Source organism: Protomyctophum parallelum, assembly GCF_964188405.1.
Source record: "Protomyctophum parallelum genome assembly, chromosome: 14".
Classification (NCBI taxonomy): domain Eukaryota; kingdom Metazoa; phylum Chordata; class Actinopteri; order Myctophiformes; family Myctophidae; genus Protomyctophum; species Protomyctophum parallelum.
This window is the reverse complement of record NC_139709.1, coordinates 32,286,817-32,430,995: the sequence shown is the minus strand read 5'-3', so window position 1 is coordinate 32,430,995 and position 144,179 is coordinate 32,286,817. Positions and strand designations below refer to the sequence as shown.

Sequence of the window (144,179 nt, the reverse complement as noted above, 5' to 3'; positions counted from 1 at the left end):
GCCATTAAACACAGACACAAGACAAACACAAGGCAGGTGTCTTGAATTTGAGAACGCAACCCAGTAAGGACACCCCCTCCTGGTGCTGCGGCCATCTTGGATCCTAAAACACAGGGAGAGAGGTGGGGCCGAGAAAGGCCCTTATTGGCAAGTGGGCTGCCCACTTGCACGGCACTAATAATTTCTCATCTTTACTAGGGTTTAATAGAGGGCCAGGGCCTATGGTAAAGATTATTATTATTAAAATGTTTTAGAAGAGATACTTTTATATTCTGGTAGAATCTAAAGCAGCAACAGCATCAAATAGTTACAAGAAAAACACAAAATAGGTCAAAATGGGCAGATTTCTTTTTTACAGCCCAAAAGGCTTCACAGCTGACATGACACGCCTCCTTGAATTACTAACAGACTCAGCCCCAGAGTCATCCATGGAGCCATCCCTAAAGCCCGCCTCAGGCCGTGAGGTCACTGGCTTTTGACCAATCACAGCGTCGGCTGGCCCGGCTCGTGTGTTGTTGGTTTATGATGTGAAGGAATGGCGGGTGGTGGAGGTATTTTAAATGAATTAAGTTTGTTAATTATACTTTATAATCCGTTTTGTCCCGTGTCCGTGGAGGGGAAAATGAAGTTAAGAGATTGGGGGTATATCGATACCGTTCATTATGGATATAACAAAAGGAAAGACGCCAAAATACGTTTTGTGGGGTTGAAATTCTTGCTTGGGGCAGACAGCTGCAGACACCACTTCTTGGACCCACAGAGAAAGGTACTGTGGACTGGATTTGCTTCATTTATCTCACAAAGTTAAGAAACATGATCGCTGATTTAATCACATTGAAAGTGGCTCGAGCTCTCATTGTGTTGGGAAAAGTGAGGAGAGAGAGAGAGAGAGGCTGTGTTTGTATGTGGTTGTGTTTTTGTTTTTATTTGTTCCGCGTGCGTGCGCACGTGCGTGCACGCCTTGCTTGCTTCATTTTGGTCGGTGCTGTTTGCGCAAGTTGCGTGTGTTTTATTCGTCTCGGGCTCGGCGCGCGTGTTTGTGTGTGAGAGAGAGACACTTAAAAAAAATCACACCCGTGTGAACTGAGTGTTGCAAATGCAACGCCCCTCTCCCCCTGCCTCTCTCTCTCTCTCTCTCTCTCTCTAATTAGCAGGCAACAGTGCAACACTATCTTTCTGTTTCTGGCACAACAGCGTCACTTTTGCCCCTACTGGTACTCTAAACATAGTCACATAGGTTAGGACCTTAGAGTATATATGAATAGAGAAGACATCCGAGTTCTCCTTCCATCCACTTGCATTAAGTTGCTCAAAAGCGCATGAGGCGATTTCACTCCTCCTTCCGGGTAGGAACAGATTGCATTCTGGGATGGATTGGCCCCAAACACATGAACGCGCTGCCGTTGACTATCATTGCACGCGTTCACGTGCGTTCCAGGTGCGTTCACGTGTCATCGTGAACGTGCACAATGATAGTCAACGGACCAGCCTCAGGGTTTCCTCTGGGTGCCTTCTCTATTCATATATACTCTAAGGTTAGGACGGACATTGCGGTTCCTTGGAGTGGAAAAGAGGTCTATACTGTAGAGGAGGGGATGAGTTTCAGTAGGCTACTTTTGTTCAAATCAAACGGCACACTGGCACACTAAAGTGCCGCGGCACACAGGTTGGGAATCACTGGGCTATGCTGTACCACTGGCTGCTATTTGTAAAGCTGCATTACACCTAAAGATGACTGTAATATTCAAACCTTAATTAGTTGTTTGGTTCTGGTCTTATATTTTGTTTAAAAAGTGCATTCTATTGTTGCTATGGTTTAACCCCAGGCTCAAATTATTATAATTATTAATAATGACAGTAAGAGCAGCTCTGCTCTGACTGTCTGTACTCTGTACATACAAATACAAACAATGTTCACTGGAGCAGTGGGGTGTTGGTTGTGGAGCACTTGCTGTAACAAAGCATAGGCCTATAGTAGTGTCATTGCTGTACTTAGTTTGATTTCTGGAATATAATCCTATTGCTGTATCTAGTATTTCGTTGCTGTCGGGAGGAAACCTCCTAACTCCATTTGAGTTGTTGTTTTTTTCTCCATAAATCAGTGCTATTGAACACCCTTTGTCTGTGTGTTGTTTCGAAAATATTGAACCAATGGAAAGTAGTAAAAAGTGCTTTGGACAAAACAACTTAACTCCATTGGACCCTCAAATGGTCTGCTAAAGCAACTAACTCCACCACCTCTCCCTCTCTTATGGAAGTCATTGACAATAATATATAAAGTCAACACCAACGTTGATGAGGCAGCATTGCTTTGTTTTGAAAATATAAGGTTTTTCTTAATTTCCTGAAAAATGTTTAATTTTCATTTTCTGAAAAATGAACAATTTGGAGTTAAGAGGTTTCTTCCCCCCACCCAAAATCACCACCAGCCTGAGTCTACATTTCATTTTCAGTGGAAGCCAGCCCTAAAGTCACAACTGCTGTAGCCCTGGAACATGACTGCCATGATACTTATCATGACAGTCATGCAGAAACTTAGCCCTGTTTTTGGCGCTCGCTGCATTTACAAGATTTCCGTATATATAAACATTCAGATTTCAAATATAAAGTACTCACAATTTGTCCCACGGGTGTTAGTTAGTAGCAGCGCCAGAGATTAGAATGGCTGCATTCCACGTTCTTTAATAAAAAGCATTTTTGTCCGAGCGCCCCGGCTACTTTTTTCAAACGGGGTTCGTTTGGGAAATCCGCAGTTGCACACCGGGAGCGCACTCGCCTATTAGTCTGTATTGGCAGGGCGGTCAGCGTACCTATATCGAACACACCGAGTGCCACCCTCCTCCCGACCGATAGGGGCGCGTAGTTGAAAGCCAATGGCAAAATAACAGCTCGGATAAAAATGCTTTTTATTAAACAACGCGGGATGCAGAAATTCTAATCGCTGCATGGAGCTGCAACTAACTAACACCCGTGGGACAAATTGTGAGTACTTTATATTTGAATTCTGAATGTTTATATATACGGATTCTTTGTAAATGTAGCGATCGCCAAAAACAGGACGCAGTTACTTCATGACTCTCGTATGAATACGAGAGTCATGAACCATGGCTACAACTGCTGCAACAACTGGACATTAAGTTCAAAGATTGTTGGACAACCACTTCAGAAACTTTATACATCCACATATGATAACAGCATCCTAAGGTTAGCAAGAAATATCACCTCTAATACTAAGCATGTGTTGTATGGAGAATATAGGTTGCTACCTTCAGGAAGGAGATATGGTGTACCAGCATACAATAAGGTCAGACTAAAGAGGTCCTTTGTCCACCAGTCGACTTTGAGGCTTAATCAGGAGTTGTAGTAGCCATGGGTATTGGGCGGTGGATATTGCTCTTGTCTTCATCTCTTTATGTATTTAAATTTGTGTTGTTCTTTGTGTTATGTCAAATGTGTGTATATGTGTTCTTCTGTATACTTGGCTGCTGGGTCGCAACTTCGCAAGACAAATTTTTGTGTGAACTGACAATAAAGTACTATATCATATATCATGATACAAATATCCAGTACATCCGATCGGTGAACCAATACTCTCCAGCGCTTGCTCCATGCACGCCCAGCCGCCCACCTCAGAAAGGTGGGCGGCTGGGCCACCGTGCTTTCTGAGGTGGGCGGCTGGGCAGCTACAGAGCTCTGTAGCTACAGAGCTATACAGACTAGTACAAGTAAGTTGAGCTGGCTTCAACTTCACACACAAAGCTACAAAGCGACAGATTCTGTGTGTAGCTTTGTGTCTGTTGTCAGTGTGAATGCAGCATCAGGGTCAATTTGTTTTTGTTTTTTTGTAAGACAGTGATTCTCAAAGTGGGGTTCTAGGAGTTACAGTATATTGGTATTAGGAGCTCATTAAAAAAAATCGGCGCTGTGTCACGGTCGCGATATAATTAACCCCTTTACACCTAAATCATGAAATTATTTTTTTAAACATTTTTAACTAGACAAATCTTGTATGGTGTCCGCAGCCGTGTTGTTTTCGTTGACTAATACTATGACAAAGTGTTCGTCGACTACCTTTTTTCATTGATGAAAACTAAATGAAAAGACTAAATATACTGACATTTTCATCAACAAATAAAAACTAAAATGTTAGGAAGGGACCCAGTAGAGAAGAGATCCAGTATAAGTCATTTTACACTTTGTTGCATGCTGAAAATAGCAGATCATCTACAAGCTCGCAACGTGTTGTGAGCTTGTAGATCGGCTATTTTCAGCAAGTCATTACGACGGCATCAATCAAGGCCCTCCAACATGCATTTTACTCGACTAAATCAACTGTAGATTTAACTACTCTGACACTAAAACATTCCAGGTGACTAAAATGTGACTAAAACTAAATGAAAACTATTCAAAAGAGTAATGACTAAAACTAAAGTCAGCATTTGCTGCCAAAAACAACACTGGTCTGCAGCCAAATACATGGAAGGGTTTCATGACTTACTGACTGCTAGAATGAACATGGAGAAGATGCCGATGACCTGCCATAGCCGCAGGCCCCAGAATACAACAGTCTCTGAGTTGACTTCAGGTGGCTTCGGTGGAGGGTCTGTGGGTAAAAGCTATATGAGAGAGATAAAACATCATTCAGTCAAAGTCTTATTTATAGTATTATTTTATTTAGTCATATGATGGTGTATGTGTACACACTAGTGCCCAAATCTCTCTGATCTACTACAAACTGACAACGGGTTACATTGTGTCTATTCAATAACATCATTTAATTGAAACATATTTCACTATTGTAGGTCTTGTCTTGTCTGTCTGTCTGTCTGTCTGTCTGTCTGTCTTTGGGTGTGGTGTCCCATTTGGTCCAGGCAAAAATACTTAAATAGTTGATGCATTAAAATGTGGCCTCATGAATGTTATGTAGGCTGTGATAGTGTGATTAGTGAGTAACAAATCTTAACCCATGGACTGGTGCATGAACCCCCACCACTGTTGTGTTGTGTCAGCTAGGTCTATGATGGACCCACCTGACACAATAGTGGTGGTCCCCAGGTTGCTCTTAGTGAGGATGGTGGTCCCCTGGGTCAAAATCTGTTGAAATCCCTTGCTCTAGTGTCCATCCTGGCCTCGTCCTTATTTTTCAGTGCAGAATAAGAACAGCATCGCGCCACACCATATTGAAAAGATAATGCTAGTGCACATCACATGTATTACGTGTACTCTGTGCATGTGTTACAAGGCAAAAGTTATCTTGTGAATGACATATTTATACAACCTTATGCATGGACATTGGCCATATTAAGCAAATTTCCATTTAAAATTTATGGCCAATCCGGCACAGGATTTAGATTAGAAGTAAGTCTCCTGAAGGATATTATGCATGTGTCACCATTCAGTCTTAAATACCTAGAAGTCAGTCAACCATGTTATCGTGCTGTACTGTATATGGATCATTAACTGAAAGCCCAGTGAGGTATTACTAATGGGCGATGTGTCACTGACAGTCTGCAAAGATATATTTCTTTCTTTCTGACATTGTTGAAGTGTGTTGATTGTGTGTGTGTGCGTGCATGCGTGCGTGCGTTGTAGCCGCACTAGAGCCATCCTAACACTCTAGTCTGATGCATACCTAATCAAATCAAAAGAAAGGGCCGGGTTTCATCTCAGCTACATTCATTGCTTGCTTGCTTTTTTGTGTTATTTCCCCTTTCATCCTTTCTCTGGAGACTATCGCCTTCACCAAAAAACAACACCGGATTGGTCAAAGTGGTGTCGCTGCTTTTGTACTGTAGATAATTCTCTTATATGGGGAAATGGAAAATGCCATTGCAAACAGACCAGTACTCAGTGTATCCAAATAAATTTCATCTACTAATAGTGTGATATAAATAATGATGTGATGTCAGAAGACACAGTGAAACAATCTCTGCTCACCAAAACATTAACATTGAATCAAAAGTAAATTAATCCATGCACTATAGGCCTACCCCAATTGTCTCATATCTAACAGACTTCTTTGATATCTTGACTAGGGATGGAGTCCGATGGAGCTCTATAACCGATCCCCGGAATAAATCAGATAACTTATTGAGTATGTTTAATCAATCAAGACAAGAGGCGATCAAGAAATAAATGTAATCATCCAAGCTGGCACAAACATGTCGGTCTGAATGTGTATTGATATCTGCCAACCAGTGCTGTCCGGGTAAAACAAAATTATGCTTTTAAAGTGATGGTATACACATATTAAATCAGTTAACAGTTTCTTTCATGTTATTTTATTGGCAAAAAGGTCAATTGCCTTCCGTCTGTTAGAACAGTACTGTATTCGAAGGCCGTAGTGAAAGATTCTGGTTCTGTTCAGAATTTATTGTCTCCCGTCTTTCCACAAAATAATAGAAAATGCTCGATAGTGGGATCGATAAGAACCCGGCTCAATACGCCTGATCGATAAGGTGCTCGTTATCAATAAAGAATAACGAGCTCCGTCCCTAATCTTGACACAGTTGACTCAGTTTGATATGTCAAGATAATATCTTGAAGGACAGCTACATATTACACTCTTCAAATCTCTTTGCGGAAAATAGCCAAACTACAACGTGTTGTGATCTTGCAGATCTGGTGAATGTTCCCACAGGAAAGCTAGGGGCCATTGGGGTTCAAGAAGTGGTCAAGGCTATTATGGGATCACGTTATATGATAAAATAAGACCTTTATTGATCCCGCGAGGAAAATCAAGTTGCCAAAGGCAGCACAGCAGTTACAGATGCAGATTACAGGGAAAGAAAGTGTACCGTAGATAAAGCAGGGTAAAATAAACACCCTCAGTAAATGCACGGCAAGAATATTCAATACAACACATTGTTGAATGTTGTTGAGCACATTTTGAGCCATGTGGTTCTGCACTTTAAATCTTAGTGTTTGAATTTTCTTTAGATTTTTGAATCGCAATCGATTCTGATTCGGTGCGAGAATGAAGCAAACGTATCCATATTACTGTAAACTTTGCAATAGCTTTTTACTTTTTTAAAGATCTTCACATGATTTCCCCTGTGTACATAACAAGCCTCGCAGTGCCTGAGCAAAGTTGAGCAAATTGTTTTCCTGCTGTGTGTCAGACCTGGTTGGCTTTATAGTGAGCCAACGTGTATAGAACAAGATGTCACAGAACAACAGAGTGCACGCTCCTGTTTTATACAAATTATGTTGATGGATACAAATGAAAGAATGTGTATGATTAAACTCATAGGCTAATTTAGAATAATATGCTGCATAAGTCATATAAGCAAAGTCCTGGCTGCCCTCCTGAGTGGAGGAGAGGACACATGTTGAGGGGATTGTTGGCTTTTTTTTCCTTTTCGTTTCTTTAACACTTATATACGCTATACGGCAGTGGTTATCAACCCGTTTAATTTCAAGGCCCATTATTTAACTCATTTAGACCTGAGGTCGATTCTAAAAAAAAAGTCTTCTAAATCTTAAAAGAATTCTGAAAAACCTATGTTTCTATGTCAGTGGTCAACCCTTTTCATGTCAAGAACCCCCAGAATTATGTGTATTTGGCTGCCGACCCCCATCTGAAAATATGTTGTTCCACGGATCCCTGCAGAAGCAAAGATTTGAGTTAAAAACATTAGCTCTGAAAGAATAGAGGGTATGCACATGCCAGGGCTCCAGACTAAAGTTTTTCACCAACATCCCGGAACCGTCCCAAAGTGAATGTATACAGTCTCCATTTATTTTAATTTTTAATGTTGATGTCATTCTAACCATTCACACTAATGTGAGGGCAGAACATATAACAGTTATTTAAAGGTATATTCAGTGATTTCACTCAAAAAACCTTAGGTTTCGTTTTTGGCTGTGGGACCCAGCCTTTCGTCCAATCAGGATAGAGAGTCAAAAACGAAACCTAAGGTTTTTTGACCCCCAGGGGTTAACTAGGGACAGGGAGGAACTCCTTATATGGTCAGCACACTCTATAGTAGGGAGGATTATCACAACAAAACAAAAAAATAAGTGATATTTGAATTAAGTGAAATCACTGAATATACCTTTAAAGACTTCCAGAATCCTAATAGATATCAATGTATCATCATAACCCTTGATGAATGCATTAATGCCTTCTTAGAATCTTTAGATCAGCCCCAGAAGGGTGACCACATGTTTTGGAGGGGTTGCCAGTTGCATTTCTGAATATAAGTAATGAAAATATAATATATCCATGTGTTCTAAGTTAATATTTTAGTAAAAGCACAGTCACAATACAGAATATTTAGGTAATTGGTAGGTAAAAGCTTTAGGTCTGCTTGTGTGGCACTGAAAACTTAGTTTTTCACTGACGTGCGTCAGAACCTCAGGCTCAGACACGGGGCTGATCAATGCACAGCCACAGCCTCAACTTGCCCACTGTGATCTGCTCACTTGCGGGTCGAAGTTGTCAGTGTGGGGTGTTGATCCACCTTCCACAGGCTGTTGAGAGCCACTGTTTCATGTACAGTATTAATTTGCGACAGTTTCCTTACATATATTACGTTTTGGCTGTTATCATATGAAAGTTTTTGAGTGAGACAGCTATGTCTGTGTGTGGCTGGGTCTGTCCCTGTGTCCGAGCACGAAAATAGCGTTATAGCGTTTATTCACCACCAAGTGTCACTGTTTCACAGCCTAACACACAGACACACACAGGCCAGGGGGGAGGGCTTGTACAGTACAGTACAGTACAGTACAGTACAGTACAGTACAGTACAGTACAGTACAGTACAGTACAGTACAGTACAGTACAGTACCACTCACTTCAGATGGGTCTGATGTTTTTATGTGGAAAAGGGAGGGTTACATCTTTCTCCTTGTGCTGCAGGGAGCACAGAGCCTGTGTGAATGGTCTGTCTGCCTGTTCTTCTCCCTTGTTTTAGTTTATTTATTTATTGTTTCATAAAAAAGAATCTCCTGTTCAAATAACGCAGCATTTTTCTACATGAGGGTACAGACTGCTGCGCCTGTTTTGTGGGTTTCTCTCTGCAGTAATAGTTTGTGGCTGAAGTGTTGCCGGGGGCCGGTTGCTTTAGATCTGCTGTTTTTCAATAGCTAAAGTATAACATATGGTTTAAAACACTATACGGCGCTATACGGCAGTGGTTCTCAACCCGTTTCATTTCAACTTTCAAGGCCCATTATTTAATCAGCTTTTGAGACACGGACCACCATTTGAGGAGATTTAGCCTCCCAGACCCAAAACGAAAGGATATTTTGTTGTCGTTGGATAAGACTTTGTCTACAATTACATTTGGCAAACGTTTATCAAAATATCAATTCTTCTACATTCTCTAATTGTGCAGACTTCTTGTAAATGAAGTAATGCCAGATGTTTAAGAATAATTGAACTCTTGAGAGCGTAAAATGAAACCAAATGGACCCGGGTCCATATGGTTTGTTTCATTTTACGCTCTCAAGACTTAAAAATCTATAAGGGTCCATTTGGTTACCAACTCTCCGTCAGTCAGCTGGAGACCACCTGGAGCCCTCTCAAGGACCACTGGTGGTCCCCGGACCACTGGTTGAAAACCACTGCTATGGATGCATGCTGAACTCAGGCTACCTTTTATTTGATGCTTAAATAATCTATTCAACGGGATATTGTGTTTAGTTCTTGTTTGTTTTTATTTTCTGACAGGAATTCACCCTCAGAATGTTTCCCTCCTACTATGTCAATGTTCGTACCAAAGCAGAGCTTGTTTTTTCATATGTCAGGTGTTTTCTAAGGTTCCATATACCGGCAGGGAATGTTTCTTTTGTTGCATATACCTGCTATTCTGGGGTGGCATAAAGTCAGCAAGAATTTACATATTGAATAGATCCTGTTCTGACACTAGAATAATAATATTAATAAACAGTTGGAGATGTTATTGTGTGAAATGTTGTAAAGTCTGCCCAGAATATTAATTAGACTTTAGTTTTTCATTTCTTTGCGGATGTTTTAGTAAACTGACAAATGTCCCCAAAGTGTGTTATTTGAGTCTTTCAGTGACTGAAATGGTTTACAGTAACCATTTTGTAATTGGATCAGTACAGTGATCTTATCATCTTGTGACATGCATGCATTGTTATTTACACAAACCTGCTGATTACTTCATGTCATGGTGGCTCTCATTTGACATAATAAAGCACTGTCCCAGGCCAACAACAAAACAATAAGGCCACGCAGTATTCACTCTCACAGAATTGTATGAGCCCATTAAAACACATTTTCCCGTTCCACATCGAACCTCACAATATATCAGGTTTCGCCATAAATGTAGTCGATCTTTGTCAAATAGGGCCGGGGGTTTAACCGCAATGACAAGGAGACATTGTATATCAACACATACATTTACCTTTTTATATAGCGAGGACAACCCACACCCACGGAATATCCCAAATGACGTTCCTTTTTAGGAGAACCAGTTGGAGAACAGAGTGAGATATATATATCAGGCTCTTACCTCTGGGTCCGGAATCTGAGAGAGCACGGAGGACAGGCAGTAGGACAGTACCACTGCCCCCCAGCCCAGTAGCACCAGTTGAGGAGGAGGACATTCCGGCTGATCCCCTGCCATTCTTTCCCCCTGGCTCTCCCTGCAGGCACCCTGCCCCCTCTCTCTTCCGCTCCCCTCTCCGTCTTTTACCCTCTGCCTGCCTGTGTGTGTTGCTGGTGCCGTTTACTGGACAGGACCACAATGGCCTCTGGTGATTGATGGCGACTACGGCGCTGACTGCTTCCTCTCATCTGCTGCACTGTCGCCCGGCGCTCTCCCCCTTTGCCTCGCTTGCACAACACGGGAATACATGGCGGACACACTAGTCCTCCCCGCCGACTGTCTGAAACTGCTCTACGACCTCGAAGGGAGCAACCGTGTAGTGCTAGGGGTCATTAATTAATGAATAGGTGTCCCAGTGTGGGGTTACATCTAGTCTGATCTAATATGCTGGGGACAGGTAGATGAAGACAACGTAGGGGGATGGGCAAGCCATCCAGTCGGCTGAGCCTTGCTTATAGGTAGAACTATAGGTGGAAATGTACTGTGACATTATCTATAATTACCACATCCTAAAGCAAATGCAGATGAGCGTGTTTAATATGTGTGCATTTGTCCAATGAAACAAATGGGTGCCCACGGTGAATTATGTGTTCATTCATTGGAACTATGCAGTTGGTTTTCAGAGTAATAGTCAGTTGTGGGTTAAGAAAGAAACTGGAAGTAATATTTGTGCCCACTCTAAAAACATACATCAACAACATCTACACCTCATGGATATGTAGAATATATTTTGACTGTATAGCCTATACTACTAATATAATGTTTTTAAGGACTACAATGGAAATAAGCTCTAAAAGCTGTTTTGTGTTTCATCCTTTGGGCAGATACATATTATAATACTGTATGTATTGCTCATGTACAATGCATTTGTGTCGGTATAAACTTATATCAGTCAAAGAATATATCAGTATATCAGTAGTAAAGTACCAGTAAGACGCCCTGAGGGCGAGAATCGACCTCGAGGTCGCGTGCACGCATCCACCTGGGTGACGGCGTACGGCAGACTGCTGGGCGAGAGCTGGCGCTTTGGCATGGGGGGGGGGGTTGTCAGATCAACATAATGGAATGAGTTCAGTACTGGCCATATATGGAGCGTGTCTTGAGTGTACAGGGTTTGATGAGGTCAGATCAACATATGGAATATCAGAACAGGAAGGACGGGTGGGGAGGGATCAACATATGGAATGTCAGAACAGGTCAGATCTATAAGGGTTTGAGTTGAGGTCAGGTGTAGAGTTGCTGGCCGGCTCCATATCAGATCTAGGTGATGAACGAACCAATGGGAAATGATATGGCCATATATTGGCATTCCCATATATATTCCCACGTCATCTATATGACATCAGCTAGACTGTGGCCAATGTTCCCTCTAAAAAATTATCGGTCTGAGCAAACACTCAAACCTCCTGAGCAGACATCAGCAACTACTGAGCAAACATACGTCACCTTGACACCAACTATCCAAACGTTAGATAATGCGAAGTGAGCGCCCCTCACTTCACACACGTGTGATTTTTTTTCTTTTTTGGTATTTTGGTATACGAGTGAATCAATGAATAGTTACATAAGGTTACGCAAGTTACAACATTTTTATTTTATATCAAGGTGGTAGGCTATAGCAATTTTAGGAATATTCAGTTAGTCTATATCAGTGGTTCTCAACCTTTTCAGGCTGTGACCTCCCAAAGTAATCATATACACAAAGACCTCGGTAACGGAGGGCCAGTGGCTATAGCAACCTGGAGAGAGATAAAAGGGACATCATTATCTTGCCTCAGAGCTTCTTCACCATAAATTGGTTGGTTATCATCTAAAGATGGATCACACTAATGGCCCCACCACTTATCACTCGCCGGAACAGTGCTTATTAGAGGACCACTTCACCCTCATTATAAGATGGTGCCGTTTAATTTGGTCTGTATCTTGGATGAGGGCTATATGTGGACAGTTCAGTCCATCGGTATTGGTGATTTCAAACATCATGTCAAACTCCATTAGTGTGGTTGCCAGAGGCAACCAGTAATTGCTAGACTTTATTTATTTGTTTATAAACTTTTAGTGTCCCTGTGACGTCATGTGGGTCAATATATCACCATTGTACATCATCACACTGTACTTAGCGTGCTACTGTAAGTGTGGTCGATGCAACCACTGACCACACTTGCAATTTTCCCAGAATTGCACCTTTCTAGTTTGAGTTTTTATTGACGCAAGAACAATGGCTTCTATTTCAGCATGCTAACTTACCCGAAAGGGGAGGCATCCTTTGGTTAGACATAGCATTGTGGTGAGGGGTGCGTTAAGGGTTGGGAGAGGGTGAGGGTGAGGGTTTGAGATAGGTTTGAGATAGGTTGTAGGACTGGTCTAACCAATGACTAGTCTAAACTAAGTACTGCACCCTCCAGAAAGAGAAAGGCTAGTAGTAGCAGCATCAGTGGATATTTTTAAGAACCACTTAAACGCACTACTGTTTCAAGAAGCATCGAGTCATTCTCCTCCAGTTGGGAAATGTGTCTAATGTTTTGTTTTCCTGACATGTATTGTACAGTTTGTTTTTGTTGTTTCTAATCATTTGACTGCTTCCTGCTGTGTGCTTATTTCTGTTGTATGTAGTCTTTTTTTAAGATTTGTTTTTGGCTTTTGTGCCTGCATTGATAGTTACAGTGAAGATGGACAGGGGAGAGACATGCAGCAAATGTCGTCATGAAAGGCACTCGGCCAGAGCCTATATGTGGCATGCGGCCCGGACCACTAGGCCAGCGGTCTACACAAAAATGTACTTTTTCAATTAGATATTGGAATGACCAGAATTATTGTCATTGGTAGGCAGCCTTCTGAACAGTCCACAGCCCACCAACGCAGCGTGAGTGGATGGAAATTGTGTCATCTTATTTAAAAAATATATATATAATTTTTATCCCACGATTTTGTAACCCATTTTTTCACCCAGTCTCAATTATCTAATGCTTATGCAATCCTGGGCTCTACACTCCCTCCGCCAACCTGGGGAGAGCAACAGACTGACCTAATGCCACTTTTTTTCATCTGACAGAGGGGAGTTTCCCCAGCTGGACGTATCGTGTGGAAGGAACACGTTATTCCAACCAGTTCCATTCCCCTCCATCAGGCATAAGTGAAATAAGACAATTTTATGAAGGTTGAAAATGGGTAGCCTTGCATGGCCAGACTTAATACCAGTGCGTAGATATTAGTCTGGAACTTCGGTGAGGAAGATTTATTTCCAAGGGGTGGTTTACAAACGGATTCCAACGTCACAGCAACAACTAAAGGTCTCACTTTGAACAGTGGGGCTCTGATTGGTCACCCACAACTCTGGGTTGAGCGAAATGTAATTCAAACCGAGGAGTGCCAAACCAATCTCCCAGGGATTTTTCACCCCCGCCGGCAGATTCGTTTGGTTTCCAGTCTAGAAAATGGGTGAAGAGCTCCTTCAATTTAAATACTGATTGACTATTGCAGTCCGCCTTTCCTAGAAGGTCATAGGCATATAGGCATACAGTGCTTAAGAGGCTCCTTTTAGAATCCCATGAGAAAAAAAGCAATTTTGTCAGGACAGGACAAGTATACTATAACTGTGCTGTACGTGTCTTACCTAGTGCCATTTCAATTGGCTGGGGGATAATGAGAACACTTGTCCTCAACCTTCATAAGGAGCTCCTCATACAGTATGATCACTTTTTACGGTATGTTGAACATAGGCCACCCAGGACAGGTATTGTTGACAATGAAGGGGAAATTGAAGGAGAACATTTCACATTTTGTGAAAACGGCTATGGCTGTTTTGAGTCCAAGGAGTGTTTTTCATGCAAAACGAATGCTTGCAATTGATTCAGAATCATGAATAACTCCTAGTTTTACATGTCACATGCTACTTAAAGCATAATTCAACTAGAAAAAGTGCCCTTCCGGGCACAGGTCTCCACCAGGTTATCCACAGATCCGTGCAGTTAGAGGTAAAAACACTTTTCGGCCAGTTATAGCGCCACCTTGAGGCTGAGTTGAAATTGTTCATGTGGCATTTCGTCCTCGGCCTAGTGGGAATGTGGGTGCACAATTTCACGGAAATCACGCGATGTGTTCATGATTTGCAGCATTTAGTTTGAAACTGAGCACTCCTGTGAACTTTGGAAGCCAATCTTAACCAATCAGGATGGAGTCTGATAAATCTGAAAGACCCGTTTCGTTGAATGGCTCTAGAGAGACTGTGTACCAATTTGCGTGATGTTTGGACAAAATCTGTAGGTGTACTGTGCAAAAACTTGTTTTGCACAAAGCGGCCTCCTGGTGGCGCTATAACAGGCCGTTCTGGAAAGTTTGGGGCAGAGGTTCATGGTTGGCATCCAGGGAGTGTGTGTGCAAAATATGGCATCGAAAAACTTGTTTTGCACAAAGCGGCCTCCTGGTGGCGCTATAACAGGCCGTTCTGGAAAGTTTGGGGCAGAGGTTCATGGTTGGCATCCAGGGAGTGTGTGTGCAAAATATGGCATCGACCGGGTTAACGGTGGCCGAGATTAGCTGTTCACGGACACACAAACGGACGGACGGACACGCGGACGGACGGAGTGCAAAACATACTCTCCCCACATGCCTTCGGCCTGGTGGAGACAAAAATGATTTGCCTTTATTATTGCCTTGTTTTCAATGGTACCCCAACATTCAACCCTTGAATTTATCATGATCCACATTTTTTATATGTTATTTGGATGACCCTAAGGATCATAAAAAAAACCTTGAACGCTATTACTATTGCAATTTCTTTTGGGGCAAATCTTTAGATTGACTGGGCCTGCTATAGCACTTCTGGACAAGCACCTATCTGACCGACTTCACACCGACTCACTCCTTCGGGTCCTCGGCGACATTTGAGGTTGCTCGGTCAGACGGATTCGAGATGTGCGAAGGACAGATTCTAGGCTTATTTGCTTGCTACTCAGACCGATGTGTGATGCGCAGATTTTGTCACACGAAGGGCAGGTAGCAGTGGTGGTGGTCGGTGGTGCTAAGCCACGTTGGTGCATGCCACTCAGTGTTGGTTTTGACGGCACATTTAGATTTTAGTTTTAGTCAGTCTTTTGAATACGTTTCATTTAGTTTTAGTCACCTGAAATGTTCTAGTGTTAGTCCAGTTTTCGTCGACTAAATGTCATACGATTTCTTTTTTTTTAAACGTATGTTTATTGATTTTTCTTTACAACATAGTATTTTCAAAGCAATTATTCACATATATTTTCCCCCCACAACCACATGGCAGCACAAACACTAAACAAAATCTTCAAAGAAACATCAGGAAATGTCCATAAATACAAAGCAAATTAACAAAAATAATAATAATAAAAAATAAAAAACACATTACATACAGTTAAACAAACAAATGCACAATGTCCCATCACAGTTCCTTACGCCCACCCTACAGCTAAATGTCATACAATTTGTGTCGACTAAATCTACAGTTGACTAAAATGTGTTTTGACGGGCCTTGATATCGTTGTAATGGCAGATTTTAGACTTTGGTTGCATGCTGAAAATAGCAGATCTACAAGTTTTAGTCAGTGGAAAAAGGTACGAACATTCTTCGTCTTAGTTTTAGTTGACGAAATCAACACTGATGCCACTGTACTCTCCTCTCGGTGAACTTCTCCTGAAGAGGAGTGATTCCCTGGTGACAGGTAGAGCTCCAGGTGTGGCGATCAACAGCCAGGGACTCTAGTGCTTGTGGTTTAATGTCACACTTCTTCTGGCCTCCAGCAGACCTTTGACCAGAAGGTCTAGAGTCTACACACAGAGGGATGTGTTGTGTGAGCGGTGACGTGACGTCATGTTGTAGTTTTCCGTGGTCACCTCTTCACCGAAGACTGGATTATGAATAGGCCTTGAGCCTTCAAAAGGAAGCAGAGGCCTGCAGGCCAATGCAAGCCTGGACGTATTGTCTATGTCTATGGTGCAGGATGGTAAGGGACGATGGCTAATGGATGCCTATCAAGGGTGAAGATAGGTGTGTTTGGCTGAGGAGTAAACTCCTGCACGAGTATTTGTGGGTTTTTTGTATGTTATTCTGGAGACCAATGGCACTGTGTGTATATATATGGAGGACAGGCAACCACATTGAGTGCGTGCTGAAGGTGAGTGAGCATCAGTGTTCTGTAGCTCCAGGATATGCTAGGTGGTGGGTTTGGTTGTGGCTTGGAGGCGACGGATGTTATAAAGGTTAAATACCATCCAGCCTGTACTGTATCCAAACTATATTTATGGGACAGGAGGGTGACACAGTAGAGATGAAGATTAAATATGTTTGGGGCTAGGACACACACCGTTGCTTGATCCAACCATCCACACTGGAAAAATGGGGATTGTTTGGCCACCGTCGTTGTTCGCGCATACTGCCATAGCTCCCGCAGGAGGTTATGGAACTTTTCTTGGTACACCTAGCACTTCCCACAGCAAGTCCCGGTTTACTGTGTCAAAGGCCATGGACACTAGACAGATCGATCAATGCCAGACTTATAGCTCGTTACGTAGACAGCACTAGAATTGCATTTTCGTAGCACTTTATAGTACACATGTATATTGTATAATATATAATATAGTATAGTATGTATAGTTGACATAGATACTCCACTGTTACGTTCTTAGTTTATACATGATTCATGATAACTACTTTTTATATATGTGATGTATGCCATGCTTTTGCTTAATTGTAAGTCGCTCTGGATCAAGAAATTGTAAATTGGCTAAAACCGTGTCAGTCAGAGTACATAACAATGGTTGTGGAAATTGTGGAGGCGTTTGAGCGTGCGTGTGCTGAGTGAATGTGTCTCAAAGCTCCATGGAGGAGGGGTCGTCTATTGTTGCTGCAGAAGGATATGCCAGGGACCACCATAAGAGAAGATTTGTATGGCTCTAGCAGTGACCATTTAATTTCAAGGACACCCAGTTTATAGAGAGAAGACTTCCGCACACCCGGCAGGCAATTTGGAGCAGGTGCGATGATGACAAAGAGTATACAATGTGGAAGAAGGGACATCCACACACTGCCACTTGCTAGTTCAGAGCAATTTTATTAATTGAGCAACGTTTCGGTCTTGCGACCTTCCTCAGGCTTGGACACCCAGTTTGACATTTGCCTATTAGTCTACAGACCCCCATTTAATGGCATTTCTATCTCTGGGACCGCAATTTATTTTGTAAAAATCAATGTTAATTTAACTCTATAGGAGTGTACAATTTCCATTTGTGCACTCTCAGAGTTACAGACCCATAAGGGTCCATTTGGTTCCAAACTATCATTTAGCTGGGGACCCCCTGGAACTCCCTCAAGGACCACTGGGGGTCCCCGGACCCCACTTTGGGAACCACTGTAGGGTAGGTACCCTCACAAAAAACATGCAGTAATCCTGGTCTCTATTACCTGCTCACCTTTACCAATCAGAACAAGCTCACTAACATATCTTATAAAATAATTGCTCTCCCCCATTCCAACCTGCCTGGCCTCCTCGATTGCTGCCCTCGCACGTAGAGCACACGACTCCTGTCACCCCTTCAACCCAATTCTTCAATCTATTCCCGGGCTCTGGCTGATTAAATAGAAAACTACTCCATACACACACAAAGGGCTCCATTTTCGTCACCGCTTGCTTTTTGTTTACTATTTTGAAAAACATTTTTGAATAGTTCATTTAGCCATTAAATCTACATTGATACAATGTGAGCTTGTAGACTGGCCATTACTGAACAATAAAGAAACCCTGAACCTTCACCGAAAGATTGTTAAGAGCCAGGAATAAATCTCTTTGGTTCTCACAGCATGTAAAGGTCCTTCATTAGATGCTATTGGCCTCTGTGCCCTCTATCCTCTGCTATCTGGCCTTAATTCCTTTTGGTTAGACCAGTGTGGCTCTAGTCAGACCAGCCTCAAACGTAAAAGTCAAACAACTTATCTGAATGTAATTTACAATTTACGAGTCCTAGAACAAATTAGCCTGACTATTTGTTTTATGGGTAATTCTGGGGCTGGAGCCTGACTAAGAATAAATCTTACTAGAATGCAACTCATACATTATCTAAATAATACAGGGGTTTTCAAACGAGTCAAAATCTCAAGACACACCTGTATAATCCTCTGTATTGGGAAATAAATAATGAATAACTTTTATATAATATTGCACTGAAATCCCAAGGCACATCTGTCAATCAATTGATTTCACACAGCACACACCCTTGTGACTTGACAGTCGACATTGATTGCACTGCACTGCCTTAATAAACGGGCACAGTATGCTTGTTATTTCACATTTCCTGCTTACAGTATTTCCTCCACCTGCTATTCCCCCGTCAATAGAAACAGGCCTGAGAATGACCAGCACACCATCTAAAACTATTGCCCTTCAACCTCCCTGCAATGTCCTCATTGACAATGCAATCACACTCACAGAGCACTGACGATAGCACACAACCTCTGTCACACCCCCCCTTCAACCTCTATGTGCACCTGCCACCACCACCATCCCTCTCCTCTGGAGGAGGGGTGGCTGGCTGCATCAAACCACAAAACCAGCCTCGAAACACTAAGGTCAAACGACTTATCTGATTGAAATGTTGGGACTCAAAAGGATCCTCCCCCTGTGGGATAGACTGTGAGTGTATGCCATTTTCCTCTGGCCCTTCTGCTGAAGCAGATTGTACGTTGACAGAAGAAGCACACACTGAGGTCCATTAAAGCATGGCAACAGGAGATGCAGAAGAAGCCAAAGTGGTAGGTAGGGCTGCCTTATTATAGGGCCTGCAAATGTGCTCATTTTTTCTTGCTGCTGTATGGAAGTGGAGGTGGAAATAGATTGTGTACTCAGAATCCCACGGTGGCGACGGTCCACATAATAATGATACAATATCATAGAAATGATATCCTTATCCCCAAAGATTATCGTAGACAAACCGAACATCTAAAGAAAGTTTACTTTACTTTAAGTTTGCTCGTGTTTCTAAATCATTTATTTTCTTGATTGCCCTATAAAGGGGCTCTTCAATTGCCTGAAAAACGTTGAATTATTTATAATGCCTCAGATTTATATAACGTATTTCTCAAGTACTCAAATTCACTATTAATCTCTCCAGTTCTATCAGGCATGGTATTACATGATTAGATCCTGCACTTCACTCTGCGTTCCATTAAAGCGAATGACCGTACTGGCAATAGAATGCAGGAGGACCAATGAGGATAAATTGGTTTAAGGTTGAGTTGAAAATTAAAGGGCCTCGCATTCATTGTTCATGCAATCATTGTTCATGTGGTGGTAGTGCTGCATATTGTTCAACAAGCGGCCACCCCCTGTGACCAGCAATACACACATCTTCAGAATGCCTCCCCCGAGAGCCAAATGTCAATAACGTTTGACATGAACAGACTTGACCTCCTACTAACTGCTTCTCTATACCATGCAGTCACAGTTGTTTTGAGAACAACTCACTGCTGCTCGTGACTCAACTGGGTCTAATAAAAAGGATATCTGCATCAGCGACTATATGGCACACTCGTGGATGGACACATGAGTGACGCATATAATATAACACAGCCAATGATTCAAACTTCCAGCTCTGATGCGTTCTCAGTCTCTTTCATCCCAAAAGATGTCTTGCTGGTACTACATTAGTACATTGTCCATTTTAAGAATGATCCACTATTGAGAAAAACAATATAACACATTCAGCAATAGAACAAGCTAAACCTTTATCTTTATTGAGCACCGTAGTCACATTACAGAGGATTTATTCCAAAAGATTACATTTAGAAATACATTATTTTTTGTACCAATTGTTCAGTGACTTTTTTCCCCTTAATTCCCTCCTGCCCTCCCATGCACCCTTCCCAAGGTCTGTCCACCAGTAGGGACAAGATAACCACAACCATAACATACACTGTGGCAGTAATACTTTTCTTTGGCACTTTGACTTTTTGTAAACATCTATACCCATCAATCTTCCCAACGAATGTCAGAGTCTGATACCAGGTTGAGGTTATACCTGCAAAACTCTGACTGCCGACGGCTCGGTGCAAGCCAAACTTAATTTAATCACCGAACTCGCATAACATATCGAGAATAATATTTTGTCCCTGTACCTACTAGCACTCCACCGTAATTAATTATACAATTATGGAGAAGTGCTAGGTACAGAAATAAATGTGAGACTGAAAAAGAGGGCTTTATGAGTACCAAAATGGCCATATAAGTTGAATGTACCAGGTAGGCTATTATTAACTGCTAGAAAAGAAAGTGGCAAAGAGCAGAAGGGAAGATGTTCCCTGGAGAAAAGGGACTTCAAATTGTGCGTCACGACTAAAGACAGACAAGTGGTAAACGCTGTCATAGAAGGATAGAGGATAAGGTGTGAAGATAAGGTTAATGCAATTATGAAAACATGTTGCAATCAAGATTTTGGGGGCAGCTTGCAGTTGTTATCCCTTTGCATGGTATCTTAAAGGGATAGTTCACCCCCAAAATGTTGTTCGTTTTGGGGGTGTATCGTTTACTCACCCCATGGAGATTTAGTTTAATTCATAAATATTATTTTGTTTTTGTAACATTCCTAAGGCAATAATTTGACGACCATCAGTGGTTCCCTATATAGACACAAAGGAGACTCTTTGTTTCGATATTTGAACTTTTCGGCATACTGTCAAACCGTAATTAAAAAATATTGAATAATAATTCACGGCTCAAACACATAAAAAGGGATGAACAAACAGGGCTGACCACACTGCCATCTAGTGAGGCACATTGTATGTTGACAGAGATTGAACCTGCTGTAACTGTACAATGTTATTAACCGTTATACACTATTCAAAACAAGAATGATCCAGAATTGCTTACTTACTTATTTTCGAAAATATTTGGAAAAAGGTTAAATAAATTAAATAAATGACTTTAATGAAGTATTCGCCTATATTGACAGGCCCACAATAGGAATACCAGGGTATAAAGTTGTTCACAAAAGGAACTCATTTGATATAAATGATAATACTTTTCTGTGTCATAAATATTTGCTTTAGCAAACATTTATGACATAGAAGGCTGGGAATTTGAAGACCAAAACAAAGCTTCTGATAAGAAATAGGATCAAAGTCTAGCAGCAATATAGTAGTTATCCATACTGTGGACTGCAGGCTGACAGTAAAGGATGCCCTTACAGTATATTGCATTCTTTTTTCACAGAACGTATCGGAGATATATCAGTGTCAGCAATTTCAGTGTCCACTTGAAACCGTGCCGAACGTGCTCTGTTGACTGATGTGAAACCGCTCGCCCCCGCTCTGTTCGCCGAGTAAAGATAACAGCTCGTTACATTATATCTACTTACGGTAAATGAGCACATTAGGGCTCGTCTGTTTATTTTCTTTCCATTACATGTAAATGAGGGGGTCTCGAGTCAACTGTGGGGTGAATGGACTCATAGAGACACGAACCCGTTTTCAAGCCCGGTAGAAAAGTTCACAGATCCCTCATATACTGATGGCTAACTTTAACCTCTTGCGTTCACAGCTACACTGTTGACTTTAGTTTCTGGATGCAGTCAATGGTCTGCAGGAAGCATTGGTCCAGAACGAGGGAATACCTCTGAGGAGTAGGATGGTAGAAAGGACCTCATTCAAACCTGGAATGACAAATAGGGGAGGCTGTTTACTGTACGTATGTGCTGTGTTTACATAAGTTTGTGTTTGGCTTGGTGGGTTATTGGGGCATTTTGGAATAAATCTACACCTCTCTGCGTAATCCAGCACCATAAAACAATATTAAAACTGTTTCATAAAGCGCAATTTATTTAGAAGTGATGACACCACTTTAACCACATGAACCCCATAGCGTCCCTTTTCTGGCCATGTCATAATATTTGGCGAACGTTCTGCGCACATTATAGCAGATGTACAAGCTCACAATGCCTCGCAACGTGACCCCATTGTGAGTTTGTACATCGGCTATTTTGAGCAAAGAGATTGGTGTGGAGGAAAAAAAGGAGGGGGGCAGAATATAGTCCCATGGGAGACGCTGGTAAACAAAGTATATAAGTGGTTAATCACTGCAAGTCATCAGACATGCTGAATGACATTTCTTGAAAACTGCAGCATTCATTTCAATTTGGGATAAGTATACGGTCTTGTCAAATGGAACGCCTGTAAGAGAGAATACAGCCCCAATAAATATCCAATGGTTACACTGAAATAGTGGAATAGAGTTATTCCAAGTTTATCAATAATGTTGAGCTTGCATTCAATATTTCAATTGAAAACAAAATTTACTTCAAACTCTTCCTGGACTGTGATGCCGTTAAGGGACATGATCAACCTGTACTGAAGCTGTAAAGCTGTTCTATCCTTTCTTTCCAGAGACATATCTCAATAGTGAGTGGTATACTATATGGAGGGGTGCCTCACCTGCAATCCAGGAGGTATTCAACACAAGCTGTTATTTGTTTCTCTGAGCATAAAGGCTTTCTTCATCACGTCCAAAGTCTGATATTTTTGTCTTGTGGCACTTTCTCGCTCAGTCCAGTGGGGACCTGCCAATCTCCCACAGGGTTCTGGAAGAAATAGTGCGGTATTTGAAGCAGTACACTAACTCAGCCATGGTTTTAAATTAAGCGTGATGTGGAGGAGAGGAGGAGGGGGCTTTCTGCTGAAATCCTTTTGGCTACATCGGAAGAAAATAACTCGGATGTTAGTATGAATGTAGCGGCCACTCCCACCAAGATACACAGACCAGACAACTTTTGGGAATAAGAAGCTCAGGTTAAACTGTATATACATTTGGCCATGCTCTGGGGAACATATGGAGGGGCAAAGTGGGAGTTTGTATAGCTTGAGTGTGCATTCGTTTTCAACCACTATTCCCACAAAGCTGGTTTCAAGTCAAAAATAATTAGCTGTAATATTTCAACAAAATTATGAAGTATTTAAGAACTGTGTTTACTATTTGGTTGGGTTGTCAAATATTCACACGTTACATAAATTCATAATGGAGCCAAGAAAAGCTTGAAATAAAATGAGAAAACACTTGTCATGGCCAATAGTTAGTTTTGTTTCCTTATGTTTGATCAAGTCTATGAACCCGATCACATTATAGATTATTACAGATATAACGATTAGAAAACAGCAAGAAGATGAGACCATTTTGAAGACATCAAATGACACGACAACACTGTGAGGTTCATGTTCTTTGACTTCTCTAATGCATTTAACAACATACAACTCTTACTACTTGCGGATACTAGGCTGCTGACGAAAAAGACGGGTGGACTCCCCCATTGTTTCCTGGAATACAAACCACCTGACCAACAGGCCAGTTTGTTTGTCATTTCTGATACTTCCGTGACCGTGGTCTGTTTCTCAGTGGATTCATCATCTATGAAGGTTACATTTGCCCAAATGTGCTGAAGTCATCACTGGTGACCATCGGGAGGAAACTCCTTGACATCATTGACAATCCCTCTCACCCTCTATGTGCTCCTAGCAACAGATTATTACAACTACAGTAGGTTGCACTATAAATGGTGCATTTATATAGCGCCTTTATCCAAGGCGCTTTACAGAGATTGTGCATTACATTCACCCATTCATACACCGATGGCAGCGGAAACCATGCAAGGCACCAACTAGCACATCGGGAGCAATTAGGGGTTCAGTGTCTTGCTCAAGGACACTTCGACAGTAACTCTGGGGGAGCCCGGGTTCGAACTGGCAACCTTACGGTTACCATCCAGGCACTCTACCCCTGAGCCACCGCCGCCCCCTATAGTGGAGGATATTAAGTCAATATTTCATGAGAATCGTTCACTTTATGGTACAAGCACCAAAATTGGCACACGAGTGCTTCGGAACCTACTCTCTCAGAAAAGTACGTTGTCCACTTGAAAAAACAAAATGGACACCATTTTTCAAGATGGCCGCCAAATGAAAAAGGCCTTTTGTGGCGGTTCTGGACAACCGTGGGTCCGACCGACTCGAGACCGGGCACTGCACTCCCTGTGGGTGTGTGGAACGTGTGTGTCGAATTTGAAGTCGGTGGGGCGAACGGTTCTCGAGTTACGTGGATTACAGACGTACACACACATAATTTGTGCAATTAGCAGATCATTGGAACGGTTGTTCGCTTGGTGATACAAGTGTGACATTTGCCGTGAACATTCCTTTGGTCAACTCTTTAACTTTTTAAACCGAGCCATCCAAAAATCCAATATGGCGGTGATATTTCAAGATGGCCACCAAAATTAGACATTTCAGCATATATTTGGCTATACTTTTGTGATGATACCATACTACTGTATAATACTGTATGGCACTGTAGGGCATCATACTGCACCATACTGTACTGTACTGTACAGTACAGTACCGTACCGTACCGTACCGTACCGTACCGTACTGTACTGTACCGTACTGTACCATACTGTACCGTACTGCATGGTACCATACTGTACCGTACTGTACCATACTGTACCGTACTGTACCTTACTGTATGGTATCATACTGTACCATACTGTACCGTACTGTACTGTACTGTACCATACTGTACCGTACTGTACCATACTGCATGGTACCATACTGTATCGTACTGTACCTTACTGTACCATACTGTACTGTACTGTACTGTACCGTACTGCATGGTACCATACCATACTGTACTGTACCGTACCGTACTGTACTGTACCATACTTTATGGTATCATACTGTACCATGCCGTACCGCACGTTACTGTACCGTACTGTACTTTACCATACTGTACTGTAACATACTATAGTGTACTGTACAGTACCGTGTGTGTGTGTGTGTGTGTGTGTGTGTGTGTGTGTGTGCACGTGCAGGGAAAAGGGGAGGGGTCGGTTAATGTGGAAATTGTAATGTAATTTGTGTCACAGTGAAATGTTGTGCAATAACAGTATGTCATACAAAAGCAATATTTGTACAGTAAATATGACATGGATGCAATGTAGTGCAGATGGATTTCTGTGGCATGCATAATTTTTTGTGCATAGAGAGATGTGTGCTAACGGAGTGATTTGGTAGGAGAAGTCGGACGGATAAACGGACATATTGCTTTGCATCCCCTATAGTAGTAGGATCAAGGATGAGCATCAAAACTATATATTTTAAATACTTTTCATTAGCACATGCTTGAATTTTACATTCCATAGGGCTGGACCACACATGGACCCCATTTGGTTTTGTTTTCTGCATCTTCCTCTGTGACCTGCCACCTTCATGTCATCTCTCACAGCATCCTTAAACCTCGTCTTTGGCCATCCTCTTACCTGGCAGCTACATCTTCAGCATCCTTCTCCCAATGTACCCTCATCCCTCCTTTTCACATGTCTAAACCATCTCAACCTCACCTCTCTTGCTTTATCCCCAAACCTTCTAACCTGGGCTGATCCTCTAATTCAGTAATTTCTGATAATGTCCTTCCTTTTCACTCCTAATGAGAACCATAGCATCCTTAATTCTGCCACCTCCAGCTGTGCCTCCTTTTCATCAGTGCCACCGTTTCCAACCGTACGGCATGGCTGGTCTCACTACCATCGTATACATATTCCCTCTCACTGGTAGCCTTCTGTCACGAATATTTCCTGACCCATACTATGTCCCATATTCTCAATACATTGGCTTCTCTTGCTAGAACATTTCCATCTCTATACTCACCTTAACCTGTTACACTACTGTCTTCTACTGTCTGGTCAATTGGTACAAAAAAAAATCTCCCTCCCTCACCATCTCTCTTTGCACTTACTGTACATCTCAAATAGCCCTGACCACTTCTTAGCCCACACCATCTGACATCACATCTCTCTCTTCTTACCCATCATCTTAAAAAAACCCAATGGCCATTGCCCATTGACATAATTATTCAAGTCTGTGTGTGTGTCTGTACATCTTTAATCCACATAACCCGAGAACCGTTCGCCCCACTGACTTCAAATTCGACACACACGTTCCACACACCCACAGGGAGTGCAGTGCCCGGTCTCGAGTCGGTCGGACCCACGGTTGTCCAGAACCGCCACAAAAGGCCCTTTTCATTTGGCGGCCATCTTGAAAAATGGTGGCCATTAAGTGGACAACGTACTTTTCTGAGAGAGTAGGTTCTGAAGCACTTGTGTACCAAATTTGGTGCTTGTACCATAAAGTGAACGATCATGTCATTAATATCCTCCACTATATAAGGACTAGATCTGACTGGATTACCAGCCAAGGTGCCTGGACCGCTGAGACACTGCCCAGGCCTGTGCAGTGCTTTAATTTGTTAACGCACACACACACAAATACACATAGACACATATTTACATTTCATAGCACAATTCTTCAGATATAGTAAGGGAGCTGGTAATTAATTGATAATTCTTGTCTAGTGTGTATACTGTAGGCCTATAGTGTTTCAGATCCCTTGTTTTAATTCTATTGTCGCTTATTTTGTAATTCAACTGTTTCTTATTTTGTTGTTTGTTTTGTGTGAGCTGATGAAATTAATGAATTGCCCCTCACTTGCCCCAGCGAGATGTGCTCTTGCCTCTAAGCATCACGCTACAATTTCTACAATCAACCGTCTCTTGATCAGACAATTGATAAAAGCTGTGTTACTCAGGAGGAGGGCCTCGTTGTCTTGATTGTGCCGATTGTGATGGACATCACAAACACATAATTGGCTTTCTGTTTCTGATGGTGTCAAAGGAACAGGCCATGACTAAATGACTAAATGTCATGTTGTGGGCCAAAACCAGACATGTCTGTTTCCCAGAGGCTGTCCCTGCTTTGTGGCAGATGTGACAGTAGAATGTGTAGGGGGGATTGGCAATTACATGCAGTGCACTGCAGGGCCCAGCTATAGTAACCCCTGGTTAGCCCATTCTGTACGGGAACCCCTTTTGGTGTTTTAAGCATTATGTTATACTTAAGCTATTGAAAAATAGCAGATCTACAAGCTCATAGCGCGGCACAGAGTGCCGCGCTATGAGCTTGTGCCTTGTAGGTCTGCTATTTTTGAAAAATCGTGAAAATGTGGTGCAAATCTTAATATATATTATTTCAGAGTGAACATTTTAACTCAAATATTTGCTTCTGGGGGGGGGGGGGGGTCGTTCAGTCGTTCGCAAAAATGTTTGAGAAAGACTGACGTAGAAACAGGTTTTTCAGAAAACTGTCAGGATTTAAAAGACATTTGTAGAATCGTCCTCGGGTCTAAATGTATCTTGTGCTATCATGGTGCCTGCAGGAACACATGCTTGACTTGGCTCATCATGTCATAGTAGAGGTGCGGGTCTCGCTCTGTGGCCTGGAGTGCTCCCTTCAGCGTTGCTCTTAGAGCCTCCTCCAGATAAATGACCACATGCAGCCAGATGGCAGCATCCAGTAGTCAAATCAACATATATCCATGCTCCTCACACATGACTTAATTTCAGTTCAGTTCCGCAATCATTATGTAACAGGGAAGAAAGAGCATATATATATATATATATATATATATATATATATATACCATAAAAGCCTTAAAATATTTTTAGGGCCTAGTTCAGCAAAGTATTTCACCAGTTTTTCAAAGATCCTTACATATTAGGGATGCCACAAAATCAGCCAAATCGAATTGGCCAAAAAAAAATATATATATATATATTTTAATCAATATCAGATAAAACTTTTAAGATTTTATATATGCACATGCCATGGTATACATAACCATTATATGTTGAGTGCATGCTTTGATGGTTACAGTTTTATAATCAGTTTTGATGAGTAAACCTTTGTGGAGATCTTCTCAGTTCTCATTGTATGCTAGTTACTGCCATTCAGGATGGAAAATGAAATCCATTTGGATTTGGGGAGAAGGGGCTGGTATGAAGTACTTGATATAAAGTGAACATGTTCACTTCACTAGTCTACTCTACACTCTACTCTACACCTGCCTTCATTTCATCTGATTGTCTGTCTGGCAGGCACTTAACAAGCGATCGTTAACTGTGTCTGTTAGAGAGAGGGGCAGAGAAGAGTGGCTTTGCTCAACTTGATTTATACTTATATTATCCACTGATGAAGGTACATGTTCGATATATCATGCAGCCTTACTTATTAGCCAATATTTTGGCTATTTAAAAAATATATACGAAATATTAAAATCGATTTCGGAGACTGCGATGATTAATCGGAAAATTGATTATTCGGCGGCATCCCTAGTACATATTACACGACTACTGTTTTGACCGTGATGGAGGTTGTGGCTTGCCTTTCACTAGTACGGAAGTGCTATTTCACCGTGGCTGTGTGAGTTTGGGTTTGACTTACTATTCTGTCCATATCGGGTTACAACTCGGCCGGGGCTGAGTCGGCTCTACCGGATTTTGCAACGCTCGACACGGAAACTCGTGGCCGTCGGTGGTGTCTCCCGTGGCTCAACTTCAGTAGAGACGGCGCCCCTTCGTTTTATAGTGTTTATAGTGTGTGCGTGCGTGCGTGCGCGCGCATCCGGAGCTAATCTCGCAAACCACATTTCTTGTGCACACTGGTTTGACAGTAGGTCAATGTTGGTACCTTAATGCAATATATATTTGCTTTATTTAGATACATATTTATGCTTTATGTAGATACATATTTATGCTTTTTTTAGATACAGTGAACAGCGAGTGGAAGGTGAGAGCCGACAGGAGGAATGGCATGCAACACAAGTCCTGAGCTATAGGCATGCATGCAACCCGTTCAAAACCCACTAACACTCTCAGAGTTAAACGAACAACTTTCATAGTGCAGGTGACGTATAGTAAAGATGTTATGTTTGACGTTTTACAGTTGAAAAGCTAGGAATGTTCCTAATGTTCTCAGAGCAAACGCTAAGAAGGCATCAATACATAAGATATATAGCATCTGTACTGACACTGACATCCTCAGTTCCTTTGGATACTTAGTTCATTCAGTGGTGCGTTTATCGATCAGTCAGTGGGACGACTCCGCCTGCTTCCCCCAGTTTCTTTTTGGGCTGGTGGAAGCTCCTGGGGCGTGGGGGGGGGGTGTAACAGACGAGAAAGAAATGGAGAGGGATCGATGAGTCAGTGCACCAAAAAAAGAGCATAATCTAGATCACGCCAGGTCATCACTGAGCACTCGGGTTTACCGATTGGACTCCTGTCGCTTGCACTGTGCAGTGTCTGTCAATCCTTTCTCCAAGTCCAGTTTTTGACTTCTCTATCTGCTGCTCCTCCTGGAGTCTCTGTTCGGCCTCCACACACCTCTGGTTCATCTCTTTCTCTCTGTCCAAAAGAGAAAAAAGGGCCTGTCACTGCAGCTTCTCTCTCTGAGTGATCAGAAATATCAGCACAATGATATAACTTCTATCATTCGATATTGACTCTGATATTGATTGCCAGTCTTTTAGGACCATGAAAAAGTAGGAGTTAAAAGAATTCCAAAAAGGTAGCAAATCCAAAAATGTAAATAAATGGCGATTTATACTACATTTTTATGTGTTATCCAGATGAGCCATAGCGTCCCAATTTGTGGCATGTCATATGCAAACATTCACTGAGAATAGCAGCTCTTCCAGCTCACAACATTGTAAAGTCGTATATCATCAATTTGTGTCGTAGATTTGGTGTAGACTAGATGGAAAAAAAACAAGGGGACCAAGTATAGACCCTGGGGGACCATCGGTCAACTAGGTATATATAGGGTTAGGTTAATAGATAATACAAATCCTGGGTGCTCGGATGCCAGCCCACCAGGTTGTGGGTTCAAATCCGCCATGGTGCATCCGGCTTAGTTGATCTTCTATACAAATACAATTGACTTGTTTGCCATTGGTGAAGGAAAACTAGCCAATGACTGTTGTGGTCTTGGTCAAGAAAGAAGCCCACACACTGTGGTGATATAATCTACGGTTCAATCCACTACACAGATAGTAACTTGTGCTTTCAATGAAAAGTATACTGCAGGGATAATGTACATTGAATTGAACATTGTGTATTACTTTTCCTGCTGGAGCTTGACCACGACTAGGAGTCTGTCTTTCTCTACACTTGCGGCCTGGTACAAAGTCCTGTACTCGGTGCACTGGGCCATCAGAGAGTTCACCTCAGCGGGACAATGTTGACATCTAGGAGGAGCCAAACCACCACTGAGAAAAGGGAGGAAAAAACCCCAAGATGTGGATCTCAGATTTCATGTGGCCAGTATATATGATGTCTGGGCATCTATTCTACAACATCAGTAGTATTATGTTAGTCGTTTACATATTTGGGCAAAGCTTTCGGCACAGTCTTCCATTGACTCCCAATATAAATTTAGTTTTAAAGTTAATTATTTCAACGTATAAAACATTATGATCAGTCCAGTGGTTTGCGAAATTATACCCCCACACTACACACAGACTCACCTCTTCTAGACAGCCCGTAAAAACACGCAACGCAATAATGCATGACAATGTTAAAAGAACAGATATGGAACAGATTATGAGTAACTCGTGAACCTACCTGACATCTAAACTAGTTGGTGCAGACTGCACCAGCTTATGGCCATGTTTTGTAACTGACCTGGAAGAGAGGAAGCGATAGTCATAAATAGAACATATTACAGACGACATTCACAGAGCCATGACTCTAAATCAATAGGCTGAAATTTGAGCAAACACCATAGCTCTGTTTGCGTCAATGTTTAGATTTGTGTTCATGATTTATTTATAAGTTGTCAAAGATAATTTATGTCAAGCATCTGTCTGAGCAATGTCCAATTTTAATCGATCAAACAATATTTCATAATATTTTTTAATAGTTTTGAATGTGATGATGATCATTATTAGCACGCCTACCGTGCAGAGCTCATTCTTTTGTCAATGTCTCCCTCTTCTGGCGGAGCTGTGGAACTGCATGTAGCTGTCATGCAGCTGGCCTGACTGTTTCCATCTTCCCTCTGCAACAGAAATGAGCACTTTCTTGACAATATCTTGATAGTGTTTCATAATATTAACATTTTACCCTTTCATCTGTTATGTTTTACCCTCTTTGTTTTATGTTTCTGTTTTAGCTTTTTTGTGTTCTTATGAAGAAAGTAAAGTTGCATTTCCAAGTTCTGTGACAAACAATAATATGATGAAATATATTGGGTAAAGAGAAAATAATTAAGACATTATCTATTTTCTACTGTTTCTATCCATATCCCATCTTCGTGGGCTCTACTCTTCTGAATAATGGAACTACAGTATAATTTTCTTATTATACAGAAGATGTCTGTTAACTTAAAAGGAATATTTCACTTTAAAATGAAGTCATTAAAAGTACTGAAAACATCACAACCCACATTAGAATGTCCTAAGTTAGGACATTCATTATAATGTCCTAACTCAGTCTTGTAAAATTTATTCATATGATGTAATTGTATTTTATGTGTGGACCCCAGGAAGAGTAGCTTCTACTAAGGTAGTAGCTAATGGAGATCCAAATAAAAATTAAAAAAATCACGGACTCTTCACGCGTGAAGAGGCCGTGATTTTTTTCCCATGATTTTAAAATGTATTATATATATATATATATATATATATATATATATTTATTTATTTATTAATGTTTATTCTATTTGAAAGTGAAATATCCCTTTAATGAAATACAAATGATAAAAAAGGGAAGGGAAATTAATTCTCAAATTAGTGACTAAAATGAAGCTTTAGCTTTACGACAGACTTTACTTAGTGGAGACAGACAGGAACCTGACGGCAGAGAGGAGAAAGTTATGAATCTAAGTTATCGAACCAGGGGCGTTCAATTTTCAACTCAACATTTTGCTGACTGTTGGGACTGCAGGGAGCATCAATTCATTGCTGGTTTCCAATTAAAAGTATTTTACCTGAAAGGAAATCCGCTGGATTTCCTTCTCCAGCTCCTTCACCTTGGCCTCCTTCTCGGAGACCATCTGCTTGAGCTGCAGGACGAGGGTGCTGTGCCTGGAGGCCTCGCTGCTCGGCTGCAGTCCCCCCGGTGTCTTCTGCAGGGTCTCTGCAGCGTCTTGCTGCTGCAGGGTGAGCCGGCTCAGCACCTCTTGCATCTGGGCCTGCTGCTTCTGCAGGAGGGACGGACATGCTTAACCCATTTAGACCTGTGAACTATTCTACAAATGTCTTCTAAATCATGACAGTTTTCTGGAGAAAAAACAAAACATCTTTCTATGTCAGTGAATCTCAAACTATTTCATGTCAAGGACACCCAGAATTATATGTAATTGGCTGCCGACCCCCATCTGAAAATATGCTGTTCCAGGCTCCTCCCAGCAGCAAAGACGTTCGCTCTGAAAGAATATATATTTAAAGATTTGCGCCTCATTTTCACGATTAAAAGAAAATAGCAGTAGATCTGCTATTTTTAAATAGCTAAAGAATAATATAATGAATGGGTTAATTTATACTAAATGGATGTGTATCTACTATACAGAATTGGCCTTATCTTGGGTGAGCCTTACCCTTTATCCTTAAACTTATATGCCATATTTTACTGTCTTGAAAAACTGTTTTAAATACTTCAACTAGCCGATCTACATCGACACATTGTGAGCTTGTAGATTTTAACTATTTTAAAATGTTTTTCAAAATAGTAAAAAATAGCAAATAAGTTTAGGGATAAGGATATAGCCCTATATCCTTAAATTCCAGAAAGCTCTGTGTAACTGTCTGCGCAGGAGACATCCCTGATGTTGCAGCACTGATAGAGGACAGATTTCATAGTGGGTACTGCACTAACTACTCTGAAAATGGGTGCTTCACTAGTCAATACAAAAACTATATTACACACCATAACGTTTTGTTTACACTTTGTTACGTGGCCGTGTTTTATGACAAAGATTATGTCTTCTGGGCTGAGAAAAGTGCATTAACGTTTTTTTTCTTGTGACATGATCACCAATTACCCTTGTTTAGACGGGTCTTATATGAAACAGACACTACCAGGCAGGATCACAGACATGTTACGTACTCAACCAACCATGGAGGACCCATTAACGGATCCAAAGAGAAATGCAATAAACATTATGTTTGACCATTGTGTCTACTGTGAAAATCTATCAAAACCGTTGGGCTATCCATAGAATTGTACACTTAATTTAGTTTTTATGATGACAAATATTTTTCTTTGACCTCAGGACTTACGAGAAGGGCATCCACCAGTTCGTCATCATGCTTGCCCTTATCCAGCAGAGTGGATATCTGGACCTTCAGGGTTTTTACTTCGGCAGCCAGAGATTTGTTTCTGGCTTTAGAGCCTTCCAGCTTCTTCTTCACTTCTTCATGGTCTTTCAGGAGTGCCTCATAGTCTGCTGTAATCCTCTGCCAAGTCAAATCAAATGGGGAGGACACTCGTACTCAAACAAAATTTTAATATCTCAGTTGAATTAGTTCATTTACAGTTCATGACATGAACTGTAAATGAACTAATTCAACTGAGATATACTGTATGCTTTTTTCTTTTTACATATACCATTCATATCTCTTGTAGAACTACATGAACTTCATGTACAAGTGATTATATCACCTCGAATGTCTCTCTCTTCTCTCTCTCAATGGTGCGAATGTAGCCGAGGTTCCTGTCCTGAGGTGGTGTTTTCTGCAGACTGCCAACCCCCAGAAACTCTTCCTCAACACTCGACACACTCGGCTGCCTCCGTTGAGCTGATTGGTTTAACTGCTGCTCAAGGTCCCGGACCTGCACACAAAGAAATTAGACAAACCTGTGTCCCCATTAAGTGAAAACCCCTCTTGGTTGTAAGAACACATACAGTAGGTGATATGAAAACATCACTTATTCAATGAATTCAGCAATCTTACCCTGGCCTGAAGAACTAAAATCTGCTGAGAGCGACCCCGGAAGCCCCCTGGGGAGCTCAGTATCTGCTGGATGTTGACCTCCTCTCCAACCTCACTAATCAATACCTGTAACAAAAATAGCAGCCTTGTTTATTTTATCATTATTATTTTGTAATTCATAATGTACTGTATAAACTACAGCATGTTTGTGACCTGTGGCAAAGAACCTAGGTGTCCTACTGGACTCTAACCTTTGCCTCGAAGCAAAAAACATAGTTCGCACCTGCTTTTTCCACCTACGCAACATCTATAGAATCCGTCCAAACCTCCAAACCTTTCCATCCCTAACCTCCATAAAGTCATCAATGCCCTTATTTCATCACGACTGGATTACTGCAATGCTCTTTATTCAAATCTCAACAAAGGATCCATACACTGCTTAAAATTAGTACAGAATGCAGCAGCTAGACTTATCACCGGGACCAGGAGGTCAGAACATCACCCCAGTTTTAGCGTCACTGCACTGGCTGCTTGTTACTTTTATTAATTGATTTTAAGATGTTATTGTTTTACTTTTAAAGCCCTTAACGGCCTGGCACCCGAATACATATTGGATCTCCTGGAACCACATGTGCCGGTCCGTTGCTTGAGGTCCTCCAACTTAGCCCTCCTAGAGGTCCCTAAAACCGATTTGGTGACCAAGGGCGACATGGCATTTGCTGCCAGGGCCCCCAGACTCTGGAACAATCTCCCACTTGACCTCAGGGTTGCTAGTTCCCTCACAGAGAGGCCTTCTTAACCCCTAGAACACCTTTATTCCCCCTGATAGTGTCGTCGTTATATTTTTGGTTGTAATGTTTGTGATTGCTTGATTGTTTTAATTATGTTTTAAGCACTTTGAAACATTGTTTAAAAAGGTGCTATATAAATAAAGTTTATTATTAATATTACTTCCATGTTCACAGCCACTTTGCTACAGGACGCGATGATGCTTCATTGCTATGGATGTATTTATATAACCACCAACACAATCTCATATTGAACAAATGTGTCAGGTGTTTGATACGGAAGCAGTGTTGCTGTGAACAGAAATATGCATTCCATACAATACATGTATTTATGACAAATAGACATATTTGATATGTTTTTTTCCCCCTTCTCAACTGTTGAATACTTAATACCATAGATGATTATAGTACTGTACTGCTGCTACCTTATGAGCTATTTTGAGCTCCTGTTTAACAGCTTGAATCTGGATGCGATATTCAGTCATTTTGAACTGGGCCGCAGTTAATTTTTCCTGCAGAGATTTCATCACCGGGTTGTTCTGTTGGTGAAAGAAATACACATTGCTGGGGTTGTCATTATTATAATTAATACGATAACTTCAACATCCTAATATTCACCTTTTCTACATACCTCCTCACCATCATCTGATGACCTCACATCCTGTATTTTTGTGCCAATCTTTTGCCCAGGTGGAGAGAGTAATGAAACAGTCTGTAGCTATGGCCGAAAGTAAAAAAGTAAAAAGATTTGATTAAAATGTTTTTTAATCTCAAACACCTACATGATGAGTTTTTGAACTAATGAATGTGTTCATATGGCTTGAAATGGTTACGGTCCATCCGTCATCACCTCTTTCTCCAGCTCTTTGACTCTGTTGCTGCTTTGCTTTGCTTTAATCCTTTCTTGTTCAATTTCAGCTGATAACTCTCTATTCTTCTTGGACAGCTCAACGATCTTGGTGGCTGCAGCATCCCCTGCCAAGCCAGATGTGCCTGAATAACGGGGATGACAACCGATGTTGCACGATGCGAGAGAACATATCGACTCACCGGATTGTTTACTGTTGCTATAATACCTGCTAAAGCCAGTCTGTCTTCCTCCCTTTTCCTTTTCAGGTGCTTTATTTCAAAGTCCTTTTCACTCAGAAGCTTGAAGAGACGACCATTCTCATCAGTTAGTTCCCTCACTTGGTCTTGTAACTGATTCTGTAGTAGTCTGTAGTAGGGATTAAGTGAAAGGAACAGACTTTTTTTCTCTCTCATATCAATATGCAAGATATCGGTATTCGGCATACATTACGTAACGTACTACCTGTGCAAAAGTAAACACAAATCAATGATGGGAATCAATTCATGGATCTCACCTCTCATTAAGGTTTTGGGTATGAAAAGTATCTAGCTCAGACAGGTTCAAGTCATCCAGACTACTGGGGGTCTCCTGGGTCACACTGGCAGGACTGTGCAGTTCTTTGTCCTTTTTATGTAATTTTCTTTGGAGACGTTCCTCCTGCTGTTTCTGCAGAGCTCGGAACTGGTGCTTTAAACTGTCATTCAGCCCACCATCGTCTTCCATGATCTGCGGATCATTGCATATAGGTTTAAAAGACAACAAATGCTGGTGATGGCTGAGGAAGGCCCATATTTTGATCCCATGAGCAAAGAACTGAGTAGTAGGCTATAGCATACATACAGTGGAATTTATTGTCTCCACCAGGCCGAAGGCATGTGGGGAGAGTATGTTTTGCACTCCGTCCGTCCGCGTGTCCGTCCGTCCGTCCGTCCGTCCGTCCGTGTGTCCGTGTGTCCGTGAACAGCTAATCTCGGCCACCGTTAACCCGGTCGATGCCAAATTTTGCACACACACTCCCTGGATGCCAACGATGAACCTCTGCCCCAAACTTTCCAGCACGGCCTGTTATAGCGCCACCAGGAGGCCGCTTTGTGCAAAACAAGTTTTTGCACAGTACACCTACAGATTTTGTCCAAACATCACGCAAATTGGTACACAGTCTCTCTAGAGCCATTCAACGAAACGGGTCTTTCACATTTATCAGACTCCATCCTGATTGGTTAAGATTGGCTTCCAAAGTTCACAGGAGTGCTCAGTTTCAAACAAAATGCTGCAAATCATGAACACATCGCGTGATTTCCGTGAAATTGTGCACGCACATTCCCACTAGGCCGAGGACGAAATGCCACATGAACAATTTCAACTCAGCCTCAAGGTGGCGCTATAACTGGCCGAAAAGTGTTTTTACCTCTAACTGCACGGATCTGTGGATAACCTGGTGGAGACCTGTGCCCGGAAGGGCACTTTTTCTAGTTACTAATTGTATTAGTCAAGACTAATATTGAAGACAGAACTCGCTAAATTAAGTGGTGCCATGAACAAATGACAAGTACTACATTTTTACGTTTAACAAATAATATCAATGCCAAAGTGAAGTGACATGATGAGGCACTATTAAATAATTCCCCCCGGAATCATCAATAAAAGTTGATTCACAAGTATAGACCTGTGGCTGTGGGTACCCTACAAACAATAAGGTCTTAAGGAAGAATGGGTAGGTTTACTTACATAGATTAAAATGCTTATGTAATTAACACACGGTGACAATGAATTATTTTTATTTTAAAAAGACGGTCGAAGGCAGGAATTAAAGCAGGCCTGTAAAGGCATCGTAGCATGGTAGCAGCCTCAACACAGTAGAAAGTTTAATGTTGCGTTGCATGCATGTTAGATAATAGATGGCAATCAGTGCAATATAAATGTATAACTCACCTGTCAGTTAAGCTACGATCGATTAGGCCTACGCGATTTTGTGTTGAGATGTTAAGACTGCAGTTCAGTGGCCTACTGTCAGGGCTTCCTGTGACGCTGACCGCACCGTGATGTATAGCCTGTACCCATAGCAACCATTGACAGAAACCTGTTTACGAGACACATCAGGGCCACCAAGTCTCGCGGGATAATGCATTAAATGCAACAATTTGCAAGGGATGCTGCCAAGATCAATGTTTACAAAACATAAATAAACAAACCCGTAGGGCGGTATTTCCGCGTGGGTAAAGTGCCCAGTCTACATTAGCTACGTTTACTTTGTCAACCTGTGGAAATAAAAATAGAACAAAATATTGTACAATTTAAAGCGTCTTCTTCCAAAATTCATCTCCGAGTCTGGAACTTAAATGCTTTTCCCATTATACCACAGCACAAATCAACTTTATAAATAGCAATTGTTTTAACAGTATTTATACGTGTAAATAAATCACACTTGGCATGCAGCTGATGCAGGCCCTCTGCCAATGGTCTAAATACAAGGTGAAAAATACACAGGCCTACAATTTAACTTTTTAAATACTTTTAATCGCATTTTACAATCGGCACACATTCAACTCAATTTTAACAAGTCTTCAAGCAAATCACAAATTGTACTGTACAGTTGATGTCGTCATTTCCACAGCTCAATTTGTCATGATTGTGCCTTCAGTTAGAATGACTGAAACTGGCCATTTTCACAAGTTCAAATACTGTACCTCAGATAGGCCAATTAATAGTAATGTAGTCATCTCTGATAATTAAACATTTCAAAATACCAAAGATGTTTACAGGAATTCTTTCACTAATAATAATTATTAAAAGAAATTCCCTTTTGCTGCCAAATTATGTCTTCAAATAGGCCTATTCTAGATGTGAAGCTGAATTAATAACATATTTTTCATTTGTTTTAGCCATTTGAGAGCAGGCATCTTTCCCATTGTGCCCCCATTTCAGAAAAGTAGACTAAGGTGCATACACTTTTGGCAAAGATCTAATCTATAGAGCAAATTAAAAAATATAAATCTTAGGGAAAACAAACAGTCTGCAACAAAAGTAACAAAAAGATTACAAGAAACCAGTGTACAGTGACAGTAAGTGAAATGGTATGTTTTATACTGTGGTATCAAGGAACCATACTGTATTGTGTATACTGTGGCATTATCCTAAATACTGCACTGTGAAATTGACTGTACTGCCAATGGCTGTTAACAAACAATAGTATTCAATCAATCAATTCATTAATTAATTACTTAAGCAAAAACTTCTCAATTCTCAAATAATGTTCTCATTTTGACATCAAATTGCCAAATTCAATTAAATCAAAAGCAAACAAACGAAAAAGCAAAAGCATCATCACTCAATCACCGAATCTTAAAAACAAAATTCTTTGTTTGATCACAGCTCCTTTCACAGTAGTAGTAGCACTTATATGATCCTCTTATGTAGTGTCAGTTTATAGTCTTAAAACCCAGAAGTTAAGTTTGTGTGTTTGAGCCATTGAGTTTCATGTTTAACATAAATCAGACCCATAGTGAACCACATCTTTAAGCCATGATATGCTTTAAAAACATATGTTGCCCACAAGTTGCTCTATTAACAGTTGTCAAAAAACATTACACATCATTACAGGTGGGCTAGAATGAAACTTCAGTGACATGACACCAGTACTTAATTGTATCCTAATGTAAGCTTTCTCCTTGTATGTGTATTTATTTGTGGATCTTGTTGAACAAAACATGAGAATATCATAAGGCTTCATCCAAACCCTGACGGATGAATTCCATTTGCTATCTGCGGTGAGATCCTATGACGGGTTTCTTTGAATCCCCCCTGAGTAAAGGTTTATCTAATGAAAAAGACACTAGAACACTGAAGAGAATTTTTAAGCTTCAAATGAAATGTACCAAATATCTTTACCTATAATAATAATAATACCTATAATCAATAACTTAGACTATTTACAGCGGTGGTGTGGTGAAGGATGTGAATAGAAAAATCTACACATCTGCAAAAATAAATGTTCTACAACACCTTAATATGAGGCAATATTAAGGGATATACTGTTAATACAAGTCCAAAGAGAGTCCATGCTCATTTATGAATATGATCATGATCCAATGCTTTCTGGGCTTCTCTGGGTTTCACAATGTAATCGTTGTACATCGAATAGAGGACACCTGAAAAGCATAAGAGGAAAAAAAATGTTTAAAACACAGAGTACAAATTCTAAAGATTTGGTGGTTACGAACCACAATAACAACAGCCCAAGTCATTACTACTTTGGTAAAAACCACTTGGTTGGCGCGAGGCTGGTTGCATGGTGCACCACCTGACACCAAGTGCAATTTTAGTTATAGCGTAAATGGCTTCTAACTAAGTAAGTATTACTGTCTGGTAGGAGAAGAGGGAGACCCACACACTGCCACTTTCTGGTTCAAGAGCTTTTAGCAAGTGGCTCTAAACAAAACCGTGTGTGCGGAAGTCTTCTCTTCGTGAGTATTACTAAAATGAAAGTTGACGCACAACACAAATTACTGTATATACGGAATCTTGCACTACATCCTTTTTGGGTTATTTATAACGACAGTAATTTAATATTAAGTCAACATCAATACTGGGGGATGAAATGTAGCCTAAACGGTTTTATAATTATGAAATTTCTTTCAGGAAATAAAACGTCTGGGTTTCCGAGGCTAATGCACTACTAACCAAGTCTTGCCATAATGCCAGAAGTGTTTGCCTACAAGAAGGGTTGCAGTACAGAGGATGTGGTTGTCACACCGGTCCACTTAATTACGAAACCCCTAGATAATGAGAATCATGCAAGTGTGATTGATTCTCTTTTTAGACTTCTCTTCAATACAATATTGATATTCTATCTATAGTAGGCTTCTTTCCTGATAACAGAGGGTGAACAGAACCCTTTCCTCAGCATTAACTACTAATGTGGGTGCTCCCCAGGGTTACGTAAGCTCAGCTCAGTGCACTTTTTACCCTTTATACCGACAGCTGTCGTACTGAGGAATGTCTGTCTCTGAATGTCGCCAGACCAATACATTCTAAAGTACTCTAATGATACAGTTTTTATTTGAAAAATGCCCCCCCCCTCCCCCCTCATTAATTAATTAAAAGACAGAATAAATAGTTTTTAGTGCACCACTAAAGATACAGAGATCTCCATTACTATTAATAGTGAACAGATCAACCAGGTATATTCGTATACATCCCTAGTAGTAGTAGTAATAGACCATCTTTTGTCATGGAAATTGAATCAGTGGGTAAGAAAACAAAGCCAAGACTTTATATAATTAAGATCCTTTAGTGCAATTAGACAGATGATTCTTCTTTTGTTCATGTTTGTTCTTCAGTACCACCTGCACCTGGTATGAAACTCGCAACTGCTGCAACAACTGAACATTAATTTTGTTCAAAGCTTGTGGACAACCAACCACTTGAGAGACTCCAGACAACACTTGTCCTTTGAGGCTTATAATCTAGAGTCTGGCCAGGGGTAGGCAGAGCGGTGGACATTGCTCTTGTCTTTGGTCCTTGGCATGTCATTTATCGTTTGTGTTATGTCACATGTGTGTATTACAGTATGTGTGTGAGCTTATAATAAAGTAATATTGCATCTTATAATTAGTTGTGGTGCAACAATCATCGAAATATTTAAATATGCTACCTGTAGGTTACTGAATTCTGTTCCATCTGTTCTTCTGAGAACAAAGTACCGGTAGGCCTCTAGTCTACTGTGTTATAAGGGGCTATTTAGATGGGTGGAGAATACAAGTCTACAAGTATCACTTTTCCCCCCTCAACCAGAATTGCAATATTCTCAAGAAGTAAGCTAGCAGGAGTTGCGTTATTGTTATATGATGTGATTACACCCTTAATCACATCATACCAATTTTAAAACCTTTGAAACGAGAGTATGCGACATATAACACTTGACAATACTCAGTTAGTTTGGGTATACATCACAGTTTTTTTTTTAATTAATAATAATTAAAGGGCCCACAAACACCTTGTGGTGTTGAACATCTGATTAGACGTTATTATAACCCTGAGGCCAGAAGGTGTGTTGACCATCTGTGTGGGCATGCTTGTTTACACAGCCTAGGGCCCTAGGGGGTCTGGATGGTCCCTGGGCTGGCAAGATGCATTTAAGCCATGTGTGAGAGAGGGGGTTTATTTTGACACTTGCTTTGGTAATGTAATGTAAACTTTAGAGTTGTACATTTTAGAGTTGGGGAGTCTGAGGAGGGCAGCTGGGGATAGAGAGGAACTCTTGACAGACAATGACTATGATGTTTTTTACTTGTTTTTCTTCAACAACAAAAAATCTCATGGTTTCACCTTGTGCAGAAAGTTCATTCTATAGGTCACTAGTTACAAACTGTAGTTGCTGCTACTACTACTTTACGCCCTAACTTGGCATTATGTTCAGCTAGTGCAACCCAGCCCAGTTGAGCAAACATAATCTGGTGATAATAAAGCAATTTGAATACATGCAATTATGTCATTCAAATGTGTCTTGACATTCTACATACCTAATGTCATGGCTCCCACTATAAAGCCTTGACCCATTACACGCATGTGTATCAGGTGAACAGACATCTTTGTGTCCCCTCGACTCTTCATTTTATAAAGTCTCCATCCAACAATGGCAGCGCACCCAGCAATGCCTTGAATAAGAAATAAGACAGACACGTTTTAATTAAAAATCAAATCATATTTCTAGAGAACATTTACAAAGACCAGAAGGTCAACCAAAGTTCTGTACACATAAAACAAGCATGTGTGTAAAACAATATACTAGGCTAATAACAACCAGTAGAACTATGCAAGTCATCTTTTTTATTTATTCTGTAAAATGTATTTCCTCTACTGTGATGATGTAACATGTGGGTATAGGGTACTGAATGTACTACTCACCAACAGGAACAAAGGGATTCTCCTTTGCCTTTCGCATGAACTTGGACTCATTTTCATCGCCATCATAAGACATCTTGACTAAACAAATGACAATAGTTATAGGTGTAAAAATAACAATCATCTGTCGCGTTTCTGCATCGTCGTCGAGTCTCTCACTATAGCCAGAGACACACCCACCTTTATGGTCTATCTATTCTAGAGCTCACCAAAATCCAAATAAACACGCACAGTTTGAACCAAGTAATGTAATCTAAACCAAGCATTTATGTATAAATATTTATATAACATGACCCGATGGAACAAAGGTTAGACATCAAGGGCACATGCAGTCCCTTTGAGTTTGGCCCGTTACGCATGTGCCTCGATGTGCCTAACATTCCGCATAATAACGTCATGATTCTTTTGAACCTTATTATTACTTCCTCAAATCCTAGATTTGACAAGATAATAATAACTTTAAGCCCCAACATATCGAAGGTCGAACAAATGGCACAGAATCACATCACAACACAGGGATAAAATACATGGAAAGAGACAAAGAGTACTTCCACCGTAGTTTAAAGGCAACACGTGTGAATTACCAGTATACAAATACATATTCTTACCTTTGTAAAGACTATATTGTTCACAGTTCACACTGCCTCTGAAGAAACAATACGATGTGCTCAGATACTGGAAGGAAGAGGCTACCTCGCCGGCTGAAATATCTCATGTGATGTAACTTTCACTGTACGCACCTATGACGTAACCGTTGCCAGCGCCGAGCCCACGGCTCTGATAGGTCACTGCTCTCTCATTTCCTGTGTAGAGTCCGCCTGCCGTATTCGGTAACATTAAAACACAATTTCCCATAATGCAACTTACGTCACGGGAACGGGAGGCGTGGTGTTGCGTGGACTACGCGCCCCCTGTGGCGGTGGCCATAGATGGTAGTGGCAGTTCGTAGAAGTGAGGGCTGCCTTCTATGATTTCTTGAATGTGATTTGTTAAAACAAAACGTTTTGTATTTTCTAGATGTAAAGCTCTATATTATGATCATTGCTGTAGGCTCTCTAATGTCCAGGGGTCTTCCCATCTCATTTAAAAAAAACATTTTCAGCTAGGACACCAATTTCATCCAATCATGTGAGATATCCAAATGTGTCTGCTCAGTGCTAATTTTATTTTTCATCACTTCCAAATTCACTTGATTGTCCTATTCATCCCCTGACCTGAAAATCCCTTCCGTTATTAGAGTGCTGGACAAACACAGCAATGCTATCAGAATATACAGCTGCACCCCAAATTATTAAAATTTCCACATTTTAACAGGATATCAAAAGTATTCATCATCCAATGAATCTGAGGTGCATTTCACCTCCATATACACTGCCATAGATCCACTAACAAAAGTCAATACAATATATCTAACGAACATGCAAGTGCTATGCAGCATTAGATGTACTAACAATTTAATTGGATGTGCTTGGGTTATTGCCATCATGCTAAACTTGGTGTCCAAAAAATTAATCCCTTTAGCAGCTAAAGGAATAGCACCTTAGGAATGAAAGTTAAAAAAAACTTTTAAATAAACATCCAACTTGCACAAAACAAAAAGTGACATTCTGCTAGTCACATCCCCTTGACCTGGCCATGCTGGCCTTTAGAATAATAGGCCTAACCAGTTTAGCCTTTAGCTCTTCCACAATACTGATTAATGAATCACAGTGCATGCCGAGTGAACAGTTAATTGATGTTAAAATGTTAATGTTGAAAAAATAAATATTAGTTTCAACTTTACATTTTACTTGTATGTGTATCATTCAGGCAACGGCTATCAAGACAACAAAAAAAAGTACAGACTGGAATCACATTTTTGCATTTATTTAAAAAAAAAACCAAAAAGAGGGAAAATAAAAAATAAGGTTTGTTCAGCATACAACTGATGCAAGTTGCAGTCTTGCAGATCTGTACATGACTACATGCCCCAGATTTAAACCCCTTTAGCCTTGAGTTCATTTGGAGCTGGTGTATTTGGTGACAGCTTTGGTTCCCTCTGATACGGCATGCTTCGCCAGTTCCCCAGGTAGGAGCAGTCGCACAGCCGTTTGTATCTCTCGGCTGGTGATGGTCGAGCGTTTGCTGTACTGGGCCAGTCTGGACGCTTCAGTAGCAATTCTCTCGAATAGGTCATTGACAAAGGAGTTCATAATGCTCATGGCTTTGCTGGAGATTCCTGTGTCCGGATGGACCTTTAAGCAAAAGGAGATAATTATTAGCAATCGGGTGGTGACCAAATTTAGTACAAACCCGTTAATTATACTGGAGTCAAACAGGCCCCTCAAGTATTAGGATACACCACTACAAGTGAAAGTTGCTCAATCAAAAACATACTTTAATGTTTTCTTTGAATATCAATAATGCACTGTTTGCTGTATGATTTTCACAATGCAGCTACAGAACAATATAAGTAGTCTACTTCAGAACTTTCTTATACAAACTAGCCCCTCTCTGTACCCTCCGTAAAGTTTGTTTACTTTACATAGGGTCCCTATGCATTTATTTTTATTTTTTATTTTATTTTTATTTTTGCGGCTTACGCCTTTTATTGATTTTTTTGAAGGGACAGACAGTAGGCTGACAGGAAACGGGAGAGAGATGGGGGGATGACATGCAGTAAAGGCCGTGTCGGGTCCGGGAGTCGAACCCGCGGCACACTGCGACTGGATTACCAGTCCGGTGCCCAGACCGTTACGCTACGGCCTGGGCCTCCCTATGCATTTATGCCACGCGATATGGTATACAGACGTACATACCCTCAGGAAAGGCCGTGCTGCGGCCTTTTGGTGGTGGTGAGATGTTTCAAAAGAAGCATATATCGGCTATAGGAGACAACTCCAGCACCGGGACTGGCTAGCTGCGCGTTCCTGCCTCTGTCTCAGCTAGCCAGTCCCGGTGCTGGAGGCGGTACAATGGGAAGTCAATAAGGAAGTCAAGGAAGGAATTGGAAGAGAGAATTTCAGATCAGCCAAAACGGTCTCCTATAGACCGTTCTGAAACATCTCATCACCACCAAAAGGCAGCAGCACGGCATTTCCTGAGGGTATGTACGTCTGTATACCATATCGCGGGCATAAATGCATAGGGACCTTAAGTAAAGTAAACTAACTTTACGGAGGGTTCAGAGAGGGGCTATTATACAAACATACTAGAGCAGTCCTAGAAATCCTTAGAAGCTTACCAGAAATGACCCCCCCCCCCCCCCCAGCTGTACTGTAGTGTAGGGTTATTATTGCTACTGTGTTGATGTCCTCTTGTTTATTATAAATGTATTGATGTCTTTAAAGGTATATTCAGTGATTTCACTCAAAAAACCTTAGGTTTCGTTTTTGGCTGTGGGACCCAGCCTTTCGTCCAATCAGAGTCAAAAACGAAACCTAAGGTTTTTTGACCCCCAGGGGTTAGCTGGGGACAGGGAGGAACTCCTTATGGCCAGCACACTCTATAGTAGGGAGGATTATCACAACAAAACAAAAAAATAAGTGATATTTGAATTAAGTGAAATCACTGAATATACCTTTAAATGTGTATGAATTGAATACACATAGGACAACAATGGAAACGGTTTTCAGCATGACAAGATTAAATAAATGCCTTGCTTAGAACAATATAAATGTATTATTAATTTCAGGCTGGTCATAGGTCAATCATTTGTATTTGAAGTAATAATAATATTAAAGTAGGCCAATTCTAAAGTAGGCTTATAAGACCCCCAATTTCTTGTAAACAAGTGTAATGCTATTCGTCCACTATACAGTTTTTTGTATAAGTTGTGCTTGAAATGTACTGTAATTCTACAAACTGTTAATACTTCAATCTAAAACAACTTTTTGGGACAGTAAAAAGTAGTTATTCTACACTTGCACGTGTAAAATAGTTACGTTGTAGCCTACTGTCAGACTGCAGAGTCAAGACATCCACTCACCTGTTTCAAAACTTTGTAGATGTACATTGCATAAGTCTCTCTTCTCTTAACCTTTCTTCTCGTCTTTTTCTCAGTAGACCCGGCCTTTCCCCTCTTTTTGGCTATATCGTTTGTCATTCTACAAAGCGACGTTATATTTGTTATAGGCAGAATATGATGTATACTATAGGATAAATTAGGAATGATCATCCCAATTTTACAGCGAGCAGGGAGACTGCTTTTATATGTGCGACCAGCATGCGCGAATAACTGAATTAGGCATCATTAGTAGAATTCAATTCACGTGCGTCGAGCGGCTATCAGTAAGTAGGCTACTACAACCACGCACATGATTCCAGCAGGTGAAATACAAGAACGTGAGTCGTGAGACTCGTGAGACAGGCCTCCTAGACAGTTACAGGCAAGAGGCCAAGAAGTGTATAGTTTAATACCTGTATTTTAGTTTTTCATTATGTCACCTACTGCCTCAGTCCACTGGATGTCGCTCTTGATAAACTAGTTGTGTGTGTGCAAACATAGGCCGCCGTACGCTAATGTGTATTCATAGCTACTGACAAGTCTGTGGTTGACCAGTAATTTAATAGTGACTACTGTGACCAGTGTTGGGCAGTATTGTTATTATATAATAATAATAATAATAATAATAATAATAATATTTTCACAATCTGATACACAGATACGCCTTCTACTTTCTGCTTGCTTATGTTATGGATATAGGCCTAGGCTATACTGTTGACATTTATAACTTTGTCAACAAAAATACTGTTCAGATTGTTGATGTTGAATCCCATGTGGAATATGCAGCATAAAAGGCTGATGAGAGACTGATGACTATTTTTGTTTTATATCCTGCAATTATTCAGTTTGGCTGATTGGAGACTTCTTATTCCAATTAATTGGATTCAGTTGTAAAAGGAGCTGGCTAAACAGATTGTGTTCTTTTTGCGGGTGGAAGGGGCCCGGCCGCCCGGTTGAAAAGTAATATAAAGTAATATGTAACAGTATTACTCTTGATTCCAAGTAATAAGTAACATAATATTATTACTTTTTCTAAGGAGTAATAAGTAAAGTAAAGATATTACTCTCCTAAGTAATATTGCCCAACACTGACTGTGACTCAGTTTTATAGTCTCTGCATAACAGTTAAAAAATAAATATAGGCTACTGCATAACGTGCCTAGTCAAGTTGCAGTCATCATCATAATTTAAAAAAATAAAAAATCACACCCGTGTGAAGTGAGGGGCGCTCTTCATCGTACATCAAACATCATCATGCATCATCTCATAGCCTACTGGCCAATCAGAATGCCTGTTGCCACACATTTACAGACACATTTCTCCTTTAATTGTCGATGGCAAATATGAGACGTGTGGGGACAAGATGATGTAAATGTTCCCTTCATTGACAATGTCAATGGCATATATGTTTGTATTGCGGACATTTTACATCATATTTGGCGGACATTTGACCTAATTTCTCCTTTCATTGTCGATGGCAAATATGAGACGTGTGGTGACAAAATGACGTAAAATTTCCCTTCATTGTTAATGGCATTTGTGTTGCGGACATTTTGTGGGGACAAAAGCTGTAGCCTATATATATATATATATATATATATATATATATATATATATATATAAGAATCTGCAAAGAAAAAAATCCCAATCGCTCTTTGAAGGTCTTATTTTGGAGTGTCAAACTATTTCTTTGGACTGTATTCTGCGAATGTAGGCAGGCACGGCACTTCATAAAATGGCAAAAAAAGAAAAGGAGAGAACATTAACCAAACATTAACCTAAGTTAACAAGGTCACTTGCTCTCACCTTGCCCTTTGAGTCTAATTTCTTCATCATCTATTTGATCACGGATACCTGCTCAATGCCAATATAGGTCCTATTAGTGAAGGTCAAGGTTTCTTAATGATAGAGCGCCCTGAAACAGTATATCAAAACCCTGTTTAATGGTCATTGCACGTGATGTATGAGTCAATTTGTGCCTACCGTAATAGGCACAAATTAGGTACGTAATGGGTAATATGGAAGTTCCCCATATTCGTAATAAACATCACAACCTCTGTTGCATAAATCTGTGGGCATAACCACATGAGGTGCACCAAAGGAATGCAGACTTAGGGTAGAACATCAACAACTTTGTGAGTACATGTTGTTGACCCCGAAGGAATGCAGCCCTGATGCCATGTCAACTTAATAAAAAAACTGATATTGAAAACAAGGCAGTGGTGCCAACAAAAGTGGCCTGGAGCCCCCTGTGGTTGTCCAACACACAAAATTGTCCCACACAAGTGAGGGGCCCTCTTATCATCATACATCATCACATTCCGGCCAATCACTTTTCTGTCCTCACCTTTCTTATCGTTATAATTAACAAGCGTTAATACTGATATAAAGTTTTGAGCAAAGTCTAGCCTAAAGCTTGTGGAATTATGAAAGACCCAAGCCATCCCAACCGCAGACTGTTTGAGATGCTGCCTCATGGAAAACGTTTTTGCAGTCTCAAAGCCACTGGAAACAGACTGTACACCCGAACAATCAGATGCATGCACGAACTGATAAGAACCAGAGCGAAACCGGGCAAAGGAAAACGCTACCCCCCTTCTCACACTATCAGGCTGTAATTGCACCTTTTAAACTAATTGTGTTGTATATATGGAACATATATGAAGCTGTTCACCAAAAAGTTTACCTAACTTTGCTACTACAGTCTACTACTATCTATTTTGTAATGATCATTTAGAAAGGACTGTAAATAAATATACCTTCAATAACCAATTACCTTAAAAATGAGTGAGTAGCCCTTTAAGTCTTGAATGACCGTCTGTACCATAAAAAATAGAAAGACCTTAAAAATGTATTTGGAGCCAGATGAAATAAAGTTCAGAGAAAGAAAAAGGTTTTAAAAAAATATTTTTAGTTGGTATAAAGTCAATTTACATAGAGAATGTGCTACATGGTTCAGATGATAGTATTTACATTCATAATAATTTAGAGTATTCAAATGGTTCCAAAATGGATCCGAACTGAACTGAACCTGAACCTCCTCTTCACAGTATTGTTCCAGGCTAAATACTGAAGATCACGTCAGATTTGTTGATATAAAGTTCATTGGCTGGTAAATAGTTCATTTCCGTAATAGCCCACGGTGGCGATGGTTGTCGAGCACTCATTGGTCCACCACATGGATGATGAGACGTAGAATTCATCTCCTCTGTCCCACACATTGATGCCGCTTGGAGCCTGGAAAGCACCTAGGCAGGCGTTGCCAGGCAACTTGTTGATAACTTTCCCTACACTGTGAACTGCACTGTGAACTCCCAGTGAGCAGTGGCCATAAACATGGATGACATGACATTTAATTGATTAAGATGAACAACGTTGTGTAAACAGGCAGCAGACTAAGGGTAAAATGATGATAAGAGGGGCAAGATGACAAAATATGACCTATAGGGAACACGTTCTGGGCTAATGTTCTGTCTGTGCTGACCAAAATAATATGATGGAGTAGCCGACTTGACATGACATGTAAACAACATATCAGAATGATCTAACAGTTACTATTTTATTTTATGTTTTACTCTTTGAATGCTCTTTCTTGGACTCTTATTCTATCCCTTTGTTTGCTGAGCTTGCTTTGTTTTTGTTGTTTGAATGTTATGCTATCTATATGCTGCTGCATTGTCTGTAAGGAAGCCAAAGTAGAATCAAACATTAACCTAAGTTAACAAGGTCACGTACGTACTTGCTCTTACATCATATGCTAATAGGGAGCTGTCAGTTCCTTGCCCTCATCTATTTGCCAGGGACACTGCTCAATGCCAATATTAGTCAAGGTCAAGGTTTCTCATGATAGAGCGCCCTGAAACATGTGATTCCAACCGCTATGTCATTAATGGTCATTCACATTTGACCGAGTCCGACCGACCAACTTCAAACTCGGCACTTACACCGGCAAGGACTCGAGGGACTGCAGTTCTCGGCATCGAGTCGTTAGGATTGCTGGTTGTTCAAAACCGCTGATCTGACCATATACAGTAGCCTATAGCCATATATGGAGATCCAGTAATCCAGAACGACGCCCATATATGAGACATTAGGGATCCAATATTAACCTCTGACCCCTCTTTGACTCAGCTATAACCATATTAAAGGAGTTCCCAATGCAGCTATGCCCAAATATGGATGTTGTCCCCTATAAGGTTGTCCCTAGCACTATGACTCAGACATATTGGCGCCTGTGTCCGAACCTCTAGTACAGTATATAGGCATTAAAGGGACAGTCACAGAGAGATACAGAAATCTACATATTTGGGCATAAAAAGGACACAGACAGATGGTTACACTTAAGTCACCGTGAATAAGTGGGCATGAACACAATGAGGTCAGTTTAGGTCCTATGTTCCCTCAGCCATTATGTTCCCTCAGCATCAGAACCAGCCTTTTATACCATGGCACCAAAGGAATGCGGACCTGCAGAGCATAACTACTCAAAACCTTTTGTGTACCATGTTGTTGACGCCAAAGGAATGCAGCCCTGCGGCCATGTCATGGTAGACATGTCAACATGTCTACCATGTAAATGCTGGTATTGTAAACAAGGCAGGGGTGCTGAAGCAGCCTAGAGCCCCCTGTGGTGCTCTGAGTGTGAGATAAAAATGTTTCCGAGGCTATATACTCTGTGTGACATTAGCCGAGCGAGTGCCCACATCGAGCGACGAGTTGTATGCTGATATGACAAATCCGTTATAATTTGGAAATTGCACCAGTATGTTTCCAAATGGAGTTGGCATGCTCCACATACTAGTGTCGTCCGTCAACATCATAACATGGTACACAAAAGGATACCCTCAGCATTAGGCATGTAGATGCCGAAGTTCCTAATTATTATGATTTTGGTTTCACATTAAAGGACAACTTTAGTTAATCTTGTAGGTTGTTATTAGAGAAAGTGAAAGTGATACGTTTTAGCAATTTTTGTGTTTTTGAGTGGTCAACCACTCCTACAACCAGCAATGTCCGTGCGTACCTATGTGTATCTGAGCACCAGTATATGACTATTAGTACCAGTAGGGGCGCTGTGCCAGAAACTCAGTTCACACGGGTGTGATTTTTTTTACAGGGGGCGGGGACATTTGAGCAAGTGGCTAAATATGTTTTTGTTTTGTTTTTACAACATTTTATGCAATTTCTACTAGACCCCATAAAATTATATCTGGCCACAAAAGATCACAGGATCTACTGATTGTGAAGCGAGATACTAGAGGGATCAGGGATGGCATACTTGTGTGGCTCAATCGTCAGTTTGTCACCTTGCTCTTCACATTCAGTAGATCCTGTAATCTTTTGTAGTCAGATGTCATTTCCTGGGGTCTAGTATAGGACTATAGTAAATAATAATAATGAAATCGCCGTAAAATTGAAAAAAATAAATACATAGGCATATTAAGCCACTTGCTTGAATGCCCCTGCCCCCTTTCAAAACATCACAAAAAGCATAAAGAAAGAAAGAAAACATGAACCTTGGTTGAAACTAAAGTCCTTTAATGAGAAACATCGTTTTGAACAGTAAACAAACCAACATTCAAGTCTATACAGGGTATCTACACATTTCTAAAGTTACAATCTAATGACTTTTAAGATCTTTGTTTTTAGTACCAAATTGTGAGGTGCTGTGACATTGTAGTTTGACTATTTTCACAGTATTTATCTGTGGATGAGTCAAAGTAAATGTAATACAATTGCAAATTATGCTTGTCAGGGTGAGGGGTCCCCAGTTCAAATTATGATTATTTTGGGGGGTCGCGACTCAAGCCCTGAAACCTTTGGAAACCCTTTATATAAAACAATAGGGTTGTCACTGTGCTTTGCCCTTTCAGTCTAATTTCATCATCATCTATTTGATCACTGAATCTGCTCACTGCCAATAGAAGTCAAGGTCAAGGTTTATTATCCAATTTGTTGTACAGCCAGCAGTAAATACAATCATCATCAACACAAACAAAGCTAACATCACATCAGGGCACAATGAACTTTAATGACTGTTTGCAGAAGTGGAAACGGTTCTGGAGGTGTGCTCTGCAACATGTAATTCCAATTTGCATATGATTCCAATTTGCGTATGAATGATTAGATGTTGCGAGCATCATAGGCTATATGCCGTTGTTAGTTAGAAATAGGCCCAACCCACACATTGTGAAGGCAATTACAGGCAAACAGTATCACAACCCTGTTTTATGTTCATTGTCACTTGATGTATGTAGACAGTTTGTGTGTAATTTGGAAACCGAGAATAAGAAGTTCCCCTTGAAACGAATATTCGTAATAAAAACGTCACAACCTCTGTTGCGTAAATTTGTGCGCATAACCACATGAGGTCAGTTTAGGCCACAGCCCTCATCAGACCCAGCCTTTTGCATACCAAGGCACCAAAGGAATGCAGACTTAGTGTAGAACATCAACAACTCTTCGAGTACCACATTGTTGACGCCGAAGGAATGCAGCCCTGCTGCCATGTCAACTCAATAAAAATGCTGGTATTGAAAACAACAGAAGTGGCCTGGAGCCCCCTGTGGCGCACCCAAATGTGACATTAGTCAAGCAAGTGCCCACATCTAGCGACAATTTGGAAAGTACACGTTTCACGCCCAAGTGATACAATGTGCACCTAAAGCATGAGGGAACCTAGGGTCGAGGGGAACAATAGCCCAATGATTATTCTCCCCACTCCTTTGGGGTATTTTTGCCACAGTCAGTTTGCACATAGGCTACATGACATTTGTCCTCTGCGTTTTACCCAACCTAGCTATTAGGAACAGTGGGTGCCATTAATGCAACGCCGGCAGAGGGATTAGTGTCTTGGTCGGGGACACTTCAATACATAAACTAGGCCTGTGGGGACAACCGGGGACCTTCTGCTTCCCAGACGGTTTCTTCTCTGCTCTGCCCTTGGTTTCCTGTCTCCCTACTACACTGAGCTGAAATAATGCATTAAATGGCAAATAATAATAATAATCTCCATAAAATAATAAAAGGTTCCACTCCAGCTCCTGTGTGGATGATGGCTGTCTACTCTGAAAACATGGCGGTTACTTTTTACTTTTTATCTATATTTTTTACTATTGCAGTCTTTGTACCTTTATTGTCTTTGTTTTTGTTTTCTGTTTTTTTGTATTCTGTGTGTGTGTGTGTGTGTGTGTGTGTGTGTGTGTGTGTGCTATCCTATTTCTCTATATACATTTTGTGCATATATACTCTATCCTTGCATCTGTTTGCTGTCTCTGGACGGGGGGAGGGGGGTGGGGTACAGGGGAGGGGGAAAAAAAGAAAAATGAACTGTTTTGACAAAGTAAACATACTCTGAAAACATGTGTGTACTGTGCCCTCAATAGAACATAATGCTCTAGTGTGTGCACACAAGATGAAGACAGAACACTGCACACAGCTTATATTTTCAACATATTTAAAATAGCACAGCAGAAGATGAGTATTAAGCAGATTAGCTGGACTATGATGACACCTGGCATACTGTAGTTGGGGTCGATTGGAGGCCTACAAGGACGTTTGCACATAATAGGCTTACACAAAGTTAAAACATCCACAGTGGTTATATTGAAACATAATGTATTATTTGAATAGTCACTCATAAAAATGTTGTACTGTAATGTTGTACTAATAATAGTGAATTGAGTTATAATGAAATTAAACCCCTAGGCGTTCCCCCGACTCTACTTTGAAACCACTGCCTTTTACACTGCAAACCCCCATGGCCCTTGTGATTGTTAAGGCGACTAGCCGACTACCGGTAATAGTTAGATCTTGTGACTAACTATTGTACAACGCCTGGGCAAAGCTTTAGCATGAGGACATTTAGGGATTTACTTTCATAACTTTCTAATTGGGAAGAAGGCATTGTATAGATCTGATGGTATATTATTGTAAATGTACTTCAACTTTGTTGCGGAGTACCCTGTAGCTTATCTTCAACTGGCTGTATTATCATCTCTTATCTTACATTGGTCTGTTTCCCACTGTATGTAATTTAATATTATATAACTGCTTACTGTATGTGGGGGTAATGTTCCTTTATCATAAAAATCTCCCTAAAAATGATTAACCACAACAATGTGCCTTCAACTCCATTTTCCTTTCCTGGCTATGTTGAGACTCCAACTTTATTCAACATAATCCTATATTATCATATCCTATATATTAAAATTGGCAAATGGGAGGGCCAGCAGGCCTGCAGACCTGAGACCGCTCAGCCATAACCTCAGTTCTCAATGCAGCTGCATCCAAATATGGAGTGTGCATGTTGTCTAATTTACAATTTGGGCATTTAGCAGGCGCTCTTAATCCAGAGTGAGTTACAGTAAGCAAGAACAACACAAGGTAATAAAATAATAAATACATCAAATGCATAGATAGTCATTTAGGATCATGTAGATCTCATGTAATGAAATTATTATTATTATTTTAGCTTAACCAAAGTGCAGGCCAGTTTACAATTCCAATGAATATATTTGCCATTTGGCCGATGCACTCATCGAGAGTGAATTACAAGTGCAAGGTCAGAGTAAAAGTTCAGAACATGTTATCATTCTTTTTGGCACATAGCCATAGGTTATTGTGGCATAAAATTGTCACTCCACCCTTCACCCAGCTTCAACCATGACTAGTCAGCACTTACGTACTTAAAACATGTGTAAGACTACAGGCCTTGAAAAGCTGTCTGGTTCTTTTACTGGAAATCACAAGGGGGAGGAGCGCAGCTGACTTTTTTCCCACAACATTTTTAGCCTGACCTCAGACAGTGTTGTGCCTGCAAGAGGAGAGTCATGGGCGTCCTGCTGTCGATCCTGTTTGCTTTGCTGGCCTGTCTACTCGGAGGGTTGTATTATCTAGGGGCATTCCGTCAGCGGCGCCCCGGAGAGCCACCTTTGGATAGGGGACCTATCCCCTGGCTGGGCCATGTCCTAGAGTTTCGCAGGGACACAGCAAAGTTTCTGGAAAGGATGAAGCAGGAGTATGGGGACATTTTCACGGTACAGCTGGGAGGGTTTTACTTCACGTTTCTCATGGACCCCCTGTCCTTTGGGGGTTTTGTTAAGGAGGCTCGCACAAAACTAGACTTTAACAAATTTGCACGACATCTGGTAGCCAGAGTGTTTGGATATGAATCATCTCCGTATGAGCACAATTTTCTCCAGGTGACTAACAACAAGCACCTAATGGGAGATGGATTGTCGGTAATGACACAAGCCATGATGAGTAATTTGCAGAACCTAATGCTGCACAGTGTGGGTTCAGGACATGATCAAAAGGACTGGGTGGAGGATGGACTATTTATGTACAGCTATAACATCGTCTTTAGGGCTGGATACCTTGCTCTGTTTGGCAACGAGACCCCCCAGGGGCCAGGGGGCTTGGAGAAAGCCAAAGAGATAGACAGACTCAAATCCAATGCTCTGTTTTATGAGTTTCGCAAATACGACCAGCTCTTTCCCAAACTAGCCTACGGCGTGCTGCCACCTGGTGAGAAGAGGGAGGCAGAGAGGCTGTTGAAACTGTTCTGGAGTACTCTGTCAGTGCAGAAGGTCAAGGCTAAGGACAATATCAGCGGCTGGGTGTGGGACCAGCAACAGCTGAGGGAGGAGCATGGGATGAAGGAATCTATGCAAGACCGGTACATGTTCCTCCTCTTGTGGGCATCCCAGGGCAACACAGGACCCAGTGCCTTTTGGCTGCTCCTCTACCTCATGAAGCATCCCGAGGCCATGAAGGCCGTCAAGGCAGAGGTAGAGGAGGTTCTGCGAGAAACTGGGCAAGAAGTAAAGTGTGGTGGTCCTCTCATCGACCTGACCCGAGACATGCTGATGAGAACACCAGTCCTGGACAGTGCTGTGGAGGAGACCCTCCGACTGTCTGCTGCACCTGTCCTCACCAGAGCTGTGCTTCAGGACATGACCCTGAAGATGGTGGATGGACGTGAGTACGCCATTCGTGAGGGTGACAGAGTGGCTCTTTTCCCTTACACAGCTGTTCAGATAGACCCAGAGGTACACCCCGATCCCCTTTCATTCAAATACGACCGCTTTCTAAACCCAGATGGGAGCAGGAAAACAGATTTTTACAAAGCAGGGAAGAAGCTGAAGTATTATAACATGCCGTGGGGAGCTGGGGTCACCATGTGTCCTGGGCGATTCTTTGCCACCAACGAGCTGAAGCAGTTCATTTTCCTCATGTTGATATACTTTGACTTTGAGCTGAAAAAGCCAGATGAGGAGATGCCTGATTTTGACATCAAACGATGGGGTTTCGGATCCATGCAGCCTAGTAGAGACATTCAGTTCAGGTACAGGCTTAGATTCTAATTGTAGAAGTCACAAAAGTGCCATCTCTCTTTGTCCACTCTTGCTTGATAAAATTAATCATGCTAGATTGATTGCCGTATACCGTACTGGCTTTTTTTGTACATTTTAATATTGATAAACCTCCCTTGTTCTTTTTGTTTAGTATGCTCATCGCCAATATTATATGGGATCAGATACAAGGCATGCTGCTTTTTGTTTTCACAATTATTACACTTTGCACTTCAGTTAGAAAACCATGCAATGCTGTAAACGGTACAAAAGTTTGTGTATTCCTAAATAATAAAATATGTAAATCCGCAACAGTAATCATTCAAGGTTTTGTGTCATACAGACATCCTAATAATAATAATATATGGAAAGTATCTCGTTATATGCAGTGGAGTATAAGGTAAATTCAGGGGATTGTGGAAGCAACACAATTGTAAAATACAGTATGGTAATCCAATTTAGATCCAACATACAGTATTCAGTGGATTTCAACTGGTGGTCCAATGATCCATGGACCACTGGTGGTCTGTGAAGATATTGACATGGACCACCAGTTGAGAAACGGTGCACCATGCACATGGCCATTCATGGTGAAGATGACACATCAATGTTGTAATTTCATGGAAAGTCCGAAGTCAAGACGTTCCACAGAAAAGAGAGTTAGAATCTCAAGAAAAGGGGAATTTTATATTCTTATTCTTATTATTATTGTAATGTTTTGTCTGTTTTTGGTGGTGTTATGTATTTGGTATCGCCTGTTGAACTGTATTTTGTCTTGACACAAATTTGGTCAAATAAAATAAAAAATAAACTATTAAATACAAAAAGAGAAACAAATATGCCATTTGTCTGCTCGCTCATACATACGTTCCAAATCAGTAAGCTATATCAGTTAACATGTGTTTAATAAATAAGTAAAGTTTTGATATAGTAAGAGAACAGCATTTAAGTTCATGAAGAAATATGAAAAATCCTGCACACTAGCTGCACTGCTCTTGCAGCCAGCATCATGATGCATTATTCAAGCATGGACGTTTTCGGTCCCAGTTTGCACCTTCATCGAGACTTGAGTGTCTCTTAATCTAGTAATAAATTAATAGGATAACATTGTGTACGTGTTCTTTTTGGCAAACGACACAGTCATGCAATACCTATAATGTAAGGGGCGGGGGGGTTGTGATTTTTTTATTGATTGATTGATTGATTGAAATATTTATTAACAGTTTGTAGAATTACAGTACATTTCAAGCACAAACTCAATACAAAGACTGTTAACTGTGAGTGGACGACACAATTAAGCATTACACTTGTTTACAACAGGGTCCACATTGTTCAATTCATCAAAACATTTAGAGACATACAAATAGACACTTCTATGTAGTTAAAGAACAGAACAGGAATTCATCATATAGGAAGCAAAAAGGGAAAAGATACATATACAGTGAGGGGAGCGGTGGGGGGGATTCAGATTTTACAGAGGCCAGTTTCGAATTGCAGCCATCCGTAGGTGCCCTTATAGCACCCTGGCCTGTATGAGCAGAAATTAACACTGTTTTTGGAGGTGAGACTCGTGAGAGCATGTTATCATTCTTTTTGGCCCATAGGCATAGTTGTGACATCATAAAAAATAATGGTCAATAGCTCCACCCTGTCCCGGTAGAACCAGAGTACCGGTAATCTAGTAAGAGAGTGGTGACACGCTTTGTTCTCCGCAAAGCGGGTGCCTATGGGCGATAGTTCCAAACATTGCTCCTATGGCTGGAACTATTCCATTGAGATAGAATGAGCACATCTGCATTCCATTGTTACAATGAGAGTCAACGGGAGTGTCATTACTATAATTACTAGATTACTCTGGGTAGAACTAGGAACATTAATAAGCTATTAAGCGTCGCTGCATCGACGGACGCAGACCGGAATTACTTAGCTTGGTCGCATATTTATTCATTATGATGCACAATGACACGCCTCGATAACAACTCCCCACCAGTAGGTGGTGGCATAAGTCCAACACAGACAACACACAGCTTCAAGCTTCAACCTGACCTGACAGCAATATTGAAAACACCTGTGTAAAACTATAAGCCTATAAAAGCTAGCTGGTTCTTAATTACTGAAATCACAAGGGAGAGGAGCACAGTTTGTTTTTTTCCCCCCACACATGAAATTTGAGCCTGACGGCCCTGACCTGATCAGACCATGTTGTTTGCACTGTTGCAAGAGGAGGGAGTCATGGGCGTCCTGCTGTCGATCCTGTTTGCTTTGCTGGCCTGTCTACTCGGAGGGTTGTATTATCTAGGGGCATTCCGTCAGCGGCGCCCCGGAGAGCCACCTTTGGCTAGGGGACCTATCCCTTGGCTGGGCCATGCCCTAGAGTTTCGCAGGGACAAGGCAACGTTTCTGGAGAGGATGAAGCAGGAGTATGGGGACATTTTCACTGTACAGCTGGGAGGGTTTTACTACACGTTTCTCATGGACCCCCTGTCCTTTGGGGCTGTTTTAAAGGAGGCCCGCACAAAACTAGACTATACAACATTTTTTAGCCAGGTGTTCTACAGAATGTTTGGATATGAATCAACTGAGTATGAGCAGAACTTTCCCCACAGCACGTACATAATGGGGGATGGATTGTCGGTAATCGCACAAGCCATGATGAGTAATTTGCAGGACCTAATACTGCATAGCCTTGGTGATGAGCAAAAGGACTGGGTGGAGGGTGGACTATTTATGTACAGCTATAACATCGTCTTTAGGGCTGGATACCTTGCTCTGTTTGGCAACGAGACCCCCCAGGGGCCAGGGGGCTTGGAGAAAGCCAAAGAGATAGACAGACTCGAATCCAATGCTCTGTTTTATGAGTTTTGCAAATATGACCAGCTCCTTCCCAAACTGCTCTTTGGCGGACTGTCACCTGGTGAGAAGAGGGAGGCAGAGAGGCTGTTGGAACTGTTCAGGAGTACTCTGTCTGTGCAGAAGGTCAAGGCTAAGAACAATATCAGCGGCTGGGTGTGGGACCAGCAACAGCTGAGGGAGGAGCATGGGATGAAGGAATCTATGCAAGCCCGGTTCATGTTCATGCTCTTGTGGGCATCCCAGGTCAACACCGGACCCAGTGCCTTTTGGCTGCTCCTCTACCTCATGAAGCATCCCGAAGCCATGAAGGCCATCAAGGCAGAGGTAGAGGAGGTTCTGCGGAAAACTGGGCAAGAAGTAAAGCGCGGTGGTCCTCTCATCGACCTGACCCGAGACATGCTGATGAGAACACCAGTCCTGGACAGTGCCGTGGAGGAGACCCTCCGACTGTCTGGCACACCTCTACTACTCAGAGCTGTGCTTCAGGACATGACCCTGAAGATGGCGGATGGACGTGAGTGCGCCATTCGTGAGGGTGACAGAGTGGCTCTTTTCCCTTACACAGCTGTTCAGACAGACCCAGAGGTACACCCCGATCCCCTCTCATTCAAATACGACCGCTTTCTAAACCCAGATGGGAGCAGGAAAACAGATTTTTACAAATCAGGGAAGAAGCTGAAGTATTATAACTTGCCGTGGGGAGGTGGGGTCACCATGTGTCCTGGGAGATTCTTTGCCACCAATCAGCTGAAGCAGTTCATTTTCCTCATGTTGATATACTTTGACTTGGAGCTGAAAAGGCCAGATGAGGAGATGCCTGATATTGACATCAAACGATTGGGTTTTGGAGTCGCTCACCCTAACAGAGAAATTCAGTTCAGGCACAGGCTCAGATTCTAATCCTATAAATCACAAAAGTGCCATATCTCACAATGTTCACTTTTGCTTGATAAAATGAATCATGTGAGAATGATGCTCTGTACTGGCTTTTCTTATAACTGTAATCTGTGTCTTGATAAACAACATTGTTTGTACATTATAATATTAATAGACTTTTCTACTGGAAGCTATAGACCGTGTACCTTCTTCATTGTACGTGGATTTATTTTCCTCTGTGAGTGCTTATCCCTCTTGGACTTTATTAATATTTATCAACTCCATTTTTGTTTATACGATATTATGCCCATTGCAAATATAAATTTATTTGACAGGGACAATTGTCCCCTGTGCAATAAAACATTGCACATCTATGAACTGTTTCATTGGTGGAGGTGCAAGTCCATTTAAGATCTTACAAATGAGACAAGCATCTGCTAAATGACTGAAGCTGTCAAAATTAAATAAGTTGTACTTTTGAACTAGATAAATAAAGTAAATAATAATTGGTTCTTTTGTTTAAGTGTTTTTAATGTCTGTAAAAGTGTAAAGTGATTCTATGGGTTTTAAAGTTATGCTGCTTTTTGTTTTCACAGTTATTGCACTTTGCACTTGCCATATACAATCATACAATGCTCTAAAGTCTAAATGGTACAAAATAGTTATCATGCTGTTTCATTTATGGTATTTCAGTTTTTACGATTCCTAAATCTGTAAATCTGCAACAGTAATCATTCAAGCCAGGTATTGTCATTGTGGTTAGTGCATGTTAACTCTTTTTCTAACTTTTTGTGTATTTTTATTTTGTGCTTTACAGTGAGTGTGAATGAAGTGTGACTGTGCGCTCCGTTTGGTGGTGGTGAAACTATTACATTTCCCCTCACCTCCCTCACTCCCTGGCTTCCTCCTGTGGACACCACAGTGTCACCTGAGTGTACCGGTAATATTATGAAGCTATAGTGACTGATGACATTTTAACCTCGTTTCTGATACATTCTGTAGTCATCCCCTTTAAAATAGGTTGTTCAAATGCATTTCTAACCTGATGACCCTTCCTTTTTTAAGTGATTAAAGTATAAGTATTCTGCCCTGAGCCTAAATAAAGTATTATATTTTTGTACTGGGAAAAACATGTCTCTGCTCCTCTCTATTTAAACCTGTGGCTGAGTATTCAGGTGTATTGTGCATTCAATTATATCCTCTGGGTGAAAGTCCCAGGGTGGTGTATACTCTGGTATTCTGTTTCAGGGCCTAAGTGCCCTGCCGGCTGCCGCCCTGGTCACACAAGCAACACCATAAATTAAGCTTGAGAATCCGGGTTAGATCCAACATACTATAGGCCTATTCAGGGGGTTTTCAACTGGTGATCCCTGGACCACTGGAGGGTAGTCCGGCAGCCAACAGGCTTCTTTTGTTTAAAGTGCAAAGTTTGGTATTTAGTATTTTTTTATTGGCCTAAAATATTGTCTATATACACGTACATTCATGAATCCACATGGTACTTAAAGCATAAGGAAAGTTTGAAATTGTTGCCTTATATACAGTAGAATGTTAATGGTAGGGTCACCCCTATAAAACAAAATTGCCTAATACCAACAGCCAGTCAGCAAGTGGATTCATGTGTACAGTATATAGACAATATTTTAGGCCAATAAAAAATACTATATACCACATTTCTGAACCCTAACTGCCGGACTATGGTAAAAGTTCAAGTAGGCCACGGGAATGGAATATGTTCATGAAGAAATATTCATGAAGAAAAATCCTGCACACTGCTATTTTCATGAATCGGTACCATTGTCCTAAGTCCGTAAAATGTTTATATTTTTGTATTCCTACATGTCTCTAGTTTATATTTTGGTATGATGACTCTTCCAAATCAGTAGCTTAGTGCCAGTTATCGCCAGTTACGTGACCACACCATAGACAACCTATATAAGTCAACATTTTCCAAATTTCAAGCATGTGACGTGGGGGGTTTTCATGATTCTGAATCCATTCCAAGCATTAGTTTTACACGAAATACAGTCCTTGGGCAAAAAAACATCCATAGCCGTCATCACAAATGTGGGAAAGTACCTAATATGGCCGAATTTAGGCCAAGGAGTGTTTTTCGTGCAAAACTAATGCTTTGAATGGATTCAGAATCGTGAAAACCCCTTAGTTTCTTGCAATAGTGCACTAACTATGCTTTGAATGTTGCACAGTGAAGGCACACACACACGGACGGAGTGCAAAACATACTCTCTCCCCATGCCTTCGGCCTGGTGGAGACATGTCTTCAGTTATTTTCCAGAAGCGATTACTTTACAAAAGGTCTCAGTCATTCAGAAATAGTGTTTGTTCATGAGCTGGTCACTGAGCTCTCATTGACATTCTGCAACTTCCCGGTGTAGTTTGGCTCCCATGAAAGCATCCATGAAAGTGTCATGGTGCAGCCCAGTCACGTGACGTGACCATGTCCTTTCCTTCTCAAAGCTTCCTTGAACCTGACTAGAGGTGTAATCACTAATCAGCAAGAGTATTGAAAACACCTGTGTAAAACTATAAGCCTAAAAGCTAGCTGGTTCTTAATTACTGGAAATCACAAGGGAGAGGAGCACAGTTTGTTTTTTCCCCACACATGAAAGTTAAGCCTGACCTGGTCAGACCCTAGCTGTTTGCACTGTTGCAAGAGGAGAGAGTCATGGGCGTCCTGCTGTCGATCCTGTTTGCTTTGCTGGCCTGTCTACTCGGAGGGTTGTATTATCTAGGGGCATTCCGTCAGCGGCGCCCCGGAGAGCCACCTTTGGCTAGGGGACCTATCCCCTGGCTGGGCCATGCCCTAGAGTTTCGCAGGGACATGGCAACGTTTCTGGAGAGGATGAAGCAGGAGTATGGGGACATTTTCACAGTACAGCTGGGAGGGTTTTACTACACGTTTCTCATGGACCCCCTGTCCTTTGGGGCTGTTTTTAAGGAGGCCCGCACAAAACTAGACTTTAAAATATATATTAGCCAGGTGTTATACAGAATGTTTGGATATGAATCAACTGAGTATGAGCAGACCTTTCCCCACAGCAAGTACCTAATGGGGGATGGATTGTCGGTAATGACACAAGCCATGATGAGTAATTTGCAGGACCTAATGCTGCATAGCCTTTGTGATGAGCAAAAGGACTGGGTGGAGGATGGACTATTTATGTACAGCTATAACATCATCTTTAGGGCTGGATACCTTGCTCTGTTTGGCAACGAGACCCCCCAGGGGCCAGGGGGCTTGGAGAAAGCCAAAGAGATAGACAGACTCGAATCCAATGCTCTGTTTTATGAGTTTCGCAAATATGACCAGCTCTTTCCCAAAATGATCTTTGGCGGGCTGTCACCTGGTGAGAAGAGGGAGGCAGAGAGGCTGTTGGAACTGTTCATGAGTACTCTGTCAGTGCAGAAGGTCAAGGCTAAGGACAATATCAGTGGCTGGGTGTGGGACCAGCAACAGCTGAGGGAGGAGCATGGGATGAAGGAATCTATGCAAGACCAGTACATGTTCATCATCTTGTGGGCATCCCAGGGCAACACAGGACCCAGTGCCTTTTGGCTGCTCCTCTACCTCATGAAGCATCCCGAGGCCATGAAGGCCGTCAAGGCAGAGGTAGAGGAGGTTCTGCGGAAAACTGGGCAAGAAGTAAAGCGCGGTGGTCCTCTCATCGACCTGACCCAAGACATGCTGATGAGAACACCAGTCCTGGACAGTGCCGTGGAGGAGACCCTCCGACTGTCTGGCACACCTCTACTACTCAGAGCTGTGCTTCAGGACATGACCCTGAAGATGGCGGATGGACGTGAGTGCGCCATTCGTGAGGGTGACAGAGTGGCTCTTTTCCCTTACACAGCTGTTCAGACAGACCCAGAGGTACACCCCGAGCCCCTTTCATTCAAATACGACCGCTTTCTAAACCCAGATGGGAGCAGGAAAACAGACTTTTACAAAGCAGGGAAGAAGCTGAAGTATTATAACATGCCGTGGGGAGGTGGGGTCACCATGTGTCCTGGGCGATTCTTTGCCACCAATGAGCTGAAGCAGTTCATTTTCCTCATGTTGATATACTTTGACTTGGAGCTGAAAAAGCCAGATGAGGAGATGCCTGATATTGACATCAAACGATGGGGTTTTGGAGCCGCTCACCCTAGCAGAGACATTCAGTTCAGGCACAGGCTCAGATTCTAATCCTATAAATCACAAAAGTGCCATATCTCTCAATGTTCACTTTTGCTTGATAAAATGAATCATGTGAGATGATCTGTACTGGCTTTTCTTATAACTGTAATCTGTCTTTTGATAAACAACATTGTTTGTACATTATAATATTAAAAAACTTTTCTACTGGAAGCTATAGTACCCTGTACCTTCATCATTGTACGTGGATTTCTTTTCCTCGATGTGAGTGCTTATCCCTCTTGGACTTTCTTAATATTTATCAACTCCATTTTTGTTTAAACTGTATTATGCTCATTGCCAATATTTATCTGACAGGGACAATTGTCCCCTGTGCAATAAAACATTGCACATCTATTAACTGTTTCAGTGGTGGAGGTGCAAGTCCATTTAAGATCTTACAAATGAGACAAGCATCTGCTAAATGTCAGCTGTCAAAATTAAATAAGTTGTACTTTTGAACTACTGGTATATGGCAATGGTGATAAATAACAATTGGGCTTTTGGTCAAGTGTTTTTAATGTATGTAAAGTGATTCTATGGGTTTTAAAGTTATGCTGCTTTTTGTTATCAGTTATTGCACTTTGCACTTGCCATATAGGCTACAATCATACAATGCTCTAAAAGTCTAAATGGTACAAAATAGTTATCATGCTGTTTCATTTATGGTATTCTGTTTTTACGATTCCTAAATCTGTAAATCTGCAACAGTAATCATTCAAGGTATTGTCATTGTGGTTAGTGCATGTTAACTCTTTTTCTAACTTTTTGTGTATTTTTATTTTTGTGCTTTACAGTGAGTGTGAATGAAGTGTGACTGTGCGCTCCGTTTGGTGGTGGTGAAACTATTACAATTCCCCTCACCTCCCTCACTCCCTGGCTTCCTCCTGTGTGGACACCACTGCACCCCTGACTGTACCGGTAATATTATGAAGCTATAGTGACTGATGACATTTAACCTCGTTTCTGATACATTTTGTAGTCATCCCCTTTAAAATAGGTTGTTCAAATGCATTTCTAACCTTATGACCCTTCCCTTTTTAAGTGATTAAAGTATAAGTATTCTGCCCTGAGCCTAAATAAAATATTATATTTTTGCACTGTGAAAAACACGTCTCTGCTCCTCTTTATTTAAACCTGTGGCTGGGTATTCAGGTGTATTGTGCATTAAATGATATTATCTGGGTGATAGTCCCAGGGTGGCGTATACTCTGGTATTCTTTTTCAGGGCCTACTGTAAGTGCCCTGCCGGCTGCCGCCCTGGTCACACGAGCAACACCATAAATTAAGCTTGAGAATCCGGTTTAGATCCAACATACTATAGGCCTATTCAGGGGGTTTTCAAATGGTGATCCCTGGACCACTGGAGGGTAGTCCGGCAGCCAACAGGCTTCTTTTGTTTAAAGTGCAAAGTTTGGTATATAGTATTTTTTTATTGGCCTAAAATATTGTCTATATACATACATTCATGAATCCACATGCTACTTAAAGCATAAGGAAAGTTTGAAATTGTTGCCTTATATACAGTAGAATGTTAATGGTAGGGTCACCCCTATAAAACAAAATTGCCTAATACCAACAGCCAGTCAGCAAGTGGATTAATGTGTATAGACAATATTTTAGGCCAATAAAAAAGACTATATACCACATTTCTGAACCCTGACTGCCGGACTATGGTAAAAGTTCAAGTAGGCCACGGGAATGGAATATGTTCATGAATAAATATTCATGAAGAAAAATCCTGCACACTGCTATTTTTATGAATCGGTACCATTGTCCTAAGTCCGTAAAATGTTTATATTTTTGTATTCCTACATGTCTCTAGTTTATATTTTGGTATGATGACTCTTCCAAATCAGTAGCTTAGTGCCAGTTATCGCCAGTGACGTGACCACACCATAGACAACCTATATAAGTCAACATTTTCCAAATTTCAAGCATGTGACGTGCCAAACTAGGGGGTTTTCATGATTCTGAATCCATTCCAAGCATTAGTTTTACACGAAAAACAGTCCTTGGACAAAAAAAAACATAGACGTCATCACAAATGTGGGCAAGTTCCTAATATGGCCGAATTTAGGCCAAGGAGTGTTTTTCGTGCAAAACTAATGCTTGGAATGGATTCAGAATCATGAAAACCCCCTAGTTTCTTGCAATAGTGCACAAACTATGCTTTGAATGTTGCACAGTGAAGGCACACACACACACGGACGGAGTGCAAAACATACTCTCTCCCCATGGCTTCGGCCTGGTTGAGACAATGTGTTACATGTCTTCAGTTATTTTCCAGAAGCGATTACTTTACAAAAGGTCTCAGTCATTCAGAAATAGTGTTTGTCCATGAGCTGGTCACTGAGCTCTCATTGACATTCTGCAACTTCCGGGTGTAGTTTGGCTCCCATGAAAGAGCAGCCCAGTCACGTGACCAAATCCTTTCCTTCTAAAGCTTCCTTGAACCTGACTAGAGGTGTAATCACTAATCAACAAGAGTATTGAAAACCCCTGTGTAAAACTATAAGCCTAAAAGCTAGCTGGTTCTTAATTACTGGAAATCACACAGGAGCACAGTTTGTTTTTTCCCCACACGTGACAGTTGAGCCTGACCTGGTCAGACCCTAGCTGTTTGCACTGTTGCAAGAGGAGGGAGTCATGGGCGTCCTGCTGTCGATCCTGTTTGCTTTGCTGGCCTGTCTACTCGGAGGGTTGTATTATCTAGGGGCATTCCGTCAGCGGCGCCCCGGAGAGCCACCTTTGGCTAGGGGACCTATCCCCTGGCTGGGCCATGCCCTAGAGTTTCGCAGGGACATGGCAATGTTTCTGGAGAGGATGAAGCAGGAGTATGGGGACATTTTCACTGTACAGCTGGGAGGGTTTTACTACACGTTTCTCATGGACCCCCTGTCCTTTGGGGCTGTTTTAAAGGAGGCTCGCACAAAACTAGACTTTAAAATATATATTATCCAGGCGTTATACAAAATGTTTGGATATGAATCAATTGACTCTGATCAGACCTTTCCCCACAGCAAGTACCTAATGGGGGATGGATTGTCGGTAATGACACAAGCCATGCTGAGTAATTTGCAGGACCTAATGCTGCATAGCCTTGGTGATGAGCAAAAGGACTGGGTGGAGGATGGACTATTTATGTACAGCTATAACATCGTCTTTAGGGCTGGATACCTTGCTCTGTTTGGCAACGAGACCCCCCAGGGGCCAGGGGGCTTGGAGAAAGCCAAAGAGATAGACAGACTTGAATCCAATGCTCTGTTTTATGAGTTTCGCAAATATGACCAGCTCTTTCCCAAACTGCTCTTTGGCGGACTGTCACCTGGTGAGAAGAGGGAGGTAGAGAGGCTGTTGGAACTGTTCAGGAGTACTCTGTCGGTGCAGAAGGTCAAGGCTAAGGACAATATCAGCGGCTGGGTGTGGGACCAGCAACAGCTGAGGGAGGAGCATGGGATGAAGGAATGTATGCAAGACCGGTACATATTCATCATCTTGTGGGGATCCCAGGGCAACACAGGACCCATGGCCTTTTGGCTGCTCCTCTACCTCATGAAGCATCCCGAGGCCATGAAGGCCATCAAGGCAGAGGTAGAGGAGGTTCTGCGAAAAACTGGGCAAGAAGTAAAGCACGGTGGTCCTCTCATCGACTTGACCCAAGACATGCTGATGAGAACACCAGTCCTGGACAGTGCCGTGGAGGAGACCCTCCGACTGTCTGGCACACCTCTACTACTCAGAGCTGTGCTTCAGGACATGACCCTGAAGATGGCGGATGGACGTGAGTACGCCATTCGTGAGGGTGACAGAGTGGCTCTTTTCCCTTACACAGCTGTCCAGATAGACCCAGAGGTATACCCTGAGCCCCTTTCATTCAAATACGACCGCTTTCTAAACCCAGATGGGAGCAGGAAAACTGATTTTTACAAAGCAGGGAAGAAGCTGAAGTATTATAACATGCCGTGGGGAGGTGGGGTCACCATGTGTCCTGGGCGATTCTTTGCCACCAATGAGCTGAAGCAGTTCATTTTCCTCATGTTGATATACTTTGACTTGGAGCTGAAAAAGCCAGATGAGGAGATGCCTGATATTGACATCAAACGATGGGGTTTTAGAGCCGCTCACCCTAGCAGAGACATTCAGTTCAGGCACAGGCTTAGATTCTAATCCTATAAATCACAAAAGTGCCATATCTCTCATTGTTCACTTTTGCTTGATAAAATGAATCATGTGAGAATGATGATCTGTACTGGCTTTTCTTATAACTGTAATCTGTCTTTTGATAAACAACATTGTATGTACATTCTAATATTAAAAAACGTTTCTATTGGAAGCTATAGACCGTGTACCTTCTTCATCATTGTACGTGGATTTATTTTCCTCGATGTGAGTGCTTATCCCTCTTGGACTTTCTTAATATTTATCAACTCCATTTTTGTTTATACTGTATTATGCTCATTGCCAATATACATTTATTTGACAGGGACAATTGTCCCCTGTGCAATAAAACATTGCACATCTATGAACTGTTTCAGTGGTGGAGGTGCAAGTCCATTTAAGATCTTACAAATGAGACAAGCATCTGCTAAATGTCAGCTGTCAAAATTAAATAAGTTGTACTTTTGAACTACTGGTAAATGGCAATGGTGGTAAATAATAATTGGGCTTTTGGTCAAGTGTTTTTAATGTCTGTAAAGTGATTCTATGGGTTTTAAAGTTATGCTGCTTTTTGTTTTCAGTTATTGCACTTTGCACTTGCCATATACAATCATACAATGCTCTAAAAGTCTAAATGGTACAAAATAGTTATCATGCTGTTTCATTTATGGTATTCTGTTTTTACGATTCCTAAATCTGTCAAGGTATTCCTAAATCTGTCAAGCATGTGACGTGCCAAACTAGGGGGTTTTCATGATTCTGAATCCATTCCAAGCATTAGTTTTACACGAAAAACAGTCCTTGGACAAAAAAAAACATCCATAGACGTCATCACAAATGTGGGCAAGTTCCTAATATGGCCGAATTTAGGCCAAGGAGTGTTTTTCGTGCAAAACTAATGCTTGGAATGGATTCAGAATCATGAAAACCCCCTAGTTTCTTGCAATAGTGCACAAACTATGCTTTGAATGTTGCACAGTGAAGGCACACACACACACGGACGGAGTGCAAAACATACTCTCTCCCCATGCCTTCGGCCTTGTGGAGACATGTCTTCAGTTATTTTCCAGAAGCGATTACTTTACAAAAGGTCTCAGTCATTCAGAAATAGTGTTTGTCCATGAGCTGGTCACTGAGCTCTCATTGACATTCTGCAACTTCCGGGTGTAGTTTGGCTCCCATGAAAGAGCAGCCCAGTCACGTGACCAAATCCTTTCCTTCTAAAGCTTCCTTGAACCTGACTAGAGGTGTAATCACTAATCAACAAGAGTATTGAAAACCCCTGTGTAAAACTATAAGCCTAAAAGCTAGCTGGTTCTTAATTACTGGAAATCACACAGGAGCACAGTTTGTTTTTTCCCCACACATGACAGTTGAGCCTGACCTGATCACATCAGACCCTAGCAGTTTGCACTGTTGCAAGAGGAGAGAGTCATGGGCGTCCTGCTGTCGATCCTGTTTGCTTTGCTGGCCTGTCTACTCGGAGGGTTGTATTATCTAGGGGCATTCCGTCAGCGGCGCCCCGGAGAGCCACCTTTGGCTAGGGGACCTATCCCTTGGCTGGGCCATGCCCTAGAGTTTCGCAGGGACATGGCAACGTTTCTGGAGAGGATGAAGCAGGAGTATGGGGACATTTTCACGGTACAGCTGGGAGGGTTTTACTACACGTTTCTCATGGACCCCCTGTCCTTTGGGGCTGTTTTTAAGGAGGCCCGCACAAAACTAGACTTTAAAATATATATTAGCCAGGTGTTATACAGAATGTTTGGCTATGAATCAACTGAGTATGAGCAGACCTTTCCCCACAGCAAGTACCTAATGGGGGATGGATTGTCGGTAATGACACAAGCCATGATGAGTAATTTGCAGGACCTAATGCTGCACAGCCTTGGTGATGAGCAAAAGGACTGGGTGGAGGATGGACTATTTATGTACAGCTATAACATCGTCTTTAGGGCTGGATACCTTGCTCTGTTTGGCAACGAGACCCCCCAGGGGCCAGGGGGCTTGGAGAAAGCCAAAGAGATCGACAGACTCAAATCCAATGCTCTGTTTTATGAGTTTCGCAAATATGACCAGCTCTTTCCCAAACTGATCTTTGGCGGGCTGTTACCTGGTGAGAAGAGGGAGGCAGAGAGGCTGTTGGAACTGTTCAGGAGTACTCTGTCTGTGCAGAAACTCAAGGCTAAGGACAATATCAGCGGCTGGGTGTGGGACCAGCAACAGCTGAGGGAGGAGCATGGGATGAAGGAATCTATGCAAGACCGGTTCATGGTCGTCCTCTTGTTATCCCAGGTCAACACAGGACCCAGTGCCTTTTGGCTGCTCCTCTACCTCATGAAGCATCCCGAGGCCATGAAGGCCATCAAGGCAGAGGTAGAGGAGGTTCTGCGGAAAACTGGGCAAGAAGTAAAGCGCGGTGTTCCTCTCATCGACCTGACCCGAGACATGCTGATGAGAACACCAGTCCTGGACAGTGCCGTGGAGGAGACCCTCCGACTGTCTGGCACACCTCTACTACTCAGAGCTGTGCTTCAGGACATGACCCTGAAGATGGCGGATGGACGCGAGTACGCCATTCGTGAGGGTGACAGAGTGGCTGTTTTCCCTTACACAGCTGTTCAGACAGACCCAGAGGTACACCCCGAGCCCCTTTCATTCAAATACGACCGCTTTCTGAACCCAGATGGGAGCAGGAAAACAGATTTTTACAAAGCAGGGAAGAAGCTGAAGTATTATAACATGCCGTGGGGAGCTGGGGTCAGCATGTGTCCTGGTCGAATATTTGCCACCAATCAGCTGAAGCAGTTCATTTTCCTCATGTTGATATACTTTGACTTGGAGCTGAAAAAGCCAGAGGAGGAGATGCCTGATATTGACATCAAACGATGGGGTTTTGGAGCCGCCGGCGCTCACCCTAGCAGAGACATTCAGTTCAGGTACAGGCTCAGATTCTAATCCTATAAATCACAAAAGTGCCATCTCTCATTTCACTTTTGATTGATAAAATGAATCATGTGAGATTGATTGCTGTACTGGCTGTTCATTTAACTGTAATCTGAATAAACTTGCATTTTTTACCCTCTTGAATAAACTTTTCTACTGGAAGCTATAGGCCGTGTACAGACTGCCTTTCTTCATCATTGTACGTGGACTTTTGAGGGTGTATAATTTATACAGGTTTAACGTTCTTGATTTTAAAACGCCATTGACAATGAAGGGAAAATGTACGTCATATTGTCCCTCATTACGTCATATTGTCTCTTTGTTGTTGATGGCATTTAATGTTTGTGTTGGCACCGTTTTGACCCCCGTTTGGGTCCCTTTGTATTTCTTCCACTCTCTATGGTAGACAGATGTACAAACCCTCCGCTCATGCCGTGCTGCGCTCCACTTAAGTGGTGGTGAGATGTTTCAAATATGCATAAAACTGCTATAGGAGACAACGGAAACACGGGAGCCGTTAAGTATTTTTTTTTTTTTTAGTTTTGGCTGCTCTGAAACATCTCACCACCACTTAAGTGGAGCGCAGCACGGCATGAACGGAGGGTATGTACATCTGTCTACCATAGAGAGTGGAAGAAATACAAAGGGACCCTATTAAGCGATGAAAAGAGCTTAAAGGGTAAGACCACTTTTTTTGAGGTTTGGGTTGTGTAGTTACTTTGCCATGATGCAACTCCAAATGTGGACAAGAAATAAAAAAATACTGCTCCAGTGATTAGAAATTGATAATTCAAAATATGCTCCTCATTGACTTACATTGTAGCTAAAACAGCTCTCAAAGTCACTCTTTTAGTACGTAAACAAACACAAACTAAGTTGATTCAGACAATATAGAGCATCACCAAAACTCATGTGGTTTTATTTTTTCATAAAAATGTTAGATTCCTGTTGATTTTACTATTTGAAGATCTGGATCCGAATCCACGGATCCAGTCCGGGTTTTCTTCCCAACAGGAAGATAATATTTTTATGAAAAAATAAAACCACATGAGTTTTGGTGATGCTCTATATTGTCTGAATCAACATTGTTTGTGTTTGTTTACGTACTAAAAGAGTGACTTTGAGAGTTGTTTTAGCTACAATGTAAGTCAATGAGGAGCATATTTTGAATGATCAATTTCTAATCACTGGAGCAGTTATTTTTTATTTCTTGTCCACATTTGGAGTTGCATCATGGCAAAGTAACTACACAACCCAAACCTCAAAAAAAGTGGTCTTACCCTTTAACCGAGGGGTCCAGAGAGGGGCTACTAAACAACATGAGTTAGAATTAATATATTAGCGCCCCTCACTTCACACAGGTGTGATTTTTTTTCCCCCTCGAGATGCGAGTGATTATCCCTCTTGGACATTATTTCTAATATTTATCAACTCTATTTTTGTTTATACAGTATTATGCTCATTGCCAATATATTAATGGAATTGGATACAAACAGTCATGGTGCTCTTTTTTTTCCACAGTTATTGCGCTTTGCACTTGCCAATTGCCATAATACATTCATACAATACTGTAAAGGGTAAATGGTACAAAATAGTTATCATGCTGTTTCATTTATGGTATTATGTTTTTAGTTTTTACGATTCCTAAATCTGCAACAATGAACAGATTGAACCTTGAATGATTATTCAAGGTTTTGTCATTAGGTAAGGTCATGTTAACTTGTTGCGTGTTAACTCTTTTTCTAACTTTTTGTGTATTTTAACCATATTTTTGTGCTTTACAGTGACTGCGAGTGTGACTGTGCACTTGTTTGGTGGCGGTGAAACTATTACAATTCCCCTCACCTCCCTCACTCCCTGGCTTCCTCCTGTGTGGACACCACTGCACCCCTGACTGTACCGGTAATATTATGAAGCTATAGTGACTGATGACATTTAACCTCGTTTCTGATGTAGTCATCCCCTTTAAAATTGGTTCAAATACATTTCTAACCTGATGACCCTTCCTTTTTTAAGTGATTAAAGTAAGGATTCTGCCCCCTCTCTGCTCCCCTTTATTTAAACCTGTGGCTGGATATTCAGGTGTATTGTGCATTATATTAAATTCAAGGTTATCCGGGCCTAAGTGTCCTGGGGCCTATTTCACGAAACTTGGATTAGAGATTAAGCCGGGCTTTAACACATATCCTGGCTTAATATATCCTGGATCAGTGCTTAACCGGTTTCATGAAAGCTGGTTGATCTTGCCAGATTAACTTAACCAGTTAACCTGGATATGTTGAGGCTTGATTCGGTTTCATGAAAGTGATGCTACATAAGTTACCATGGAAACTAATGCTTTGGACTTAGCCTGCTCCGGACCAGGCTAACAGCCAGGTTTAACCTAATCCTGATGTCTTTACTGTTCATTAAGCAGTCAAACTGATCACAAACCAATGATGTTTTCCAGATTTATTCAATTATTATGGGTTTATGTTGCCTTATTTGTATCGGTCTGCATTAAAGGACTAATTTAAGCACTATATAAAATCAAATAACCAAAATATATAGGCTGCACAACATCATGACAGCTTGTGAGCTTGTAGATCAGCTGCTTTTGGTGAATGTTCCCCATGAATAGGTTTGCTGTCGTACAAGTGCACGGTTAAGAAGAATTATTATATTATATTATTTTTATTTTTATTTTTTATTTGTAAAAGTGAAAACCACTAAATATTACCATTACTCATTGTTTTACAACATATTATCATTGTAACGTTTCACCCACTACTAGTCCTACATACTTACACCTAGAAACCCCATTCAAACCTATTTAGGTTCATCATACGGTGGACATGTGTGCCTGAAAAGGAATCTTTGAAATGTTTCATAGTTTTAGAAATATAGTGCTTTCAAATTTGAGACATTTATAGGCAGATAGTGGCACTTAAAAAAATCACTTTCACCTAGAAACTCCATTCACACTTTGTAAAATTCAGCTTACTGTGGAGACACATGCTGGAACTTTTTACTTTTAAATGTTTTATAGTTTCTGAGTTATTTAACTTAAACGCCCAATGCATTCTCAATGGCAATAGCACAAACTTTGGCATGCTACATGAACCCATGACCCGGCCCTGTCTGGACAACAACCCCCTTCCCCAAAGGTAGCTCCCTCAGAGGAGGGAGTTATGGCCAAATATCACAATGCGACAATATCATTATGCTTACAATATTAAGAATTCTGTTTTAAGTTAATAGTAGTGGTAAAATGTAAACTATATTTTTGGGGTAGTTAATCATTCAGTCTATCCACTATTGAGAGTATGTTCTCTCTTTAATTACAGCAGCAGTATTTATTTTAGAAGCTTAAGTCCTTGTATCAGTAAGTCTTGAATAGATTAGTAAAGATAATGAGATATACAGAAGGGGGCTGTAATGCAACTATTAAGGATGCAAACTGCCTTAATACCCCATGAAGAAGAAGGATCAGTAAATCTGTGATCCACATAAGGGGTCTAGAGACAAAAAGCCAGACTGTCTATTAAGCCAGGCTTGCTGATCCCGGCTCGCCAAATCCACCAATTCTGAGCCTCGCTTGGCTTTAGTGGAACGGAATAAACCAGGCTGTAAAGATCAGGATTTAAAAAGCCTGGTTTTGGCCTAAATCCTGGATTAGTTAATCCAAGTTTCGTGAAACAGGCCCCTGGTTATATCCAACATACTATATTCAGGGGGTTTTCAACTGGTGATCCCTGGACCACCAGTGGTAAGAGTTAAAGGTTTGGATAAATTACGGGAATGGAATATGTTCATGAAGAAATATTAATGAATAAAGATCCGGCACACTGCTCTTAGTGCATGGGTCAACACTGATATTTCAATGAATTGGTACCACCTAAGGTGACCGTAAAATGTTTATTTCATATACTTTCCCTACATGTCTCTAGTTTATATTTTGGTATGATGACTCTTCCAAATCATTAGCTTAGTGCCAGTTACTGTAGGCCTATATGTGACCACACCAAAGACAACCTATAAAGGCAACATTTTCCAAATTTCATTATGGTTTAAGTAGCATGTGACGTGTCAAACTATGGGGTTTTCATGATTCTGAATCCATACCAAGCATTCGTTTTGCACGAAAAACACTCCTGAGGGCTAAAAACGGCCATAGCTGTCATCACAAATGTGAAGAGGTCATCAAAAATGTGATGAGGTCATCACATTTGGAGTTCACTTCAAGGGAAAAGGCTCGCTCAACTCAGTCTTTTAAAGGTTCAGGCATGTGCTGGATGTAGATTCAAAGAGAACATATAGAAAGAATGAAATCCGCACTCTCAGTCATAGTAAGAGTCTTGTTTAATAATGTTGAGGATCCTCAACAGTAGTCAATCCAGACAAACGTGTTACGGCGCGCAGGCCTTCGTCAGTGTCAGAATTGTTCAGTGTTAAATTAAAAAGGACTATACAGCCGTATAGTATAGCCGCCTCATTATTAAAAAGGCTTACATAATGGTGAACATACATACGTCTCATTTCAACTCACAGAACATTACAAAAAGGATAATCGTAAACAGTTTAACACCAATTCCTTTAGGAAATACAGTATTTAAGAAATGGATCCAAAATGCTTCGAAAGAACTGTCTAATCAGTCTATAGTTATCCGTAGAGCCGATAAAGGAGGTGCTATAGTCCTACAGGACAAAGAAACACACAAATAAAAAGACAACTTGGCAATGCAGATTATTATACCATATGTTGATCCTACTATTAAATTCTCGAATTAAATTAAAAGTACATTAGATAAAGCTTTGTCTGATCAATTTATTTCTAAAGATGAGTACAAATTCATGGTATGAACACCCTGTCTACTTTACACTCTGCCTACAATTCACAAGAGTTGTACAATACCTGTTCCAGGGCGCCCCATAGTGGCGGGTAATGGTTCTCTAACAGACTGAACCTCTCTCTCAGTATGTCGATTTTCATATGAACCCATTTCGACCTGAGGACGATTCTACAAAATGTCTTCTAAATTCTGACAGTTTTCTAAAAAAACCTATGTTTCTATGTCAGTGGTTTTCAAACATTTTCATGTCAAGGACCCCCAAAAATATATGAAATTGGCCGCCGACCCCCATCTGAAAATATGTTGTTATATGGACCAGAAGCAAAGATTTGAGTTAAAAACTTTCGCTCTGAAAGAAAATATATTCAAAGATTTGCACTACATTTTCATGATATTTCAAAAATAGCAGACCTACAAGCTCGTATGAGCTTGTAGATCTGCTATTTTTCAATAGCTAAAGTATAACATAATGCTTAAAACACCAAAAGGGGTTCCTGCCCAAAATGTAAAGACTGGTATTTAAATTCTATCATTCTATCAAGTTAAATTCTATCAAGGACATAACGGACTCAGGTATTTTACTATGGATACTGGATGTAACTAGTCTGTACACAAATGTACCTCATAAAGAAGGCCTAAAAGCCCTTTGATATTATATGCAGTCAAGAGACGACCAGTCACTTGACCACTGATTTGGTCATGGACTTAGCTAACGAGGTTCTTACTTATAAGAATTATTTTAAATTTGATAATGTAGTTTTACCTTCAGAAACAAGGTGTCTCTATGGGCAGCCCATTCTCTCCAAACTATGCAAATCTGTTCATGGGAAAATTTGAGGAAGACTTTATATATAATAATAATCCTTTCAAGGTTTACATAAAATGTTGGTTTAGATTTATTAATGACATCTTTTTTGTTTTTAACAGCTTCACATCCCATATCAACTCAAGGTTACCTTCTATGAACTTTTCCCTCAAAGCTAGTCCTGAAACAGTGTCATTCTTAGGGCCGATTCATACTCCTATTTTACAGCTGTTTCGGCGCTGTAGTGCCGAAATGATTTCGGCTCGTCAGAATTTTTGTAGGAAAAACTAAAAGAGAATTAAGAACCAGAATCACTGAACATAAAGGTAATATCAGAACAAAAGATGAAAAATCCCCCATAGCCAGACTTTAACAGTACTGGACATATGTACCCTGAGGTTTCAAGGCATAGAATATATTAACCCCTTAAACAGAGACTGGTTATTATTGCAACGTGAAGCATTTTGGATCCATTTCTTAAATGCTGTATTTCCTAAAGGTCTAAATGAAGAATTGGTGTTAAACTGTTTTCTATGATTATCCTTTTTGTAATGTGGATTCTGTGAGTTGAAATGAGACAATAATTATTTCTTATAATAATATGAATGTTCACTATTACAGTATGTATGCCTTTTTAATAATGCAAATTCTGACACAGACGAAGGCCCGCGTGCTGAAACCTTAGAGTATATAGGCCGAAACGTGTTTGTCTGGATTGACTGCTGTTGCGGATGCTCAACATTATTAAACAAGACTTTTACTACGACTGAGAGTGCAGATTTTATTCTCTTTCTATATGTCATCACATTTGGGCAAGGGGCTATATGGCCGAACAAAATATGCAGGCCAGACAATCATGACTGGTTCTATCTATGGCTCTTTGTGTGGCCTTCATCTATTTAGCTACTTTGACAGCATCTGACTGTCACTTCCTAGCACAATCTAATTTTGTATTGTTGAACATTCGTTGACAACTTGTGTGATACCAGGTTTCTTCTTAAAGCAGCTTCTATAGGGCGCCGACGTCCTGACGTCACTCGCTCATCCCCTGGTTCTGCCTGGTTCACGGAAGTAATTTCTCTACGGAGAATAACATGGGCTCATCTTAAAATCGTTGTGGTCCAAAAATAAACAAGCTGTCTGTCTCTGCGTTATTGTCAGGGAGGTGTCTCTGTATCGTTTGCGACAGTCACTCACTCATATACAGCATGATACAGTCTTGTTCTAGCGAAAATATAACTAATTCAGTAGCAGTAACAATAGCGTTTTCTCTCAGTCAGTTGATTCTTCATATCCATATCTTCATATCTTATATGAGGGGATCTAAAATCCCCCTATGGGGATAATGCAAATAAAAAGTACATGAACCCGTGGATTTGCGCCCTCTACCGATATTAACATCAGACTTCGGTAACGCAGAGGTTCCCAACCACTGGTACTTGAGCCCCCCTCTGGTGTTACTCAGAGGAATCGCCCAAAAAAGACTAAAGTAGAATGAAATATTTATATTAATACAGGTAGTTCTTCTAACCAAGCAATTGGTTGAAATAGGCTCTCCAGTTGTGCTGACATGAGCATGACAGCATACCTAGCCATTAATAGAAGATTTGAGGACGGATTAATCACATAGAAATATTATCAGTTATGTTGATTAGACAAAGTTTCATCAGAGCAGCAGCAAAATTGGCTTGAGAATGGAACAAAAATTCAAAGAATAAATTACATTTTACTCCATAGCTGAATAGGATGGGGCAGGTCTACGCTCCTGTATTTGTATAATAATCAGACACTGGTAGTTGGAGTTCCAGATATATTCTGTGGTGGTATGTTTGCGTAGCCAGCGCCTTTTTCAATAAGAGTGGCCCTTAGACAGTAATTGTGCCAAATTCCATCCTTCCTTGTATCACAATCTGAAAGATTATATCACTATCTGCTCCGCTAAGGTGGCGGCCAATGGCCATGTTGAACAAAATGGTCACCATCTTGGAATTTTGAGCGGCCAGTGCCTTTTCCCATAAGAGTGGCCCTTAGATTGTATTTGTGCCAAATGTCATGCTTGGATCAAAGTGAATGATTCTTATGAAATTTGCCATTAATCTGCTCCGCTAAAGGGGGATCTCTGAATAACAAAGAATAGGACGTATAGCAGCACACATAAATGTTGCTCCTCATTTTGACGGTCTTGAAAACAAATATTTTAACATCACAAAGTTTGTATGTGGTCAAAACACTTGGGAGTCCGTAGCCTATAGCCAAATACCGGTAAATATTAATTTGGGGGTCCTTGACATGAGAGAGTGTGAGAAACAGATGAACAAACACTTTCTGTTAACCCATGGCTTACAATATTTGACTTTCTGAAGAGAAGAGAAAAGAATGAACTCTAACACAGTATTTTAATATTAAAAGGCATTTGTTGTCTCCTGCAATAGTGCACAAACTATGCTTTGAATGTTGCACAGTGAAGGCAATTTAAAATGCAAATAATCCATCTGACACAAGACTGGAATTACCGTCAATCAATCAAGTAATAAATGCAATTTATATAGTGCTGACTGCTGACCAAATCAAGTTGTCTCAAGACACTTTACACGTAAAGCAGGTCCGGATCTCTACCGAGACCCAACATTCCCCCAAGCGCTTGGCAACGGTGGCAAGAATAAGAAAAACCTTTAACGGGAAGAAACCTCGAATTAGCTGGAAAACGAATGGAAAAATCCACACAACCAACAAATCCTGCATGTGCTCTTGCACACGAGCACGCACACACACACACACACACACACACACACACACACACACACACACACACACACACACACACACACACACACACACACACACACACACACACACACACACACTCACCCACACTCACACAAACGGTCAACAGATGTGGTCTGGTGATAATGACAAGCATCTGTCCCTCTTTTATGTAAGAGGTCAAACTTGAGCGTGAGGCAACAAAAGCACAGCAAGAGAAAGAATGAAAATGTGCTTCTCTAATCTCGAAAGCTGCCTTTGGCTTCAATAGCTGGAAAAATTATATATACTGTAGCAAATGTACTATAGGCCTACATGATATATATTCAAGATTCAGAAGAAAAAAAACTAATAAAACATAAATCTATGACTCTAAAGGTGCAGTAAGTGATATTTGTTTCGTTAAAATAAGAGTTAAATAGTGCTATATTATGATAATAGTAATTGATATAGAGTGTTCAATAACAGGGATCTCCCTGTCTCACCAGCTCTTTATAAGCATAAAATAAATGTTCAGGTCGGGATACCAATTTTATCGAATCAGGAGAGAGAACACCAAATACAATTGGAAGGGATGACACAAACAAGTGCCCTGTCATTTGAAACTGGAACACTTTACAATTGAATCTGATAAATGGATACCTCCTGAACGAGTACACAAGGACCCCAATGGAAACAAGCCAACTGGGCTTTCTTGGCTTTAAAATGTGCAGACCTTGCATTGAACTGTTCTTCCCTGTGCTTTTTTATGCAAATTGTAACTGCAAGTATTCAATATCAATCAATCAAAATACAAAATAGTGTAATTGGGCTGTACTACAGCAGATTCATAGCCCTTTCCCGAGGCTGGAGAGATGCTTTCATTAGCCAAGAAGACAATGAAAACCACCATTTTGAGTCTTACTGCAGGCTACTACACTTAGTTTCCCTTTGTGACAGGGGAAATCCAGAATAAACAGACAAATCTATAGATCTGTACACATACATACATCATTGCACATGTGCGCGCACACACACACACACACACACACACACACACACGCACACACACACACACACACACACACACACACACACACACACACACACACACACGCAGGGGTCTCAAGGTCCAAAGACGTATGTATCAGTGTTAGCTTCTGGGTGAATGAATAAGGCTGTGACAGAAGTCATCCTGAATGAAATAAACAACTAGTGGAGCTCTAGTGATGGAGGCGAACAAACCAGAGAACAATGGGCCCATTGGGAGGTTGCTGGACTCCTGAGTGTCCATGCCTGTACTTGGTGGTGAGGGGTTTTGAAGAAAAATGAGCCATTGTCTCTCTCTCTCATCCTGCTTCCGAGCTTGAACAGTGAAACCATGCCTCTGGATCCTAGCCCAGGGTATTCTGGGTATTCTATAGCGACCATGGAAAGGTAGGTTCAACCTTTTGGCTCTCGATTATCAAAGTGGTGTGATTGTAATTGTGCAGGAGTGTTGCTTACTTAGTTTACAAGAAAGAAAGAAAGATATGCACTCTTGCCGAGATTTGAGCTGATTTTATTTAGTGCCCTAATAATGCCCTAGAAATTAGACTATTAAGATATTAGGAGGTTTCCTTTCAAGGAATGTTATTTTGGTTTTCAAGCAAAAACCACAACATTATGCACAAAATAATACAACATAATGAAATGATTACAAATATATTTTTTGCAGACATTTTTGTACCATTGAGCTAATAGAGTCTCCCCTGCTTGCTCAGGGGAGACATTGACCATCAGGTCAAACTCCGTGTCAGATCCTGTGTCTATATACAGTAGGTGAGACATTTGAGTCGATCCAAATGTCCCAATAGAAGAGCAGGGAGACAAACTACAACCACCCCAAATGTATAAGTTAATTATTAACTTATATTAACTGTTAATATATTTAATATTATATTAACACATACTCTACCATCCATAAACATAATACTAAATGTGTTGGGTGCAGGCTAAAAAGCATTTGATTGATTTAGGTTAATAAATTATAATTTAGTATTCAGTATAATTCTCATTTGGATTCTAATTTGAATATACAAAAATAAGAAGTGTTATCCTGATATGTATGTGCAGACAGACAGACAGACAGACAGACAGACAGACAGACATCAGGTCAAACCAATAGTGCACTCTTATTGAAAGTCTGCAATTTTACTGCCATCTTGTGGCTAAAAACCATCTAATGATAAATTAATAAATCCAATGCATGCAAGTGCGCATACACACGCACACACACACACACACACACACACACACACACACACACGCACACACACGCACGCACACACACACACACACACACACACACACACACACACACACACACACACACACACACACACACACACACACACACACACACACACACACACACACACACACACACACACACACACACACACAAACACAGTGATCAACAACTCCAGATGACATCAAGATGAAGTGCACAAAAAAGCTAGAGCAAGAGTGCCTGAAGATTTATAGGCTTACACGTAGATTAGATTCTCATTGGAGGCTTTTCTTAATTGTGCAAGACGTTCATTACAACACATATTTATAGGATACTATTGTTTCGTTCCAGAATATTATTATGGCATAATTTCACCACCATAGGATCATTTGATTGTTTTGTTGTTGCAGAAAACAAACCAGGCTAATTTTGGGCGGTGGCCTGCATCACTGTTATCACAAGACAAGTGCCATAGATATCCGTGCTTTACATACCATGCTTTTTAAATAGTACTGCATGCGCAGGATTGTAGTGTGAGGTACTGTTGCATAAGACATTACAGAGAGAGAGAGAGAGAGAGAGAGAGCTGTTGTTATGAGAGCCTGCAGCATTGCTGTCAGTGTCTGAAGTGCACTGAGTTGGTGTAGCTCTTGCACTGGAGAACGGATATGTCAGCGAGGCGTCTGGAAGGAGTTTCAGTTAGCAGCCTATATCTCTGTTAGTCCAAATGACCCTGACTGTGTCTGCTGCTCCTAGGGGGCTTGCCCCAGATCAGCCCACATGACATGGGCAGTTATGACAAGATCACGTCAAAGAGTTAAGACCCCCCCAGCTCCCTAAAGCAAAAGCTTTGTTGTTGTAAGGAGAATGGTTGGTGCTGCTGTCCTGAAAAGGTCCCACTGTGTGTGAAAAAAAGAATGACCACCACAACAAAGAGTGGGTACTGTAGCTGTGTGTGTTGAAATGCATGTACAGTAAGAAGAAGAAGAAATGGACAGTAGATTTGAAATGAGATGCGATTATTCAAATGAACAGTAGATTTAAGTCATTTTCATCTACTGTACACTACAGTTAGAAAGTACAGTAGCCTACAGTACAGTACAGTTAAGTAAGAACAATATTACACTAACTTACATACGTTACTAACTGTATAGGCTACTTCCGACTTGTATTTCTTGAGTTTACATATTTCCAGAGTAATTAGCAACCCATAGGCCTATCACTTTATCACCCTAGCCCTTCTTCATTCAAGTTGCAGTTGTTGGAGTAGGCCTACTTTGATAGAATGTTTCACTCCTGGCCACGGTGAATGGAAAACTGGGTTCATGGCTGGCATGTTTCACGCATTTTTACATGAAGCTCTTTTGAGTGTCTTTGATATGAGCGACAGGGAAAAGACTCAGACCTCAGTCCAATTTAACCCTGCATGGCATTCTGGTTTTGGGCATGTCATTTACAGGTGAAAATAAAACATTACATTTGAAACTTTTCAATATATTTATTTTGTGATAGGTTAAATGCAGATAGGACTGGTCAAAACATGCTTTATATATTATGCTCCAGCTCATAATGTGCACTAGAGGGAACATCAGTCTTCAACTGAGTGTTTATGTCTTAAATACAACATCTATGTGGATACATATAGACTGGAGAGAGGATATTCTGACTGAGCCACATTCATGTTTAGAATATTGCAGGGCAGTAAAGCAAAAAAAAACTCCAGTATTAAGAGATAACATGGCCCTTATTTCCAGCGGAACCTTATCAGTTTTATTAGAGAGGGCATTTTACTCTTGTGTACTGTTTTAAGTGATGACACATGCTGTAGCATCCTGTTTTATACTGCCGATTTTCTCCACATATTGTTCCACCAACGTAATCCATCATCAAAACGTGGTTACATAAAACAATGGCTAAATTAAAGTATAAAAAGCAATAAATGAAGAGACTATAATATAGTATCAGTCCACATGTTGGCGCTACTCTCTCTCTCTGCCAACCTGGGGAGAGTCCCAAACTGAGTTAATGCTTCCTTCAATGCATGGTGAGTGTGCACTGTGCAGGTCACTTCTTTTCACATGACAGGGGGGAGATTCCCCGGTAGGTCATAGCGTGTGGAAGGAACACGTTATTCCGACTAGTTCCTTTCCCCTCCATCAGGCACCCCGGCTGACCAGGGGGAGGCAGTATAGAGACCAGGATTACTGCATGTTTTTTGTGAGGGTACCTACCTTAAAAGGATCCCTGGCTAATAAGACAAATATGCCTTAATACATTATAATTGTAAAATAAATATTTATATATATATATAATATATATATAATATTAATATATATATATATTTAACAATAAATTGTTAAATATTCTATTTATTTTATAAATAGATGATGTCATATGCTAATGTGTGGTTTAGCCCTATGAATGTATGGAATATATGCTAATAAAAAACAACTTAATACTTCCTAAGGTTAAATGAGTATCAAAACAATATTCTAAATACTTTTTAGCATGTGCATTCCATACATTCCATAGGGCTGGACCACACATGGACAAATGACATCATCAACTTGCGACGGGAGTTGTCACTATTGACCATTTGCAGACTGCGGCAGTTTGGAAGCACTTGTTTTCCGTTAAACAATGTCCTGCTGCCTCTTGCATTATGTGCTAATTCAAAACAGGTGGTAGCCTACACAGGGCAGTTGAGGGATATCTAACAAGCACTTCCAAACTCCAGCACTTAGAAAAAGAATCACCTGCAAGGACACAAAGTAGCTGATAACATGTATACAGTGGCTTTTTATAAAACAAACACTTTGAGGATAGAAAGAGAATAATTCAAGCTTTCCGTACAGCTGCAATGTCGGTGAGTTTGACGTTGTTTAATACAATCAGATAGGACTTTTCTGTTTGGATGAATGGGCTGCCATTGGAAGTTGCACCTAGGTAGCACCTTGCCATTAACTCATATGGTAAGATGGCCCCGGTCTGCATATGGAGAGAATTGAGTGAAAGATATTTGTCTCATTAGCCAGGGATCCTTTTAAGACACGGGGAAAACATGCAAAAACACACAGAAAGGCCTTTTCGCCAACCGAACGTAGGGTATGGGCGCTGATGACTTGGGATCTTCTAGCTGGGAGGCAACATCACTGTGTTCCTTACCCCTGCACTTCATACTGCAGGTTTCACACTAGAAAGTATACCTATGCTCTACCAGTCTGACTGACAGCATGGAAATGTCTTGTTTAATGAAGTGCAATTTGCCCTTTTAATTAGCCATCATAGAATATATGTTTTTATTTTCATTTTATTTGACGTGTGTGGTCCATAGTGGCAACGTTTCTATTCCCAAAACCATATATTGCCATATGGTTCTCTCTCTCAAAGTCTGTGGGGGGGTTTTAATGGGCTTTTGGTAAAAATGCCAAAAGGTCTGTGGTCAACAACACAGGCTAGGGATTTTCACATTTTGTTTTACAACAAAAATACGCTAGTAAACACCCCATTCATTAATTTTGAAGCTTTTGTGTCTTAAAAAAAAGCAGCTGCTAACCAGTAGCTAAATTAAACTACAGTCTACAACACTACAGACATTACGTCATCACTAGTCTGACTGAAGAATTGATGGTGGTGATGATCAACACAATAGTTTATAGCTTTTTACTTGCATTTACTTAATTTGTGAATTGCAGAACAATCTATCAAGAACTTGCATTTGCCACAGAGATTATTTTCACAAATCCAATGCAAAAACCATATTTAGACTGATACTGTACATTTTTATGGATCAAGGTGCGAACTTAACTCCTTTCGACTACAGCAATATTTCATGTCTCAGCTATAGAATTAGCTGAGACAGTAGTCAATTCATATTAAAAATCTACCCTGAAAATGTTCTGTTGCTTTTTGTACGACTAATATAATATACAAATCAGCTGCCTGCTGCTCGCCTCACTTGTAGAAGACAAACAGTCCAAGCTGAGGGAAGATATGTTCTTCTCGGGTGGTGTTGTTGCCATCGACCTCAAGGCTTTTCAACTCAGTTGCTTCAGTGGAGTCCAGCCTTAGTCTAAACTGGCATTAGACATGCTCACCCAGCGGGTAGAATAGGCTTGACTGAAAAAGAAAACTGGGCGAACACAGATGAACAAATGAGATAGGACTGCCACCACTCTCAGGCAGCCTATGGGATAGCCCTGTCTGGTTGAGAGCAGTTGCATGTGGTGGAGAAAAGAGGAGCAGGAGCCCAACACTGAGCTGAATGCTTTTGCTCTGGTGTCTTGTGTCACTCTTTTCTCTAGGGGGGGGGGGGGGAATCCAAGTCACATGATCATACTTGATCTGTTACATAAACAGACCCCGGTCGGCTCACATCAACTTTGCTCTGTTATTATGTGTTGCCAAAACTCTTGTGCTGACATTGGTGGGGCCAAGGAGAAATGTCAAGATGTTCACTTCTCTATGTTGTCTGTGACTGTTGCATCGCTTCGACACTCACTAGCGCCGCAAAACCCCACATGATTGACCTCCTGAAGGTTGATCCTGTCACAGTATTTTAAATCTCACTCTAATTAACAAGTTCCGTGGGTGTTGTGATTCTGATAACTGGTAGCCATCTGGGGTACAAACCAACTATTTTATTCTAGAAATAATACTTGAATCAAAGGTGACAGTATGCTCTTTCGTGAGCAAACTCAGACTGTCAAGGTGATAGACTGTCAAGGTGATTTTAACAAGAATCAAGATTTATTGTTAAGTTGTTCAATTCATATACGATAGATACATAATATATTTCTTCATTGTTAGATTATGCAGTTTTTGTTATGTGACAAACATAATTTAGATGTTATCTGACCTACAGTATATACAAATGTTGGTGTATTTCACTCTTTTAAAAGCACACAAGTCATTTACACATTCACACATATTAAAAACTAACACTTACAGTTGCTGTACATAATTCCACTATACCTGTATATTCTCCTGGCCTTGGACAGACTGAATTTTGTGAACATGAACCACTTTCTCATACAGTTGAATAGACAATACAGAATTTTCAGACATGGTAATATTCAAAGCTGGACCATCTGTCTTTTGGGTGGCAATATGGTCATATTTTGGAGGGACATGAAGCAAACCCCTTTGGGACATGTCTGCCTCGCTGAATCCCAAATGCTCTCTATAGTCTCTCCAGAAGCATGCATCTTTTCCTCCATGGTGCACCATGGGTGCATGCAATGCAACGCCACATCTCTTCAGTCAGACGAGGAGGGAATGTCTGGAGGCAAGGCCTCTGGAAGATGAGTCCTGAAGGCCCAGCTGGCTTGTTTTAAAGCCTGGCTTATACCATCTACTGTAGGGTTATATACACAGGTGGCGTGCACCGAAAATAGCCAATCTACAAGCTTGTAGATCTGCTGTTTTCCATGCGTATAGTATGAAGTCAGGCTTCATTGTCGGCACTCTATGCTCAAACAGAACTGCAACGGTAGTTGACTCACACTCATAACTCATAATAATTTTATATCACAATAAAATCATACGTCAATGAATCTATCAATTTTATTAAATAAAAGAAGGCCGTTGTGCTGTGCAACGTTTTGTATTAGTATTTTGCAGGATATAATTAAGGGTTATTGCAGGGCTAGTGCAAATAATATGGTAATATGACCATTATGACAGTGACCAGATACATTTCATTAATGCAAGCCAGACACTAAACCGTTTATCTGTTGTCTATTAAAAGTAGTTGCGTTTAGAATGACTTCCCAAACTTCAGAGAGATGGCTGGCACAAAGTAGGAATTCCTTTACGATTTCAATCTCACATGAATCATTTGTCTCCTGCTGTGCTTTCTCTTGGCCTTCCTGATTGAAATTGGGACAATCTAGGCTAGGGGAAAAAAAGAGAGAACCCAGTGAGGAATTGTGCACATGTACATGCATGCACATGCAGGGTCAGATGCAGATTACATAAGTTTGAGATTCCCATGATTTCTGTACACATGTATAGGCATTATTCTTGACATGTGAAGAAAAAAAATCCCATTGTGTGCTACTGCATTCCACAGACTGAGAGGTGAAAGCTTCAAGTGTAAACACCAAGTCGGAAAAGACATGGGGTGGAGAACAGAGTACAAGCTGTCAACCGGTCTAATTTCTGGCCACTTGCCTGGATGGAAGGTCTAAATATTAGGACACTTGATATGACTGAGCATACCTGTTGGATACATTCTAGCGGATCTACTGAGGCAATGTGGCTCATGTCCCTTTGACACTTCTCCTCAAAACCCCCAGTCTCTCTCCCCCCTGACATTACTGCCACCTGCTTATAACTGAAAGATAATATAGAAGCTGTTTATCTAGAATATATAGTGCACCTGCGTGTGTGTGTGTGTGTGTGTGTGTGTGTGTGTGTGTGTGTGTGTGTGTGCGTGTGTGTGTGTGTGTGTGTGTGTGTGTGTGTGTGTGTGTGTGTGTGTGTGTGTGTGTGTGTGTGTGTGTGTGTGAGAGAGAGACAGAGAGAGAGAGATATCCCTGTTGCACTTTCACACACGTGTATGCTTGTGACGTATACCTCAAATAATATGCATCACCATTTTTGCTAGCTATAGTTGTTGCTATATACAGTAGTATAGGTGGTCGGGAGGCGAGTAAGGAGCTCAGACTATGCAGCTGTGCGTGCGTGCAGAGATGGAGAGTAACCAAGAGAATGACAGCGAGGAGAGAGAAACAGACGGTGGGAGAGAGAGAGAGAGAGAGAGCAAACGAGAGAGAGACAGAGAGAGAGAGAGAGAGAGAGAGAGAGAGAGAGAGAGAGAGGGGAACAAATAAACTATCATGGTCTGTGTTACAAGTGGTGAACATGTGGGTATGGGGGAGGTTGACTACATTTGCGATTAACAAGCTCCATCCCGGTTGGGTGTTTCAATCTGCAGTAAGATATCCTCATGTCTGACCCTTGGAAGAGGGTCATTTGCCAGAGGAGGATTTTTTTTTCTTCCTGCCTTTGTTTTAATACCGTCTTGGGCAGAAGGCTGGTGTAATAGAAACCAGACATGAGTCAGAATGTGAGGCATTCACTTCAGCAAGAACTCATAGCGTAGGGGAACCAGGATCAGTTAAAGCTAAGTTACTTGCTCTAAAAAGTTTGATCCGTTTTTTTTTTGCAATTAGCAAATAGAGGGCAGGTGCCAGCTAGGGCATTAGGATGGATGGTCTATTCGGTGTATCAGACTTTGCATGGGAGATTTAAGGAGAGCAGAGGAGATATGGACAACCTTCAGGATGGGCCAGGCATGTGCAACTTTTCCAGGTGGGTTCATCAAGATTTTAGTTTTATGATGCAATTTATTCTGTCATGACATTGGAGTTGCATCAGTAAAATAGTTTATTGGAAAATTGGATTGGTTTGGCTTGCGTGCGTCACCATGTGTCAAAATACAATTCTTCAGCTTTTAAATTAAAAGAATAAAAGGTTTACAGCTCTATAAGACGATTTTGCCATCCAAAATGGCCTGGGGTATGTACATTTAATCATGAAAAGGTATACTGTACAGTTTCGTTTATGGCCACACTATTGAACATGAATGGTTATTTTTGCATTAGATTAGAAAATACTAATTTGTTATTTAAAGCAGATCAAACTTAAACACTAACAATCAATTCAATACTGACAAAGTGACTAATATGGAAGTCCAAAAATAATTAATGATTTTTCGCTTTTCAGTTTATAGTTAAATTAAATGTTTAACTTGACACACTGGATGAAATTAAAGAGTTCAGATTTGTCTGAACTGCAGAATCCTTGTTCAGACCAAATTATGAATAACTGTTATGCAACCATTCATCATGCAGAACCTATTCAATTTTACAATTTCCCTACATCTTTTGTATAATGTATATAATTACTACAGTAATTGTAACATAACTATGCGCTCAATGTGGACTATACAGTATATAAGTGATTCAAGAAAAACATGGTCATCACTAACATTTTGTGGAAATTCTAAACCCGGCAACTCAATAATGTCTGCCAGTCACGTTCCATCACACATGGAAGACATGGCCAAATGTGTTAGATCCTAGTGAAGCAAATGTCCGCTGTCTTGCCATCCCGGGGCATATATGGTATCTGGGTTGCCAACTTGCCCATCATAGATGCCATCGGTCTTCATGACTGTGCCCCTCCCTAGTGTCATTGGTGCTGGGGCCTGGAGGGGAGGCCTTGTGGCAGACCAACAAGCCTCGTCTGTTCACTCAGATGACAGGTGACATGGCACTTCCCACACCAGGGAACACAGTGCCACAGTCATGAGATCAACACATGAAGGACGAGGAGTCAGAAACACTACTATCTCCCCTCAGTGGACAGAATCCCTTGTGTCTGAGCACATAGTGGATGTGAGGAGAGTTAACATTTATAGCTTGTTTAGACCTGAGGCCGACTCTAAAAACGCCGAACCCTAACCCTAACATTTCTGAAAATCTTCAAATTTGTATTGATTAATATGTATTTTTAATGATTATGTTGCTACATGTATAGCATAATGAGGCACAGATGTAGCTCCTGTATTGAAAGGTATAACAACGTATAGGTTGCATCAGGTCTAAATGATATTACTTAGAACCTTTACCCATTTAGACTGAATGCAATATTTGCGTGTGTGTGTGTGTGTGTGTGTGTGTGTGTGTGTGTGTGTGTGTGTGTGTGTGTGTGTGTGTGTGTGTGTGTGTGTGTGTGTGTGTGTGTGTGTGTGTGCGCGCGCGTGTGTGCGCGTGCTTGCGATGTATGTATTTGTGTGTGTATACACACCCACCCACGTGTGTCCTTTTGCATGCTATGGCAAATATACTGTGGGAGCAGTATTACTGTTAATTTACTTAAGTTAAAACAGCTTAATACCCTCACACCATTATGATTTATGATTGTTGTTCATAGTAAAACATCTTGAACTGACTCACTGCTGACAAGATGAAATTATTTTTTATTCAATTTGTCACCTTCCTGTCAAGAGTGTTCAGAACACTCTGACCTGGCAGATGCAGCATAGAGTTAAAATATTTAGATTAGAAGCCAAAATATTTTTATTTAGTTCACACACATTTCCATTAGGTGTATGTGCAATTTAAACCAGGCAACAAACACAATTAAATATGTGTCCTTGGAATCAGTGACTGTAATGGAGTAAATAGAGGATCACATTAGTCACAAGTACACCAAACATGACTTCACTAGAAACACAGCATGCTGCATGATGCATTGTGGGATGGCCAGTGAGGACTGGCTGACATCATTCTGGGTGCTGACATGCATTAAGAACATAGGCCGTATTGTTATCTCAGTCAAATCCTTAGTGTAAATTGTACCATATTGTAACTCCAAGAGTGTTCAAATCTAACCAAATTACAGTTGTAATTACAGCAATGAAGTTTTTGTTTTAGGAAAGTTCATAGAGAAGGCATGGCAGTTACGTTGGAGAACGATGTATCCATAAGTAACTGTTTATGTATTTTGTTTATGGTGTATCATTGTGTATGTCATTTTTGTGAGTGTCTTGTAAGCCTGTACGGGCTGGGCATCTTATGATTTTTAATAAAAAACTCTAAAAATCTATCTATCTATCTATCTATCTATCTATCTATCTATCTATCTATCTATCTATCTATCTATCTATCTATCTATCTATCTATCTATGCAAATTAACACTGATCAGATTGTGCTGTGTATAGTCTTGGTCTTTGAAATACAACGAAAATGGAAGCTGTGAACATTAACAAGCAGTGCAATGTGTACATCTACAATCTCAAACTGATTTTAATGAGTACTGCAGTGGTTGGAGGTGATGTCCCTACTCTCACACTGAACATTTTTAATCAGAATTGGTCAAAATTGGTATATTTTATTAGATTTTCTTCAAACATTAGTGGAAATAGCCGATTTAAAAGCAAAAAATGTGTCACAATGAGCAGTGCTGTGAGCTTCTATTACATTACATCTGGTATTATCGCAATTTGTCGTACAAAGACATATAAGACCTATATAGGGTGACACTGTTCACTTCATGCTTTACTTTGCAGTCAAATTCTCATCAATACTTTTGTGTTCTCTCTCTCTCCACAGATTCTAGTTAAAGAGCTTTTAAGACCAACATGAGTTGGAGCTTCCTCACTCGTCTCCTGGAAGAGATTCACAACCATTCCACCTTTGTGGGAAAGGTATGGCTGACGGTCCTCATCATCTTCCGCATCGTGCTCACGGCGGTCGGAGGGGAGTCCATCTACTCGGACGAGCAGTCCAAGTTCACCTGCAACACCAAGCAGCCGGGCTGTGACAATGTCTGCTACGACGCCTTCGCTCCGCTCTCGCACGTCCGCTTCTGGGTCTTCCAGATCATCATGATCTCCACGCCCTCCATCATGTACCTGGGCTACGCCATCCACAAGATAGCCCGCGTCAAGGACGAGGAGCTGAGGAGACACCACAGGATACGGAGGAAGCAGCAGCCGCCGCCGCCACCACACACCAGGTGGAGAGAGAACCACGAGGACGTGGCGGAGGAGGGGGAGGACGACGACGCCGAGCCCATGATCTATGAGGACGCCATGTTAGCACAAGAGATCGGACCTGAGCCTGGCGCCGCCGCCACCCAGAGACATGATGGCCGCCGAAAGATCATGCAAGAGGGCCTGATGCGGATCTATGTCCTTCAGCTCATGTCTCGGGCGATCTTTGAAGTCGCGTTTCTGGCAGGCCAATATCTTCTCTATGGCTTCCGGGTGAGCCCTTCGTACGTGTGCAACAGGGCCCCCTGTCCTCATAGAGTGGACTGTTTTATCTCGAGGCCCACAGAGAAAACCATCTTCCTCCTCATAATGTACGTGGTGAGCGTCCTCTGTCTACTCCTAAATTTGTGTGAGATGTTGCACATAGGAATCGGAAACTTTCGGGACGCCCTTCGCAGGAAGAGAAGCACGAGGACGTCGTATAATGGCTACCCATTCTCCCGCAACATCCCGGCTTCCCCTCCGGGGTACAACCTTGTCATGAAGTCAGAGAAGCCTAAACAGATTCCCAACAGCCTCATTACTCACGAGCAGAACATGGCCAACGTTGCCCATGAGCAGCAGGGCATCAGTCCAGATGAGAACATCCCGTCGGATCTTGCGAGCCTGCACCGTCACTTACGAGTTGCACAGGAGCAGCTTGACATGGCATTTCAAACATATAGTACAAAAAGCAACCAGCCAACCTCCAGAACCAGTAGCCCTGTGTCTGCAGGCACCGTGGCAGAACAAAATAGGGCCAACGCAGTCCAGGAAAAACAAGGAGCCAGGCCAAAATCAGCCACAGAGAAAGGTGGGACCATTGTTAAAAATGGAAAGTCCTCTGTCTGGATCTAGAAACAACTGTCACGTTGCAAATCACTTCAAACCCTTTATGACAACTGGAGGAGTTGTGTATGTTGGAAGAGACTTTAAACAATAATAAGGGTGGAATATATGATCAATCACAACAGATATAAAGCCCACACAATGGTGGGGTTGGACGATGGGCATACCATTTTAAGTGGCATTAGTCACAGTAGTGTATTGGGGAAATAAGAACAAATGAACACAAGTTCACGTTTTGTTTTTTCTGATCGCATACACGTGACGTATGACGGTGAGATTCATTGTTCCCATATGCATCTCTCAATCCACAACACATTATCATAAACCGTGCTATGAATCTTCTTCGTTACTGTAGTGTATAGTGTGTCATTTTCACATATCACTGCTTTTTGACATGGTTATTGTATCCGCTTAGTATAACATCTCTCATTCCTGCTGTAACTTCATATGGTAAAGTGATATTTTTTGTATTGCTTCAAACTATTTATTTGATCTACTGTCGAACTGGATTCGAAATTTTACTTATAGTTTGAATTTTGAATTGTGGCCTAAATCAATTCAAGCAATGCAGTGTGAAACAAAAATGCTGCATAGTTGCACTAACACTTATTTGTAACAAATTGATGAAATGATTGTTTGCCAAATGGACCTGCCCTTAGATGCATGTATTTGAAGAATTAATATTGGCATGTATGAGTGTCACTGGAAGGAGATACATGTGAAATATTCAGATAAAAATAAAATTAAAATAAGGTGCCGTAGAATAGAAGGTCTGAAAGGTCTGCACTGCATGGTGGTCTGAGACTGCAACATACCACCAATTACTTTACAAATACTTGCAGTGACTTTTGAAAGGAGAAAGGTAAGTTAACTGTATTGACAATAATGCTTATTTGTTAAATACATACTGATGATTTCTGCAATTTGAGGCAGATAATGCATGCTTTGCAAATGTGCACAAACCCCATCCCCACATAGAAGACCCATCCCATTTAACTCATATTTAGGCATGCTACAGTAGCCTATACGTCTGATGAGCATTCAATGTTTTCTATTTTTGAATCAATGTTTCAAAGTAGTTTCAGTATAATAGCTTCTGCCTTCACTATCGTCATAGCCTACTCCTAGTCCTAAGTGCCTCAAATGTTAAAGATTGTTGAAATGTTATATTCATAAAAATAAACCAATATCAATCCTGCTTTATCAAATAGACCGCTTCATCTCTCTCTTGCACACACACGCACGCGCGCACGCACGCATGCACTCTTGCGCCACCCAATTACCCTAAAACTTAATTGCCATTTTTTACTATTTTGAAAAACATTTTTAAATAGTTCAAATAGACTCACAACGTGTCGATGTAGATCGGCTAATTCGGCTGTGCCCAAAGTGCATCCCGCAGCTTCATAATTGTATTATGAATATGAACAGCCATCTTATTTCTTTTACCTTGCTTTGGTAATGTGACATAGGCTAAGGCTGAAAAAAGGCTGAGTTACACTTTTTGTTCACAGCACACACCTGACAAAACTAAAAGACCATTGATATTAAATATTGATGATGATAAATAGAATCGTTTATTAAATCCGAAGCTAAATTATGAAGTTGGCCCTTGGGTGCATGTTTTAATACTTTCTAATATGGCCCCCTTTGGGGAAAATAAGTTTGGACATACCTGGGCTAAGTTGAACTATTTTAAATGTTTTTCAAGACTGTAAAATACCGGTATGGCAAAGAAGTTTAAGGACAGGGGCCGGGCTCCCAAGCCAAGATAGGGCCAACAACAGTGTGTGTGTGTGTGTGTGTGTGTGTGTGTGTGTGTGTGTGTGTGTGTGTGTGTGTGTGTGCGCGCGCGCGCGCGCGCGCGCGCGCGACTGTGCGTGTGTGTGAGAGAGAGTGGGTATGTCCACACTACAGCGGAATTTTTTGTCGGCAGCCGACACTTTCGGTTGCCGAGAGCCGAAAAACCGGATTTTTAGACTGCTGGTGGATGGAGAAAATGCTCCACTTCCGCAGACGACTGCCGCGGCGGCCAGCCTACAGCTGCCGCTCTCCTCTGCGGCAGATGTAAGCTGCCGACAAGCAGTGTGTCACCCGGCAGTGATATGCACTAGCCAATGGAACAGATGCAGCCTGCAGGCCATCTACGGGCGGAGTTTCAATTGGAGTTTTCTTCTTTCACAGACCCAAACGCCCCTGGGAGGAACTTGTGAATGTCGAGGGATACAGGGAGATATCTGGGCACCTCAAAGTAACATTGTCCGTCCAAAATCGTCTGAAGAAATAAAGTAAAGCATTGGTTCTCATGTTTGCTTCAGATCACCCCTGTAATCTTTTCATCCATGGCACCCCTGGCTGAATTACATTGTCATTTACTGTAACCCTGATCCTTGATAACATTGAAAATAACTTTATACTTTATAAAATAGCCCGTTCTCTTATAAAAGAGCGCGTTCTCTTCAGCCTCCACAACCTTCTCCATGGTAGTCTAGTGGTTAAGGATTGGCGCTTTCACCGCCGCGGCCCGGGTACGATTCCCGGTCAGGGAACACTGTTTTATGATTAATTCCTGTTCTGTTTTTTAACTATATAGAAGTGTCTATTTGTACGTCTCTAAGTGTTTTGATGAATTGAACAATGTGGACCCTGTTGTAAACAAGTGTAATGCTTAATTGGGTCGTCCACTCACAGTTAACAGTCTTTGTATTGAGTTTGTGCTTGAAATGTATTGTAATTCTGCAAACTGTTAATACATATTTAAATCAATCAATCTAAAATATCCTTCTCCTTCTCACCGCCGGGTGACACACTTCATTTTTATGCTTGTCGGCAGGCGGCAGCTTACATCTGAGACCTCCGCGTCAGATGTAAGCTGGCCGACCTCCGCGTCAGATGTAAACTGGCCGTCGTCGACGAAAACAAAACTAATATAGCCTCAGCCGGGAGGCGAACCCGGGTTGCCCGTTCCAAAGGCACGTTTGTTAACCAGTCGACTGGACTGTCATCTCAATGGCCGCATAGCAAAGCAGCACCTATATAGCCTACACTTGAATGCGCCTTTGTGTCAACTGCTTGTCACTCACTTTTCACTCTCACGCCCACTTCGAAATAGAGGACTACAGGCCATAAATAGGCTTCCGTGTAGGGGACCGCCCAAAGCCCCGGAAGAAGTCAAAGTGTCGGCTCTCGGCAACCGAAAGTGTCGGCTGCCGACAAAAAATTCCGCTGTAGTGTGGACATACCCAGTGAGAGAGAGCGAGAGAGAGGCACCGCCACCTAGTAGATGTACCAGTGTAGGCTTTCGAAGGACGCGTAGTCTACTCCCTAGTAGGCACTATAGGCACCAAAACAGAGTGGGCATCGGGAGCAGTGCACTCACTCACACCCTGCACTACCAGCAAACCATGCTACTGCAAACACTGGCCGCAAGCATAGACATAGTCCGCAAGTATCGATGAACAAAAAGGGGGAAAAGAAAACAACCCGCTGTCCGCTGACCCGCTACTACTCATCATCACCATAGGGGGATCATCATCATCACTCACGTGTTCTTATTATGAAGCAATGCATTGTGGGAGTACAAAATGGAGCGTGTGCTGAGGAAAGACGGAGGACTCCCCTGGCCCTGTATGACCTAACCTGGACTCAACAAGGGTACATTTTGGCACAACTAGTAGGCCTACTCGTTAAATAACTCCATATTTCGGCAAGACTGACGTTACATGCAGCGTCGAATTTCGCATCATTAAATATGACGTCGAGCGGCGAAGGAGGACAGATACTCATACACGCAGAGATTGCAATGTAGGTTTTCTAGCACACTCTTCACAATGAATCCAGTGGCGATATTTTACTTGTCTAAGGCCACGTTTGGGTGCAACAGCTTGCTTCGTGGTTATATGTGTCATTCTCGAACACTCCACGGATGGTATCGATGTTTAACAACAAGTAGCGGATGGATCCCCGTCAAGAAGTACAGTCAAGAAGCGACTGGACGTGGTCCTGAACACGAACAGCCACGGTATGTGTGTTACAACCTTCATCATCACAGGACCTTGATCAAGATCCAAGGACAAGATACCGGGGCGTTTCTCCAAGGAATTATAACCAACGACATGGGGCTCTTTGAAGAAGAACAACAAAGAGCTATGTATGCACACATGCTGAATGTACAGGGAAGGACACTATATGACATCATGTTGTACAGGTAATATAACTGATATTATAATAATGTGTGTGTATATATTACATTTTCATTGTTTTCGTCCACAGTAATGGTCATGTGATAGCAGTAATGTTACTTTTTTATCAGCTAAACTAGTAAACAGGTGGGCGTGACCACCGCCTTATCTGTAAAGCAAGGCTCATCCGTTTTGGTAGCCCTAGAGAATGTCTGTGATCATACATATATTCCATATTTATTCCTAATACACATTACACAGCCATAGATCACCTATATCTACTCCCAGTTAGCAGCACGACATGCATGGCATAAATGTGGTCGATGCTCAGTTTGCTCACCAAATAAATAATTTCTAAGACTTGGAGTCAGATGTGGTCCTCTAGTTTCATATCCACGTGAAAGTTCTGGCAGAAAACGTGTGTTTAGTCAAATATCTCCACGTGCTTCACTTCACACGGACACCATTCTCTGGGCGAGGGGCCCGGAATGACAGCTGGACTTAATTTATCAAAACTTCCTGTTGATCACCACAAACGTCCTCACAAATTGACCAGGGAAGCACAAATGTTTGGGGCACACAAATTGGCAGGTGGTGATTAATTACGCAGTACCATTCAAAACGCACCTGCACGTTTTGGTAAGGGTTTTAATCGACTCTCACTCACTTTGTCTTTCAGTATAAAAGAAGCAGAGGCAGGTTGCAGCTTTCTCCTCGAGTGTGACAGCACTGTAAAAGACTTGATATTGAGGCACTTGAAGGTGTACAAGATTCGGCGGAAGGTGAACCTGAACCCCTGTCCAGACCTCTCTCTGTGGGCAGTGCTTCCCCTGGGGAAAGAAACAAGCCAAACATTGGCTAAGCCAGATATCTCCTCCCCAGAAAAAGCTCCAGTGTGGGAGACTGACGCACGGTCTGAGGCCATGGGCTGGAGACTGGTGCTGGACAATCAAATTGACCCTTTGAGTATGATCGCATCATGCAAGCAAGGTGACACAGAAGACTATCATAGACATCGCTATGCTATAGGTAAGGCCAAGTTGATTTTTATTGCAAAAAGGAATGAGAGGGAAACGTGGGTTTTCATTCCTTGCACCCAAAACATTGTTTAATAGTGTTTTAAAATGATCTGAATTGGATCGGGAGCAAAAAACCTTGATCGGGACATCCCTAGACTATCAATATTATATCCATTTCTTGATATTTGACTGGATAATATTGTCTGTAATTTTGGATATTGTACTGTACTGTTGTGATATGGCATATCATCATATGGCATATACTGTATATGTTCTATAAAAATCTGAATATCTGATCGGGGAAAATCGGTATCGGCAGATTCTCAAAATCATCAGAATCGGATCCGGAGCAAAAACACTTGATCAGGACATCCCTAATAATTAATGTTTTCTTTTTTATCATTGTTCTCCAGGACTTCCTGAAGGAGTTAAGGACCTTCCTCCAGGCGTGGCACTCCCCCTGGAATCCAATCTAGAGTACATGCAGGGCATCAGCTTCAGTAAAGGCTGTTACATTGGCCAGGAGCTCACAGCCAGGACTCATCACACTGGAGTGATACGGAAACGCCTGATGCCAGTACGCCTGTCGCCCTCCGTCGAAGGCCTTGAGGAAGGAACACTACAGACGCAGTCTGGCAAGCCTGCTGGGAAACATAGGGCAGGGGTCGGAGATCTCGGTCTGAGCCTAATCCGCCTTGCTCATGCCAAAGAAGTGCTATCAGTCACATCTTCTGATGGCACCAAAGGGACTGCTGAGGCCAGTGTGCCAGAATGGTGGCCAAAAGACTCCAAAATCAAGTGACAGGCTTGATAGTGGATCAAGCCTTCCCAAAGTGTTACATCATGGTTGTTTCACCTTCACGGCATTCATCTACCTGTACTTGATATTGTTTTTGATTAATTTACAATTAAATGCGATTAAATTAAAAGCAGTATATACTTATATATGAATCTAATGTTTAATAAATATTCAGAGACACTAACCAATGTTTTATTAATTTCCCTTTTATACTTTTGCCTTTCAGAGCAAACATGAACATTCACAGCCACATTTAAAATGCAATACCTCCCAGAATTTGCATACACATCATAGGATGAGATAAACTCATAGTTTCACCACTTTGACATATTGTAATACTGTTTAATACTGTTTATTCATGACACCAGTTGAAGCCATATGTCACAGGCTACAGATGGCAGTATTCAACCTATTCCTGGTAAGGAGGATGCTGCCCTCTTGTGGAGTGTATGGTCTCTCGAATTTGCTGCAACAGGCTTTCAGGTTGTGAGCTCAGAGCCGAAGGATCCAGGCGCTTAAAGTCCTCATTGCAAAGTAGGCATTCAAGAATATGAGCCACTCTTTGTAGATCAAAGGCAGCATGGTGAGGTCCAAGTGTGGCAAGGGTCTCTGACAAATGCTTTGGGTAATCGGAGGAGTTGCCAGAGGTGCTAGAGCTCAAGAAGGACATGCGGTTGTCTGCAATTATTTTAAGGAACGAGGCAAATTCCACATAATCAATACCAGAGCAAGACTTCATGATGACCTGGGAAAGTAAAGCAACATATCAATAGACAAACAAAATATAGTGCAGAATATTCAGTACATGACAGCATGTACGGTAGACTGATAAAATAAATATGTTTTCCTCCAGTACCTGGCAGTGCTGGTGCCAGGAATCCATGGTGTTTCTCCATTCCTCTATCTCTCTTTGGACAGCAGACAACTCATTTTGAAGGAACTGCCACATTATGTCAATGTTGCAGCCATTCAGCCAATTATGATTGATGGAGATAGTGTCTTCCTGCAAGACGGGTAAATGAAAGTCACAATCTGTGACTAACACGCCACACCAATATACACTCTAAATAGACTAGTCTAGACAGCTCTGCCTCCTAGAGAGCCAGGCCGAAAAAGCAGTCTAATATTTGAGGAAAAAACATGACGAATTGGTGGACTGGACACTGATTTACAGTTCTGAGCACACAATGTTGAATGAAAACAAGTCATGAGAAATGTAGAGGAGCATCAATCTTTAGAATTCTCCCCAGATCATAACATCGATGAGACTGAGTGAGAACATATTATCTTTACAGTTCTTACCAGATTATAAACTTGATGATGCCAACCACTGGGAACAAATATAATTTCACCCGCCTCCTGAATGATTTCAAGAGGTTGACAGGCTTCATCAAAGTGTGGGAAAAGCCCTTTGTCTTGAAGATCAGGTGAAGTTACATCATAAGCGAGGTTGCCGTGGCTGTCTCGTAAATACTCCTCCTGGCCTGGTGGATAGAGGAGCCATTTTTTCCTCCCACAGATGTTTGCAGACCAACTATAGGATCTGAACACATCAGCATGGAATGGAGTCCTAGGAAGACCGAAGACATTATATATGTAAGTAATTCTGAAGAAGAACGATTGTACAGTTGTCTGTGAACATCTCTTTAGTGCTTCTAGAGCAGTGGTTCTCAATGTAGTGACTTGTGCGGGTTCAAGGGCATCCCCAGGACCTCAGCAAATGATTGTTAGGAACTAAATGGACGGTTATGGGTTTGAGAGTGTACAAATGGAACTGTACAGGTCCCTTTTGTTCCATCCTATTGTTTCATTTGTACAGACATACATACAGACACACCATAAAGACTTTGAGAACCACTGCTCTAGAGATTAATGAAGATTTATTTTCATACCATGAACCTTTGGGGCCCATGTAGACAAACCGATAGTCATCCACTTCAAGTGCATCCCAATATTCGTTGAGCCAGTCAGAGGAAAAAAACACGGGTGTTGTGTAAACACCATGATCTGGAAAATCCCTGTCAAAAAGTACCAAACATTAACTACTTTAGCCCTATTAAAAAAAATAAAAAATAGCAATCAAGCAATTGCTGATCTACAAACTCACTTTATTTTGAGATGTGAGTCTGTAGATAGAATTTTTATTTATTAATGTTTTAATGATATGCACAAAATAGGGACACCGGGTTTGTTAATGTCTGTCAGTATTCATGTTCATCATTGGTAGCCTAAATAAAGTATTGTATAAATGCAATCAGTATCAATGTAAGACCTTGCCATATGCCAGTCTTTCAGGTAAAGGCATCCTTTGGGCGATGAGTGTCCATTCTGGATATATTCCTTCCAGTAGTGTATGAATTCTTTAAAAGGCATAATTTGCTTGGGGTTTGCATTGTACTCCTTAGCATTACAGTTTGCCACAGGAACTGAGGTCTCATCTGTAAGGAGGACAAATAAATAAAGCATTACTAGCAGCAGAAACTACATGCATTGACAATTATGTGTATTAGTTATTACATTGTCAATAAATTGTATTCACCAAACTCTTGTAGCAGTTTCTGAAAATTAGGTTTCCCCTCTTCAGTCACCCATTGTTTTCTACATTTCCAGTCCTCAGTAAATCTTCTTGAAAACATACATGGGTGATTAGGAAGCAAGGACTTTTTGAAGAATTTAGAATAGCTCAAGTCCTTGTCAATATAATCCACAAAGTGTGAAGACCAGAACTGCTCATAAGACTGCCTTGGTATTTTGACAAGACTGCAGCAGTTATGGTAAGACTCCCTGTCCATTATTGTAAACAAAACCTCTGTTGGGTAAATTGCAACGGTAGGTAAGATAGGCTAAAAGCTAGCTTGCTAAATGCTACATTATATGATGTCCACTCTGTTTCAGTTATTTCACGTTTTATATATAGTCAATAACATTGGCAGATAGACAATATTAACCATATTTTTTCAAGACTTGTCTTTGTTTCCTGGATACATTCCCACGTCGTGGAATTTATAATCCATCTTCTGCGCTATTATTTTCTAGCCGGATAGTAAAAGCTACTGTACATGCGCCATACGTCACTTCCGTAATAAACATTGATGATTTTCTATCGTCACGCAGAGGTAATCTTCGTTTACGTTTAGTGTGTCATTGAGTGTGAAAGCGAATATGATCTACGCAGAAATCAGAGACGTTTTATAGCATTATAATGACGGCGTCGTGTTTAAATCACTCTGATACTCAGCTCGCTAACGTTAGCCTACGTTACCATTAAAAGTTATAGTGTGAATCGTCTCCAGTCCAACCTGGTCCAGTATTTTCCAGGACCCTTTCACCTCCCAAACAGGCTCACAGATTCGGATCACGGCGTGAATAACGTATGCTCAATAGGTCTATATATAAATCAGTATTATTGATTGCAACATTGCATGTGCTTGGTTCACATTTAACCATTGAACTCAATTTGTGCCTCTTTCATGTTTAGGAAAGCAACACTGTCCAAAATGAGCCGAGACATTCCCATCCACAGCTGGCAGGGTTCCTATTACATCAACTGTGAGAAACGGTGGGAAACTGGTACCCTATCCCTCACTCGAACCATGGTCCGTTTCACTTCTGACCAGACAAAGGAGACTGTGACCAGCTTTCGTCTCTCCTACATCATGGAGATCAAGATGGAATCATCCAGCTATATCTTCAGCACTCTCACGGTCCTCGAGCAGGGCAATGTGAAGCACTGGTTTGGTTCCCTGAAGCCCAACAGGGTGGTCATTTACAATGTCCTGGAGCATTTCTGGAGAGAGCGTCTCCTGTCTCCCTCAACAGAGACCCAGGGGGCGGAGGGGCCCTCCAAAGGCAGAGAGCTCATCAGCCTAATGGCAGGTGCCCAGAGACGACTGGAGGACACGGGCGTGGTCCTACACCACCAGGGAGAGCAGTTTGATAACATGATGGAAGGACTGGAAAAGATTGACTCTGACTTGGGTGTTGCAGACAAGTAATTGCCTAAATACTCTCTGGCTTTGTATCACTTAATAATCAAATCAGTAAATCATAACTAGCCTACTGAACTTACCTGCATCATTGAGTGTTAAGTGTTGAGTTGACTTAAAGTCATTATGCAGTTAATAAGGTATGGATTTATTACATCAATCTTTCATATCGGCAAGTTGATTTTCATACCGCACTTACGGAGGAACTTACTTATGAATGGAACCCAGAGGCATACTCTAAAATCAAACAAACCATGGTGTGCTTTGGAAAATGGTTGATAGCAATGTCAAATATCTCGTGTGTCATAGGCAAACATACAGTACAGTCCTTTAACATTTTGTAACTAACCTACAATATGTTCCACCAGGCTACTGTGGTTGGATGCTTGGGTTAGCTAGAGGGTTGCACTTGCAATACACAACCCAGGCCCAATCTAAATGTCAACTGTCATTCCGTGAGTAGGATTCTTCTCATGACCCTTGTCTGTTCTTGCTGCAGGCTGCTGACAGAACTAGAGTCTCCTCCCTGGTGGCCATTTGGTAAACTGCCCTGGAGGGCTCAGCAGGAAGCCAAGGCAGCGTACGCCGAGAGAGCTGCTGCCGCTGCTGGGAAGGGCTCCACGATGCACAAGGTGATCAGTAGCATCCCTGCCGTGGTGTCCCGGGGCGGGGAGTCGGACCTGAAGCCAGGGTGTCTGTTAGTGTTTGTGTCCTCTCTGGAGGTGCGAGATACCAATCACCATCTCCTCCACCGCTTTGAAAGGAGCGAGGTCGACGACATCAGGGTACACAACCCCTATGAGGTCAGTATCAGGCAGCGCTTCATCGGCAAACCGGATATTTGCTACCGACTTCTGTCTGCCAAGATGCCAGAGGCAATGGCAGTGCTGGAGATGCAGTACAAGAAGAAGGTAGAGTACACCTGCGAATATGCTGCCTTCAAGACAAGCCCTGCGGCCATTTCTCCGATGGACGCAGAGGGTTCAGTGTGGAATGAAGGTCAGTAGACAGCACAGTGAAATCTGAAGTATCTAAGGGCCGATTCATACTCCTATTTTACCGCTGTTTTGGCGCTGCAGTGCCGAAATGATTTCGGCTCGTCAGAAATTTTCAGTAGCACCGAAGAGCCGACTTTAGGACAGTACCCGCCCCTCCCCCCCCCCCCTAATGACGTCACATTGTAGGCTCTACAGAGCCGACCCGACTTTTATTCGGCTCTAAAATAGGAGTATGAATCGGCCCTAACTCTGAAGCCGGTATACAATTGTCTTTATTCAGACCGCCGTCATCTTGCCAGCAATGTGCTACCTAGGTGCTACTTCTCATAGACAGCCCATTCATCCAAACAGAAATGTCCTCTAATTATATTAAACGACGTCAAAATCACCAACATTGCAGCTGTAGAGAAAGCTTGAATTATCCTCTGCAAAGTGTTTGTTTCATAAAAATCCACCGTAGACATTTTATGAGCTACTTTCCTGTCAAGAAATTCCTTGCATGTGATTTCTTTCTTTTTTTAATTTTTTTTTACTTAAATCTTTATCCCACGATTTTGTAACCCAGTTTTCTTTTCACCCAGTGCCAATTATCTAATGTAATCCTGGGCGCTACACTTCCTCTGCCAACCTGGGGGGGCAGCGGACTGACCTCATGCCTCCTTCTTTGCATGAGGAGTCCAAGCTGCTTCTTTTCACCTGACAGAGGGGAATTTCCCCGGCCGGACGTAGCGCGTGGAAGGGACACGTTATTCCGACCAGTTCCTTTCCCCTCCATCAGGCGCCCCGGCTGGCCAGGGGGAGGTAGTTTTAGAGACCAGGATTACGGCATGTTTTTGTGAGGGTATCTACCCTAGGGGCCAGGGACACGGGGAGAACATGCAAACTCCACACAGAAAGGCCCTATCGCCAACCCCCGCCTCGGGTATGGGCACTGATGACGCGGAGGAGGGAACATGCCGCCAGTGCCCACAGCGTCCCCAGCGGGAATCGAACCCAGGACCTTCTAGCTGTGAGGCGACAGCACTACCAACTGTGCCACCGTGCTTGTTTTCTAAGTGTTGGAGTTTGGAAGCGCTCGTTGAAAATCACTCAACAGCCCATGCGTGCCACCTGTTTTAAATTGGCACATGGTGCAGCAGGAGGTTGCTTTACTGATAACGAGTGCTTCCATACTCATAATCATCTGCAAGGAATTTCTTGACAGGAAGTAGCTCATAACATGTACGGTGGATTTTTATGAAATAAACACTTTACAGATTGAAAGAGGATAATTCAAGCTTTCCCTACAGCTGCAATGTTGGTGAGTTTGACGTTGTTTAATATAATTAGATAGGACTTTTCTGTTTGGGTGAATGGGCTGTCTATGGGAAGTAGCACCTACTGTAGGTAGCACCTTGCTGGCAAGATGGCTGCGGTCTGAATAAAGACAATAGACCCTCACAGGAACATTTTACTTTAGTTAAATCACCTCTCTGGAGTTTGCCAAGTTTGTTTGGTTTCCTTGCTGTGTATTTAATGTACTGCAACATTTGACCACGGTGTGGCGCTAAAGGTCTGCATTTTCAATACAGCCCGCTGTAATGAAGATGCTTGCAAGGAAAAGTCCTACAATGTTATTGCAAGCACCGCAGCAGTCTCAATATGACAAAATGACAACTGTAAGCTGCAACACATAATACACATTACTACTGCATATGGTTCTGGATGTCTTTCCTTTACAGAAATGCTATTTTTATGAATATATCGCCTCATTTCTGGTGCCTTATACTGCCATACCGCCAGTTTACTCTTTGGTTTCCACACGCACACACACACACACACACACACACACACATACAGACACTTGCACTTCAAGGTGGGCTGTGTTTGTGTCGTTTCCATTCTCCACCCATGGAGTCAGGTTTGCAGCAAATGTGCCAGGAGACAGAGGTCCCCATGGAGATTCCAGCTGGGGAGCTCTCCCAGGTGCAGGTGCATGTGCTCCGGCCAGCTGTCAGCCAGGCTGAGGCCCAGGAATTGAAACAGGTGAGGTCTCCCACAGCCTCTATAGACATATATGACTTGCACCGTTGTTAGTTACCTTTTAAGACTTGGTCACACTCATATGACGGCACTGGGCAGGGTCATACAAATGTTATGTCTATGGGCAGAAAATTATACACTTTGCCTCAAATAATGGCTACTGTTACTGTAAACCAGCCTCTGGGTTTTTCGGTAAAGCATGTTATGATGAGCATTCGCTGTATGGTATGTAAAACTGATGTCACGACACAATAAGTTTGAGAAAATAAGCTGCCCTCCACGTGAAAATGAACGGGGGAATGTTATAGAGTACAAATGTTATTTCCAGTCCAAACCCACGATTCAGTATAATGATTTTTATTTTTCATCCTGTATGTTTTAAATGCTAGTTGGTGAGACCACAAACCAAAGTCTGTATTGGGTTTAAGAGAGGGAAAGAGACATGGTCAGTTATTTGGTCAGACGGCAGAAAGTCTTTCCATACAGGACCATATAACACTGAGTTGGGTTTAGATGCACGGTCTGTGATGACAGAACCCAAACAGTGACGCAAATTCAGGACAATTATTTTTCATTTAGCGACATCATTACAGGTTGCTTAGAATGAGAAGGTTTGTGTAAAACTTCAGTGCATATTTGTTTTACTAACCCATACATAATTACTTTCATAAACAGTTTCCATTATGCATTTGGTCTCAATATAGTCAGCGTTAGTTAATGCCAATAGTTTCTTGCTAGGACTAAATTGGAACCTGGCCATATCATAGAAGGCCAATAAAACATATCTTGAATCAGGCTTTGTGAGCACTTCACAATGGCTATCCAGTTAATTATTATACATTATAACAGTGTCAACAAATGTTTTTTTCTTTTAAATTATCTTAGTGTAAGTCGCTATCGCTCTTGTCTATATAATCATTTTTCAAACAAATTAATCATGGCGGTAACAATTAGAACTAGTTCAGTGTTAATGTTTTGGGTTGTCTATTGTTTCTGTATCAATGGCTTTTTGTCTACAGCTGATACGTTATAATAGCTAAGACTTCAAAGGATACCAATTTTGACATAATGCTACACTTTTGGACACACCCTACTCTTAATGTAATTCATGGCAATAGAACAAGCTTCAGTGGTTAAAGAGCGTCTACTATTCTGCCTTAAGTGCTTTTAGCAAATGCCCCACTTTGTCCATGCATATCACGCTGAATATTATTTGGAATTGAAAATGTCCTTGAAATTAACTATTTCAAAAGAATGACAAGAGTTTTTGTTTTATTTTTGTAATAGTGCATTAGACTAAATGTTTAAATTTGAGGGTTTCTACATGACTTACTTCTTTTAGCCATGATATAAGCAGTTGCTAAAAATAGTACATTTCTCTGTTTATTCAATGACGCACCAGAACTCCTGCAAATGTAAGAGTATATGGCATGATTAGGTCATATTAGCCTAGTTTGAAGTATTTCCATCACAATCCAACATAGTTGTCCGACCTGAAAGATGGAATGCAGTTGTCCTTTGGTGTGTACAGAAATACTATCTGTTTTCTAACTCCTGTCTGGACCGGTTCCTGTGCGCTGCTGCAATGTCCACGTTTGCTGGCCAGTGAAAACTGACATAATGTTAATGGGTGTGTGTGAGCGTGAGTAGGAGAACATAATATTAGTTTAGAAACCATGGTGGTGGGGTTTGGAGTGAGTGTTTATTAGGTTTTGCTTGGCACACATCATGGTTTATTTAAGTTGTTCCATCGACCATAACATACACAGTTGTTAGACCGTGGAGATGTAGTCGTATAATTCACTGAACGCACTAAAGTGAAGACAACAAATGTTATTGTCCGTCAGATATCATAGGAGACCAGCCGATGTCTTTTAATGATCACATAGACACATACACGTATACTATCACATGACACCATAGCTATCATATACCTAGCTATAGCTATCATATTGGTCACTATAATTGTATCACAGCTGGTGTCAAATTGTAATGCTGACATTTCGTCTGCAGCCATTTTTATTAGCTTCCCATTTTCTGTGTGGCCAGCCAGGGAAAGAAGAGAGAATTAAAAAAAAAGGGTGAAAAAAAAGTCACCTATCACCCCTTTTTCTACCCACTCTCTATATTCCACTGAGATAGTACCTTAATTCTAACTCACTGACCCCATCTTTATATGGTCTATCTCTGCATATGGTCGAAGTTTCATTACTCCCCTAGCTTCCTCCGTCTCCCCCCGCATTTCTGTGTTGCATCTCCCCTTCCTTTATTTGTGGCCCCCTCCATGCTCGTCCAAGTTCAGGCAAACTAATGACATGTACTTTGTCTTTCTTTGTCTGTGTGTCTGTGTGCGTGTGCGCGTGCGTGTAGATTTTCATGCAGCTGAAGAACCTGGCTCTGGAAGCCGAGACGGAGCTGGAGCGCCAGGACGAGGTCTTGGATGCCCTGACCGGCTCCACAGAGCGGGCCACCATGCACGTTGACAAGCACACCTCGCGCATGAAAAGATTGCTGTAGCAGCGTTCACAACCATCAACCAGACGTAGCCGCGAAATACAGCGTAAGTTTCTTATCGTTGCTATTTTGGAACCGTAAAGGTTTCAGACTGACTTGCACAAAAGGCAGACCATGCCAAACGTTGAACGACCGATTACATTGGTTTACTTATAGGTTTGCTACTTTCGCAACTTTGAATGCTGTTATAAATCTGTTTCAGTTTTAAGTACACTATAGTGAATTCTTCTGCGCTTCACTGAGCAACCTTGCCAAAATCCTCAGTCGCACAAATCCTTAACTCAATGTGGGGCTTTGCTCAAATTATATTCTTATTTTTGTTTCTTTCAGAATGTAATTATCAATCCTAAATTTGCCACTGGGTTACATTGAAAAAAGCAAAAAAAAAAGAAAAAGCAGTGATATTACCAGCATAATGTTTGGGTCCAGTTTTAACAGACTCTTCGATATGCGACTGCGTTGCTCCCAAACTAGACAAACACATGTATTTGAAGTGACACATCCAGTTGTAAAAGTGCATGACAGACCCTTTACATGAGGTAATGGGCGACTGTTATCCTGCCACATCATCTTCATGCTGTTCCTCTATATGCTTTTGGCAGAAAGTTGCATGAGATTACACTTTGCACCGATGGAAAAAGGTCTGTAACATTCCCAGAAACCTGGGCATGTAGTTCTATAATAAAAATGAATGTGAAATAAGTAGTCCCAATAGCAGATAACATTGTCAATGGCGTTAGTTAGTTTTCCATTTTGTGATCCATAACTTTGATCCTTCCATTTTAACTGGTAATTGTTTGTCTGCCAATGCCCCTCCTGTCCAGGTCCTTGGCTCACTTTCTGTGGACACAGTGTCACTCTGGCTTCGTGTCTTGCATGTCCCAGTGTTACTGTTTTGCATCAAAGAGAAATATTATATCATTATCGGTGTATAAAAAAGCAGACTATAAATGTGCAGAAGTCCGGGAAGTCTTGAAAAAACACAACAAAAAACACATCCTTACTGTATGTTTTAATTTAAGTATAATACAATTATATAGGGTAGGGGACGTCTACACAGCAGCATAATGTACATTAATAGCTTATCTTATAAATCTATTATGTGTAAATGACATGCTATAATACTGTAATTTTGTGATTTATTTTGGTTTTATTGTTGTACTAATTTAATTTGTAATGATCTGTTATTTATTCGTTATTTTAACTGTGTCGTTTTTGACTTCCCTACTATCCCTAGTAATAAAATGGATGAAAGATATAAATACCTGTACTTTTTAGGTCTACGTACTTTAGGTCATTCGAATGGCAATTACTCCTATTTAGCTGGAACTGATATGGGAAAAAAAGGTTTTGAAGTATATTCCTGGTTAGGTAACACATATCAAAACAGGGCTGCCATATGAAAAAGTGGCATGGAGAATGTCAAACGCACGCTAAATGGAAAAGGAAGTTATTTGGGAAGTTATTTACTGTTTCTTAGTGCCATGAGTACCGTTTCATGGATATGACTCTCTTTGTAAACCTGCCATGGCTATTATAACACTCCTCTGGCTGCAGATGATTGGCATTTTCTGTTCACCACCTCTGTTGGGCAATTTTCACGAGAAAGGGGGACCGCTACGAGTTAGGAGCCCAGATTCATTTGATTTGGCAAGCAGTTGGCACTTTCAATTATGACTCGGGGAAGAAGCCTTACTTTAAAAGGGAGTGAAAAGAGGACCAGCAGCCTCGCTCAACAGCTCTCTAACCCAGTCATTATGAACTTATCACTTCAGTTAAACACAGCCCACCATTATAGATGTGAGAGACCCATAACATTTAAGCACAGGATGACACAAAGGAATGACCGGACATGGCAGTGCTGAGATGTTTTTTTTTTCTTTCTTTTTTGCTCGGAGACAATATGTTTTCACAGTGTAGACCATTTATTTTTGTTGATTTGAGTGATAAACAGTCAGATTTTGGAAGTCCCAAAACTCCAGAAGCATACCACATGGTTATGTGAATTCCAACCCCTTAAAAAAAGGTTAGGGAAATAGAGCACATACTGGCGTGGTTTAGAAGCAGCCTTGCAATACGAGGAAGTGGTGGCGGTCTTGTCTGACCACAGATACATGAGATCCGGCTTTGCCTTCCTAACGGATGGTATGGAGACACGAGGGATTCTGCTGGCCTTGACTTCCAAGTCTGTTTACTTGATAGTCCCTGTGGTTGAAGAGAGCCGCTCTCATACAAGGAGCGTGTCTCAATTGATGGTCAATCAATCAACCCTCGCTGGGAAAAACGGCAGCCTGGGCTTGTGGGATTCTGTGAGGGCACAATGTGGCTTGCACTCTGCTCCAAAATGAGGAGTTTATTTTTGTGATTGTAATACAAACTTAAGTTAGAGTTGCCATCTCATTTCCCATCGGGAAGTCAAAAGTTGTTTTTCCTCTTGAATTCAGAGATGTTTTGACATCTGACGCAATGTCCTGGTAAACTCTTTGTTTTCCCTTGCTTGACAAGACTTGTTATTTTTGTAATGAATTTAGAAAAATATTTTTTTTTGTTTGAACGCAATATGTACCAGTAAATACAATTGTTTGTGATCCAGCACCCATACATTGTTTACATTATACATTATATTTGGCTGCACGCAGTATCGGTATTTAATTAACAGTTTTGCATGTTGACTTCAGAAATGCATATGTTCACGTTCAGCGCACCAAATCACGAGTTACACTTTATACAGAAAAGAGTAACACCGTCATGCTACGAAGCATACATGAGTCTTCCAAAGCATGTCTGACTGTAATGGCCTCATTTTTGACTCATGTCCTGGCTGGCCTCTCACTGGTGCAGGTGTTGCTGCGTTTCCTTTTGCTGAGGGAGTTTCTAGTTTCAGGAAATAAGGCCTGTTGGTTAATGTTAGAACTGGGAGAAAAAGTTCCTGGAAGGAAGGTGCCTGAGTCCAACCACGGGGGCTGGACTCCAGAAGAAAGAGATATGACACACTACATCACCATAATGCTATCAGGACATAAGAAAAGAAACATACCATTCCGTTTGTAGTAACATCTACTGTACATTAGACATATTCCTTATGTGTCAAGCTTGTATTGCACATTTACTTTTAATAACATTTTGCCAGTTCCTATTTAATAGTTTATCCATTTTTTGCATGCAAATTTGTACGCCTCGATTATTTTTTCTTCTGTGGAGAAGAAAAATGTATCCGTATTTAGTCTATACGGCTGATATGGTACTTTCCCAGATGCTAAGCAACATGATGATTTAATTTGTGCCGTGCCAATATAGTATTGTTTTTGGTCCTGGCTGTGCACTTTATTTATCTATAAACTATCTTGATCCACAAACTTCACATATTTGTTTAAACCGGCTTATAGGCATTAGGCAGTCAAGCTAAATGTATCACATTTGAATTATTTCTCAGAATGTCACCTTAGAAGAACACTCGGTTCTACCTGTAATTCGAGCAAACTTATATTGGCAGAGTTCCAAAGATGACTGCACCCGTTTGTGGCGGACTGGAAGTTTATTCTGAAGGATTTCCGATAGACTGACTGGTTCAGTGGATGTTGTTATGGTTCCCGTTCCCTGTTACAATGTCATGATACTGTCACTTGTTATTAGGTTCAGTAGGGGGCAGCAGTGAGTTGATGATGACATTTAATTGATGATCACAAAAACTGGACCGCTCACTCAGAATGTTCTGCTGCTGGTAAAAGGGCAGCATTCATTTCTGCTATTGTGATAGACCAATTTGATTGATTTAAGTATTTATTAACAGTTTGCAGAATGGGTACATTTCAAATGAAAGCACAACTCAATATAAAAACCGTCCGTAAGGTGCCTGTTTTGAAGGAGTCAAGGGATTCACATGTCTTAAGGGCTGTTGGTAGGGTGGCGTTCCGCATTTTGGTGGCATAGGAGCGAAATGAATTTAGTCCCTTGTTTGTGCCAAATCTGGGTTGCACAACATGGTTTGTTGAACTCCCTCTGGTGTTGTGGGTGTGGGACTTTGTTGACATTAAAGGGGTTGTGACATTAAAAAAACGGTTTTGGAATTGTTCTTATTTTTTTTAGGTTTTCTAATCTCAATTGCACCCAAAAAACATGAACTTTTAACATTCAGTAGATTTTCTGTGATCTGGGGTTTTCTGGCTCAAACAGGTGCTCTGATTTGCCGGCAGATTGTGATGTAAGATCCTGCAAATCCCATATATGTCAATGGGTTTGCCAGCAGATGTCACTGTTTTCACTGTGTTGCCTGTTTTCATTGTAGCTCAAAAGGCTTCCAAACCCCAAAGAAAACTTCAGACCACAGAAAATCCACTGAATGTTCAAAGTTCAGGTTTTTTGGGTGTAATTGAGGTCATAAAACCTAAAAGAAAAAATAAAAATAAATGAAAATGAATGTCATAAAACCTTTAAGGAAGTTATTTAGACAGGTACATGTAGTATGCAGTATATTGGGCCAATGAAATGACTGATATTGCTACCACCCAGGCAGCCACCAATTATGTTTCTCCTCTATGATTTCAGAATCATCTTTGTCACATCAAAGTCAAATAGTTTCCATTGTGCTATTTTTTTCCCAAGAAAACAAAGACGGGGAAGAAAAGGGGGGGGGGGTGCAAGTTCATTTGTGCCTTAGTCATAATTTCAAATTAAAGGCTTGCACCCCCCACACTTTAATCCTTACTGTAGGAAACTTACAGTGAGCACTGAGCACCGTAATGGAAACCTACCAACCCACGTTTCTTTTGCAGGTCTTGTTTTCGTTCTGAAACCTTTCTACTAAAAATGCATCACACTCCTCTGCTTGGAGTGAATATAAAAACACAATGGTCAGGAGTGTACCTTTGGCAAGTGTGAGGAGGAGTCCTTTTTTTTTGTGATGACTGGATTATGTATTCATTAAAATCCCATCTATACAGTTCCCCAAACAGGTTGTCAGGCCAGAAGCCAGCTCACACCGCATCAGTACTTTTACGAGTGGGCCCCCCAGAAACCTTCAGCGAGACTGTTTTTAGTGGCTCTTGCTGCAAATGGAAACACTTAGCTCCCACAATAAATTACCCACCCGAGTGATGCCACACTGCATAGACCCCCAGCTCAGCCACTCGCCTATAGCCACAGACAACAGGCTATATGGATTGTGCATAATTCCGATAAGTTTCTCTCTAAAAATAGTCCCATCACTGAGAGTCTGTTGAGTATTAAGGGGACAGCAAAGATATTATATGACCCAAGGGTTGTTGCACTGATGTGCAGTCTGGTCTGCAGGGACAGCAGTGTGATTAAAGTTTGTGTGCGTGTGCGTGCGCCTACCACCTCCTTTGTGTGTGTGTGTGTGTGTGTGTGTGTGTGTGTGTCTGTGTGTGCCTACCACCTCCTTGGGGTTGAGACGAGGGTCATTTTGGGATAGAAATGAGTGTTTAAGCTATTCATTTTCTCTGGAGAGTAAATAGTCATTAGTGTGACAGGCCATTGATCTTAGGGCAATACCACCCTCTGATCCAAACCATTGTTTATACTTGTATGATTAAAAAGATGCAATGCTGTATTGTAGGGGCCCTTCTGTAAAATTGAACGCCCCCACCAAGCAAAGTAATGATGGTGCTTCTGTGAACACAGACCAATGGGGTCAATTTCAAAGCCACTGACAACACGCTTGAAAGTACTTGACTTTGACTTCTGTATTAAAATATCCAGGTGTGTTACAACAACGGCATGTACTAGTTCCCTCGCTGAAGTTGCCCGCAAAATAATCCTAATTATCATTCTCGACAAACGTGCGTGTGCTTGACCACCTATAGTGATGTAATTGCAGCTGACCAAATAGATTTGTTGTTGAAACATCGCCCCCGCTCTGTTCTAGCTACGTTGTGACAGCGTTGTGTGTTCAACACAGAGGGCCCGGCGCAACCATAACAAACACAGCTGAATCTGGGGGTTTACATTTCAGCTGGATGACGGCGCACGCAGCGTCTGGGTGGGACTTAGGAGAAGGAGCGCCGGGCCAGCAGCCATCGTCTGGCTTCCTGCCAGCGTGGTGTATATATATATATATATATATATATATATGAACAGCCCTGACGGTGGGACGTACTGTACGGTGTGAAGTCACTGTCCAGAACCTGCCCAGGCCCATTTAGATTCTACAAATGCCTTCTAGAATCCTGGCAGTTTCCTGAAAAAAAAAAAACCTATGTTTCTATATGTCAGTCGTTCTCAAACATTTTCACGTCAAGGACCCCCAAAAATATATAATTGGCCGCCGACCCCCCCATCTGAAAATATGTTGTTCCAGCCCCCCCCCCCCCCCCCCCCCCCACACACACACACTCTGTGCCGCGATATGAGCTTGTAGATCTGCTATTTTTCAATAGCTAAAGTATAACATAATGCTTAAAACACCAAAAGGGGTTCCCGCGCAGAATTGGTTAAATGCAAATTAATTTAAAAAAAAAAGACCTGTGCTACAGGTCCCACTGTTAACAGGTCTGCACCAGCTCGAATGCAGGGAGATGGTTTGACAAAGTTAAATTCGGTGCCAGGACAAAAGGCTTCGGTCTGTAATGAGGGTGTGGACCAACAAAGGTCAGGTTGGAATAATTGTGACATGGTCTTGTTTTAAGAAGTTCCAAAAGGAAGCTGCCAGCCTAATACTGTTGGCTGTGAGCACACACAACCCATAAACGGAAAGAATAATTATTTATAACCATCCTTGGGGCTGTCGAATGGGTTTAATTTGGGAACGGAGTGAAAATGTCTACGTTCCGAAAAGTTTTCAAAGTGCATCATTTCATCTGTGCTCTCGCCCTTGGCACAGTCACAAACAAAACAGCATTGTTAAAGGTTCCGTTCATCAGGTCCCATACAGAGATGCTTCCTGACGTACATTCACATAATTCTCAACTTTTTCCCAAGCAGTGTCTTGTGTTGGCCTTTTGTATTTGGATATCTGTTGAAAGGTTCTGTCACTACAGAAGTCTTACTTTAAAAAGTTTGAAGACTAAAATAGAAAAACAATTCCATGATAAATGTATGCAAAAGACTCTAACATTTGCCATGCACACAGACCCATTTTCTCTTCCATATCTCTCTTTCTCTTTGCTGTGGGTTTATTTCCATAACTGCAAGGAATTTTTGGACAACACCTATTTTGTGGAAACTCCTTCCGCAATCCCAAATGGTTTGTCCACGTAACCTCAGGGGAGCAGCCAGCAACTATGTAATCGGAGAAGATTGAGTACACACAGAGACCATAGCCTGGTGAGCTATTGAGAAGCTGAAACAAAGATTACCAGATGTTTACCCAGCCCTGCCATATGTGAGGTGGTTACTGAAATTTTGTGTGCAAAATGTCTGAGTGGCAGAGAGAGAGCGAGGGAGAGTCTGAACCTTTGACCCAGTGTCTATTACAGATAGAAAAAAATATAATGCCTATTGACCATGAAGCTAATGGAAAACAATGACGTGCTATGTCGGTTGGCTTTCCTCTGAAGGAAATGTAGCGTTCCTCAGGATATCAGTCAGGAATCCCCTTTACTGATGGAAACCATGGAGCCGTCAAAACAAGGGCTCTATAATTCTGCTGCCTGGTTTCAATTAAAGCATTGAATATCAAAGACAATCACTCCCATTTTAATGTGCATTTTTTTATGTGTTTCCCAGTTTATTTTGATGGAAAATTTGTGGGTGGAGCACTTGCTAATTGGTATGGAAAACTTGCACCTGTGGTAGACCAATGTTTTGAGAGTCAGAAGCAGTGAATATTTGTGTGTTTTCTTTTTTTTGAGGAGGAGGAATCCAACTTTATCCCAAAACAATTTCAAACTGCATCTGGTTGAATTTGCAACTGGTCATAAGGTTGACTGGGACAATGGCACAGGGTTTTTGTACTCAGATGTGAGGCCTTTAAGGTCTCATTCTCTCAGTTTGTGGTTCGTCATTGCCCAGTAAACAATGTTTCAACTTCATTATGAGTTATGACAAACCAGCATGATCCTATGCAGCTAAATCTGTGTAAACTTTAACTCGGAGACTAGTGTAAAAATGGATCTTTGGAGGTCCGTTTTTACATTGTCACTGGAACATATATTTAGTTTGCATACTACACATACAATTACAAACACTCTAAACACTCAATTTTTTTGGAGTGCCGCTGAAAAGGTGGACCCTTTCCAGTGTTTTTCTTTTTTTTAAACAAAAAACACAATTTGGAGTCTGGGGTTGGAAATCAGCATCCATGCCAATGTCGATGTCACTGCATGTTAAAACGTAACACAGCTACATATTGTGGTAATAATGAATGAAAATGCCAAGTGCTTTGATTAGATCATCCCATGTCCGAACTGAAAGTTAGCAGATTGCGGAAGGATATTATGTCATTGTTTTCACAGCCCACAACAACCTTTTTTTGACGCATTCTGTATTATGTCATAGCATAACTCACAATTATGCAGCAATATCGTAGTCGCATGAACAGATGCTGTACAAACATACTATGTCAGTTTATACATGCGTTGCGGTGACTAATTTCTTCCTCTTTGTTTAACACATCTTCATTTGATTGGTGGGTAATTACTTTGTAATCAATATGACTACATTTACTAAAACAGCTGCACATTAATTTTGCGATCCAACACTGATGTTGTTACTGTTTTCTTTTTCTGTTGTATTTTTGTGTGTGTGTCTATATATATATATATATATATATATATATAGATACAGTGTGTGTGTATATAATATAATATTATATATATATATATATATATATATTGTATGTGTGTGCTTGATGGGGTGGACCTATCAAGACATTCTTTCCACTCTGTCGAAAGAGAGGTGGAATCACCCTGTCTCTATATATATGACAGAGTGCGTCACTCTCCGCCCTTCTCTCCTCCCCTGTGGTTTACTGGACCGGAGAGATCTATATTCTTCTAAGTCAAAGTTACTGCGGTGTTCTATCATTAGTGGTGAGCTTTAATCTCAAAATTAGAGGGGTAAATCATTAAAATATTGCTCGCAACTGCAAACAGGACGACAGAGATGCAGGGTTTCCCTTTCAATTGCCCCACTGGCTGTGAAGTGTCTTGCAGACTGGACTAGACTGGAGCTTTGATTATATGGTAATATTAACACATAATCAATGAATGATAGTATTTTATAATCATATTATTGGATACAAATGTTTTGGGATCTTTTGAATTCTCAAAGTATACAATATTCACCTGCAGCTGCTTCAGCCATAATAGCCATAGCAATTATTCTTTATTTGCAGGTGCAATAGAAATGTCTTTTACAGCAGTGTTTTTGACTGACTGGTGAGAGGTCCTCGATCGCTCAAAGAGCTCAATCACTGCTGCACGAGTCTCCAGTGAGGAGCTGCTATACTGATGCAGGGTTGATGTCGTCGACTAATACTATGACACTACCTTTTTTCACTGGCGAAGACTAAATGGAAACTAAATTAAAACTAAGCTATGGTGACTAAAACTAAGACTAAATATATTGACAATTTCGTCAACAAATAAAAACTAGACCAAAATAAAAATGTTAGGAAGGGACCATAGTGTCATTTTACACTTGGTTGCGACGCGTTGTGAGCTTGTAGATCGGTGTAAAATCAGTCATCAAGGCCCGCCAAAATACATTGTAGTCGACTAAATCAACTGTAGACTACAATGTGACTAAAACTAAATGAAAACTATTCAAGAGACTAAAGCTAAAATCGAAATTTGCTGTCAAAATCAACACTCTTCTGATGGTATCAGTGTTGGTGGCTGACCAATTCAACCTTTGTCAAGTTCCGCCCGTGGTTGTGCCCCTCTTTGCACTCACTGGTTGCCGTTTCTTGGTTTGACAAAAATCCTCTCTCTCCATCCACTACCATTGAAACAACGTGTTTTTCAGTTGCTTCGTATTGATATTCTGTGCACTCAATTCTTATTTTAAACTTGGTGTCAGTAAAAATGAACCTCGCAGACGCAGCATGGTGACTGGGGCAAAAGTTTGGTTTTAGTTTTTTTTCCAAAAAAATATGTTTTAGAAAATTCAACATAAACGAGCCGGAAGGAACCAGGGCGGAACAAGGCAGAAAGAGCCTGCTGGTTAGTCAGTCAGGGACCAATCAGAAGGCTGACAATAGTGTTAGAAACCTCCTCGCCACTCGCCCTACACACTTCCACTCGGTTTGAGCATAGATATATAAATCATAGGGACGGCACTGGAATTCCCCTCCCATCCACTTGCATTGCATTGCGTCTCTATTATTTATATATCTATGCTCAAACCGAGTGAAAGTGTGTAGGGCGAGTGGTGAGGAGATGGTTTCAAAAAAGGCCCCAGGGCTTGTGAAACAATGTCTTGTCTGCATGGCTGCTGTTTCTGGGCAAGCATGCATGCTGTGCATGCCTGAGGTGCCTGCAGTATCATTGGCTCTCCCTCACAAGGTTTTGCCACATCGTTCGAGGTCCATTTCAAATGACACGCTCATCCTGGATGTCAGCAGGAACCAGTGTTGTTTTTGGCAGCGTATTTCTATTTTAGTTTAAGTCATATTCTCTTGAATAGTTTTTAATTCGTTTTAGTTTTAGTCACATTTTAGTCACTCGTAATGTTTTAGGTTAGTCTAGTTTTAGTCGACTAAATATCATAAGATTTTAGTTGATCTACAGGTGATTTAGTCGACTAAAATGTGTTTTGGCGGGCCTTTATAATTTATACTTTATACAAGCTTGTAGATCGGCTATTTTCAGCATGCAACCAAGTGTAAAATGACTTGTGTCTTTACTCTTTTACTTATACTGGATCTCTTGTCCACTAGACCCTTCCTAACATTTGAGTCCAGTCGGTTGACGAAATTGTTAGTATTTTTTGTCTTAGTTTTAGTCATCATAGCTTAGTTTTCATTTAGTTTCCATTTAGTTTTCGTCAGTGTAAAACGGTCGGGGGGGGGCGTGATCCCGTGTGATCAATTGGCTAATCATTGTGATGTCAGAACATCATTGTGATGTCAGAACATCATTGGGATGTCAGAACATCATTGTGATGTGTCGGAACAGGCCAGCTCCGTATATGGAGATCTAGGGGTGATTTGGGCGAGGCTTTTGTGCCGGTTCTGGACAACCTGGCCCTGCACTCCCTGCGGTGGTGTGGAACGTGTGTGAAATTTGAAGTCTGTGGGGTTGAACGGTTCTCGTGTGGATTACAGACACACGTACGTACGTGTGTGTGTGTGTGTGTGTGTGTGTGTGTGTGTGTGTGTGTGTGTGTACGTATGTATGTACGAACAGTACGTACGTACGTACGTACGTACGTACGTACGTACGTACGTACGTACGTACACACAGAAACGTGGTGCATTTAGCATATAGTGCTTTTTACACACACACACACACTCAATTGGCCGCTTGACCTCCAGAGCTACTGCCGCCCCAGGGCAGGCAGGGCTCCATGTTGGAACCAGGGAGAGGGAACAAGCTCCCGTGCTAATAGAATGTGTGCATAAGACCGTGTGTCCACCAAGGCATTTTTCTCCAGCTGAAAACACAAGTGCTCTTGTCCAAATGGCCAAGCGTTGAAGATATTTCAACGCTTGGCGAGCAGATAAGAACACCACACACACGTGAACGCACTCAGAAAGCACAGAAAGACGCTCGTCACCCTGCTAGCGTCTTTGTGCTAATGTAATTATATACAATTAAATACATAAAAAATGTTTGCTGTTGTTTCAGTGTAAATCGTTTACTTAAAGACATGTTAGACCAAATTGCAAATACAAATAATTCTGATTGACTGCAGTGAACTAGTCTATAATATTATTATAAGTCATGATAATGTTGTACAGTACAATCTGGCATTAATCTAACCATGCTCTACCCCCTGTACTGTACTGTACTGTACTGAATGTAAAATAGGCGCACGAGTACCCTCCTGTTAGATTATTCTGCAGCCATGATTTGTCAGTATAAGGAAACTCCACTTCCAGTTAGTGCAGTATTTCAACTTTGCTGTCACATATTTGTTGAAACTGGGACCTTTTAACTACCGTAGAAGTGGAAGAAAATCAAAAGGATTAGCCAACACAAATAGGAAGGGATCATAAACAATTGGAATAATAACCCTATTTTTTCACACATCATGCTGCAACAAATGCACTGAACCTGCAACACTGTAGTGTTTGCTGGATCTCCAGTATAAGTGAAACACCAGAGTTTTCAGGTCACTTGCTCACACCCATTGTCACAAGTTTCTTAACTTGATTTATAGGGCTCTAACATTTCACGATATATAAAAAACTAGAATTTATTAGTTTGGTCCTCACAATTTTGTTTTCCGGAGAGATATGTCTGACCTTTTGAGAGAGAAAATGAAAAATAAATTGTGGACTCGTTAGATCAGTTACAGGGCTATTAAGCAGCTTCCTCCCGGTTGGGTCGACCACGGTCCTGTGAGCACACAAACACATTTCTGAGAGACTGCATGAGAACATTATTCTGAGGTGATACCACCTAATCACAATGACATCATGTCTCTCTGACAATAGGGCCAAGAGAGATGTCACAGCTTTGTTTAACCAATTTAGACCTGAGCACGTCTAAATCGTGACAGTTTTCTGTCGTTCTCAAACATTTTCATGTCAAGGACCCCCCCCCCCCCCCCCCATATATGTAATTGGCCATAAGGGGGGGGAGGGGGGGGGGACCCCATCTGAAAATATGTTGTCCCAGGGACCCCCTCCCAGAAGCAAAGATTTGAGTTAAAAACGTTCGAGAAGAAAGAATATATATTCAAAGATTTGTGCCACATTTTAACGATTTAAAAAAAATATCAGATCTACAAGCTCGTAGCGTGGCACTCGGTGCCGCTCTATGAGCTTGTAGATCTGCTATTTTTCAATAGCCAAAGTATAACAATGTTTTAACCAAAAGGCGTTCCCGTCCAGAATGGCTTAAGCTTAATTTGGATGTGATCCTCCCTGACTGAATTACTTCCTTTGTTGTAAGGCAATGCTCCACATCTGAACCGGTTTTTTGGAGTGCTTTACGATAATATTTCTCTTCATGGCCATAGACCTCTATTACCCTCCTCGGGTGATTTTTTTGTGTAGTTTCATATACCCAATGTGCTGTATTATTATGATTTCTTCCAGGTGTTGAATTAAGTTATTTCGTCTCTATCGTTTTGAGAAGTCATGTGTGCTGTGATTTTTTCGGAATAGTTTTTATATGCGTGCACACCTGCTTTGCTGCTGATACTTTTCTCCTCGAGGTCTTCTGGGAGGTAATAACCAGCATCGATTATGAGGGTTCATGGGACGCATGCTGCGTTCTTTTACAGTCCACTGAAAAGGCACTCAGAACCCTAAATTAGTTTTCTCTACTATGACACTATGTCTGGAGTTATTATTACACACTCACAGATCATAACCACACATTATTTACTCATAACCGAAGCCCTTATTAGATCAGCTGAACAAGCTATTGTACAACATGGGCTCTGGAAATACACTTTTCCAGCACTCTAACCAGTGCCAGCTTTACCAATAATAATCCCTCTATTCCTGTACAATAAAAGGACATGCAAACCCCCCCCCCACACACACACAAGCACACACACACACACACACACACACACACACACACACACACACACACACACACACACACACACAGAGTTTGGGGTGATCCAGCCCTTCCTTATGGTTCACTCCTCAAAACTGAAGCTACACACATCTGGGAATATTTCTCCACAGTGACCGGTGCTGTAATTTAAGACTCGTGACTGACTATCGGGGATGGTGACCTCGTGTGATTTGGGACCCTGTTGCAGCCTGCCTGCACAAGGCCGCCAGGCCGGAGCGAGGGGGACATGGGAGGTTTTTTACAGGCCCACCCGCAACGAGAACACAACTATTTCCTCTCCATAAATCATAATGGACACACTCGGTCTGGGGGCCTTCAATAGGAGCACAGCATGTCCATATTTTAAATGGGAGTCTGAAATTAACTTTCTCGCAGCCACCCACAGGATGTACACACGTATAGTTATACTGTCATACTATATACTGTTATACTGCGTAACTATTTTTTATGCAATATAGATAAATAACAAGAAACACGTTTTGTGATCCTTGAAAATACTCATTAGGTTTGAGGAAAATGCTGTCAAGTTAGAATGTATCTGGCACGATTTCTAAATGCGTGTATACAGACAATTCCTAAAGACACGTTACAGAAATGCAGAAACGTTTCCTGCTTTCCATAATGAAGCTCACTGGTTTGCATTGGACTAGCACTTTTTTTCCACAAATATCCCTAAAAATCCCCATTGCCGTTTCTGTATCTATTACTGTATGATAAAATCAACATGTTAAATAGATTTTATCTAAATTGTGGTTGCTGTCTACGGAGGAAGAGAAGCAGTTTAGTGCTTTTGATGTAGGACATGTACACATTTACGTCCAACATCACCTTTCTCCAGGGAATCTATAATTTATAGCTCAATTTGTAAGAAAAATGTCAGAAGGTTGCATTTGGAAAACCAGCTGCAGGGGGGTGCGGAGTACAAAATAAGTAACTAAACTTTGTATATGTTATCCATGGCTACATAATGAATACTATACGTTCAAATACATTTGCTATTTATTTATTATCACATTTTTATGTCTAAAATGTTGTTCCCGATAAAGTGTATTGAATACAACTTCACCCGTGTCTAGAGAGCCTGTGTTTGAACAACAATAACTCTCAAAGATTACTGATCTTGAATCTATATACTGTAGACTATAAGAATACAGTATATGATATGACCATGCTAGTTTAATATGTAACCTGGGATGGCCTATGTTATGATTCCAACTTCAGAATATCATTGCTGTCGGGCAGAAACTCTCCATAAACTTGTGATGTTTTTTTATTTTTTATTTTCATAATTTGATGCCTTACTTCATTATAATACAGTGTCACTTAAAAGTAGAAAATCATACCCGTGTGAACCGAGTGGTGCAACTCCCCCCCCCCCCCCCCCCCTCTCGAATGTGAATATTCGTATTTGAATTTATTGTATGATCTGGTGATAAATGATGACGTGTCGATGTTGTCAGTTACTGGGAAGTCGGATGTCAAGAACTTCCACAGAAAAGTGAGTTAGAACCTCAAGGGAAACAGTACCGGATTGCCTGGTTGAGTCACCATTAAGGAAATGTGCCCATAATCAATCGCAAGTGTCTGCTTACTCATAGAATAAGTTACAATGAACAGCAACATGAGTTCAATATGGAAGGTTAATTTCTTTCCCCAACACCACGACCATATCCCCCCCTCCCAACACAACAGTGGTCCCCAGGTTTTTTCTCAGTCAGGGTGGTGGTCCCTGGTTCATAATCAGTTGAAAACCCCTGTCCTAGACCTAGAGCATTCTAATAAGGTAAGTTCTCTCTAGCTAGTTAGCCTTTTAGCCACAATTTCAGTTCTTTTTACAGTATGTACTGTTACACGTAAAAGTTATTTTCACTTCTTAATGACAACATTCGTGATGGAAATGTGTTGTGATGTGATGTGACTAGTTGTGAGCTTATAGATCAGCAATTATTTTAGGGAAATTGTAAAAGTTGTTAGGTCTGTCCATTGGTTTTCATAAATCTTTGACTATAGCTCTATTTGACCAATAAAAAATAGGAACAACATCTTCTGACTAAATAATAATTACATTGAATCAATTGAAACACAGGTTCTTTTTCTATTTCCTGAAAAGTAACAGTCTTGGACATACGAGGTTTCCCGTTGACAGCGGCGATATGCGCCACCTGCATTTCCTTGTCAAATCATCATGCAATCAACAAGCATGTAGTATGTGAGGCATTTGTACTATATGTGTTTCATTCCGTCAGTCTTTATGTAATAGATAACAGCTTTTCATGTTGTGGCTCAGTAGGAGGCTAGTTATCTATAAGAAGGTGTGTGTGTGTGTGTGTGTGTGTGTGTGTGTGTGTGTGTGTGTGTGTGCGTGTGCACGCACGAACGCGTGCGGCTAATCTCACAAACCACTGGACTAATCACTGCCAAATCTCTTGTGCACGCTGCCAGAAGGCCAAATAAGTCCCTCCATGCATTTTCCTTTCCACATATTCAGATTTTATACACCACATATCTGGAAAGACTCCCAGAAAACTGCAGGTCTGGTTAACACTGCCTTTTACTGAGGTTTTTTTGTATCATTTATTCTGCGCTGTAATTTAATTATCATATTTTTCTGTTTTATTTTTCTGTGAGGCACTTTGAATTACCGTTCAAATGTGTAATAGCTACAAATAGGTAAAATCTTGCCTTACCTTGCCTATTTGTTTAAAATCGCTTAACTTGTAATGGAAGGGTTCAGTTAACCCATTCTGGACGGGAACCCGTTTAGGTGTTTAATTTAACTAAGCATTATTTAGCTATTGAAAAATAGCAGATCTACAAGCTCATAGCACGCCACCGAGTGGCGCGCTACGAGCTTGTAGGTCTGCTATTTAAAAAAAATCGTGAATCTTTGAATATATATATATTATATATTCTTAATATATATTATATTCTTTCAGAAGACTTTTTCTTTATTTCGACGTCAGGCCTAAATGGGTTGGTGAAACCTTGCCACTATACTCGCTAGACAACTGGATATCCATTCCAAACTGCTCTTTGCCGCTGCCTGCAGAGTTTTAAGTGGGTCGGTCCCACATGACCATATATGGTCATAGCGATCGGATCTTTGGCTCGAGAGACAACCAATCCGGTTGTATGGAGATCGTTGATGTCATAGTATATAGTATATTTGTGCATAATATATAGAGTTGACTGATTTGTTTGTGCCTGATTCCCCATGCTGTCACCATGATGATGTCACAACGAGTCATGGGGTTTGCATAGTGATGTCACATGGCTGTGGGTTGTTTATGGTCATGTGGTCATAGTGACGTAGTTAGTTTGTGGTTATGTCAGAGGTTTAGTTAATTACTAATAAATTAATAATCTTTACAGTAGTATTAAGAGGACGGAAAAATGACCATGTATGGCACCAAATTTGAGGACGAAATTTGGCGTTATGTCATGTCATATCCCCGACTAGTTCATTTAAAACACGATGAAACTAAATGGAAAAAGATAAAAACAATTCATACATTAAAATGGACAGAAACCAAAATGAAAACATGATGTGAAAATATAACGACGAGGGTTCGTGTGACGTGGCCATGGTCCGCCGGCCCTCCTCATTAACCAATAATTGACATCACAGGTGCACATGATGGAAGCCACACAATTCCCACATGGACCAGATCGGCATGATCCGATTTGCCTTTCAATATTAAAAAAAAACAGAAGCGCGCCTCTGATCAAAGTGCCGGCTTGACGTCACCGGCTGTCACAGCAGCCGTACGTCTCTCCTTGGCTATGTCTGCTCCGTTGATATCGCTTACTACGCCAGGAGGTACGTGTCCTTGTCATTCCCGGCTTAGGCTACGTTACGGTATGACTTCCGTGCTTTGACATGTATGTAGATTCCTCCTCCCAACACCAGAAAAAACAATCTCAGAATTTCCCCTCTTTTTAATGAGATTGTCTACACTAGGGACAAGAGGTTATGGAACACACAGTCGGACAGAGCAGATGACTCACACCCATCAAGAAGAGCCGTCTTAACAATGTGTGCCTGATGTCAATGACTCCGAGAGCATTCAACATCCCCGAAACGTATCGGAGAGTAATAAGTCATCACACGTTTCCTCCTCAGAGATAGGATAATTATTAAAATGTGTTTGGGCTTCATGTTTTTAGACAATGCTACACACAGTATGTCATTGAATGCCAATACATAGTTTCCAAATCACAAATCACATTCAATCAGATATTTATTCATTTCTATCGCACCTGTATAATTGTGTGTGGGTCATACATGCATGCATTGCATCAACTTCACATCTCAATTCTCAGATGCTGAATTCAGACATTCCCAGATTTAGTTTTTCGCTTTTTCCTGAAAGTTGCAAATGTCCTTGCAAAAGAAAATGTAGATAAAAAGGAAAAAAGGATGGATAAATAAAATGGTTCACCATGACCTCAAGCCCCACAATACACGTTTGCATCCGACTGCCACTAAATTGGCATGTGCAAAATCAATCTCCGACGCCCCACCTTGTCCTCCCCGACTTTTTACTGTGTATTGGTGGTGGAAGAAAAAATGTCAGTCCTTGGCAGCCCATATTTCCAATGTAAACCCACAGGAGGATGTGCTGGAACAATTCAGCCAAGGCGTCTGGATGAGAATCCGCAGAGCTGTGTGCGTGCGTAATTGGTCCTGCAGCAGAGGAGGAACGACCTTAAGTTTAGACTCAGGCAGTTTGGGAGCCCTTGGAGACGGCCTTGATCCCCGGCCTGTCCCTCATACCATCTTATTCTAAGGGGGACAATTTATACCGTGTCGCAACAACCGTGCTTGCTCTTCGAAGCTAACCGTTTTCCGCATGAAAAAGGGTTTGAAGCATCGCGTCACATTTAAAATCGGGTATTTTCGACGAGCGTCATGGTCATTCGTCGAGGTATAAATTAGGCTTAGAGGTCTAGTTTTACATGACACCGAGGAGCTCATTATATTGTCTCTGGTCATTTTGTGCACTTTTTCAGGGATGCCGTTATGCAGTATGTATTCACTGGCAAATCTTTCTTGTTATTGTAGGCCATGTTTACAACAGGAAGAAGATTAAAACATGGATGTTGTTATGTTGTTTACAATCGGAGGATATCAGGAAAAACAAACACCCATTATATTAACAACAAGGAAGGGCCATTATTAACACTGCTGAGGGTCCGTGGGGTTCATGTCCACTAGTGGCCCCCCCAGTTGAACAGCGCACATGTCTGTGATGAGGAAACCATGTCTCACGGCCGACCTTGGGCGTGAGGCCCTGACACGCACACACACACAGACACACACACACGCGCGCGCACACACGTACACACGCGCACACCGCAGCCAAGCTCATGGGGGAAATCTGGCTCGTGCTTGCATGCCTGCAAAGAGCTTGATAGAAGAGGGGGATCTCAGCCCACCACCACCTCCCCTCCCCTCCTCTCCCCCCCATTTGATTTGCTCGGCATATACATTACCTCTGGTGGCCGTAAGAGCAGGGAGCTCCCCATCGATCAGTGGGAGAAACGCAGTCCAGATCCAGGCAGCTGGGGCAGTTAGCTGGGGGAAGCCGTGTTCCTCGCTATGAGGTAATACCTCAAACATCTGCAGCAGGTTCTAATTATGCCTGAACAACTCATAGTGTCTGGCGGCGGCATTTGGTATGGTGGGGGATAGCCAACACAAGCCGTTTTACTCCTCTCTTTTTGCGTAGGCTATATAAGACACGAAGGCCAGGAGGGATGCCCTCATGGCATCCAGCTTTGACATCATTCGGCAAAATGTGCAGGACTCTCTTTCATTGCGCACAACGTTTTATATGTCCGCGAAACGTCTCCCAAGTGCTTAAGGCGATAAAGTGATTGATCTCTCTTTTATTATAATCAATCTTTATCCACCAGAAACTCTCCCCTCCGTCGCAGCAGCCATGCGAATAATAGTTTAACTTGTACTCCTAAAGTTGTAAACTTTAGATGAAGGACAACTTAGTTGAAGACGAGAAGTGGAAAGCCTTATAAACGCCTGTTAACCTTTGACTCAGTGGTCATTGCCACAACACAAGGTGGTGCTACTGTATATCCTCCGCTACAGTTGCTGTACAGCAGCAGCAAGCCGGGCCAGGCAGGCAGACAGGCACCTCTCAGGGGAGAGGCCATGTGTTTAAGGTCAAGACTGTTTTATGATCTCAGCAGCCATACTGATTTCCTGTCAGATGGGAATGATTCAGCTTGTCAAACACTCTTGACTGCACTGCCTGAGAGAGCGAACTCGCGCACTCCCCCCGTAGTTGTCTGTAGACAACAGGGACATCGGTTTGTTTCATATTTCAATTGCGCTTATCTGTTGTCTGTATCTTGCTCCGGCTCAAAAGTGTTTCCTCCAAAGGCAAGGAAAAAAGAAAGCGGAATCAAGTTGAAATGTCCTACACGCCACCGCAAGATGAAATTAAAGGTTTGTCAACAAGGCCCCAGATTAAAAATGAGACGCTGAGTAAAAGCAAGGCTGCACTTTGGCGTGAAACCCTTGATTTGAGTAAGCTGTAAACCGTGAGCTGACAGTGATTAACAGAAAACATTTGCTGCTATAGTAACCGATCAGCACACACAGTGTAACAGAGATCCCTGTGCTGTCACACAGAAATACCTGGTAATTATGTTTAATCTGTTTTAATTGTTCCTCTGTAAAGGACTATAATTCTACTTTATTAAAGCGATGTAGATTTTCCGTGTGACATTTTGAGAATGTACGTGACCCGGAAAACCTCGCAGGTCTTTTCATTGACATCACCCCTATAGTGCCACGTAACCCTCTCAGCCTCTTTGAAACCTCATCCACCTTTTCCTGCTTTCTCCTTTTCTCTTTTCTCTCCTCATTCCTGCACAATGAGGTTTGGAACGTCGGAGAGATGCAACCATGCGGAAATCCATGCATGTGTCGTGTGTGTGTGTGCAAACGCACATAGCCACATACACAGATGCAGCCAGAGCGTTTGCAGTATAATAACTGCAAATACAACCTAAAAAATTAAATTATACACAAACACAGATTGACCTTACGAAACTCATCGCTATACCCATACTGCAGCGGATAAGGGGGGGAAAAAAGCCCTCCGTACTCCCACCTCAGAAATAAAGTGGTGACAGTTTAATGGTCTCCAAGCCCACAACACCACACCCATGCCACTCTATATAAAGGACCCCATTTCCAGCCCGGTGTATATGTCTAATGACTAATCTGACACAGGGAGCAGTGAGCGCGGTACAACTCTTCTGTGATGTCAGGTGCTTATTGAACCTGTTCTGCAAATCTCCAGCGCATTCTGGGATTGTTCATTTAACAGGGGTGCGATTCCCTGTGAGCAATGTCATTACCGTGGCAAATGGAACACGTTTGCCCTACCCCTATGTCTGTCAAAGGCTATGTTTATTGGTCATTAGAAACAACTGGCTGTTCTATTAAACATTGTTGTAGCAAATGTATTTTTATTTTTAAATAAGTTAATAAGTATAGCGTACTATTGAGTCTATAACAACATGGCCTCCCTTAGCTTTAGCTAACGATAGTACCTTGATGCATCGATAGTGAATTGTTGCATATTGTAATAAATGGTAAATGCGCTTTACATAGATTGTGCATTCCATTCACACACACATGACACATTCATACCACCGATGGTGGAGGAAACCATGCAAGGCACCAACCTGAACCTGCACATCGGGAGCACTTAGGGTTTCAGAGTCTTGCTCAAGGGCATCTCGACACTAACTCTGGGGGAGATCGAACTGGGAACCTCACACCTCTAAATGCTGACAGTTTTCTGAAATACCTATGTTTCTATATCGGTGGTGCTCAATATTTCATGTCAAGGACCCCAAAAATGATATGTAATTGGCCGTCGACCCCCATCTGAAAATATGTTGTTCCAGGGGACCCCCCTGGTTAAAAACATTCCTAGTTAAAAACATTCCCTGAAAGAATATACTGTATATTCAAAGATTTGCTCACATTTTCACGATTCTTTTCAAAAATAGCAGACCTCGTAGCGCGGCACTCTGTGCCACGCTCGGTGCGGCACTCGGTGCCACACTATGAGCTTGTAGATCTGCTATTTTTCAGTTCAGCATCATACTTTTTTCCCTCCTTTGTTTTACTGAACACTGACACACTTTAAACATTTGATACTCTTTAGGCTCTTTATTGCTTCTTTACGTGTTTACTCGTATCATTCCTTGTTTTTATTATATTATGTAATATGTTGTTGTTTTTTTATTATTTGTTCTGGGTTCTGGCCCAATCTGGCAAAGCATGCCACACCAATATCTCTCACACACACACACACCCTCACACACACACACACACACACACACACACACACACACACACACACACACACACACACACACACACACACATATTTGTATGAGCGTGACAAGAAATAAATCTGCTTGAAAATCTTGAATTCATTTTCCAGCCCCCCCCCCCCCCCCCTGAAGACTTTTTCTAAGTAGCACCACCATCCATATGTAAATGCTACAACTTACACAGACTCTCTGGCTCCCCTAGTGCCCCAACCTGGCAACCTAGGGACCTGGCTGAGGGGGGAGGGGAGGGGGGGGGGGCTGTTGAAAGCTTTCTGGAGCCTCTGCAAACCTCTGCGGCCTGTCAACATTTCATTTGTGAGAGACTCCAGATGGGGATCCCACACTCGGAGCTGTCATAATGACCGGAATCACCAGAACCATAAGTGAAAACTGCTGATGTGACACAGTGAAAAAGGACTATCATTAATAAAGATAATGAAGCAGATGGTTGCTCTAATGGGGTGGTTGGGACACACATTTTGCTGAGAAGGGAGGGGGGGAGGCGTAGGGTGGGCTTGGTGGGAACCACTCTGATGTACAAACAGGATGCTTACCACAGCATGTTTTTGACCTAAAAAAATAAAGAAATGGCATAATAAACAACTGTCTCAGCCAACTTTGCCAGTGATGAGTTGAAGAACATAAATTGGAATCCAGGAGGAGCCATGTGGGACTGATTCTTCTCCGTCAGGGTGGGATATGGAAATAATTAAACGCTGAGTTTTCCAATTCAAATGAAGATGGCTTGTATTGTTCAACCCAGATGTTATACAGCCTCCATTGGCATTGCTCAAAGAGGTATTTATTGGAAACGAGATAAGGCTATAAGTCCCAGCAGGGTTTATTTTCAATATGCGTGCTGTAAAAGTGCCCAGAATGTCATGTGTGCTGTGGCTCAGGGCCTAACCCCTTTCACCTGGTCACTGCAGATGATGATTTAATACATTATGTTTACACCTCTTTTATGTGCTGCCAGGTGCATCGGTTTCATCAGTGATCTACAGCATAATAAACTCAAGCAAGTAATATCTGGAACCATGTACAGTATGGAACCATGTACAGTATGGAACCATGTACAGTATGTCATTTCTGAGTGAGTGAGTGAGTGAGTGAGGGTTGAGTTGATTCCGTCGAGACTCTAATATTACACTAATATTGTGACAAAAAATGTTCGTCGACTACATTTTCTTCACTGGTGACAACTAAATGGAAACTAAATGAAGACTAAGCTATGATGACTAAAACTAAGACTATATATATTGTCAATTTCGTCAACAAATAAAAACTAGAAAATGTTCGGAAGGGACTAGTGGACAAGAGATCCAGTATACGTCATTTATATTCATATAGCCGATCTACAAGCCACAACGTGTCGCAGCGCGACGAGTTGTGAGCTTGTAGATCGGCTATGTTCAGCAAGTGTAAAAACAGCCATTACGACGGCATCAAGGCCGGCCAAAATACATTTTAGTCGACTAAATCAACTGTAGATTTAGTTATTAATTCATTTAAATCTGAGAGTGTACAAACGGGTCCATTTGGTTCCATTTGTACACACTCAGAGTTACAGACCCACAAGGGTCCATTTGGTTCCAAACTATCATTTAGCTGGGGACCCCCTGGAACTCCCTCAAGGACCCCTGGGGGTCCCCGGACCCACGTCGGGAACCACTGCTAAAATGTCTACTTAACTAATTGTATTACCAGTAAGACACCCTGAGACCTCGTGCACACATCCGCCTGGGTGACGTCAGACTGCTGTGCGAGCGCTGGCGCTTTGGCATGGGGGGGCAGATCAACATATGGAATGAATTCTGTACTGGCCATATATGGAGCGTGATCAACATATGGAATGTCAAAACAGGTCAGCTCCATATATGGAGATCTAAGGGTTTGAGGTCAGATGTAGAGTTTGCCGACCAGCTCCATATATGCAGGTCTAGGTGATGATCCGGTCTTCTCCATGTATGGTTATCCAGGGTTAGATGAGGTCAGCGTCGTGATCTTCATATTATGGAGATGGCCATATATGGTGGCGTGACGAGGCATGATGTCACGAGGCGTGACCATATATGGAGGCGTGACGTGACACACGAAAGTGCAGGTTTTCATAGTAAATGCGACCTATATGATCGCGCAAATACAGTTGAAGCCATGAGGCGATTCGTGCGTTTCCCAAATCCAGCCACCTTTGTTTGGTTTTGTCTGGGACTCACGCATATTGCTCATATATATAGGGAAGTCTCCCATCACGTTTTTAGCACTGCAGGGCCGGGAGATACAGCCTTCTGAGAAGGGAAGCGGTGTGCTGATACGCCCAGGGGCAGTGGAAAAAAAGGCCTGTGTGAACTGTCAGCACCAGATAGGCACAGGAGCAGCTAATCTGCTCCCTGGCCGCCATTCACCGCCATGTGCCACTTGCACTCTCGCTGACCGACTTCCTCCATGCTAAACTCGGGAGGAGGTGGAGATGCTGCGTGTGTGTGTGCGTGCGTGCGTGTGCGCGTGCGGGCGCATGCGTGTCTAGGCTACCTACAACTGGACATCCTCACAAGGGGCCTTACAATCGTGAGATCTGATTCGGTCTTGAGAAACATGCTTCCCTGTAGAGACTGGAGAGAGAGAGAGAGCGAGACCCCACTTGGCACATCATCCTGGATCATGCAGACTGCAGTACGGGGCAGCCTTGCAGCCAGGCAGCCCTCCTCCTCCGAGGCACAACTGCATTATCTCATGCCACTTTGCTCGGGGGAGGTGTTGACATGCAGCATATGCGCTGTAATTGAATATACCGTTTTTTCCAGACAATGGAAAGTAGATCATTTAATCAGCCACTCCCTGCTAAATGAGAAGAACAAACAGAGGGATTGTTTGCTCAATGACTAAAGCATTGGAGATGGATGGAAGACGGATGGCTAAAGGGGGAGACCCAGCCCCATGATTTCATATCCCTTTAAAGTGAATACTCTCGGCATTGAACAAGACGGTTGTCTTGTCATAAAGGAGTACGTGCTCTCCTGTCATCAGAGCAATGCAGAGCAATCTGTTGTGAAAGCAGGAGGAACAGATTTGCGTCAATTCATGAATGTTAATACTGATTATTTTGCCAGTAAAAAAAATTTATAACACACAACTCCCCAAGACTTAACCAATGAAAACCCTATACTTACTTTGTCTTTCGACAAATAGCGAAAACAGAAGATCCACAAGCTCAAAACATTGCATTATGACACAATGTGAGCATATATTTGCTATTATTGAAAACCTTTTGTTTTATATATAATATAATGTACATTTTCAATTGGGGGGGGGGGGCATATTTCTTGGAAATCTGCATATATCCAAAATAAGGACGCCAAGTTTGAAAGTGGTTATAAGACTGCATGCATTTGGTCAACACTGCTGTTGACTCAACCTGGCTCCTCTCCATAGGGGGAAAGGAGTGAGTATTTTTCTTGCCTTTTATCTAGACAGGTGCTGGGAGGAAAGGCATCATCCTGAAACCTTTGAGGGCGACAAAGTGACCTTACGGCGGCTGCTGCCCGCAAGGCGGTGGTCAGGGGAGGCGGCCGGCCCGGCAGACATGATCAAAGTGGGAATCATGCCCCACCAACAGAGATAAATACACACTTCCTCTCTTCCCTTTCACACTGGTTTTTCCCACACCCGTCGAACCCCCCCGTCCCCCCGTCCTCTAGCATGGCCAACTCGGAGGAAATGACAGACCACATCAAGAGGCTCTCTGTTGCTTTGACAGGAGGGCTTGCGCCAAACCTTCAGGAGAGAGAGAGAGAGGGAGACGCTTAAGCATTCATGAGAGGATGCTGCGAGTTATTTGTTTGTGTAACCTTTAACCAGTGTTAACTGTACGTACCACAGCGCACCCAAACAAAACAGCGTTTAGGCCTACAGTACATGCTTATTGTATGACCGATACATTCACGATGGTCACACCTGCATGGAACCCAAACGGGTCATTTACCCTCCCGTGTTTATGTAACACAATATTCACTCTCACACGCACAATACTGGCTATTAATTGTTCTGTGGCATTTTAATAAATGTATCAGTGCTTGATATATGTTGTGAATTCATAAGCTGCAGAGACAAACTACCATAATGTAAATATGCATAAGTTAAGTTGGTAAGTTTGTTTTTCCTTGGGTCTTTTCAGTGTAAAATTACAAACCATTGAAACCCGCGCCGGCTCATGACCTCATTGAACTGCACATATATGCAGCCTTTATATTTCTACTGTACTTCTCAACTCATCGTACTCTTGCAACTCATTTCATTACCTTTTACTCTTTTGTAAAAACGTAGAACTAAGAACTAAGAACCACATAAGTTTGACTCTAATAGAGCACCGAAGTCTGACGTCAATATCCACAGGTTCATGTACTTTTTATTTGCATTGTAATCCCCCATAGGGGGATTTTAGATCGCCTCATATAAGAACTGTGTTTGAAAAATAAACATGTCATCCCGGGCCGCTTCACTCATATGGATATGAAGAATCAACTGACTGAGAGAAAACGCTAATGTTACTGCTACTGAATTAGTTAAATTTTCGCTAGAAGCAGACTGTATCATATATGAGTGACTGACTGTTGAAGACGATACAGAGACACCTCCCTGACAATAAAGCTGAGACAGCTTGTCTATTTTTGGACCACGTGTTGCTGTAGCAACTAGAATGTACTAAATGCATGTAGATAAAACATCTCTGATCTGATCTCATCTGAGCATTCTGGACTCATTAGGTCTAGCAGGAGAGAATACAAAGCCTTGGCAAATCTCTGAAATAGTACACTTGTGAGTACTGTATGTTGCTGGAAAAGAAAGAAAAAAATCACACCTGTGTGAACTGAGCGGTGCAACTATACGTTTCTTCGAGAAATGACAGTTACCGTGTGGGGGTCCCCGGGGGGGGGGGGTCCCCGGAGCATCCAGACCCCCAGGAACGCGCTCAAGGGGCTGGCCTGGTTCTGGCGAGCCTTGCCGCGTCCGAAACGGTCAAGAGATGACAGAGTTACCGTGTTGCAGCTTTCCGTGCTCAAACACAGGGACAGACACGTACGGGGACACACATAGCTGCGTAATGGAGCGGAGATGGATCGGAGGCACCGCTAAAAAAAAACTTAAACAGAATGAGAAATGACTGCCTCTTTTCTTCTCTCAAGGACACCAGGTACTTTACCATATGTCCCACCATTATCTTCTCATACCGTATATCAAAGCCAGTGGACTGCAGACATGACTGTGTCCTTGACGTCAAGAAACAGTAGCCCAAGAAATACGTTGTTTTTCTGTTTTTGGCCCTGACGCTCACCTGTTTCCTCAATCTGCGTCGAACAACAACAGACAGAAACCTCTCATTTTTTACCAACTCATGGAGTAAATCAACAGTATTCGCGGGGGCCAATGTTCTTCTTACATGCTCCTTCTGAGACACAGACCTGTCATGGCAGACATGGCAGCTGCAAGGAAAAATCTGGGCTAGAGCAATGAATTATGTTTGGGCATTCCCTGAGCAGTGTCTGTTTATGTTTTGTTGGGGGGGGGGGGGGTGAGGGGTGGAGTTTGAGGGGGTGTATATGCAAGGCCACCCAAAACAAAATTGTGCAACATTAGATTATTCCACTGCTTTACTACAAACATGAGCAAATGCCAGATCCTCCTAATAGGACTGCAGCAGTGCTTTTTCCAGTTTTCGGCACTGTTTTAATGCTTCTCCTCAGGAAATCCACCCAGCGCTCATAAGTTTCTCCACCTGTTTGGAAATGTATTTTTTTGAAACGTTTCTGGTCCCTGCGAAGGATCATAAGTGAGGCCCTTAATGAGCAAATAAAGTCTGGCGACTCTCTCTGCACCCCGAACCGGAGTGAATGAATCATATTCTGCAGATTCATCCTCCCGGTAACACCTAATATTGTTTGTGATTCATGCAGACATGTCAAATAGAAAGTGGTGGGAGTAGTGGGAGAACTGAGCCTTATGGTGTCCCAAACGCTCCATCCAGTTCTTTTAACACCTAATTGTAAACAGCTCGAATTTGTCCACCCCAAACTCCACAGCAGGATTGGGTATCTGCCCATGTTTTGGACACCTCTGAATCTGTGCAGTAAACTTAGACGTGAGTTAAAAACATTCACTTTGAAAGAATATATATTAAAGGATTTGTGCCACATTTTCACGATTTTTCTAAAATAACAGATACAATGCTCATATGAGCTTGTAGATCTGCTATTTTTCAATAGCTTAAGTATAACATAATGCTTAGTTAAAACACCAAAACGGGTTCCCGTCCAGAATGGGTTAAGACTCTGTACTACTATACAGTACACTATGTTCTCCTTATGTAAAGCAGCATTGAGTACACAATAAAATCCTGAGTCAGGATTTTGCTGTATAATAGGCGTTCGACAACATTAATTCCAGACAAGAATATAAATCACGTAAGAATATAATATAATTTGAGAAACAATGCAATGTTTTATCTCCTTGAGTGAAAAATAGGCATGCGATAATGACACTCACATTATTCTTTCACGGGACCATAAAGATAACAGATAAGATATGTTTTAGCTCTTGGACTGCAACAACAACAACACAAGTTTGATAAGTCTAATTTATTTTGGGGTTCTGCACAGTGTAAACCTAACCACTCCCAGCCATATAGGACCGAAGAGCTTGCTTCAGCTAAGAGATGTGGAGGGATACCAGAACTGTGTCTAGCCAATGAGAAACAGGTGGCTGGCCAGAAGTGAATGAGTTGTAACTAAGGACAAGTGTAAATTGCTGTTGGCAATAATTGAAGGCATTTGTAACTGAGTGGGAAAAGGCCGCAGAGGTCCTCTGCTCGAGATAGGGCCTCGAGCCTTGTAGGTGGCACAACGAGACCTTGCTAATTACACATTATAGACTTATTGCTACTTGCTTGTAGTGTGTTCTGTAAGTATCATCACTGCTTATCATCAAAGACTCAACAAACTCCGTCCACCACAGCTACTTTTGTTTTGACAATCAATGTCAAGGGAACGTCAGGGAATAAAAGCTCCGGCGCTTTTTAACTCTTCGGCAATCTGTTTGTTTATTTTCTTTCAGTTCCCTTGTGGGTCTTTTAAAGCTCTGGCATGGGATGATTCCGCCTGGCATCTATACCCCCCCCCCCCCCCCCCCCTTCCTCCACCACACACCTTCCCTCTTGCCATCCGTAATTACCACACTGGTCGAGTCCTGGCCTGTCCAAAAGCCACTGCAGGTCTGATTTTTTTTGGCTTGGCTCCTCTCTGACATGCCTGGGAAGGGCAAGGAAAGGAAATGGGTGGACCAGCCTCTCTCCGTTCCCCCAGAGCAGGCCTGGGAGAAGCCAGCCCAGTGTTTTTCGAGTCGGCCGGGGCTAGTAAGGGAGCACAGCCCATCTGGTTCTAATAAATCCTCTGTGCGGCTTCGCAACTGGAATTGCCTGACCTGTTTGGGGACGTGATCACCGATACAGTCATTTTGCAAAACAACGGGGGAAGAATATGAGAACAGCTATGGACGTCATCAGACTTTATGGTCCCTAAACACTTTTTTACTCTAAAGACAACAGTGCTCACACTAAGCAGATCCCCCCTGAACCCCCACAGGGTCAGGTGATTGATATGGGGAGTATAGTGGTAATCGCATTGTAGTGATAAATTCTTACCAATGGTGGGCAGTGTATCACTGTCTCTTCCCCTGTGGCCACAGCTGTAAGAATCTTATATTGGTAGTTTCACAGCCAATTAAATGCAGACTAGGAGTCATGGTCAAACCAATTCACTAATTACAATAATGATAGTTTAAAGTGCTCAATTGGCCTATTTGTGATTTTGTTGCCACTTTTGCCAGCATTAGGTCAAGGACGTCTAATTGGAACAATGCTTTGAAGCGAACATAATATTTATCCACCACACATGTAGGGCTTCATTTGTCAATTGTGTCATCATGAATCTTTATGTGTATGGTTTACCTGAAGAACGAATTAATCAGGCATATTCTAGTCTAGTCATATTATACTCTTTCTATTATTCTGTGTACAATACATCCCCTCCCCCATACCTGCATCACCTCATGAGCAGACACCTGTCACAGGCTGAAATGTCACATACAATAAGCCAGTGTTGTTCTAAAACATTTTCCTGTCAAGGACTCCCTGAGTTGTCTATTGAAATAACTGTGAAATCAACCGCTTTCAATTGGGTCCGTATTTTGAGCATGCCATACACAAAATGTTCACAAATTGCACTGCAATGTGATGCATTTTGTCGTTTTTTGAAGGTATAAAGGTATAATACTTTTGCTGGGCACCCACTGGATCCCCCGTGTGTAATTGTCCTACACTTGATAAACTTGAGAAATAACAAGTTACTCAACATTTGCTTGCTCCCACTTCTTATACACTCATGCCTAATTCACGCTCCGTATGGCAGCGTATAAATCAGGCTTCATATACATTGGTGTTGTTGCACTGGCTTGCATCAACACTGAGCAGTAAATCCATTTTTGCAGCATATACTGTACCACCACCACCACAGAGCTATTTCAGTGAACAGAAGTGATCACACCAAAACAACACACTACGCTGCCTCCTATAGCCTTCCAGATCATTAGGTCATGCAGTACTAAGTTGGTAATGTCTGCCTCCCAATTCCAGGCCTATATTTATGACCTGTTGGCTGTGAGAGTCATGCTGACTCGCACTTATGAGGTCAAAGCCATCAAGGTGACCTCACTGTGGGAGACAACACAACATCTGTCCTCATCCTTCGCACCTTCAGTGGCTGAGTTTCCTCGGACCTCCCAGCCTTTCCCCCACAGTCACTTCCTTCTCATTAGACACGCTTTGATTTAGCGAGACTGGACATAGTTATTCACCCGCAGAAGATAAAATAACAGGAGCTGACTCTGTTAAGATTTAACAGTTTAACATGGCATGCAGCAAGTCATGCTTTCCCCCAGTTCGGCGTGGCAAAGTGCGGAATGAAGCGTGTAGCTAATCACCAAGGAGAATGAAGAACCACTGTTTCACTGTTTTACATTTAAATTACATAACATGGGGATCCTTAAGGGGCAGATGTGTTGTCTCCAGCTGAGCATCACTCACTGGACCATTTTTGTCTGCTGACACTTGACCGCCAACAGCTAATAAATCGAAAAAACCTGCGAGGAATGTGTAGCACTCAAGGAAACGGCTTACAACCCAACCCTTCAATCCAAAATGACACAATGTATTTACTGTAGCAACTTGTATCCAAAAAGTCGTATTCGTGAATTGGGCAGCACACATGAACATCATGTGCTTCAAATGTCAATCGGCGGTATATTAATAACAATAATGATACAATATCCCACAGGTATTATCCAGTAATGAAAATGGAGAAATAATAGGATTGTGGGGGAGGGGGGGGGGCATACAGGAGACCACACATGGGGTAAGCTTGTATTGTACATGCTTAATCTGATTAAAGCTTTAAATGTGATTATGAAAAACACTGACACAAACTTCACAGGAATGTTGACATCTACTTATTCTTTTCGTTGGTAGAAGTTACTCCTATAAGAAGGGGAGAGGGGCCTTATACTATTGCTATGATTCCGGTCATTACAGATGTTCATTTCATTGTGTAAAATGGTCTCATAAATTCTGAGTGTAACTTTTTAGAAACTCATATAATTGTTTGGAGGATATATAGGCTATACACAGAAAATGTATACATGCTATTCTACTGCAGACCTATTCTTACAGTGGACTCACACATGGGGAAGGTTGGAAAAACAAAACAAAAAAAACAGGGGACATTCACTTAACCACTAGCTTAATCCCTATACAACTATATACTATACAACAAATAGCTAAAATAGGCAATTTACAAGCTTGAGCTTGTAGATTTGCTATTTTGCATTTTTTAGGTGCTGTGACCGATTTTGGCACATTATGACACACTTTGAATATTTGCCACATAGAGATTGCCACAGTTAATGTGGTTAACATAAATTGTTAAGGACCACTTCACCACCTATCTTCATATAATTGGTCCTCAGCTCCTCACTAATGTTCATGATAAAATACCACAATGTTTGTCCACCAGTGACATCATCTATGAGGAATCCAAGGCAAGCTAATAGAAACTGCAGGCTTTCTATTCCTGAAAAGTTGCAATGCGATAATGAAAGCCATCGTTCTCGCGATAATACTTTTTTTTTTTTTTTCAAATATTCATGTTTTTAAAAGAAAGTCGGCACTCTGCCATTCCCAAACTCCACAACAGACTCACAGTATGGGTGCATTCGGAAATGCGCCCTGAACGCACTGGTGTGCTCTCTTGTCGTTCGTTTATTCAGTGCACTCGATTTTCGTTCGAAAATCCAGTGCGCTGTGCACCGGGTGTGCCGAGTGCCCGCACTGAGTGACCCTACCCTGAAGCTGGAGTTGTCCGGTGTGAATCGGTCACAGCTGTGGTCGTTCGTATGTGGGAATGTGGTCAGTTTATTGAGTGTGGTGGGCGGTGACGTCACAGAGTGCGTTCAGTGTGCCTTATTTACGAACGACCACAGCTGTGACGCATTCACACCGGACAACCCCAGCTTCAGGGTAGGGTCGCCCGGTGCGCAGCGCACTGGATTTTCGAACGACAACGCACCTAGTGCACTGAATAAACGAACGACAAGAGAGCACACCAATGCGTTCAGGGCGCATTTCCGAACGCACCCTTAAAGTCACAGTGCAGCACATAACACACACACACTCACTGGAAGTAGTAAGCGGGGAACAACATTAACTTAACAGATGTCACTGGTTTATGAACTTCCCACAGCCCTCCTATGAGAAACAGACCGAGTAGGAAAGAATTGTGGTATTTAATTTTTTTTCATGAAAATTAGTGAGGACCGATTATATGAAAAGTGGTGAAGTGGTCCTTTAATGAAATTATCATTGTGATCATACTGAACAAACATACAGTATGAGACTGTCACGTTCCCTCAGTCTGACCAAAAGCAGGGATAAAACATTATCATTGTACTGTAGCACTGCCCATTTAAGCGTATAGTGCATAAAAGGGGTGACCAGGCCTCACGTTTGGCCAGAAACCTGATTTGAGTGTTTGTTGGTGGCCTGGAGGCATGAGGTACTTTTGGACATTATAATTACATTAATCAGTGGAGAGGATCTTGATTACACACCGAGAGAAGGTTTTGCACCCACTCAGACCACTGGGTCTGGATAGAATGGAATAAATCATGAGAAAGGGATCACTTTGGGTGTTTTTATGTAAATATTAGTTGATTTTTGTGAAATAAAGTAGTGTATGGATCAGTCCTACTTCATACTCCGGTACAGTAGGTGGCGGCATGCACCTTATTTGGAAGTAACCCACCATTATACCAAAGAAGAAGAAGAAGAAGAAGGAGGAGGCCTAGCACTTGGTAAGAAATCCTCAAACAAATGTTTATGCTTTGTTCATTCATTTTGATGGGGATATATTTGAACTAGTGAGTTCGGCAGGTGTGATGTTTTGTGATTTGGGACGCTGCCGGAGTCAGTAAAGGGTAGGCGGTATAGGCCTATAGGGGAATGGGTTTTAAGAGGGTTTTTGACATGTTTGTTTGTTTGTTTGTTTTTTACATGGGGACAATGTTAGTCGCTGAGCTCAGCGCTCTGATGACGGGTGAGGCCTTGCTTGGCGGCCTTATGACAGGCAATGCCGGAGCTATGCACAAAAACAAATTTCACCCACTTTTGTACTTGTAAAACTGTGGTGTGACAACAATAAAGTTGATTCTGATGCTGATTCTTAGTCAACTTCAGGTTTTGTCCTGGTTTAACCACATTGGGTATTCAGTGGGAGCCTTGAATATATTGACTGGGTAGTTTTTGGTATTTTGTTCTATTTTAGTCATTTTGTTATATTTTGTATAATGTAATGAATTTGGAGGGGTAATCGTGGTCTATTGTAGGAGGACAACTAACCTACAACCTTTCACAGTTTTCCCCACCGTGCCATATTGTATTTGAGGCGGGGTTGACCAGAATGTTTGTTGGGCCAAATATGTGCCATAGTGGCGTTGAGGACATAGTGGCGTATACTGGGCCATTAATAATGAATGGTGCATATTTTGGATTTTGTTTGCTGTGATTTTGGTTTTGCGTATTGGTATTGCTTCGGTTTGATTGGTTTATTTGCTGTGTATGTTTAGTTTGGAGGACCCAGTACTAGGCCCTGAGGCCTTCACCCTA

At 41.6% G+C, this 144,179-nt stretch overlaps 13 protein-coding genes across 18 annotated transcripts in view; 8 read left to right on the top strand and 5 right to left on the bottom strand.

Annotated features, from left to right (window-relative positions):
- tmie (transmembrane inner ear) overlaps positions 1–10,598 on the bottom strand; it is a gene marked incomplete at both ends in the record, with an annotated part of 17,580 nt that extends 6,982 nt beyond the window's left edge. Inside the window, 2 exons of the mRNA XM_083782742.1 lie at positions 4,499–4,616; positions 10,485–10,598. Coding sequence (XP_083638868.1) covers positions 4,499–4,616; positions 10,485–10,598 — 232 coding nt within the window. The remainder of the gene's footprint in view (positions 1–4,498; positions 4,617–10,484) is intronic.
- A 17,234-nt stretch (positions 10,599–27,832) lies between these two features.
- Positions 27,833–36,760, bottom strand: ccdc13 (coiled-coil domain containing 13; the record flags this gene model as incomplete). Its single annotated transcript, XM_083782741.1, has 14 exons — positions 27,833–27,943; positions 29,735–29,870; positions 30,587–30,733; positions 31,089–31,148; positions 31,424–31,524; positions 32,455–32,667; positions 33,746–33,922; positions 34,128–34,298; positions 34,421–34,525; positions 35,613–35,726; positions 35,819–35,905; positions 36,038–36,180; positions 36,264–36,403; positions 36,552–36,760. The coding sequence occupies 14 exons, from the start codon at positions 36,758–36,760 to the stop codon at positions 27,833–27,835; spliced, it is 1,914 nt and encodes a 637-aa protein (XP_083638867.1).
- A 2,700-nt stretch (positions 36,761–39,460) lies between these two features.
- On the bottom strand, positions 39,461–43,641 carry higd1a (HIG1 hypoxia inducible domain family, member 1A). Its single transcript, XM_083781702.1, has 4 exons — positions 43,549–43,641; positions 42,944–43,021; positions 42,559–42,693; positions 39,461–40,185 (listed from the first exon to the last, which is right to left on the bottom strand). The coding sequence occupies exons 2-4, from the start codon at positions 43,014–43,016 to the stop codon at positions 40,100–40,102; spliced, it is 294 nt and encodes a 97-aa protein (XP_083637828.1). The 5' UTR covers positions 43,017–43,021; positions 43,549–43,641; the 3' UTR covers positions 39,461–40,099.
- A 1,296-nt stretch (positions 43,642–44,937) lies between these two features.
- On the bottom strand, positions 44,938–47,024 carry h2bk1 (H2B.K variant histone 1; the record flags this gene model as incomplete). Its single annotated transcript, XM_083782379.1, has 2 exons — positions 44,938–45,174; positions 46,908–47,024. 2 exons carry the CDS (start codon positions 47,022–47,024, stop codon positions 44,938–44,940), a joined length of 354 nt encoding a protein of 117 aa, XP_083638505.1.
- Positions 47,025–55,756: 8,732 nt separating this feature from the next.
- LOC310870205 (7-alpha-hydroxycholest-4-en-3-one 12-alpha-hydroxylase-like) lies at positions 55,757–57,754 on the top strand (the record flags this gene model as incomplete). The annotated part of the gene is made up of 1 exon (XM_083781293.1): positions 55,757–57,754. One exon carries the CDS (start codon positions 55,757–55,759, stop codon positions 57,290–57,292), a length of 1,536 nt encoding a protein of 511 aa, XP_083637419.1. The 3' UTR covers positions 57,293–57,754.
- A 1,758-nt stretch (positions 57,755–59,512) lies between these two features.
- LOC310870284 (5-beta-cholestane-3-alpha,7-alpha-diol 12-alpha-hydroxylase-like) lies at positions 59,513–61,033 on the top strand (the record flags this gene model as incomplete). The annotated part of the gene is made up of 1 exon (XM_083781444.1): positions 59,513–61,033. The coding sequence occupies one exon, from the start codon at positions 59,513–59,515 to the stop codon at positions 61,031–61,033; it is 1,521 nt and encodes a 506-aa protein (XP_083637570.1).
- A 2,662-nt stretch (positions 61,034–63,695) lies between these two features.
- On the top strand, positions 63,696–65,216 carry LOC310870283 (7-alpha-hydroxycholest-4-en-3-one 12-alpha-hydroxylase-like; the record flags this gene model as incomplete). Its single annotated transcript, XM_083781443.1, has 1 exon — positions 63,696–65,216. One exon carries the CDS (start codon positions 63,696–63,698, stop codon positions 65,214–65,216), a length of 1,521 nt encoding a protein of 506 aa, XP_083637569.1.
- Positions 65,217–67,853: 2,637 nt separating this feature from the next.
- On the top strand, positions 67,854–69,374 carry LOC310870181 (7-alpha-hydroxycholest-4-en-3-one 12-alpha-hydroxylase-like; the record flags this gene model as incomplete). Its single annotated transcript, XM_083781269.1, has 1 exon — positions 67,854–69,374. One exon carries the CDS (start codon positions 67,854–67,856, stop codon positions 69,372–69,374), a length of 1,521 nt encoding a protein of 506 aa, XP_083637395.1.
- A 1,425-nt stretch (positions 69,375–70,799) lies between these two features.
- Positions 70,800–72,323, top strand: LOC310870180 (7-alpha-hydroxycholest-4-en-3-one 12-alpha-hydroxylase-like; the record flags this gene model as incomplete). The annotated part of the gene is made up of 1 exon (XM_083781268.1): positions 70,800–72,323. One exon carries the CDS (start codon positions 70,800–70,802, stop codon positions 72,321–72,323), a length of 1,524 nt encoding a protein of 507 aa, XP_083637394.1.
- A 9,667-nt stretch (positions 72,324–81,990) lies between these two features.
- On the top strand, positions 81,991–95,550 carry gjc2 (gap junction protein gamma 2). 2 transcript variants are annotated; one of them, XM_083781529.1, is made up of 2 exons: positions 81,991–82,127; positions 93,088–95,550. In XM_083781529.1, exon 2 carries the CDS (start codon positions 93,117–93,119, stop codon positions 94,365–94,367), a length of 1,251 nt encoding a protein of 416 aa, XP_083637655.1. In that variant the 5' UTR covers positions 81,991–82,127; positions 93,088–93,116; the 3' UTR covers positions 94,368–95,550. The 2 variants fall into 2 exon arrangements, with proteins under 2 accessions (XP_083637655.1, XP_083637654.1); XM_083781528.1 differs by lacking the exon at positions 81,991–82,127 and adding an exon at positions 89,857–90,279.
- Positions 95,551–97,863: 2,313 nt separating this feature from the next.
- Positions 97,864–100,508, top strand: iba57 (iron-sulfur cluster assembly factor IBA57). Its single transcript, XM_083782375.1, has 3 exons — positions 97,864–98,565; positions 99,219–99,568; positions 99,972–100,508. The coding sequence occupies exons 1-3, from the start codon at positions 98,189–98,191 to the stop codon at positions 100,358–100,360; spliced, it is 1,116 nt and encodes a 371-aa protein (XP_083638501.1). The 5' UTR covers positions 97,864–98,188; the 3' UTR covers positions 100,361–100,508.
- A 77-nt stretch (positions 100,509–100,585) lies between these two features.
- Positions 100,586–103,406, bottom strand: jmjd4 (jumonji domain containing 4). Of its 2 annotated transcripts, XM_083782368.1 has the most exons (6): positions 102,897–103,404; positions 102,630–102,795; positions 102,250–102,375; positions 101,660–101,927; positions 101,214–101,360; positions 100,588–101,102 (listed from the first exon to the last, which is right to left on the bottom strand). In XM_083782368.1, the coding sequence occupies exons 1-6, from the start codon at positions 103,147–103,149 to the stop codon at positions 100,767–100,769; spliced, it is 1,296 nt and encodes a 431-aa protein (XP_083638494.1). In that variant the 5' UTR covers positions 103,150–103,404; the 3' UTR covers positions 100,588–100,766. The 2 variants fall into 2 exon arrangements, with proteins under 2 accessions (XP_083638495.1, XP_083638494.1); XM_083782369.1 differs by lacking the exon at positions 102,250–102,375 and having other exon boundaries at positions 100,586–101,102; positions 102,897–103,406.
- A 34-nt stretch (positions 103,407–103,440) lies between these two features.
- On the top strand, positions 103,441–135,491 carry snap47 (synaptosome associated protein 47). 4 transcript variants are annotated; one of them, XM_083782372.1, is made up of 6 exons: positions 103,451–103,728; positions 103,836–104,348; positions 104,843–105,342; positions 107,242–107,366; positions 109,734–109,923; positions 135,389–135,491. In XM_083782372.1, the coding sequence occupies exons 2-5, from the start codon at positions 103,855–103,857 to the stop codon at positions 109,878–109,880; spliced, it is 1,266 nt and encodes a 421-aa protein (XP_083638498.1). In that variant the 5' UTR covers positions 103,451–103,728; positions 103,836–103,854; the 3' UTR covers positions 109,881–109,923; positions 135,389–135,491. The 4 variants fall into 4 exon arrangements, with proteins under 4 accessions (XP_083638499.1, XP_083638500.1, XP_083638498.1 ...); XM_083782373.1 differs by lacking the exon at positions 135,389–135,491 and having other exon boundaries at positions 103,441–103,473; positions 109,734–111,139; XM_083782374.1 differs by lacking the exon at positions 135,389–135,491 and having other exon boundaries at positions 103,447–103,728; positions 104,843–105,254; positions 109,734–109,869.
- Positions 135,492–144,179: the final 8,688 nt, after the last annotated feature.

Bases quoted from the DNA above. Each gene is read 5' to 3' on its own strand.
- jmjd4 (XM_083782368.1), bottom strand. From the start codon at position 103,149: ATGGACAGGGAGTCTTACCATAACTGCTGCAGTCTTGTCAAAATACCA. The intron at 102,376-102,629 runs GTCTTACATTGA...ACTTTTTGACAG, and splicing joins AAAGACTGGCATATGGCAAG to GGATTTTCCAGATCATGGTG. The intron at 101,361-101,659 runs GTAAGAACTGTA...CCCGTCTTGCAG, and splicing joins ATCATCAAGTTTATAATCTG to GAAGACACTATCTCCATCAA.
- snap47 (XM_083782372.1), top strand. From the start codon at position 103,855: ATGAGCCGAGACATTCCCATCCACAGCTGGCAGGGTTCCTATTACATC. The intron at 104,349-104,842 runs GTAATTGCCTAA...TTCTTGCTGCAG, and splicing joins GACTTGGGTGTTGCAGACAA to GCTGCTGACAGAACTAGAGT. The intron at 105,343-107,241 runs GTCAGTAGACAG...CCATGGAGTCAG, and splicing joins GGGTTCAGTGTGGAATGAAG to GTTTGCAGCAAATGTGCCAG.
- iba57 (XM_083782375.1), top strand. From the start codon at position 98,189: ATGAATCCAGTGGCGATATTTTACTTGTCTAAGGCCACGTTTGGGTGC. The intron at 98,566-99,218 runs GTAATATAACTG...TTTGTCTTTCAG, and splicing joins TATGACATCATGTTGTACAG to TATAAAAGAAGCAGAGGCAG. The intron at 99,569-99,971 runs GTAAGGCCAAGT...ATTGTTCTCCAG, and splicing joins TAGACATCGCTATGCTATAG to GACTTCCTGAAGGAGTTAAG.
- gjc2 (XM_083781529.1), top strand. From the start codon at position 93,117: ATGAGTTGGAGCTTCCTCACTCGTCTCCTGGAAGAGATTCACAACCAT.
- higd1a (XM_083781702.1), bottom strand. From the start codon at position 43,016: ATGTCTTATGATGGCGATGAAAATGAGTCCAAGTTCATGCGAAAGGCA. The intron at 42,694-42,943 runs GTGAGTAGTACA...TTCTTATTCAAG, and splicing joins GAATCCCTTTGTTCCTGTTG to GCATTGCTGGGTGCGCTGCC. The intron at 40,186-42,558 runs GTATGTAGAATG...TATGCTTTTCAG, and splicing joins AGTGGGAGCCATGACATTAG to GTGTCCTCTATTCGATGTAC.